At 37.2% G+C, this 144179-nt stretch overlaps 1 long non-coding RNA gene across 1 annotated transcript; it reads left to right on the top strand.

Moving 5' to 3' along the window:
- The first annotated feature begins 36304 nt into the window (after positions 1 to 36304).
- Positions 36305 to 140443, top strand: LOC138991493 (uncharacterized). Its single transcript, XR_011467461.1, has 2 exons — positions 36305 to 36578; positions 137565 to 140443. It is a non-coding gene; the product is annotated as an uncharacterized lncRNA (long non-coding RNA).
- The last annotated feature ends 3736 nt before the right edge of the window (positions 140444 to 144179 follow it).

Below are 144179 nucleotides of genomic sequence, written 5' to 3'. Positions count from 1 at the left end.
CCTGAAGGAAATCACTCCTGAATATTCATTGGAAGGACTGATGCTGAAGCTGAAACTCCAATACTTTGGCCACCTGATGCAAAGAACTGACTCACTGGAAAAGACCCTGATGCTGCGAAAGATTGAAGGCAGGAGGAGAAGGGGATGACATAGGATGAGATGGTTGGATGGCATCACTGACTCGATGGACATGAGTTTGAACAAGCTCTGGGAGTTTGTGATGGACAGGGAAGCCTGGCATGCTGCAGTGCATGGGGTCACAAAGGGTAGGTCACAACTGAGCAACTAAACTATCTGAACCATAGCTAGAAAAAGAAATGAAGAATATGTTATTCAGCGTTCTCCAGAGAACAGAACCAATAGCATATGTATACAGATATGCACAAGAGGATATTTATTGTAGGAACTGACTCGTGCAATTATAGAGGCCAAGAAACACCATGATCCTCTGTCTGCAAACTAGAGAACCAGGAAAGCTAGTATATGTCAGTTAAAGTCCAAAACCCTGAAGACCAAAAGGAGCTGCTGATGTCAAAGGGTGGGAGGTTACGGATATTCCCAGTCTAGTAAAGAAAGACAATTCACCCTCCTTTCTTTTTGTTATATTTGGGTCCAAGGGTTTGGATGATGCCTGCTGTATTTGTGAGGGTGATCTTTACTCAGTCTGTGGGTTCAAATGTCAATCTCTTGTGGAAACACCCTTTTAGATACACCCAGAAACAATGCTTCACCAGCTATCTGGGCACTCCTTATCACAGTGCAGTTGACAGATAAAACTAAAGGATCATATCACAAGGAATATCTTTATATACTATTATGCGTGATCTCCAGTATATTACAGTAAGAATATAGTATAGCAAGTATAGTATAGTAGAGTAAGAGGCAGACTATATATATGTGTGTATATATTACATGTATACAATACGGGAGAGATGATCAAACAAAATGTAACTTCTGATGGTAATATGTATATTATATAGTATATATACACAAACACCACACACACACACACACACACCACCACCACCTAATAAATGCAGGAAAAAAATAAAGAATTAGAATATTGCTCTTGGTAAGTGCTAATGAGTTAATGGGGCTACCCAGGTGGTGCTAGTGGTAAAGAACCTGCCTGCCAATATAGGAGACATAGAAAATGCAGGTTCGATCCCTGGATGGAGAAGATCTCCTAGAGAAGGAAATGGCTACCTACTCCAGCAGTCTTGCCTGAAGAGTCCCATGAACTGAGGAGCCTGGCAGGTTATGGTCTGTAGGCTCGCAAAGAGTCACACATGACTGAAGCCAGCTTAGCACGCATGCAGTAAGTTAATGGGTCCAAACAGTGATTCTAAGCCCCTGTTAATATCAATACAAGAGATACCATAAGATAATATGCAACTCCTGATCCTAATAACAGGTGCAACCATAAAATAGTTTTGTCACATCTGTTCCCAATCAAGTCTTTTGGCAGTTACCACTAATTTACAGGAAATAGTGAGGACAAAGGAACACTGTGGGAAGCAATAAGATCCAGACTTTGGGACAAGTCTCATTCAGGTTCTTCAACAAATAAACTGTAGGGGAGAGCGAGGTAAAGGGAACAAGGGAGAAAGAGAAATTGAGAGACTGAGTATGAACCTAGAGATGAAAAGAGACTTAAAACATATAAACCAAAAGAAAAGAGAGTAAGATGTGAAAGTTATTTGGATCCTGTCTTAAGCTAATCAACTTGTGAAAATAAAGTATGAGACCATCAGGGGAATTTAAACACTGACAAGACCCTTGATGAGATTAAGGAAATAGTGTTCATTTATCTGGGCGAGTATTAATACTGTTGTAGTTATGTTTTTTTTTAATTCTTTATTCTAGATATACAACTCAAAATGTTTATGGATGAAATAATGTTGTTTAAAGATTCATTTCAAAATAACATGGAATACTGACCATGAGTTGGTGCTTATGGAAGCTGTATGCCTGGAAGTTCGTAATTATTTATATATATATATAAAATGTAAATTTAATTTTTCATAATAAACCATTACAAATAAACTGAAAGGTAAAATAATTTGATGCATCTATTTTAAGCTTATTCTTTGCTCCCCTGTAAGGAAAGGATTGAAAGGAGCCTAGGTGAATGGGAAGAGCGTCAGAGGAAATGTGGGAGACTTAGTTGATAGGCTATTTATCGACCAGCACACATCATCCCCTGCTCACAATACACCTTAGCACATGCATTTCACTTTTTCCTACAGGTCAGATCAGTGCAGTCGCCATGCAGGAGGACTCTGGAGTTAAATAAGATTTGGTTTCACATTCTAACTCTGAAACTTAATAGCTGTGTGGCAGCTGCCTGACGGCAAAGACTATAGGGTAATGCAGCTATGTGGTTACGTGGTTAAGCTAATAAATAACTTTCACCCTAAGAGCCTAGACACAGTATATAACAGGAAACCAGAGTTTCCTTTCTAAAAAAAGACCAGGTCCATCTCATTAATATGAAGAATGATTTTTCAATATTGTATCCTGAATTAAATATATGTGTGTATATATATATACACACACATACACACAGATACATATTTACTACTTAAACTTTTGCCCTGAAAGACATTGACTTGACATGTTAAGCTGTCAAGCAGTACAGCGAATTTTCAATATTGTTAAAAGCCCTTCACTTCACTTCTCTTATTATTTAAGAGCCATGGCAGTATGCTAGGCGATGGTGGTAGCCAAGAATATAAGTTACTCCTTAGTTCTGATTATTACAGCAGCTCATTTTGCAATCCCATCTTCTGCCACTGATCCCAGATTTCCTCTTTTTTTTTTTTTTTAAGTAAATATCTGGAAAGTACAGGAGAGCAAGGCTTTTTTTCTTCATAAATTTGGCAAGCGGAATACTAGGAAAGCCAAAGAAAAAGTCTGTCAGAAATATTTTCTTCTCAGTTTCATTGATGACATTTCTGTCAGGTTTTTGGAAGCACCATAACATGCAGATGTTAAATACTTTGTTGGAATTGAAAACGCATGTCCATTTCTTGTGGTCAGAAGTGATTCAAGCAGTCTGTCTGCAACTCTTGCCTTGATTTTTATGAAACTGACCATACTGAATTTTACATTAAGGTGATTGAGCAATAAATAAAGTCAACATCACCAGGGCTTTTCTGCAAAATAACTCTCAACATTGCTTTGTGTGGCTCAATAAGAATCCACGTTTAATGTCCAGTTCAGTTAAAGACTGATGTGGAAAAGTAATCCATGGCTCTATAATGGGAAATAAAAATTACAACTAATTGTGTGAGACAGATTGCTGAAATCAGACAAGGACACTGTCTTAATAAATTCCAAAAAGTGGCAAGTACACTGATTGCACATAGGAAAACTCCTGAAAAAAGATCTAAAAATGAATAAATCATAGGATTCAAGGCCACACTTCAAGCAATGCCATTTTTAATATCTACTTAGTAGCTTCAGCCAATATAGAGAGCAAAAAAAGTACATGCCTCACTGTAATGCTCTCTAGTTTGATCCAAAGGGCTCTAAAGTTTTATATGTATTCAATCTTCTTATGACTTTTATCCTCTTTGAAAAGCCCTGGATGGAGAAGTTGAGATTCCTTCTTGCCTGAACTTAACCACAATGAGTGAATTCATCCAGGGTAATTTTTCTGTAAATATTCAATTATTTAGAGCTATCAATTTTGCGTGTGTGTGGCTGAATATTTGTATAAAGTTAACCCCCAACAAGTCTGCTCAGAGTTTGGCCATCCCAACCTGATCATGAGATACCATGCCAATCCATTCTACCCACCAGGGCAGCCTCAGGCTTGTTCCCCCACACTTCATCCTCACTCTTCAAGCACTCAGTCCCCATTTCCCTCATCCCTTCGGCATTTAGAAATGATGCTGTGACTCTATTTCCCTCATCAGGCATAGGGACTCTGTTAAAGGAGGATTTTCAGGAATATTAGTAGGTTCTAGAAACTACCATATATCAGAACTCCCATGAATGTTTTCTTTTATTTCAATATTCCACACAAAATAAAATTCATAAAAATGGTGTATCCACTAAATTCAGTGAAATAAAAGATGGTTAATTTCATTTGCACCAATTGGGAAATCCTCACTGAGAGAAAAAATCTGAATCTGTGAGAAGGTGATTTTAAGTTTCACATAGGGAGAAAAAAGGCAAGGAAGAGAAAAGCTGCTTGACAACTTATGCCCTGGCCTTTCCCACAAAAACTTCCCTAATAAGTGTTGATTAGTTGTCTGACTCCTGGCATCCATATGAACAAATTTGCCTTTATAGATAATTATTAAGAAAACTTTTTTCATAAGATCTTTGAACATTACAGTAAAACATCATCTGTCAGAAACACATTAGGTCGGCATTTCATAGAGGCAACAGACCAACTGTACGACATGGAATTTGTTCAAATTACAAAATATGTATGATCACACAATATTGTTGAGAGAAACTCCTCTGTAGGGGTTCTTTGAGACATAAAAATCAATGCAGCAGGCATTCATTAGCATCATATAGATGTGAGTGTGGAAACAAAAATTAAATTCCAAAGGATCAATATTTTATGGAGGTAGCAGTTAACCTACATGTATCAATAAGACATCACCTAAAACCCTTTTTTTCCAATTTTATTCCTTTTTCAAAGGTGTTAGGACAAGATGGGTTTATGGATAATTAACATAGGAAAAGTTTGATCCTAGGAATTGAAATGATAAAAATTGATTTAATAACAGTTCTTTCCAATACAAATTTACAGTCTAGTGATAACAGATGAAGAATCGGGGTTGGAACCTGGTTCTTAAGCATTTATAATTAAAATTTTAAAAGCAAACAATAAAAATATTTTATGGCTTACATGTAGGAGGTAGAGAAATAGAAATACAATGTATATATTTCCATTAAATTCTTATAAAAATCATTTCTTTTTCCTTGATATGCAGATAAATAGGAGACAGTGTACAAAATTATTTCAATCAAGAAATTCAGCTCAGTTCAGTTCAGTCTCTCAGTCGTGTCCGACTCTTTGCGACCCCATGAATCACAGCACGCCAGGCCTCCCTGTCCATAACCAACTCCCGGAGTTCACTCAGACTCACGTCCATCAAGTCAGTGATGCCATCCAGCCATCTCATCCTCTGGCGTCCCCTTCTCCTCTTGTCCCCAATCCCTTCCAGCATCAGAGTCTTTTCCAATGAGTCAACTCTTCACATGAGGTGGCCAAAGTACTGGAGTTTCAGCTTTAGCATCATTCCTTCCAAAGAAATCCCAGGGCTGATCTCCTTCAGAATGGACTGGTTGGATCTCCTTGCAGTCCAAGGGACTCTCAAGAGTCTTCTCCAACACCACAGTTCAAAGGCATCAATTCTTCGGCGCTCAGCCTTCTTCACAGTCCAACTCTCACATCCATACATGACCACAGGAAAAACCATAGCCTTGACTAGATGAACCTTTGTTGGCAAAGTAATGTCTCTGCTTTTGAAAATGCTATCTAGGTTGGTCATAACTTTCCTTCCACAGAAATAGTTCAAGAAAATAACTTTTCCCATTTTCTCTAAGAGATTGTCACCCAATATAAAATATTTATGTTGAATAATTAAACTCATTAAACTCATTCAAAAAATATCACAGGCAAGTTATGTTTTATATAAGTTAGAAGTAAGTTTAATTGTGAGAGAAATCCTCCCTGTCCTCAACTTTAAAAAAAAAAAAAAAAAAAAAAAGCAGTAGTACTTTTTAACCTTTCTGTTATAGAAAAGTCTATGTAAGCATTCAGGAATTGCATAGCACTTTTATGTTCTTATTCTTCCAGGCATTGTTTCTGTTCTCAATCTCACCTCATCTTGTGCCAAAACAAATATATTTCTTATATGAATTGGCGGCTCCTGTTTATCCATCATGGTGCTCCTTCCTATCATGGGCACATACTTCTAGCTACTACTTCACATGTGTTTTTACCCCTTTGACACAAAATAGTCACTAAGCTACAGCCAGCTGCAAGGGAGATTGAGAAACACAATCTTTTTTTTTTTTTCCTAAGTCAGCCATACACCTAGATACCCCACCTCATAAGTACTCTGCTTCACCAGGCTGGCTGTGCAAGATATAGCAATCAATAAAATCTTAGTGCTTCCTCCCTCATAGAATTTATAGTTCCTGAGTTTGATGAACATATATTATTGATCTTACATGATATCTTGGTTTCCTGTGACTGCTGTAACAGTTACCACAAATTGATGGCTTGAAGACAATAGAAATTTATTCTCTTAAAGTCCTGGAGGTCAGAAGTTCAAAGTCAAGGTATCATCAGGGCTGCACTCCACTTGGAGGCTCCTGGAGAGAATCTGTTCTTTTTTTTCATGAAACAAACTTTTTTTTATATAGCAAATTAACAAGGCTGCACGTTTTAGGTGGATAGCAAAGAGACTCAGTCATACACATACATGTATGCATTCAAGAAGCATCTTTTCTTCATATTTTCTGTCTTCTGGAGTTTCCTGGTACCACAACTGTTTTGACATCACTCACTGCTCTGCCTTTGCCTTCACACTGCTTTCCCTGTCAGTGTCATTTTATTTTCTGCCTATAACAAATCTCCTTCTATTTTTCTCTTATAAGGTCACTTATTAGATGTAGGGCTCACTAGGATAATATCCTCAGCTCAAGATCCTTAATTTAATTACATCTGCAATGACTTTTTTTCCTTGAACACTCTGGGGATTAAGACATGGACAAATCTTTTGGAGAACCACTAAATTATGAAAACACACTTTGTAAGAAAAAATACTAAAAGTTCATTTACACTTCAAGCAAAACTTTTGCCAGAATATGTATATTTTCTCTAGACTTGCAGAAATTAGACAAAATTATATAACTGCTTCCCTTAAGGTATGTTACATATGTGAGGTATGTTAATAAGTGAGATTATGACCCAAGAATGAATCAGGAAGAAAGATTGGTTACCAGTAATAAAATTGAATCAGCAACTTAAAAAACTCTCAACACACGTTAAGTCCAGGACCAGACAGCTTCATACATGAATTACACAAGAGTTCTATAAAAAAAGATATAACACCTATGCTTCCCCAATTATTAAAAAAATAAATAAATAAAGTGGAAAGAACACTTAAAAACACACTTTATGAGGCCAATATCACCCTGATACCAAAACTAGACAAAGACACCACAATGAAAGAAAATTAAAGGACAATATCACTGATGAACATAAATGCAAAACTCTCAACAAAATATCAGCTAACAGAATTCAAAAATACGTTAAAGGGATCATATACTATGATCAAGCGGATTTATCCAAGGGATGCAAGGATGGTTCAATATCTCCTAATCAATCAATATGATGGACCATGTTAATAAACTGAAGGATAAAAATCTTATAGATCATCCAACAGATGCAGAAAAAAAGCTTATGCAAATTTCAACATCCATTTATGATAAAACTATCAACAAAGTGGGTTTAGAGGGAATATGACTCAATATAATAATGACCATAGATGACAAAACCAGAGTGAACATCTTACTCAATGGTGAAAAGCTGAAAGCATTTCCTTGAAGGTCAGGAGCAAGACAAGGATGCCCACTCTTGACAATTTTATTCAACATAGTATTGGAAGTCCTAGCCACAGCAATTAGATAAGAAAAAGAAAATAAATCCAAGTTGGAAAGGAAGAAGTAAAACTGTCACTGTTTGCAGATGACATGAGATTTTTTATATAAAAATCCTAAAGATGCTTCCAAAAGCAATTAGAACTAATAAATCAATTCAGCAAACTGGCAGAATACAAAATTAATATGTGTTTATATACATTAATAACAAACTGTCGGGAAGAAAAATTAAGAAAAAGATCTTGTTTACTATTGCACTGCTGCTATTGCTGCTAAATCACTTCAGTCGTGTCCGACTCTGTGCGACCCCATAGACGGCAGCCCACCAGGCTGCTTCGTCCCTGGGATTCTCCAGGCAAGAACACTGGAGTGGGTTGCCATTTCCTTCTCCAATGCATGAAAGTGAAAAGTCAGAGTGCAGCTGCTTAGTTGTGTCTGACTCTTAGTGACCCCATGGACTGAAGCCCACCCAGGCTCCTCTGTCCATGGGATTCTCCAGGCAAGAGTACTGGAGTGGGGTGCCATTGCCTCCTCCGTTACTATTGCACTAAAAGAATATAAATAATACTAGGAATAAATCTAATCAAGGAGGTAAAATACTTGCACACTGAAAATTATAAGTTAATGAAAATCTGAAGATGATGAAAACAAATGGAAAGATATCATGCTTATTAATTGAAACAATTAATATTGCTTAAATGATCTTACAACCTAAGGCAATCTACAGATTCAGTACAATTCCTATCAAAGTACCAACAATTTTTCACAGAGTTAAAACAAATCATTTTAAAATTTGTATGGAAAAACAAAAGATCCCAAATAACCAAAGCAATCTTGAGAAAAAAGAACAAAGCTGGAGGTAGTACATTCACTGATTTCAAACTATACAACAAAGCTCCAGGAATTAAAACAGTATGGTTTTAGCACAAAACAGGTACATAGATCAATGGAACAGAGTAGAGAATCCAGATAAACTTACACTTATATGGCCAACTAATCTGTAAGAAAGGAGGCAAGAATATACAATGGGGACAAGACAGCATTGTCAATAAATGGTATTGGGAAAACTAGACCGCTACATGCAAAACAATCAAACTGGACTATTTTCTTATACCATATACCAAAATAAACTCACATGGATTAAAGACTTAAATGTAAGACCTGAAACCATAAAACTCCTAAAAGAAAACAGGCAATATACTCTTTGACTTTGGTCTCAGCAATATTTTGGGGGACTGTCTCTCAGGCAAGGGAAACAAAAGTAAAAATAAACCAATTGGGATACTTCAAACTAAAAAGCTTTTGCACAGCAAAGGAAACTACCAACAAAACAAAAGGCAGCATATTGAATAGAAGAAGATATTTTTAAATGATACATCCCTTAAGGCAGGTGTCCCAAACCTCCAGGATCTAATGCCTAATGATCTAAGGTAGAGCTGATGTAACAATAATAGAAATAAAGTGCACAATAAATGTAATGTGCTTTAATCATTCCAAAACCATGCCCTCTACCCCGCCAAGTCCATGGAAAAGCTGTCTTCTACAAAACCAGTACTAGGTGCCAAAACCACTGCCTTAAGGAGTTAATATCCAAAATATCAAGAACCCGGTCAACTCAATATTAGAAAAAACAAACAATTCAATTTAAATAAAAGGGCAGAGGGTTTGATAGACATTATTCCAAAGGAGACATACAGATGTTCAAAGGACATGAAAAGATGTTCAACATCACTAATCATTAGGGAATTCTACACCAAAATCACAATGATACACCACCTCAGCCATTTGGATGATAGTCCAAATGGCTATCATCCAAAAAACAAAAAATAACAAGCATTGTTAAGGACGTGGAGAAAAGGGAAACTTTGTGTGTGTTAAGATTATAAATTGGTGCAGCCACTATGTAACATAGCACGGAGTTTCCTCGAAAAATTAAAAGTAGGACTGCCATGTGACCTAGCAGTTTCATTTCTGGGAATTTATCAGAAGAAAACAAAAACAGTAATTGGAAAAGATATATGGACACCAAATGTTTATTACAGTATTATTTACAATAGTCAAGATATGGAAGCACCCTAAGTGCTCATCAATAGGTGAATGGATAAAGATGTGGGATACAGGCAGGTACACCTTGTCTTACTGCTCTTCGCTTCATTTCACTTTGAAGATAATGCCTTTTTACATATTGAAGGTCTGTGTCAACCTGTTTGAAGCTAATCTATAGCCACCATTTTTCCAACATTTGCTCATTTTCTGTTTATGTGTTACATTTTGGTGATTCTCACACCAGTCGAAAATTTTTCACTATTATTATGTTTGTTATGGTGATCTGTGATCAGTGGTCTTTGATTTACTATTATAAAAATATTATGACTTACTGAAACCTCAGACTATGGTTAGCACTTCTTAGCAATTAAATATTTTTCAATTATGGTACATCCTTTTTTTAAATATAATGCTATTGGACACTTAGTAGACTATAGTGTAAACATAACATTCATATGCACTGAAAAGCCAAAAAAAATCCATATGACTTGTTTTACTGATATTCACTTTATTGTGGTGGTCTGGAATCAAATCTGTAATATTTCCCAGATATGTCTGCATACAATGGAATATTACTCAGGCAATAAAAAATTGAAATCTTGACAATTATGACAAAGATGAATCTAGAGGATAGTTTGCCAAGTGAAATAAGTCAAACAGAGAAATACAAATACTACATAACCTCACTTAAACGTGAAATCTAAAAATTGAACAAAACAGACTCACATATACTGAGAATGAATGGGTGGTTGCCAGAGGTGAGGAGGGTTGTGGGGTGGAGTAGGTGAAGCGGATTAAGAGGCACAACCCTCCAGTTATAAAATAAATAAGCCACAAGACAGAACACACAGCATAAGGAATATAGTAAACAATAGTGTAGCTAATTGTGTGGAGAAAGACTTAGTCTTTCTAGACTTATCAGTATCGAACATATATATATATATATATATATATATATATAGTATCAATCACTATGTAATACACCTAAAACACAATACTGTATGTCAAGAGTATTTCACACAAAAAGAAAAATCATGGCAAAGTGCATTTAAACATTAAAATATTTTACCATTTAATTATATCTTTTCCTTTCAACTGTCTTCAATAATTTAAAACTAAAAGGAAGTTACAAAGGAAATACCACTATTCCACAGTTTGAAGTAGAATGCAATTTGTGTTTATTTCTTTTGTCTCAGACAAGTGTATTCTCTGATTTACTGGGCATTAATCTGGGAAAGTTCCTGGCTTATTATACTTATTTATCTTAGATTCCTAACACATGACAGACACTAACACAGAGGATGCTTTAAATTAATTATTATTATTATTATTAGCTGAGAAAGAAAGATCTTGAATTTATTCAGTAAAGCAAAATAAAATTAAGGTTATCTGTTATTGGGAATAGAAAAAAACATAAAATGAAGTAAGGAGTTACATGAAGCAAAAATTTCAAATTTTCTTTGCAAAATGTTTGATGAGGATAAGATGGAATTCAGAAAACTGAAGATAAATAATTTATAAAACAGAATATTGACATGGTATATGTTACCTCAAATTGCCTCTCCAGGTGGTAACTACAATTATACATTAGTACAGTAATCAGGTTATATAAAAAGAAAGAAAAAATAAGGTTAATTATATTTCTACATTGTAATTCTATAATTTTGTATAAATTACCTTATTTGGTTTATTTATTATAATATTATAAATTTTATATTGTTATATAAAGTATGAGGAATACAGATTATAATGTAAAGAAATATGAGCTGCACCTAATTCAACTAATTATTAATATTTATTTTTAAGTAAGGTTGAGAACAAATATTCTTTAGACTTGTGTATCATAAATTTAACCTGCTATGACAGCAGGTTCTGAGGATGTTACTCTTCAGAGGAATGATCAAGTGTATGACTTGATGAACTTCTCATGGCTGGAAAGAACAGAGGTAGCTGATGACTTATTGGGGTAACTATAAAGGAGATCTGTAACAAATGTAAGAGTCTACGATTCTCAGTAACTAGATGTATATGTATAAAATAAGCAGAATTTTTCTTGTTCTAAAAATAACGTGCATTTAAAGTGAAAATTTTTAAACCAGAGGGTAATGAAGAAAATCTCTGAGGAACACTTAGTTGTCTATTATCTGTCGTGGTACCATGTTTTAGGTTATATACCATCCAGTACAAACCAAGGCTTCTACCCTGCCTCTCCACTGCTGTATCCAGGGAATATGAGCTACATTTAATGACCTACTACTACTACTAAGTCGCTTCAGTCGTGTCCGACTCTGTGTGACTCCATGGACTGCAGCCTACCAGGCTCCTCCATCCATGGGATTTTCCAGGCAACAGTACTGGAGTGGGATGCCATTGCCTTCTCCCACATTTAATGACCTAGATAAATTTAATTTGAAAGCTACATCTTCTCTATGTAATCACAGTAGGCTTATGAATGTGAAATATTTAGAAATATCTATTGTTTCAAAACATCATGACTTTCACTGGGTAATTAAGGTTTGACTTCAGTTTTATGGGTCTTTATCTGTAAATGTTTTGCCTTTTTGACAGCTCCTTTAATGATCATGTGGAACGCAGCTGTTGAACACATAACTGAAACAGAGGTATAGGTTGTAAATAACACAGGATAACTTTCCAAAATGCAAATCGCTGATATACTACAACTATCATGGAATAAGAATACTAGCAAGAAAGTCACACAGGAAGTTTCAGAAAGAAGATTTTAAAAACAGATTTGCTCGTTTTCTGTCTGTTTCTCTGTTAGTGATTTTCCAGACACAATGTAGAGGTTCTGGTGTGAAATAGTCTTAGGCAGGGCTTCAGAGAAGTTTTATTCCACAAAGGCACACTATTTCCATTAAAGTATACACAGAGAGCCGAAAGATATGCCGTTCTTTCAGGGAAGTAACACTCATAAACCCTGGTAACATAAGCAATTCTAAAATAAAATCAAGTTGGAGCACAGAACCATTTGGGGGCTGTTTTTCACTTTTTTTTTAAGTCAAATATTTCCAAAGAAATAGGACTGCATTTTTAGCCTGCACAATATTTCACACCAGTAACACCTGTTGTCGTTAACCTTTGCTTCCTCAAAGTGATGTGTGAGCATAAAGTCACCTGAGTGACTCATTAGAGCGTCCCCAAAAGTTTTGTGATAATATTAGTAGACTGACTAAACAAATGTCCATATGAAAGAGTAATGAACATCTCTTCGCCGAGTTTCTTAATCTCTACAATTTTTCAGACTCTGAAAATGGAATGTGATTTACAGGTCTATAAATTTCATTGCTTCAGATTCTCGTTTTTCTCTAATCACAGCTGTGAAAGGAAACTCAGAGGTTCCTTCTAAGTTTTTATTTTAACCAAATAAATGAATACATAAATAAAATACAGTTAAACCCTTCATATGTCTGGTGTCCCATAAGAGCAAAATGGTTGGCTTGGAAATAAAGGGAAATGTGATGTTTTTTGATGTGTTACAAGGCGGATAATGAAAAGATTGTGTCAAATAATGTATGGTGTAATGAAAAAAAGACAAAATGTAGGATTTCCAACATCAACATTTTCCCTTGAGTTTTATTTTAGGCCCAGAGAAATCCTTCATGTTTGCCTTGTAGTTTTTAAGTGGAAAAAAAGTAGAAGAAATGTGTGTATTAGGCCTTCAATTTGGCAAGTCTCTTCATCCCTCATAAATACCTGAAGCCTAGAGATTGCCGCAATCAACTTAAGAATTGGGAGATGCTCCATCTCTGAGGTTTCTTCATTAGGCAACCACCATCTTCACCTTCTACCTTATGCAGAATAAATGCCAATGCCATAGGAAATTTAAAAAAAATTTAGCACTGGATAAAGAACAGAATAATTTGATACTTGTGACTGGTATTTTTGAAAGAAAAAAAATTATGGATTTTCATTGGAAGGTATACTAACTTTTAAAGCTTAAAGAAGGAATTGAAGTTACCTTGGTTAGAGCATTATGGCCTGGAAACCTGACAGGAGGCTTGGCTTTCCCTCAACCTGTGGCATTGGGAAGGTTTTTAATTGTAGTGGTTGACCTCTTAAGTGGAAGTAGGAGTTTTTTTTCTTATCAGTTAACCATATGGTAAATATTCTGAAATAAAGAGAGTCTTGGACTTTAAAGGGACTATACCACATCTTATCTGAATAACAAGTTTGATCTTAGCTATCTAAACAGGTATTTTAAGTGAGCTACTTCTAAATTTTTGTATGATATGACCAAAGTAGTTTTCTTCACATTCATAAAGTGATATTTAACAAAAGAATTTCAGAAGGTAACTCTGAGGTAGATTTTAGTAAGAAATATGCATAGGAGTTTTGAATTAAATTTCAAATTTAATTCAATTTTAATTAAATTTTTCTTTGCACAGGTGCTGTGTAACAAAAAAAATGTACATGAAAGTGAAAGTGAAGTCACTCAATTGTGCCCAACTCTTTGCAACCCCATGGATAATAGCCTGCACCAAGCTCCTCCGTCCATGGGATTTTCAAGGCAAGAGTACCAGAGTGGGTTGCCATTTCCTTCTCTAGGGAATCTAGACAGATGCTTTACTGTCTGAGCCACCAGGGAAGTCCCATAAATATACATAAATGATGATATAATAGACTACTTTTTAACATTAAAATTTGAAGCACTATATAACCAAGTACCAAAATATTTTGAGGAGTATATTTCTAAAATTATGATTAGAAGATAATATAACCTATATATAGAAAATTCAAATATTCTCGCTTTGATTTACTATCTATTAGTTAAGTCTTTGTATACTCTTATTTTTTCCACTTTTTAGCTGATAAGTATTTGCAATGGGTGAATATATTAAATGACTCTAAAATTTCCTTCTACCTCTAAAATGTTATACTTTTAAGTCAATAAAAATAAAATATAATTCAACACACAAATATTAACTTTTGTCTATAACTCTTAAAGTTTATAAAGCATAGCTAAATACTGAAAACTTTCATGGAGATTATAGAAACCTGTCAATACTACCACAGATTATCATTAATCCAATTGTCCATTTATTCTGTCAAACATTGGGTGATACAGACGGAATCCTGTAGTTCAGTCTGAAGATGTGAAATAAATAAATAACAATAAGCAGCATGCAGTGGCTACAGTAGCAGTGATAGGGAAGAGGCGATCTAGCATAGTGATTAAGAACACAGACTTTGGTGTCTTTCAATTCCTGGGTCTGCCATTTTCTAGCTCTGTGATTCTTTTTTTTTTTTTCAAGTTGCTATACTACTCCAAAGCTGTTTCCCAAAAGAGAAATGATTGTGATGATTCAATGAGACAACGCATTGCTTCACTCTTAGTAAATATCCAATAAGTGGCCCCCACTGAGTCCAATAATGCTCTTAGATGTGCCACAGGAGCACAGAAGTAAAAATCCAGTTGCTGTTTCCCCCAAAAGTGGAGGAAAAGTCCAAAGAAATGTGATATTTGTGCTAGATTTGAAAGATGAGGGAGAGCTCATTACATAGACTGGAGGTAGGGGATGTTCATTCCAAGGAGAAGAAAAAATATGCACAAAGTCATTGAGTTGAGAAGAAGCATGGCAAGTTAAGGGGACGCAAATGGTTTCTTGGCTGAGGAAATTGAGCAGGGCTGATGCTTAAGCATAGATGTAAAATGTTGTCAAAATACCTTGCATGCAAAGGATTTAAGTTTAATCCTTCAGGAAGCAACAGTAAAACACTCAAGGTTTCTAAGTAGTAGTAGTATAACAATGTGAACAGACTTACTGATTTAGAAAAATCATGTTCAAGACGGTGTGGAAAACTGGTGGATGGAAGTGAGACTGGTAACACTGAGGTACCAGCTAGGGTCATCCCAGGCCAAAGTTGATGGAGGCCAAAGCTAAGGAAAAACAGTGGAAATGGAAGGAAGAGATAGATATAAGAGAGGGATCTGAAGTTTATGTATTAGGGTTCTCCAGAGAAACAGAATCAGTGATTAGTTCTGTTATAACTATAGAACTAATACGTGTGTGTGTGTGTGTGTGTGTGTATGTGCTTGTGTGCGTGTGCACGCCTAAAATTTGCAACATAGGCCGGCATGCCAAAGGAAAAACTGATGTTGTAGTTCAAGTCCAAAGGTTATCTGCTGATAAAATTGTCCCTTCCTGGGGGAAGTCATTCTTTCTGATCTCTTCAGGCCTTCAATCAATTAGATGAAGCCCACCCATGTTATGGAAGACAATCTGCTTGACTCAAAGGGCACAAATTTAAATGTCAATGTCTTCCAAAAGACACTGTCTCAGAAACATCCAAAATAACATTTAACCACATATCTGGGCACAATATCTCAGCCAAGTCAACACATAAAATTAATCACCACAGGTATGCTATGAAGACTGATGGAAAGAATAAGAATGAGAAAGCAAAAAAGCTGAGGATGAACAAGGTTCTCCCTTGTTCCAGGGGGTGGTAAGAGTAAAAGAGAGAGAGACTGAGAATGGAAGAGATAGGGTTGAATCACGTGTTTGACTGAGTATACTGAATTTGAAATAACTCTGTTATCTATGTAAAGATGATTCTTAGAAGTTTTGAAGTATGGGTCTGAAGCTTAGATAAGAACCCATGATCAGAATAAAGACTCAGAAATCACTGGTGCATTTGGCTAGGAGTATAGATCATTCATGAGGGTAGGGCTTTTCAAAATGAAAGCTCATCAGAATCACCTGTGAGGTATTTTCAAAAGATAGACGCTGGTCTCCACCCCCAAAACACTGACTCAGGATTCTGAGAGCAGTAGTCCAGGCATCTGTATTTAGAAAGTCACATAAATGACTCTGGTATGCAGGCAAATTCAAAAGCCACTAGCTTAAAGTCAGAATTGCTGACCTAAAGCATAGAGCAATAAGCTAAATAATATACCAAAGAAGAAGAATAAAATGTAGAGAATAGCACATTTAAAGGAGAACTGACTGGTTAGGAGAATCCACCAAAAATAATCATTGGTCAGTCAGGCAGGAGTAAAGTTGTAAAAGTTAAAGAAAAATAATTTTAAGGGGATCTGGGTCAACAGCATCAAATGGGTCAGCAATGTCAGTAAATATAGGAATGTGAAAATAAAAGGCACTCAACTTGGTTTTCCTCAATTAAAGTTTGACTTATTGATAGCAAAGGAGTGTTCAAGATTTGGGAGTAGTAAGCTCCATTTTTACTGCCTAGTTCCACTTTGCAGGTTTCCAGAGCCAAAAGCAGCTGTTTCACAGGATGGCAGCTGGCCAGCACATTTTTTGTTCCACTGAGCTAGGAGACAAGACAGGCACAAAACAAGATACAAATTCAAAGAAAAAGACTAAATAAACTATATCGTAGACATCAGCCTGACCATTATGTTTAGAAACTAGCAGGAAGACATGCAAAAGTCACTGTATATAACTTCCAGCTGGAAAATGTTTCTAACTAAAGAAAGGAGGCCAGAGAATTTTCAAAAGAATTGTTGAGACTATGAGTTGTAAAGGGAATGTAACAAATCCTACCTCAATGTCACTACAACAAATGTCAAGTTTTATCTCACAAAAGCCCCACGTTCATCTTAACTTGTATCGAAACTTTGCATCAGAGCCAAGTTCTAAAAGAAGATGCTACAGAATTTCAACTAGGATATAATGAAAACATGTCTCTTAAAGCTTATATCCATTGGACTAAACTCACAATAGCTAACATACAAAACACACGATTATCCCCTCTGTTTGGGGAAGAATCATTTGTAACATTTTGTCCTCACTCTGGTAAGCCAGTAGTGTAAGCAGTGCCTCAGTTGGGAAATTAGTGCAAATTCACTGGAACCGAATCTGGGCTCTGATATACCAGGTTCTAACCAGTTGAGGTAACCAGTACATTTGAAAATTATTGACAGAATGCTAGGACATAGAGACTTTTATAAAAGTTTTCATTTGCAAATTTAGGTACACAGGTATATATATATATATATATATATATATATATGTGTGTGTGTGTATATATATATATATATATATATACATATATACATATAAGTGCACAGGTATATATAGTTAAGAAATATCTTGCTTGCTTGGAAAATGAGTGAGGATAACCAATCCCATTTCCATCACTTATTGTAGTTAATTATATTAGAAACATTTCCTGGTTTGGAAGATCAGTTGAAAGAAAATGAAATAAATAATAATATATAAGGAGAAAATGTAGCTGTTTTGTAACCCGAAGATTCTCAGAACTGCCAATATTCTCATTGGATTAGTTCAAATTAAATAATCCTACTGTGGCATTATTAGCCTACCATTTCTGCATTTCTCTCAGATCAAAATCTATTTCTTTCTAATTCAGCTCTTCTTCTAGAGCTCATAATGCTGAAGCTAATGTTTTCTGTGAGAAACCTATATGCAGGTCAGGAAGCAACAGTTAGAACTGGACATGGAACAACAGACTGGTTCCAAATAGGAAAAGGACTACGTTCAAGGCTGTATATTGTCACCCTGCTTATTTAACTTCTATGCAGAGTACATCATGAGAAACGCTGGGCTAGAAGAAGCAAAAGCTGGAATCAAGATTGCTGGGAGAAATATCAATAACCTCAGATATGCAGATGACACCACCCTTAGGGCAGAAAGCAAAGAGGAACTGAAGAGCCTCTTGATGAAAGTGAAAGAGGAGAGTGAAAAAGTTGGCTTAAAGCTCAACATTCAGAAACTAAGATTATGGCATCCGGTCCCATCACTTCATGGGAAATAGATGGGGAAACAGTGGAAACAGTGTCAGACTTTATTTTTCTGGGCTCCAAAATCACTGCAGATGGTGACATACATGCAGTAATGCAGCCATGAAATTAAAAGACGCTTACTCCTTGGAAGAAAAGTATGACCAACCTAGATAGCATATTAAAAAGCAGAGACATTACTTTGCCAACAAAGGTTTGTCTAGTCAAGGCTATGGTTTCTCCAGTGGTCATGAATGGATGTGAGAGTTGGACTGTGAAGAAAGCTGAGCACCAAAGAATTGATGCTTTTGAAATGTGGTGTTGGAGAAGACTCTTGAGAGTCCCTTGGACTGCAAGGAGATCCAACCAGTCCATTCTAAAGGAGATCAGTCCTGGGTGTTCTTTGGAAGGAATGATGCTGAAGCTGAAACTCCAGTACTTTGGCCACCTCATGCGAAGAGTTGACTCATTGGAAAAGATTCTGATGCTGGGAGGGATTGGGGACAGGAGGAAAAGGGGACGACAGAGGATGAGATGGCTGGATGGCATCACCGACTCGATGGACATGAGTTTGAGTGAACTCTGGGAGTTGGTTATGGACAGGGAGGCCTGGCATGCTGTGATTCATGGGGTCGCAAAGAGTCGGACACGATTGAGTGACTGAATTGAACTGAACTGAACTGAACGTTTTCTGTACAGCAGGAGTTTAATCAAATAGGCAACAATCAGGCTCCTATTTGAAAATCAGGACCTTGCCCCAAATGCTGAGTTTTGTCCTCATAGCCCACAATTTTGCCATTCACACTTTATGTTCTCATGAAATTACTAAGAATACCATCCATACCAATGCATACATTTCAACACAAATGGTCTTATTGTATCACTAGTGACTTAATTGCAACCCACTAGGAGGGCACTGTGGATTAGAACTGAAAGCTAAAGTACAGTTGCATGTCCAATTCAAAATTTTTAAAATTCATAGATGCAGAATTAGTGGGCTGGGGCAGAGAAGTAACTGACCCAACATCAGTGAGAAACAGTCAGGACTTGAATTCAGGTCTTCCTGAGTACCGGTACTACACCAGTTTCTCTAAACAATTTATAACTTGAAAGCTCCTCCATGTCTGACAAGCCCACACTGCCCCAACTCGTCTGTATTTTTTCCTTTTTGTGATTGTCCTCAGCATCTGCCTTTTCATTTTGTCCCTCTGGCAGTTCCATTCTCCATCTCTTCCATGTGATTTATTTGTTCCTTAATATGTCTGAATAGGTTTACTTTTCTATCTTGAACTTCAACCATGTCATCAAGAAAAAGGCTTTGGTGGGTTATTATCCCAAGGACAATTCAGATCTGAAGTAATCTGGATTTAAAGTTATACTCTGGAGTAACCCTAGTCCAAGGAAAAAAGCACATTTTCTATCTTGGTCTTTAGGTTATAAAATTCTTAATGGTATGATGGAAAGATCTGAGAGGGCTGAGAATTTATAATAGATTTAATATATTTCACCTTACTCCAAACTAGTGAGCCATATTATATTTAGATTGCTGCCATATAAAATAGCTGTTCATTTCTTTGTATAAATGTAATTATATACTGTAGTTATTTGTATTTCTCTGTGATAGGTGTTCTTCTGATCCCAGAACTCTAAGAAAAGAAACATGAGATAAGAAGTTTCTCGTCTCATAAATACAAAAAAAATTTTCATGTGTATTACAGGGTTCTGTTGAGCTTCAAGTGAAGTCAGAAACAAATGTACATGTTATGATTCTCTCAGATATAAAAAAATAAGTGAACAATATATCTTTGCAAATGATCTCATTATAAAAGTCCTTTTGTTAATTTTACATTAACTAGCCAGAAATATTCAAAGTGCTTTTCCTAAAATCCTAATTCTAATTATGGACTAATTAAGACAAAGTATACTGAGGCTCACATCTTTACAGTATTTCATTCTTATATCTACTCAGAAAGGATAAGGGACAAATGAATAAAAGCTGGGGAAACCCTGTACAGTTGACCTAAGAACAAAAAATTAAGTAAGGTGGTCTATAAGGTTCAAGAGTGCTGATATTTAGATAAATAATAAATTAAAAAATGTTTTTAAAAACCAGTGGATAGGACTTTACATTTGATAAAATCCCACTTACAATATTTTTATTCACTCACTTTAGATTCATTGTGGGGATGTTTCATGTGAAAATCCTTCACTTTTTTCTTACTAGAAGTCTGATGAAAGGAGAAACACAGTGCCAGCAAACAGAGGCCACTGTCCCACCTAGAAAGCTGCCTTTTCATTGGCTTTGACTGATGGTGACAGTTCACATCTATCTTAATCTCCCCCATCATATTCTTAATGCTAAAGAGCTGCTCATATGTTCCTTCAACCCAGCCACATTAGATTCATGCACACATAGTGCAGGCAGGAGAAAACAGAAGGCTGGCAGTTTGTACAAATGCAAAGGGTATAGTTGCATACACCATGGTTAGCTTAAACTGGCACAGAAAAGCATTTCTTTTTCTGACAAGCAGAAGCCCACACGGAGCAAGATAAACATACAGATAAAGAAGACTAAACACAATAGAAATGTGCCAGGAAATGCATTAGGTAGCCATCCCACGGTCTTCCAGGGTCAAATATAAAAGTAAGCCCAATAGATAATCAATGACGGCCTTCATCTCTGACTTTCTCTGGTGAAGTTTTCATTGAAACCCAAGTGTACTCCCTCCATTCAAGTATCTGCTTTTGAAACTAAGGTACCACTTAAATGAAAACATCAAAGAAGCATTAGTTTGAGCAAAGGCAAAGGCCCATTATGTCATCTAGCTCAAGTCTTTGCCAGTAATAAATCCTGCCCTCAATTCTCTTTTCTCAGAGTTGGTCTAGCCCTATTTTTAAAGCCTCAGAGATGGGCATCCATCCTCTCCCCGAGAGGATATTCATTTCACATTTTAATAAGTTTCACAATTAGGAAACTTTTCCTGAGGAGCCTGTCCAATTTTTCTTTGCTTAATTTCTTTCCTTGGCACTTAGTAATGGCTCAGAATTCTGAAAATCATTCAAAGGCAGTTGATCTGGAAAAGTATAGCTGCAAATGTTCATGATGTCTGTCAAAAAGGGAGAGCTTTGCAGACTGGTGGAAGCATGCCTATCAAAAGCATCTGAAATCACTTTGATTTTCTCTATGAATTCTACTTATGTGTTTGCTTTATGACATATGATTTATATTACCATGAACTTGAATCAGCAGAAATGATCTGAAACCTTCAGTGGCATATTCTTCTAGCTTAAGAAAAAAATCAGCACAGGTCAAAGAACACCATTAGGGGAAAGATCAGTTATTTGTAGCAAAATTCACCAAGGTTGCGGTCCTAATTTTTCCAATATAGTGGGCCAAGGCTGATGAGAACATCAAAGACTTGAGTAGCCCAAAGGAATAATTTTCTCCTCAAAACAGCCTTAAATGTCCAATTCCAGAAAATAAAAATTTGGTAATATGATGAGAAAATACGTAAATTTTGAAGAAGCAAATATTTCACACTATACATTCTTTTATTTATAGAATTTTATCTCCTTAAGCCCTTAATTTCTCCTGCTTTGTTACAAACTAAAGCCGATAACAATAAAACGAAAAAAAAATTCCAAAGGCTCTAGTTTATCTAATAAACATTTCTGATAATTTCTAAAGATACAAAAGTCTAGAATAAAGTATGAATCAAATTTTATAGTTTGCTTTATGTTTATTGCTTTATGTTTATTTTTGACAAATTAATAAGCAGTAAATAATAAGAGAGCAAATATGTTAACCTATGGACTGTATCTGAAGAGCATATCTTATTTCCTATATTAAGATTTCCTCTAATCAATGTGATATAATAGAAAATATGTCTCCACTAAAATTCAAGTTATTTATTTAAATGAAAGCAATTTTGATATATAAAACAAATTTTAAAATAATTTTGAGTGCTTTTCAGGGGGAAATATCTAAAACACGGTGAAGATCTCATTAACTGCAATTTCAGGATCTATACTTTTGTTTTCCTATTATATGATGAAGTCTTCTCACTATGACTTCAGATATTAAAAATTCTTCTTTATTTTTTTTTCCTGGACTTTATCACCTTTCACCAAGTTTTTTCCAATCTCATGAAGTCCCTACAAATAAGGGGGTTCACACAGGTGCAACATTCCATGTTCTTAAGGATGCTAATATGCAAAAAGTATCAGGTATACTGAAGTTGCTGCTACAAATGGCAGGTCATTGTACTAACTAGAAGAGGGTTCTTTCCTGTGGCACAAATGGGAAGCACTACCCAAAAAAGTGTCCCCTCTGAGAAAATCAATTAGGAAACGTACCCTTCCCTTTCTTCTGGCCTGAGGCAGGTTCCCAGGCAGGACACCAAGCATAGCCAGCAAAACGCTCCCTGGGTTTTAGTTTGTCACGGCCTCCAGGCTAGTGTCTCTGTTCAGGACACAGGAGAAAGAACCGCAAGCGGGGTTCTGGGTTCTACATTTACTCTCTGGGTGACCAGTTAACGTTAAGCAAAGAGGAAGTGCCCAACACAGACCTCTAGTTCCTGTGTTACTTAGATCTTGCTTTGTAAAAACAGTTCTACTGTGACTTGAAAAATAGGGTATTTAAACTAAAATAGTAAGAAACAATCTCTTCTCAGAGGGGCATTCATCAGCATGAAATACTGGAAAAAATTAAAAACTGGGGAGTTCTAAAGATCTGTAATTCAAACTTTAACATTTGCTTGTGGTGTCATATTGGTCAAATTACTTAAACTTTCTTAATCTTTTCAAATCCACATGATGGAGATAATAATGGCTGATGGGAGGGCTAAATGAAGTAACATATGAAATGCCTATTAAATAATCCATAGAACATAGTTATATACAGTATCTGGCTTTAATCCTACATGGAAAGAAGATAGGGATATATAGTAATCTGGCACAGTAAGTTGGCTGTTCCTTTCATTAAAGCCTGATTTTGTACATGAGTCATTGTGTGGTTGCTATGGAAATCACTGAATAGTAAAGGTGATTACTTTACCAAGTTCTTTTGTAGCATATTTACTGCAAAATAGTTCTGTTTCTGAGTAGCTTGAGGTATGTGGTTTCACTTGGAACATTCTCTAAGGAGTTTATTTTCAAGTATTTGAATTTCTTCTCCCTCATCCCCAGCCCCCATATGGGGAATGATATTTATGTATTAAAAAAAAAAAAAAAGAATTAGATACCCTCAGAGATTTACTGAAAAGACTAAACCACTTTGTCTTTTTATGTGTATTTTTAACACTGGCCAAACTGCCTAATACTTTGATTCTGCTTCTTCCATATTCTGCAATACAGTCTAATATACTATGACTTCCCAGCCAATTCTGTACCGAGAACTGTCAACAGATGGGGCTGAGATGGGTAAACATTGTAGATAATTATTTTTTGGAGGAAACTGGTTCAGCTGAATTCACAGTACTACCTAGGCATTAATTGCCTCTTCTTTTTATAATTCGGTTTTCTTGTGACCTTTCTAATAAGACACTTGCTCTGTAAAATGGAGATTATGATATTATGAACACTTACATAAACTGAGGAACATTTAAAGGGCTTCATAGAAAGGACTATATTAATCTAATACAACATGTTTAATGACTATATACATTTAAATGCTTCACATTTCCTTTCTGCTAAATAGAAGGTTTAGGTAGTGAAAAAAAAAAAAAAATCTAATAGAGGAGAGCCCTAGTGAGAAACTTGCCTTGGGGACAAATTAGAAATGGCAGCATCATGAGAAAGTTGTAAGGAAAGAGAAGCATTTTCTCACCTTAACTTCTAGCATATAACAACCAACTGCTGTGTGGAAGTCATGTTGGGAGTATTACTAATGATCAATTGTACTTAAAGGTAGCATTCACGAGGGCTCACTTTCCCTGCATCACTTTCTAATGTTGTACTTTCCAATAGAAAGAAGAGAAGGCTGGATGTTTCTGTTACAATATTTTGTGACTGGGCGAATATAATTAGAACATGCAGTTTTAGTAGCTAATAACAGGACATGTTTAATAGTTCCATCAAGAGATATGCTTTGGATTGATCCTAAAAGAAGTTATATAATTCCCAGATAAAAAAGAATCATGAAACTTGGATTGAGTTCATTCACTCACTCAACAAATATTTACAGAGTACCTATACTGCACTGGGATAGTAGCACTAGAGATACATGTGATAAGCAAAGGAATCATGCTGAATTCTTGCCTTTGTGGGTGTTTTGATCAATCAGGGGTAATAGTATTAATTCCATAATCACACAAAAACTGTAAAACTGCAACTCTGTGAAATACTCTGAGGGAGTGTTATGTGGCCAGAAAAGAATCAGTTGAGAGAATAACACTGGATTGATACCTGTGGCAACTAGAAAAAGAGAAAAGGGAAATCAGGACCCTCCAGTTCAAAGTCCCCATGGCAGAAAGAAGTGTGAGGAACTAAAACACAGTGTAACTGAATTGTAGAGAGCAGAGCTTTAGAAGACAGTTTCAGGCTTTCTGTAATCATCTGGAAAGAGACAGAAAGCCACTGGGGTTTTTTAAGCAGCAGAAACATTAAATTTATTATCTGAAAAAGTAATTCTGACTACAGAAGGGATAATGGACTGGAGACAGAAAAAGTGAAGGCTAAAGCAGTGTGTTCAGATGAGAGACCACCAGGCTTTAGTCTGTACATCTCCATCAGCGCTACTCTTCTCAAGGTCATTGTTGACCACAACATTGACTAATCACATGGTCAAATGTCAGTATTTTTATCCACTTGTTTAGCAGAATTTGACAAAAGTGATCATTCCTTTTTTCTTAAAATGCTGCTTCACCTGTTCTGCTCTGACCTCTACCGTCCTCCTTCTCAGTCTTCCTAGCTGGCTCTGTCCACTCTCCTGCTAACTGTAGCACTCCAAGGTTGCTTCCATGGACTTTGTCTTCATGCTTCCTCCCTAGGTGATTATATCTAATTTCATGACTTTAAATACATCTACATGCTGATTCTTAAAGAGATGACCTGCCTCCTGAGAAATCTGTATGCAGGTTAAGAAGCAACACTTAGAGCTGGACATGGAACAACAGACTGATTCCAAATATGGACAGGAGTACGTCAAGGCTGCCTATTGTCACCCTGCTTATTTAACTTCTATGCAGAGTACATCATGAGAAACGCTGGGCCGGATGAAGCACAAGCTGGAATCAAGATTGTCGGGAGAAATATCAATAACCTCAGATATGCAGATGACACCACCCTTAGGGCAGAAAGCAAAGAAGAACTAAAAAGCCTCTTGATGAAAGTGGAAGAGGAGAGTGAAAAAGCTGGCTTAAAACTCAACATTCAGCAAACTAAGATCATGGCATACGGTCCCATCACTTCATGGCAAATAGATGGGGTAACAGTGAGAGATTTTATTTTGGGGGGCTCAAAATCACTGCAGAGGGTGACTGCAGCCATGAAATTAAAAGACACCTGCTCCTTGGAAAAAAAGCTATGACCAACCTAGACAGTATATTAAAAAGCAAAGACACTACTTTGCTGACAAAGGTCTATCTAGTCAAAGCTATGGTTTTCCCAGTAGTCATGTATGGATGTGAGTTGGACTATAAAGAAAGCTGAGCACCAAAGAATTGATGTTTTTGAAATGTGGTGTTGGAGAAGACTCTTGAGAGTCCCTTGGACTGCAAGGAGATCCAGTCAGTCTAGCCTAAAGGAAATCAGTCCTAAACATTCATTGGAAGGACTGATGCTAAAGCTGAAACTCCAATACTTTGGCCACCTGATGAGAAGAACTGACTCATTTGAAAAGACCCTGGTGCTTGGAAAGACTGAAGGCGGGAGGAGAAGGGGACAACAGAGGATGAGATGGATGAATGGCATCACTGACTCAATAGACATGACTTTGAGTACGCTCCGGGAGTTGGTGATGGACAGGGAAATCTGGTGTGCTGCAGTCCATGGGGTCACAAAGAGTCAGACACGAGTAAGCAACTGAACTGAACTGACATGCTGATGACATTAAAGTCTATACCTTCATTTCTAACCTTGTATTTAATTTGTGTTATATCTCAACCATACAGATCCTGAATATAATCTCTGTTTGTGGACACTCTATTTCAGGCCACCATCTTTCAGTTGCAATAGCTTTCTATTTGTTTTCAAGCTTGTCTCCTTGCTTTCACCCATGCATTCTAAAATATAAACTAAATCATGTCACTCTTTTGCTCAAAGCCCTCTAGAAAGTCCTTCAGTCTTCTTAGGAGAAAAATCCAAAATTCTTTTCATGACCTACAAAGTCCTACATGATCTGCAATCTGCTATCCCTCGACCCTTTCTAGTCTCTTCCTTGCTAGTTTCAATTGAGCCACACTGGCTTCCTTCCTGGACCTGAAAAAGCTAAACAATCCCAAGGATCTTGCATTTGCTCTTCTCTCTACCTAGAAAAGCACTCTCCTCCAACAGCACGAGACCATCTCCCACAGTTCTCTCACATTTCTTCTCAAATATGTTTATATGTAAACTTTTCTAACCACCCTCTATTAAACAACTCCCCATCCAAATCATTCCCCTTTACTCTTACCGGCTTTGTTTTTCTTCATGGAATTTACCACACAATTTATCCCTTATGGAAGTTACACTTCACGTTCATATTAACTGCTTATTAGTTTATTGTAAACCAGCCCCTTTTCAAAGATTGTGCATTCCAAAAGACAAGCAAATTTTCTTTGCCTATTACTCTATGAGACAATGTACATGGTAAGCATACAATAAGATAGCTATTGAACTAATAAATAAATCCATAAAATCAGATTAAAAATAAATTGGCTGTTTAGAATTTGAACTAAAGTGACTTACATATATTGGAAACCTGAAAAGTGACAGTTATCAATAATTATCTATGTGTATTATTTAATTCAGAAGTTTCCATGAGGTGAAATATATTAGTCTTAACTTTCAAATAAGAAAATTGAAGCTCAATAAAAATTGGAAATTTTTCTCAAGCTTCACAGCTAGTATGTGTTTGAATAAGGAATTCATCCTAGGTCTTATAACTCCTTTCCACTGTCTCCCATAAACAACTTGTGTATGGCAGGCAGAGTTTGACTGACTTTGTGTATTCAGGTAGTTACATTAAAAAAAAATCTTGGCATAGAATTAAGGTAATGGCTCATGGAATATGATAGGTATAGAGTCAGAAAATCTACATGTCAGATTCTGGCTCAAGCAATAACTCCAGGTTATGACCTTGAACACACTCTTCACCTCTAAACTTTAATATTTGCTTCTATAAACTGATAATCTTAAAACTTGCATAGTACACAGTGGGATATCAATGATTAATGGTTACTGCCTGCAAAGAATTATCTAAGTGCTAAATAATATAATCACAAACAAGTTTGGAATTCTGGTTCAGAACATTTGGCCACTTATTCAATCCTTATCTAAACTATCTTAGGGTCATAAGTCTTTAAAACTGGACTTACCAGAGTTTTCTCACTGCTTATAGTCTAAAGTGATTTATTTAGAAGAGAGTTCATCCTGTAAATCTTGTGAAATTTTCAAATTTCTGCTTTTAAAGTTATCCCTCAAAAAGAAGTAAAGAAGCATTTATCAGGAGAGCAAAAACAACCTGCTAGACAAGGAATTCCTTTTGAACTTGCCATTTGGTCTCAGCATCCCATGGTGAGATGCTGGCTAATTTTCTCAATCTGTATTTCAGCCAACTTTCACAATGGCAATAGAATTCCTGAACACTTTCTGCCCAAAGGAATACAAATCCAGATACAACAAGAAAGAGGAAAAACACTGACTAGAAAAATGGGTCATAAAAAAAAAAAATCCAATATAGCCATTCAGTAACTTTCTTTGATAAGAATTTTAGATAATTCACTGTGGTACCAGTTTAAGTTCTATTTTTTAATACCTGGAAGGAATGATGCTAAAGCTGAAACTCCAGTACTTTGGCCACCTCATTCGAAGAGTTGACTCATTGGAAAAGACTCTGATGCTGGGAGGGATTGGGGGCAGGAGGAGAAGGGGATGACAGAGGATGAGATGGCTGGATGGCATCACTGACTCGATGGACATGAGTCTGAGTGAACTCTGGGAATTGGTGATGGACAGGGAGGCCTGGCGTGCTGCGATTCATGGGGTCGCAAAGAGTCGGACACGACTGAGCAACTGAACTGAACTGAACTGTTATCATAAATGTCATGTACCTTGCTTACTTGAAAGTAAAGTGTTAGATGCTCAGTTGTGTCTGACTCTTTGTGACCCCATGGACTGTAGCCCTCCAGGCTCCTCTTTCCATGATATTCTCCAAGCAAGAATACTGGAGTGGGTGGCCATTCCCTTCTCCAGGGGATCTTCCCAACCCAGGGACTGAACCCAGATCTCCTACATTGTAAGCAGATTTTTTACTGTTGGAGCCACCAGGGAAGGTTTAATTGCTTAATGGATGACAAGGACTTTGTTAGAGCTAGAGATATAAAAACAAAGACATAGCTAGTAATGTTATAAAAATACTAATGAAAGTAAACACAGAACCTTGGATAAAAGGCCTTAATCTGACCTAAGGAAATAACCCCTATGGCTTTTGGGAAATACAAAGCACAGTGGTTAAAGCAATAGGCTCAAGACAAATTGCCTGGTTAAGTTTCAGTTCTGTGACTTATTAGCTGTGTGACTTTGGGCAAGTTATTTAACTTCTCTGTATCTTGTTTCTTCACTGAAAAATGGAGATGTTAACAGAAGCTACCTCATTAGACTGTTGTGCATATTAAGTTGGTTAATATGTATGAAACACTTAGAAGTTACCTGGCAAAAACTATATCGTTACAAGCTGTTGTTATTATCCCTTATAGTCTATCCCTGTACTAACACATAAGACAATGTTTTAGTCAAATCTACGTTGGAATAACCATGGAATATTTCTAACTAGTTGACAATGTTAAGAAGTTCTTAATATGATTGAGTACTATACTATGTACGAGTTTCATTCGGGACTTTACCACTTACCAGTTGAGTGAACTTAGACCAAGTTACTTAACCTCTGTGTATTTCCATTTCCTCAACTGCAAACAGGCGGTAGTATCTGTACCACTTTTGACTGAGAATTAAAATAATTAATAAAAGTAAAACACTGAGAAAAGAGGCTGGCACACTGAGTTAATCAACAAATATTAGTTATTATTATTACTGCTAAAGCCAAAAAAATAATTATGATCAAAGGAAAAGAGACCAGAGTTTCTATGAGTAATTAACAATAAAGTTCCTCATATATCATTTTAAAGTACAGAATGCTTCCTCTAAGATGAACATAGTTATTAGTAAGAAATAATTAAAAATAAATGCTTTTAGGTCTACAGCTGACAGAGTAAAAAGAGATATATACCAGCTGACAGCTAATGAATAGTATGATCTTTGTGGGGCACTCTTGGACAAGCTCCTGTGGGTAGACATCAATCTTTAGAATTTATATAGTACCTACCAACTAGCCTGAAGCCCTTAACAAGCTGTGACATGGGATGATATAAAGTAATGACAAGGAAAAGAAAAACAAAATGAGAAGTGGAAGGAAAGAGCACATGCAACTTTGCTGAGTTTCATAACCTGGCCAATGACCTACTTAAGTCTAAAAGAGCTACACTTGAAGTTGCTGAGTCTTGTTTAAACAGCTAACACTAAGTTCCAAGGAAGGCACAGAGTCCAATGTCTACTAATATAATAATTTTTATCACAACTGCCATGATTCTTCTATAATAAATATCAAATGTGTTCAGGGAAGATCATTGTGATCAACATACTGGTAGGGCATAACAAAATTCCCTTAATTGTCTCAAAAATGGAGTAATATTCACGCATGGTTTTGAAGGTTAAACAATCATCACTTCCTATGAGTGTGTTAAAGGCAATGGTTCTGTTCACAGTTCCTCTCTCCCGTTCTTTCTAAATTCACTAAATTCTTATTTACAACCTCTGCAGCTCCTGACATACCCTGGCCTATTTCCAGTTCCTTCCTAAGAGAAGCTGGTATTTCTAAGTTTATGCACACTGAATATATTCAGAAATTTCATCCTGGTTAAGGCCAGGATGACAGGACATTTCCTACTATTACAGCACAGGAACCAGCCTTTATTTACTCAGCATGCTTGATGACAACCCTCTTATACTCGAATGGACATTTTGGGCATGGCCTGGCTCAGAATCTAAAGAATAGTTTCTATGGGGCAGCAAAAATTCTGCAAAATTGTGTGTGGTTTCCCCTTTAAAATTGTTTATTAGAAGTCTTCCCAATGGTTAGGAGAATCCCAGAGATGTTGGCAGGGAAATTCTACTAGTACGTGTGTGCAAATATGTCTTAGAATTTATAAAAATAATTAACTCAAACTGATTTATATTTTGTTGCATTTACTCTTATTAAAAAATAAATAAGGTTATCAGGCTCTCTTTCTTGTTATACAATCAACAAAGGTTATGACCAAACTGGTTTAGATTCAGATGAAAGGGAAATTGCATATATCCCTATGTCTAGGAAAGCCTGTAAAAATTCATGAGCGTAGCAGCAACTAATCCTTAATCTACTTCTCTCCTTGAACTGCAACTGCTTGGGTAAAAAGAGAACAGCAGTTATAGAATTTGCTTCCATGTTGAAGAAAACTATAGGAACTGACACCAAAACTGCTAAAAAGAACCACATATATTTATATTTTTTACTTTGCTGATTCTTCAATTTCTACAAACTTCCAATTTAAAGTAAGCCACCACCACCACCCCCACTACCAAAAAAAGTAACCAACCCTGTCCTCCTGGATAAGTATTTTTCTCTACTCTCAAGATCATTTTATTAGTGGTAGCCCACATATTGCTGCTTGATATAATAATCTATTCCAGACAACCACTTGGTGACTTAATATCAGTTAGAAATAGCTTAGTAGATGTGTGGAAAATATTCAAGAATAGTGTTTCCTAGCAATAGAAGAGTTGCTTGGAAAAAGAGATGAAATCCATTTTTCTGAAAATGTTCCTTTAAAAATTTTAAATATAAGCTATAGCTATGGAAGAGATTCGGTTAAAAGATTAAGGTTTACAATGAGCCATGCAAAAACTGCCTTATTTTGGAGCTCTTGTATTAAAATAAAAATCTTTCCTTGTTATTGCTTTGTCATTTTGGGGGATAATTTTCTGTCAGAAAATTTTAAAACAAGGAACACCAATGATATAAAAATAACAAAAATGGGTGGAAAATCCATGTAACCTATCAATTAAGTGATTATAATAAGGCTATATAAAATTGAAAATGGCTGGGGAAAATATCTTTGAACTTTTACCTCCTAGAATGTTTCATCTTATTTCACTAAAGGCATTTTAAAGTTGATGTGGTCTTGCTACCTACGGCAGGTTCAAATTCCAACCTAATAGTCCTCAAACTACTTTCTTACTAATGGAATGTCTAATGGAGGGGGTCTTAGAAAGTTATTGCTGAATCCACTAATCTTAAATCTCTTACAAATAAGGGGCATAACAGTTATTATCATCTAGTTGCAAAGAAAAGTTAATGAAGAATATTTTGAATAAGGACCCATTACAATGGCATTAGAAAACAAGCCAACCTCATGGTGAGTGAGCCAGCCTCATGGTGAGTATATGGAAAACAACTATAACACATTTTTCAACTCTGGCAATGTTATTGTTACCTAGACCTTTTTTCAAATAGAGACGGAATGTACCTTCCTTCCAAGAAGGGATCATAATAGTGAAACAGGAACAAAGAAATGAGAAACATTGCATCTTTCTCAGGGTGCAGCTTTTATAAGGTTCGGTACACAAGGTTATTTAATCACTTTAAGTGTCTACAGCAGTACTTCCCTTCCTCTCAGCAATTTGGACCAGAAAGACTGTAACAGTAATTGGAATCTGAGTCACAGGATGTACTTAGGTCAAGATAGCACTTAAGGAAAGCCAAGTCAATACTTTTTCAAATTGTGGAAGTTTGGGGATTTTTCTTTTCCCTTTTGTCCTTTGTTTGCCTTCTTTCATTTTTTAAAGTATTGATTTTATGTTTTGATTCTAAGTTCTTCATGCTCCTAGAATCTGGGCTTGTAGAAAAATCAAAGGGCTTTGTGTGTGTGTGTGTTATTACAGTTGCTTTCAAATGTTAGTGAATTACATTATGTATGGATGGGTAATGTTGCCTAGTCTTGCCCTGATCAAAGGTCTTGATTTAAAGTTATCCAAATCTGAACTCCAAGATAAAATATTTCCAACTAAAGTACATTTAAGTCATTGTGACCACAGTATATTTTATTGAATAAAATATATTCAGCAATTTTAAGTAACGTATAACTATATTTCTAGAGATCGTCTTATTAAAGTCTCACTTTGAAAATCAGACTTTTGGGGATTAAAAGTTTATTCACTCATCTGACTGATCACAGAAAAGGTACAGTAAGCATTCATGGCAATTTTCAGAACATGTATTATGGTTAGAAAGGTGTTGATAAGATATGTTGTTGGCACTACATGTAACTTAGAGGTGAGGGAAAGGGAAGGAGTAGATAAACATTATAGCGTCTGTCAATGTCTCTTAATTTCCAACATACCTATCACTGTGATGAGACCTGCAAACTGACATTAATTTAAAATCTACATTATTTGTTAATTAATTTAAATAAATTGTAAATAAATTTAAAATTAGTACATAATGTGCTACAATCTTTTCTGTAGGACAGGAAAGGAAGGACAGTAAGTATATCGAGAATTGAGGAAGTGTGACCAAGAGTAAGCACCTTCCTTAGGCCCTGTCTGCACCATGGCATTTTCCCAAAGCAATGCAGTCTTGTTTCCCTGGATGGGCTTGGGCCTGGACGGTGGGATAGAAGGTGGTCAGAATGCATATGGACCAGGAATACTCCTAAGTACACTCAGTAAAGATCATTGTTATTGGGGTAGATGGCCCATTACTTTGTTTTTCAACAGCTCACTTTTGGCAAAACTACATAAACTGGAATGCACAGAATTGGAAGTAAATTTATTGATAGATTACAGCACAGTAAATTTAATTCTAATTTTAGGGTAAATGAGCAATTGTCACAGTGTTGACTAGAATCTAGGACATTTTATAAAATCTGTATCAGACAGTATGGATTAGACAGTAATAATGCATATTCCGTATCTTAAAGACCTCTGTGTTTCTGTGTTAGTAGTACATTAATGAAATTTTATGATGGATTGAGTCAAAAACTGTATTTAAATAAGGAAGGATCACAGACTATTGCTTAGTCTCCCATAAAGAAAAAGATAAAATTGGTCTGCTATTATTTGCTAATAATAACTGACTGCTAAATTATATCTGTCAATTTTCTTCATTACATCCCAGGTCATGTGGAAGGCAGTGTGCCTTAAAGGGTGCACTCTGTAGAAGAAATATTATTTCAGAAAAAAATAACCTAAAGTAAACTCATTGAATTTCTCCACACCCTGCCCCACTGAAAGCTATGTTCAATTTCTTAAATCTCCAGATGTTTCCCTATCATCTTATTTTGGAAAAATAAACTGTCTTTAATTTTTATGAATTGAAAATATAATGAATACTGACCTTTGTTCCAAGTGGAATATGAATTTAAATTGCTGGTTTGGGTTTTATGAAGCCCTCAGGAAGAAGGAAAAGAATTATTTCAAGATTCGTTCATACCTCTTGCTCATAGAATTCTTGAGGGAATCCATTATCTCCACAAAATGTGAAGTTAACAGACATCCTATACAGGGTTTTCAAATCACATCCCATTACAGAAGATCCCTCTTCTGTAAGAAGATCAAGACACTTTGATCCCTCTTGGTTCCATTTGAAACAAGAAGAGCATGCTCACAATATTGTCCTAAACAGAGTAATTCACAACCAACTATTGAAAATTCTTAAAGAAATGGGAATACCAGACCACCTGACCTGCCTCCTGAGAAATCTGTATGCAGGTCAAGAAGCAACACTTAGAACTGGAACACTTATACATGGAACAACAGACTGGTTTCAAATAGGAAAAGGAGTATGTCAAGGTTGCATATTGTCACCCTGCTTATATAACATATATGCAGAGTACATCATGGAAAATACAGGGCTGGATGAAGCACAAGCTGCAATCAAGATTGCCAGAAGAAATCAATAATCTCAGATATGCAGATGACACCACCTTTATGGCAGAAAGCAAAGAAGAACTAAAGAGCCTCTTGATGAAAGTGAAAGATGAGCGTGAAAAAGCTGGCTTAAAGCTCAACATTCAGAAAACTAAGATCATGACATCCAGTCCCATCACTTTATGGCAAACAGATGGGGAAACAGTGGAAACAGGGAGAGACTTTATTTTTGAGGGCTGCAAAATCACTGCAGATGGTGACTGTAGCCATGACATTAAAAGATGTTTGCTCCTTGGAAGAAAAGCTATAACCAACCTAGGCAGAATATTAAAAAGCAGAGGCATTACTTTGCCAACAAACATCTGTCTAGTCAAAGCTATGGTTTTTCCAGTAGTCATGTATGGATGTGAGAGTTGGGACCAAAAGAAAGCTGAGCGCCAAAGAACTGATGCCTTTGAATTGTGGTGTTGGAGGAGACTCTTGAGAATCCCTTGGACTACAAAGAGATCCAACCAGTCTATCCTAAAGGAAATCAGTCCTGAATATTCATTGGAAAGACTGATGCTAAAGCTGAAACTCCAATACACTGGCCACCTGATACAAAGAACTGACTCACTGGAAAAGACCCTGATGGTGGGAAAGATTGAAGGTGGGAGGAGAAGGGGACAACAGAGGATAAGATGGTTGGATGGCATCACTGACTTGATGGACATGAATTTGAGTAAGCTCTGGGAGATGCTGATGGTGAGGGAAGCCTGGCATGCTGCAGTCCATGGGTCGCAAAGAATCAGACACAACCGAGCAACTGAACTGAACTGAACTAAAGTAATGCTGGGAATTTACTTTTATAAATATTTCTATTTAATCTGCTTTAAAAATTCTTTCTCTAAAGTCTCTTTCCTTATTATAAAGAATAATGCCAAGTTTTCTATTTTAAAATTAATACAAATTCAAAATAGAAAATTTGGCAAAGAATAAAAGAATAAAATTTAAACCAAAATACTCTACATGGAGACAAATTTTTAATTTGTATATTTTGAAGCATTTTTGCAATAAAATGTTGGATTAATACAAAATATGCAACATATAATTTTTCATCTTTCTTTTTTAGTTAATACATTATCTTCTTTTCTATGTTAAATATTTTAGTAAATAAAAATTTTAAGTGAATATAAAATCACATTGCTTGGCAGCAGTATACTTTAAATGAAAGTTTTGATGATTTTATTTTTCCATTTGATTATTAAATATATTTTATATGTATTTTGCTGTATTGTGAAGTAAGAATACAACATGATATTTTTCAAAGAACCATTTCCAAAATTTTCTTTTGAATAGTATATTCTTTCTTATTGTATTTATATGCTTTCCTTAGCTTTCTAACTGGTGTCCTCAAATCTGCTCTTACTCTTTAATCCACAATGTTAAGTAGTGATCTTTTTAAAGCCCGAATTTGATTATATTATTACATTATCTGAGCAATTAATGGGATATGAAGAAGACTGCAAGAGAGGTAGATTTTAAGTGAAATTAAACCAGTTGATCAGTTTTGAAATTTAGGATTATCTATTAGATTTCTGTATAGAGATACTGAGCTTGGAATTTAAGGATGGGCAATATGTAAATAGTGTCTAAGTCATCCTACATGATTGAAATCACTTCAGAGAAATTCAGAGATTTAGTCCCAAAGCACTCCACTGTTTAAAGGTAAAGCAGTTGAGAAATTACTGATGAAGAGGAAGCTTAAGAGGGAGAAAGAGAATCAACAGAGTGACAGCCAATAATAAAAATATTTCAAGAAGAGAAGGTATCAGCTATGGCTGCTAGCAGGTAAAGCATGAGAAGGTACAGGAATTGACTCTTGGATTTAGCAATCTTGTAGTTGGTGACTTTAGTATTAGTTGTTTTGCTGTGGTGAAACTTTGATTGGAGTGGACTTAAGAAAGCATGGAAAAGACTGGAGAAATGAGTATAGAAAATTCTTCCAGAGAAAACTGCTGTAAAGGTAAGCAAATAAATGGGGTGGTGGCTAAGAAGAAGCTATTGAAACAAAAGAATTTCTTTCAAAGATGGAAAATATAGTATATTTGTATTCAGCGGGGAATAATTCAATGGAGAAGAGAAAATTAGGGTGTGGAAAATTAGCATAAGAAAAGGGAAAACTATTGGTAAAGGGACCTAAAATAGGTGAGAGAGGTTAGGATCTATTATACAAGCATACAAGTGGGAGGTGAGACTGGAATGGAAGTAATAATAAGCTTATATATTGTCAGACAGAGAAGGCGATGGCACCCCACTCCAGTACTCTTGCCTGGAAAATCCCATGCATGGAGGAGCCTGGTAGGCTACAGTCCATGGGATCGCTAAGAGTCAGACACGACTGAGTGACTTCACTTTCACTTTTCACTTTCATGCATTGGAGAAGGAAATGGCAACCCACTCCAGTGTTCTTGCCTGGAGAATCCCAGGGACAGGGGAGCCTGGTGGGCTGCCGTCTATGGGGTCGCACAGAGTCAGACACGACTGAAGCGACTTAGCAGCAACAGCAGTAGCAGCAGCATATTGTCAGAGGAGGGAGGTAAAGCATATGAATATGCAGTTTGGTGTAAAGAAGTGGAGAATTCCTCCTGATTAATTCAATTTATACATTTTTAGTCAAATGTGAATCATAGCTGAGAGTGAGGATGGTCATGATCTTTTGGATGTTTCAGAAGAAAGGTATAAAATGGTCCTCAGGCCAACAGTGGGAATGAAAATATCAGGACAGTACGGCAGCTCTATGGACCATCCAATTCTACCATGAACTTAAAAAGAAGCTAGTCAGCATGACTTTGCAGTTTTAACTATTCTATTCTATAGCACTGGTATAGAAATGTGGTAGGCAGAGTTAGAATTAATAGAAGTCCGGGTTTTTTTTTTTTCCCATGAAAATGTGACAGTTTAGGGGAGTCAGAAGCAGTGATTATAATGATTACTACTAGAATATAAACTGAGGAAGAGGGAATGTGAGTACCTGAAGAAGGAAAGTGAAAATGTTATAAGGCCTATGGAGTGTAAATTTCTGGAGCAGCAGCAGAACTGAGCTTACATATATGAGAGAAAACAAGCTACAGTAAGGCAGGAAGAAGACAGAGAGTGAGATGCTAAAGCCTGAGATCACAAAAGTGGTGTGGTTTAGCTAATTTTACATCATTTATGAATGATGACTGATTGGATGACTGATAAGGAACTAAGAGGGTGGTGTGTAAGAAGTATCATCTCTGTACTAGTTACAATTTCCAATGATCAAGAATGATCAGAAGAGTAGTACCAATAAGAATGGATAGTAAGCCAGGAACTAAAATTCTCCCATTCTCAGAGTGGTAACCTAGAAATACATGAATATCATCTGAACTGTGTTTAAATGGTTGTCCAGATTTCTTCTGTAGCTATGCCTATAATTTTGTGTAGGTTCCTGTCCCCTTCCTCAGTCTCCTTAAACTTATCATTTGACCTCTTTGCCACTCTCCAATTAATTCAAGGAGCGTTTCCTATGTTTGTTCTTCACCTTACTAATTCTCCGTACTGCTTACTTAGACATTTTTTATTTCCTCAAATAGAGATGCTAATTCTATTACTCACGAAATGTTTACCTTCATCAATTCTTTCCATTTTCTTCACATTTGCATTTCAATCGGTTCTCAGATTATAGTCTTCCATTCTTATTTTATAGAGCTCAGGCCATATCATACCGAAAATGCAGAACAACTTCTGAAATGTTACATTGGGTTTTTTTTTTCCCCCCCAAAGATAGGCTTCCCTTGGACTTTGAATGATGTTTTTTGTTTTTGTTTTTTATTTTTTCCTGTCTTCTGTAGGATTTCTTTATAAGTTCTGGTAAGTGTTTTTCATCAGCTTGTCCTCACGTGAGAACAGAGTTCCTTAGGTCCAGTTTCGCCAGCAGGACAGGCATAGTAATTATCTTTGACTGAACTTGGTGGTCAAATTAATCTGTCTCATTGAATATTACTTGAATTGTCTTCACATTAGCTGGATCAAAGGCTGATAGATTCTGTTCCAATTGTCAGTTTAAGTTTTCTTAGTAAGTACATGAAAAAAAAAAATGTTCATCACCATTAGTAATCATGAAAATGCAATTAAAAACAATGAAATACCACCCTCCTTTCACTAAGATGGCTATAATAAAAAAGACATTAACAAGAGTTGGTGAGGATGTAGGGAAATCAGAACACTCACATATTGTTGGTGGGGAACTAAAATGATGCAGCCACTTTGAATGCGTGAATGTGAATGTGTTAGTCACTCAGTCGTGTCCGACTCTTTGCAAGTCCATGGATTTTAGCCTGCCAGGTTCCTCTGTCCATGGTATTCTCCAGGCAAGAATACCGGGGTGGGTTGCCATTCCCTTTTCAGGGGATCTTCACAACCCAGGGATTGAACCTGGTCTCCTGAACTGCAGGCAGATTCTTTACCATCTAAGCCACTACTATAATGTGTATTTGTGTGGGTCTCTCTGAATTTATCCTGCCTGGAGTTCTTAGAGCTTCTTTTATGTGTGAATTTACATACTTTATCAAATAAGAGATGTTTTTGCTTAATATTTTTTCAAACATTCTTTCTGTCTCCTCCCTCTCCTCTAAAACTGGGACTATGATTTTGTGCATGTTGTTCCACTTGATGGTGTCCTGTAGATCTCAGGATCCATTTTTTTTTTTTTTCATTCATCTTCATTCTTTTCTCTTTTGGCTTCTCAGGCTGAATAAATTGATCTATTTTAATTTCATTGATTCTTTTTTCTGCTGAAATCCATTGCAATCCTCTAGTGGACTTTTCATCTCAGTTATTGTATGTTTAGGTTCCAGATGTCTATTTTACTCTTCTTTAAAAAATAATTTATAACTTTTATTGATATTTTTTCTTTGCTGAGACCATTATTCTCTTGGTTTCCTTCCATTCTTTGTCCATGGTTTCATTTAGCACTTTGAGTACATTTAAAATACTTGATCTAAAATCTTTGTCTAGTAAGTCCAATGCCCAGGATACTTTAACTAGAGTTTCTATTAATGTCTCTTTTTCTGTGAGTAGGCCCTATTTCCTTCTTTCTTTGCATGTCTTGTCATTATTTTGGTGAAAATTGGACGTTTTGAATATTATACTGTGAAAGCTCTGGAAATCAGATTATTTTCATTCCCCAGGATTATAACTGCTTATTGCGATTTATTGTGTTTTGCTTGTTTATTCTTTTTCATGTGTGACCACTGAAATTCCCAGTTTATACTTGGGCTGTTTTGGTACACACCTTTTATATTTAGCCAGACTTTTCACAACTCTGTTTTAGCCTTCACTTGTGTTTGTGTGTACCATGAAGGTGAGCTGAAGGTAAAAGAATAAGGTTCTCTTAGACCTTTTCTGAGCATATGTCTGGTTCTGAGCATGTGCATTGCCTTCTTAATTATTTGATACAAGCACAAGCTTTTAAAAGCCCTTGCATGCATGCATGCCCAGTTGCTTCATTTGCATCCAACTCTTTGCAACCCTATGGACTACAGCTCACCAGGCTCCTCTGTTCATGGGATTCTCCAGGTAAGAATACTGGAGTGAGTTGGCATATCCTCCTCCAAGGCCTCTTCCTGACCCAGGGATCAAAGCCGCTTCTCTTATGTCTCCTGCATTGGCAAGTACCACTTGGGAAACCCTTAAAAGGGTTTCTTTTAAGGGTTCTCCCAGATATCTCTTTCTCAATGTCATGCTTCCTAACATTTTTAGTCTATTTGTTTCCTGTCTTGACTATAAATGCAAGACTGTCATGGCCAATATTTTTTCCTTGATATATTTTTTGGAAACACCACCCAAGGAACCATCTTAGCCATGGCAATACTCCAAATCAGGCAAGACAATGGCAAGCCCTTGTACTGGTCCTTCAAGAATCTATGATACAGGTTGAAATTCACAGCCACCATTCTTTGAGGATAAGGTCTATATTGCTCCTGCTGGCCTTGCAACCTGCACCAGGATTTCTGGCTGTCATCATAATACCTACTGCTGATCAAGGAGTGGGGACAGTGAAAAAAACTTAAAATGCCAGGGCTCTCCCTTAGTAAAACGCAGCAATGCCTTTTATCATTATGCTTTCCTCTGGTTATAATAAGTTTTTGAGGATTTCAGACTTCTGAACAAGTTGATTCTGATTATTTTTGCTAGCTTATCAGGTGCTTTTGTAGAGGTATAAAGTTCTGGAATTGCCTAATGTACCTAATCAGTGATGTCATCACGTTAGGACTGGCCACTTTGGAAAGCAGTTTGACCTTCCTCCAAAAGCTTAACATGTTACTCCATGACCCAGCAATTCCAATTCTATGTATATACCTGAGAGAATTGAAAGCATAGGGGTACAAAAACTGGTGCACAAATTTTCATAACAGCATTATTCAAAATAGCAACCTTCTCAAATGGAAACAGCCCAAACATCCAACAACTAATGAAATAGATAAAATGTGATATATCTACACAGTGAATATTATTCAGCCATAAAAGGAATGGAATACTGATATATGCCTAAACATAAGTGAACTCTGAAAACATTATGCTAAATGAAAAAAGTCAGATACAAAAGACACATACTGTATAATTCCATTTGTATGAAATGTCCAGTATAGGCAAATCCATAGAGATGAAAAGTAGATTTCTGGTTGCCAGGAGATGGGGGAAAGGAGATATGGACAGTGACTATGGGTACAGAGTGTCATTTATGGATGATGAAATGTTTTAGAAGTAAGTAATAGCAGTGGTTGCACAAGTCTGTAAATATACCAAAAACCTCTAAATTGTACACTTTAAAATAGTGAAATTTATGGTATATAAATTATAACTAAATTAACTTTTTTTCTTGTAAAGTATAAATGTCTTATCTAAATTATTTCTTCTCCTGAATCTAATTACAGAGCTCTTTCACAGCCTTGTGTTGTGTTACACGTTCAGTCATGTCTGACTCTTTGTGACCCCATGGACTATAGCCCACCAGGCTCCTCTGTCCATGGGATTCTCCATTAGTAAGTGGAATTTATATATCCCAAGGCATCTCCTGATTGATAGTACTTATTCTTAAATAATATATTCCAAGGATGTGTTTTCATGCTAGGGCTACTTTAGGTACCACGACTTTCCTTATGCATAATTTGATAATATCCTAAAATATGTGCTACAGTTCAAACATATGGAATTAGATAAAGTATAAATATTAAAACTAACTTGACTCTAGTAACTAATAAACAATGTTTATATAAAACAAGCTAAATAAGTTGTTGCTATGGTAATAACATTAGCCTTTTTATACTTTTGAGATCTTTTACTTGATGATGGACTCGCCATATATATTTGACACATGATTTTTTATACCAAATATTAGCAAACTATCTTTATGTTTAACATTAAAAACAATGAATACTTTCCTTATTGCATAAAATTGAACTATTTACTACATGGTTCATTAAATCACCAGAAAGCAGCTTGACATGTTACAAGTGTTCAGTCCCGATATTTTTTCACATACTTATTTCACTGCATGCCAAAGAGAATTCAGACTTTACAAAGAATTTCCAGCCAAGATTTCAACACCTTTTGTTTAATAAGGAGTTAATGAAATAAATTTTTAAAAAAAGGAGTTAATGAAATAAAAATGAAGATATCATTTGCTGCATTTGAATAAGAACATTTGCGTTTTTTTCTGAGTCTAGAAAAGAAACAAAGAATAAACTACAGAAAATATAATTTTTAGACTAAAATCTTTGATTCTAGTATTAAAACAACTGGATCATTTGCCCTACAAAATTACTATAAATTAGTGACAGAGATTCAAGGAGGAAAATAATATTTACTATAGGGAAAAATTGTGGCACTTATACAATAAAAATATGAAAGTTATAGGAAAAATGCTCTAACACGATTTTTATTAAACATCCTAAAGATTTATATTTTAGGATTTATATTTCAAGATTCATATTTTGAAAGCCTCAGCACACTGCTAGTTGTTTCCAATCTTTATATACCTATCAAATATACACATATGCACTGTTTTGAACTGAAGTTTGTGTCCTGCCAAATTCTTATGTTGAAACTCTAAGTCCCAGTGTGATGGTATTTAGAGATGGGGCCTTTGAGAAATAATGAGAGTTAGATGAAGTCATGAGGATGGAGCCATCATGATAGGATTAGTGCCCTTATAAGAAAAGATAGGAGAGGGTTTGTACCAAGGAAAGGCCAATCTACCACATGAACTGGGAAAAGCTACTTATTGAACTTGCAAAATTTATTTCCAATGATACACTTGTATCCATAATTACTCTAGAAGACTCTCATCAGTCACTAAGTCATGTCACTTTTTGTGACCGTCTGGACTGTACTCACCAGACTCCTCTGTCCATGGGATTATCCTGGCAAGAATACTGAAGTGGGTTAACATTTCTTCCTCCAGGGGACCTCCCTGACCCAGGGATCGAACCTGCTACTCCTGCATCTCCTGCATTGCAGGTGGATTCTATACTCCTGGGCCACTGGGGAAGTCAGAAGACTCTGTATACCTCTTAAAATATTTTTTTAGAGCAATTACTACTACCTATTATATATCTCACAACATTTAAAAATTATTTTTGTGATTACTTAGTCATTTGAAATTGGCTAATTCAAGGTTAATTTCCAAACAAATAGTTGTAAAAAGAGAGCAAATTTCTTTTCGAGCAAACATTCTGGAGTTTTGATAATTCAGTCTGTTGGTTCTGCCAAATTTTGCTCTGATACATTCCATGCAGACAGACAACTCTAGCAGGCTTGAGCAGGTGCTATTTGTGAAATCTACTGGGATTAATTCTTTGTAGTTTAACAACCCAAGCCCTATTATGTACTAAATCATTTCAATGTCAGTCTCTTAAAGAACTATTTAGCTTAAACAAACCATAATCTGTTGCTAAGAGAGATAAAATAATAATAATAATTATAGCAGACCAATGTTGTAACCTTCTGACCAAGACCTTGTTGATATTTCAGCTTTTTCCACGAACTGAACTTGTCAAGTTTATACAGACGGTATTTGCACTGATTTCATTTCATGTGTGTTATTGCAAAGCTTATGTTATATTTTTCAAACAAAGTGTACAGAAGCCTGTCAAATAACATGGAAAATCCTGGAAGGACGACATGTGCACCATAAGTCAAAATAACAGTTTGACTCAGTGCAATAAAACTCAGGACTTAAAAGGAAGATATTTTATAATAGGATTTTAAGCCATTTAGTTATTTCTAGCTTTGATTGATATTAATTATTCAACATATTTAATTTAAGAAATAAGCTATATAGTACATCCTGCAGTTTTACTGAGCCAATATGCTCAGATGCTTCTCTTGTGTAAAAATAAAGGATGTATAGATACTGACTATGATTAAACTGAAGGCTAACAGATATACATTTTTCAAAAATGTATGACTGATCACCATTTACCTTTGGTATATTACAGACAGGATATGTTTCAAGTATTGTTTAAATCAAGAGAAATTTCCCAGTGCACAGCAGTGTTACAGTTAATACAAATCCTCTAGGGTAGAGGCTAAGCAACTGGATCAGTATCAAGAACAGAATGTTTTTAACTTTGATTAAAGGTCTAGCCAAGTGTAGGTTTCCAAATGGAATCCAATATTACTGTGACAGAATTGACCGGCAAAACGTGAAGTTTCTACCAGAACTAGGAATTGATTCAGTGAATGAGAGAAATAGCTTTAAAGATTAAGGAATTTCATTTTAAAAGGCTTCTTAATAATAGGCACGATGTGACTGATAGTTTCCATACATTAATTATCTTCTATGTATTTATGCCAAATAATTAAACAGTCTTAATGATTTTGAAAATGCATTGGTTATACTCTTGGCATAATCAGAGGCTGTCCTATTCTCCTGTTAAATGCTATACAGATTGTTTGCAACCACAATACCAAGCGTGTTTTCCATTTATTTAAGTAATTGCTCTTTGATTTATCACTGTGTCTCGTCATTTCTGTTGGATTTACCGTTGTCAGGGTTCAACTACAACGGGGCCCCAGGAAACCAAGATAAATGAGAATATGCATGCAATAAACAGCAGAATGAAGTGATGCATCTGTTTTAGAAAGCTATCCTGCCACTTGGCTATTTTCATTTCCTGAGTAAAAAACTATAATTTTCTTATTATAAACCTTACTGAACTCATGTGCAGGCAGCTGTGAATTTCTACAGTTGCTCCACTGAGGAATGGTTTATTAGCCATTTTATATACCTTCTATCCTAAACCTTCATGGCAGTAGAAAAAGTGTCTACAACACATCTATTAACCTAATGTTCAAGGGTTTGAACTCATATCTGAAGTTAGTTACAAGAGTCTGCAGTTCTAAAATTGTGGAAGTTTGTCCTTAGTTGATTGATTTTGAATTATACAGGTAATCTTTAAAAATCTACAATTTTTTGAATAATAAATTTTAAAGTCTTTTAAGGCTATATATAAGATTCTTAAAGACTCATTTATTAGGTGGAATTGAAAGGTAAATGGAAACAGGACAGGATTTAAAAATGGCCCATATGGGAGAACGAGACGGTGAAGGAGTAGGTGGACGTGGAGTACATCCCTTTTCATAGATGCATTAGGAATACACCTTCAGTCACAGAACAGCATGCAGAACACCATCTCAGGGTGGACAGGAGTACCTGACCAATGGAAAAGAATATATAGAACCACACAAAACTCCATAGGATGAAGGAACTAGGAGGAAAAGACAGAAGTCTTATTAGGACCGGACCTGCCCTCAGCTGGTGGGGGAACTGAAGCAGAGGTCCGATCCCCACATTGGGGCAACTGTATTAGTCAGAGGAGAAACATTTAAGGCTGAGTGAAACAGCTAATTTGTGACAACCTAAACAGAATGAAAATCAGACAGTCCTTGCTGCAGCCATACATATCCTGGACAGGGACGCAGGTCCCCAGGAAGGTGAAAAGGCTTGGAGCTGCAATTTAGGAATTGTGGAGCAATCCCAGGGCGAGGGCTGCTGTTGACTGTGGAGAGACGGATCAAGGAGATGTGAGGGACAAGATTCTGGTAGGAAATGCCTGTGGAGGAAAGCCAGGCAGCCATGGAAGCAAAGCAATACTGCTGTCACGCATAGAGGGTGAAGCCATCACCATAGCCTTTCTCTCTCCACAAGCCAGCATCAGCAACTGAACAATAGAGAGGTTGGCCCATCAACCACCTGATGTACTGAACTACAGGGCAGGACCCCACCCAGGGTGTCCCTTTAAGTGCCTGACATGCCGATCTACAGAGTAGGACCCCAGCCAGGGGTCCCCCTCTATGTTTCTGAGATGCTGAACAACAGAGAAGGACCCCAGGCAAGGGAGCCCTCTAAGGGCCTGAATGGGCGGAGCTATGGAGAAAGAGGCCCTCTGATTGCCAGCTCCAAAAGGCTTGAAAAAAGACCATAGGGCCTAAAAAGTTATATGGCCATAACTCCTGAGGCAGAGACAGTCCACATCCCTGCACACTTGGTGCCTCCAGGGTCCCCACAAGCCAAGCAGCTGCACCAAGTAGCTGCACCACCTTCACACTCAACTCTCACTGGGGCAGAGCTGCCACAGGCATAAAAAGTCTTGTGTCTATTAGCCCTGGGTGTCTTTGGTAGTTCCAACTTGGCGACCCTGTAGACTGTGGCCTACCAGACTTCTCTGTCAGGAAGGGGGATTCTCCAGGCAAGAATACTGGAGCATACTGGCCAATACAGGTTTCCATACCCTTCTAGAGCACTATATTTCCTGATGCCCTAGCCACCAACTCCCCTGAGTACCTGGCGCTGCCAGAACCCCTGCAATCCAAGCAGCTGTGCCACCTCCACACCTGGCCCTCACAGGGGCAAACCCAAGTCCTCCAAGGCAGCCTCAGGAGCAAACCCAAGTGGACAACACACATACAGAGGTGGAAATAAAACCACAATCGAAACCCAGGGGCAGTGTGGCTAAGGAAGAAGACCCAAAACCTTCCCACTGGCTGTACAAACTGCAGATTAAACCCACACAATCAACTAGCCAGGCTCTGTGTCTATGGAATATATAAAAGGTCATTGAGATCTCCCACAAAAGAAAACACACTAGTTCTGACAGCTATGGACATTAGAGGCAAGAACACACAGAAATAGGACCAGATTAGAATCTGAGCTGGACAGCAAGTCCAGAGATCAGCACAGTATTGGAGGGCATCCTAGGGAGGTGAGGCGGACTGTGACCCCCAGAGAGGACAAGGACTCTGACAGCAGTGACTTAAAAAAACATTTTTTATTCTTATGTTTTGACTTGTTCTGTAGATTCTTTTCGATTTGTTTTCTTTTTTTTTTTACTCCCTTCCCCAGCCCCGCCCCCTCACCCCCCGCAGTGGTTGTCGATTTTATTGGCACTATGAAATCTGATTAAGTATTGAGCTTTTTTTTTTCTCAGTCACATTTTTTACTGTTGTTATACACCTCTGCCTCTACGTTGGGCTTTTGCAGTTCTGTGGGGTTTTCCTTTTTTTTTTTTCTTTTCTCTCCTTCTAATTTCAACTTTTAATTTTTTAAGCCTATTATTATTTTTTCCAGATTTAGTCCTTTGTTTGCCTTTCCTACTGTTCTTTTCCCCATGCAGTTAATGTTTAATGTATACAAATCTTCTTCATCTACCTCTACTTAACTTTGCATATGTATTCATTCTTTCTTTTCTTGCTTTCCTCTCAATGTATTTGTTAGTTTTATTTTCACTGCTTTATTCCTCAATTGGAATGTCACTCGAGTTCTGTTTTCCAGTTTGTACTTTAGATAGTTTTGTTCTGGGAGATATAATTTTTGGTTTCCTTTGTTAACTGGGTCAATCTATTGTACTTTATTTTTGCTGGACTGTTTTGATTTTGCTTATGGGTGATCATGTGTATGTGTATATTAAGTCACATTTTTTTATTGTTGTTTAAACCTCTGCCTCCATGTTGGGCTTCTGCAGTTCTGTGGAGTTTTCCTTATTTCTTTTTTATTTCTTCTTCTGCTTTTTTTACTTCCTTTCTTTTTTTTAACTTTAATTCTTAATTTTTTAAAACCTATTATATTTTTTATACACTTATTCTTTTGTTTGTCTTTCCTACTGTTCTTTTCCCCTTGTAATTAATCTTTAATGTATATAAGTCTTCTTAACCTACCTCTATTTAACTTTGCATATCTATTCTTTCTTTTTTTTCCTCTTAAAATATTTGTCAGCTTTGTTTTCATTGCTTTATTCCCCACTTGGCACCTTGCTCTAGTTTTGTTTTCCAGTTTGTGCTTTACTTAGTTTTGTTCTTAACTGATGGGTATCAATTTTGGTTACCTTTGTTCGCTGGGTCAATCTACTGTATTTTTTTTTTTTTTTACTGTTTTGACTTTGCTCATGGGTGTATATGTATATGTGCATATTCCCTTATTTTAATTATTATTTGCCTGATTTTGTAACTTCCGTTTGTCTGGGGTTCGTCTTTGGTTTCTCATTTTTAGATATTTCTTTTTTTTTAAGATATTTCTTTTAATCTCACTTAATGCCAAAACAAACCACTTGTGGAATCTTCATTCCTGAACACAGATCAAGTCCTGAGCTTTTGGAGTGGGAGCACAGACTCCAAGACCCTAGACTACCAGAGAACTAACCCTAGGGAGAATCTAATAGTGAGAAACCACACAAAGAAAACCACTTGAATACATGACCTGGCATCACCCAACCACCAGTAGCACCCTGTGTAGGACACCTCATTTAAACAACAAACAAAACAAAAATACAAACCCAATCATCAGTAGACAGGATTATCACCTCACTTAGCCTTGCCCATCAGAGGAAAAACAAACAAAAACTCAGCACAAATCTCACCCTATATGTATCTTACACAAACCACTGGACCAACCTTAGGAGGGCAGAACCTAAAGGAAGAAAGAATTCAACCTTGAAGCCTGGGAAAAGGAGCCCTCAAACACAATAAGTTAAAAAAAAAAAATAATGAAAAGGCAAAGAAGTACCACACAAATGAAGGAACAAACTGAAAACACAGAAGTCTAAATAAATGAAGAGGAAATAGGCAAACTACTGAAAAAGAGTTCAGAATAATGTTAGTAAAGATGCTCCTTTGAAAACAAACTTTGAAAACAAAATGGAGAAAATGCAAGAATCAATAAACAAAGAGAAGAATTAAAGAATAAACACAGAGAGACAAACAACACAATTATTGAAATTGAAAATACTCTAGAAGCAATCAATAGCAGAATATCTGAAGCAGAAGAACGAATCAGTGAACTGGAAGATAAAATGGTGGAAATAACTTCTGAGAAGCAGAATAAAGTAAAAAGAATGAAAATAACTTAGGATACTCTCAGAGATCACTGGGACAATATCAAATGCACCAATCTTCGAATTATAGGGGTCCCAGAAGAAGAAGAGAAAAAGAAAGGGTATGAGAAAATTTTTGAAGAGATTACAGTTTTAAAAGTCTCCAACATGGAAAAGGAAATAGTCAATCAAGTCCAAGAGGCAGAAAGAATCCCATATAGGATAAAGCCAAGGAGAAACATGCCGAGACACATACTAATGAAACTAGACTAAACACAAAGAAAGAATATTAAAAGCAGCAAAGTAGAAGCAACAAGTAACATACAAGGGAAACACCCTGCACTTAACAGCTGATCTTTCAGCAGAAACTCTGAAGGCCAGAAGGGAATGGCAGGATATATTTAAAGTATTCAAAGGGGAAAATCTACAACCAAGATTACTGTACCAGGCAAGGATCTCATTCAAGATTGATGAAGAAATAAAAAGCTTTTCAGATAAGCAAAAGTTAAGGGAATTCAGTACCACAAAATCAGCTTTACTCAAATGTTAAAGGGACTTATATAGTCAAGGAACATAGAGAAGAAAAAAAAAATCTACAAAATCAACCCCAAACAATTAAGAAAATGGCAATAGGAACATATATATTGATAATTACTTTAAAAGTAAATGGATTAAATGCTCCAACCAAAAGACACAGACTGGCTGAATGGATGCAAAAACCCATATATATATACATGGGTTATATGTATGGGACCCATATATATGCTATATACAAGACACCCACTTCAGACCTAAAGACACATATAGTCTGTGTGAGAGGATGGAAAAATATGTTCCATGCAAATCAGAAGCAAAAGAAAGCTGGGGTAGGAATTCTCGTATCAGACAAAATATACTTTACAATAAAGAAGATTATAAGAGATAAGGAAGGACACTACATAATGATCAAGGAGTCAATCCAGGAAGACATAACAATTGTAAATATCTATGCACCCAACATAGGAGCACCTCAATACATAAGACAAACACTAACAAACATAAAAGGAGAAACTGACAATAACACAATAATAGTAGGAACTTTAACACCCCACCCACACCAATGGACAGATCATCGAAACAGAAAATTAATAAGGAAACACAAGTCTTATATAATACATTAGATGAGATGGATCTCACTGATATTTACAGGACATTCCATCCAAATGCAGAAGAATACATCTTCTCAAGTCCACATGGACCATTCTCCAGGACAGACCACATCTTGGGTCACAAATCAAACCTCAGCAAATTTAAGAAAACTGAAATCATACCAAGCATCTTCTCTGACCACAAGGCTATGAGACCAGGTATCAATTACAAGAGAAAAAAATGTAAGAAACACAAACACATGGAAATTAAACAATATGTTTCTAAATAACCAACAGGTTACTGAAAAAATCAAAAGGGGAATCAAAAAACTTCTAGAAACAAATGACAATGAAAACATGACAACTCAAAACCTATGGGATGCTCCAAAAGCAGTTCTAAGAGAGGGAAGTTTATGCAATACAATCTTACCTCAAGAAATAAGACAAACATCCAATAGACAACATAATTGTATACCTAAAATAACTGGAAAAAGAAGAACCAAAAAAAAAAAAAAGTAGTAGAAGGAAAGAAGTCATAAAGATCAAAGCAGAAATAAATGATAAAGATATGAAAGAAACAAAAGTAAAGATTAATAAAAACTAAAACCTGGTTCTTTGAGAAGATAATAAAACTTGACAAACCTTTAGCTAGACTCATCAAGAAAAAAAGAAGGAAGAATCAAATCAACAAGATTAGAAATGAAAAAGGAGACGGTACAACAGACAATGGAGAAATACAAAGGATAATAAGAGACTTATTATGAACAACTATATGGCAATAAAATGGATAACCTGAAAGAAATGGACAGATTCTTAGAAAAGCTCAATCTTTCAAGACTGAACTGGGAAGAAAAAGAAATTATGAACAACCCAATTACAAGCAACAAAATTGAAGCCGTGATCAAAAATCTCCCAAAAAACAAAAGCCCAGGGCCAGATGGTTTCACAGGAGAATTTTATCACTCAGAGAAGAGCTAATGCTTATCCTTCTAAAACTCTTAAAAAATTGTAGAGGAAGGAACACTTCCAAACTCACTCTAAGAGGCCACCTTGATACCAATACCAAAGACAACACAAAAAAGAAAACTACAGGCCAATACCACTGATGAACATAAATGCAAAAATCCTCAACAAAATTTTAGCAAACAGAATTCATCAACACATCAAAAGCTCATACACCATGGTCAAGTTGGGTTTATTCCAGGAATGCAAGGATTCTTCAATATATGCAAACCAATCAATGTGATTCACCATATTAACAAATTGAAAGATAAAAACCATATGATAATCTCAATAGATGCAGAAAAAGCCTTTGATAAAATTCAGCACCCATTTATGATTAAATCTCTTCAAAAAATGGGCATAGAAGGAACCTACCTCAACATAGTAAAGACTGTATATGACAAGCCTACAGCAAACATTATTCTCAATGGTGAAAAATTGAAAGCATTTCCCCTAAAATCAGGAACAAGACAAGGGTGTTCACTTTTGCCACTATTATTCAACATAGTTCTGGAAGTCTTAGTTACAAAAATCAGAGAAAAAAAAAAGAAATAAAAGGAATCCAGATCGGAAAAGAAGAAGGAAAGCTCTCATTGTTTGCAGATGTTATGATACTATACATAGAAAAACCCTGAAGATAGGATCAGAAAATTACTAGAGCTAATCAGTGAATTTAGCAAAGTTGCAGGATACAAAATCAGTACACAGAAATCACTTACATTTCTGTACACTAACAGTTAAAAATTAGAAAGACAAATTAAGGAATCAATCACATTCACCACTGCAACAAAAAGAATTAAATATCTAGGAATAAACTTACCTAAGGAGACAAAAGAACTGTACACAGAATATTATAAGACACTAATGAAAGAAATTAAAGACAACATAAACAGATGGAGAGAGAGTCCATGTTCCTGTGTAGGAAGAAGGAATATTGTGAAAATGACTATACTACCAATGCAGAAACTTATACTTATGGCAGAAAGTGAAGAAGAACTAAAGAGCCTCTTGATGAAAGTGAAAGAGGAGAATGCAAAAGTTGGCTTAAAGCTCAACATTCATAAAACTAAGATCATGGCATCTGATCCCATTACTTCATGGCAAATAGATGGGGAAACAGTGGAAACAGTGAGAGACTTTATTTTTCTGGATTTCAAAATCACTGCAGATGGTGACTGCAGCCATGAAATTAAAAGACACTTGTTCCTTGGAAGGAAAGTTATAACCAACCTAGACAGAATATTAAAAAGCAGAGACATTACTTTGCCAACAAAGGCAATCTATAGTCAATGTGATCCGTACCAAATTACCAATGGCTTTTTTTCACAGAACTAGAACAAAATATTTCACAATTCATATGGAACACAAAAGACCACAAATAGCCAAATGCAGTCCTTATAAAGAAGAATGGAGCTGGAGGAATCAACCTTCCTGACTTCAGATTATACTACAAAGCTGCAATCATCAAGACAGTATAGTACTGGCACAAAATCAGAAATATAGACCAATGGAATAAGATAGAAAGCCCAGAAATAAACCCATGCATCTATGGGTACCTTATTTTTGACAAAGGAGGCAACAATACACAAGAGGGCAAAGATAGCCTCTTCAATAAATGGTGCTGGGAAAACTGGACAGCTACATGTAAAAGAATGAAATTAGAACACTTTCTAACACCATACACAAAGATAAACTCAAAATGGATTAAAGACCTAAACATAAGACCAAGAACTATAAAACTCTTAGAGGAAAACACAGGCAGAACACTCGATGACATAAATCAAAATAAGATCCTCTATGTCCCACCTCCTAGAGTAATGGTATAAAAACAAAAGTAAGCAAGTGGGACCTGATTAAACTTAAAAGGTTTTGCACAGAAAAGAAAACTATAAGCAAGGTGAAAAGAAAACCCTCAGAACGGGAGAAAATAATAGCAAATGAAACAACTGACAAAGGATTAATTTTCAAAATATACAAGCAGCTCATCCAACTCAATGCCAGAAAAACAAACAACCCAATCAAACAGGGGGAGAAAGACCAAAACAGACATTTCTCAAAAGAAGACATACAGATGGCTAGCAAACACATGAAGATGCTCAACGTCGCTCATTATTCAGTTCAGTTCAGTCACTCAGGCGTGTCCGACTCTTTGTGACCTCATGAATCGCAGCACGCCAGGCCTCCCTGTCCATCACCAACTCCCGGAGTTCACTCAGACTCACGTCCATCGAGTCAGTGATGCCATCCAGCCATCTCATCCTCTGTCATCCCCTTCTCCTCTTGCCGCCAATCTCTCCCAGCATCAGAGTCTTTTCTAATGAGTCAACTCTTTGCATGAGGTGGCCAAAGTACTGGAGTTTCAGCTTTAGCATCATTCCTTCCAAAGAAATCCCAGGGCTGATCTCCTTCAGAATGGACTGGTTGGATCTCCTTGCAGTCCAAGGGACCCTCAAGCGTCTTCTCCAACACCACAGTTCAAAAGTATCAATTCTTCAGTGCTCAGCCTTGTTCACAGTCCAACTCTCACATCCATATATGACCACTGGAAAAACCATAGCCTTGACTAGACAGATCTTTGTGGGCAAAGTAAAGTCTCTGCTTTTCAATACGCTATCTAGGTTGGTCATACTTTTCTTCCAAGGAGTAAGAGTCTTTTAATTTCATGGCTGCAATCACCATCTGCAGTGATTTGGGAGCCCAAAGATAAGGTCTGACACTGTTTCCACTGTTTCCCCATCTATTTCCCATGAAGTGATGGGACCAGATGCCATGATCTTCGTTTTCTGAATGTTGAGCTTTAAGCCAACTTTTTCACTCTCCTCTTTCACTTTCATCAAGAGGCTTTTGAGTTCCTCTTCACTTTCTGCCGTAAGGGTGGTGTCATCTGCATATCTGAGGTTATTGATATTTCTCCCGGCAATCTTGATTCCAGCTTGTGCTTCTTCCAGCCCAGCGTTTCTCATGATGTACTCTGCATAGAAGTTAAATAAGCAGGGTGACAGTATACAGCCTTGATGTACTCCTTTTCCTATTTGGAACCAGTCTGTTGTTCCATGTCCAGTTCTAACTGTTGCTTCCTGACCTGCATACAAATTTCTCAAGAGGCAGGTCAGGTGGTGAGAAATGCAAATCAAAACCACAATGAGATATCACCTCACACAGGAGAGAATGGCCATCATCAGAATGTCTACAAACAATAAATGCTGGAGAGGGTGTGGAGAAAAGGGAACACTCTTGCACTGTTGGTGGGAATGCTAATTGATACAGCCACTATGGAAGACGATATGGAGATTTCTTCAAAACTAGGAATAAAACCACCATATGACCCAGGATTTCCACTCCTAGGCATATACCCTGAGGAAACCAAAATTGAAAAAGACACATGTATCCCATTGTTCACTGCAGCACTATTTACAATAGCTAGAACATGGAAGCAACCTAGGGGTCCATCAACAGATGAATGGATAAAGAAGTCGTGGTACATATACACAATGGAATATCACTTAGCCATAAAAAAACAATGTAAAATTTGAGTCAGTTTTAATGAGGTAGATGAACCTAGAACCTATTATACAGAGTGAAGTGAGTCAGAAAGAGAAAGATAAATATTGTATTCTAACACATATATACGGAATCTAGAAGAATGGTACTGAAGAACTTATTTACAGGGAAGTAATGGAGAAACAAACATCAAGAATAGACTTATGGACATACGGAGAATGGAGGAGAGGTTGAGATGTATGGACAGAGTAACATGGAAACTTACATTACCATACGTAAAATAGATAGGCAACAGGAATTTGCTGTACGGCTCACGAAACTCAAACAAGGGCTCTGTATCAACCTAGAGGGGTGGGATGGGGAGGGAGACAGGAAGGAGATTCAAAAGGGAGGGGATATATTTATACCTCTGGCTGATTCATACTGAGGTTTGAGAGAAAACAACAAAACTCTGTAAAGCAATTACCCTTCAATAAAAAAAAATTACAGAAAAAAATTGGCACATATGTCCTTGTATACTTCCCATTTATGAATGCTGCATCCCAAAGGGAGTTAAATCTAAATCAAAGCAGAATTTCTTTTAAAATCAATATAGCAATTTTTCCCACGTACAAAAATATGTATTAAGATATTCATGTATGCATTATATTTCAGGTGGCTTATTGCACCTCAATTAGAAAACTGAATTGAACAAAAATTTTAAGTGGTTATTAGGTGAAGTTGAATGAACTCACTCAGTCACATCTGACTCTTTGCAACCCCATGAACTGTAGCCCTACCATGCCCCTGCATTCACGGGATTCTCCAGGCAAGAGTATTGGAGTGGATTGCCATTTCCTTCTCCAGGGGATCTTCCCAACCCAAGGATCGAACCCTGGTCTCCCGCATTGCAGGCAGATGCATAACCACCTATATTTTTGTAGTTATGACAAATGATCGAACCCTGGTCTCCCGCATTGCAGGCAGACGCTTTACCATCTACATTTTTGTAGTTTTGACAAATGTACTATGCAGATAGTACTCAAGACTCAGGCATCTTTGTTATGAACACTAGACCACTTCAAGAAGTAATTTATACCTTCAATCAGTGCATTATGTATGTCAGTACCTAAACTTTCTTCTTCTTCATACTAATTCCCATCAATTGTCATACTCTCTCAAAGATATTCAGGGAGACTCCAAGGATGCCAGGATTCTGCTTTTTTCTGTGTTGCATTTTAGTCATTCTCACAGAAAATCACTAATGAATGATTCTTTCTATACAATATGAAGCAGAAGAAAAACTGGCTGATTAAAGAACATCTGACTCAGAAATATTCTTTTCAGAGGACTAACAGAAGTAAACAGCCTTGTATTGTCTGGCTGCTCATAAAGTCAGCTTTAACTTCAAAAGCAAAAACACTGAACAAATTCATATTTTACCACTCACTGAACCTTAGATTTGTCTATAAAAGGATCTACCACAGAGAACTATAGTAGGAATTAAACAATACTTGTATAGTATTTAAAACAGTAACTGATCAATAACTATCAGTATTATTATTATACAAAAGCACTTATGTTCACTCCTATTTTTTTGTGTGTGAAAAGTAGCATCACTCAAGATGGCAGAGGAGTAGGACGGGAGAACACTTTCTCCCCCACAAATTCATCAAAAGAGCATTTAAACGTTCAGTAAATTCCACAAAACAATTTCTGAATGCCGGCAGAGGACATCAGGCACCCAGAAAAGCAACCCAACTCTTCGAAAGGAGAGAGAAGAAATACAGCTCCACCCACCAGAACACCGACACAAGCTTCCCTAACCAGGAAACCTTGACAAGCCACCTCTACGTACCTACACACAGCGAGGAAACGCCACAATAAAGAGAACTCCACAAACTGCCAGAATACAGAAAGGACACCCCAAACTCAGCAATTTAAACAAGATGAAGAGACAGAGGAATACCCAGCAGATAAAGGAACAGGATAAATGCCCACCAAACCAAATAAAAGAGGAAGAGATAGGGAATCTACCTGATAAAGAATTCCGAATAATGATAGTGAAATTGATCCAAAATCTTGAAATTAAAATGGAATCACAGATAAATAGCCTGGAGACAAGGATTGAGAAGATGCAAGAAAGGTTTAACAAGGACCTGGAAGAAATAAAAAAGAGTCAATATATAATGAATAATGCAATAAATGAAATTAAAAACACTCTGGAGGCAACAAATAGTAGAATAACAGAGGCAGAAGATACGATTAGTGAATTAGAAGATAGAATGCTAGAAATAAATGATCAGAGAGGATAAAAGAAAAATGAAATAAAAGAAATGAGGACAATCTCAGAGACCTCCAGGACAATATTAAATGCTACAACATTCGAATCATAGGGGTTCCAGAAGAAGAAGACAAAAAGAAAGACCATGAGAAAATACTTGAGGAGATAATAGTTGAAAACTTCCCTAAAATGGGGAAGGAAATAATCACCCAAGTCCAAGAAACCCAGAGAGTCCCAAACAGGATAAACCCAAGGTGAAACACCCCAAGACACATATTAATCAAATTAACAAAGACCAAACACAAAGAACAAATATTAAAAGCAGCAAGGGAAAAACAACAAATAACACACAAGGGAATTCCCATAAGGATAACAGCTGATCTTTCAATAGAAACTCTTCAAGCCAGGAGGGAATGGCAAGACATACTTAAAATGATGAAAGAAAATAACCTACAGCCCAGATTATTGTACCCAGCAAGGATTTCATTCAAGTATGAAGGAGAAATCAAAAGCTTTTCAGACAAGCAAAAGCTGAGAGAATTCTGCATGACCAAACCAGCTCTCCAACAAATACTAAAGGATATTCTCTAGACAGGAAACACAAAAATGGTGTATAAATTCAAACCCAAAACAATAAAGTAAATGGCAATGGGATCATACTTATCAGTAATTACCTTAAACGTAAATGGGTTGAATGCCCCAAACAAAAGACAAAGACTGGCTGAATGAATACAAAAACAAGACCCCCACATATGTTGTCTACAGGAGACCCACCTCAAAACAGGGGACACATACAGACTGAAAGTGAAGGGCTGGAAAAAGATTTTCCATGCAAATAGGGACCAAAAGAAAGCAGGAGTAGCAATACTCATATCAGATAAAATAGACTTTAAAACAAAGGCTGTGAAAAGAGACAAAGAAAGTCACTACATAATGATCAAAGGATCAATCCAAGAAGAAGATATAACAATTATAAATATATATGCAGCCAACACAGGAGCACCGCAATATGTAAGACAAATGCTAACAAGTATGAAAGGAGAAATTAACAATAACACAATAATAGTGGGAGACTTTAATACCCCACTCACACCTATGGATAGATCAACTAAACAGAAAATTAACAAGGAAACACAAACTTTAAATGATACAATAGACCAGTTAGACCTAATTGATATCTATAGGACATTTCATCCCAAAACAATGAATTTCACCTTTTTCTCAAGCGCACATGGAACCTTCTCCAGGATAGATCACATCCTGGGCCATAAAGCTAGCCTTGGTAAATTCAAAAAAATAGAAATCATTCCAAGCATCTTTTCTGACCACAATGCATTAAGATTAGATCTCAATTACAGGAGAAAAACTATTAAAAATTCCAACATATGGAGGCTGAACAACACGCTGCTGAATAACCAACAAATCACAGAAGAAATCAAAAAAGAAATCAAAATTTGCATAGATATGAATGAAAATGAAAACACAACAACCCAAAACCTGTGGGACACGGTAAAAGCAGTCCTAAGGGGAAAGTTCATAGCAATACAGGCACACCTCAAGAAACAAGAAAAAGTCAAATAAATAACCTAACTCTACACCTAAAGCAACTAGAAAAGGAAGAAATGAAGAACCCCAGGGTTAGTAGAAGGAAAGAAATCTTAAAAATTAGAGCAGAAATAAATGCAAAAGAAACAAAAGAGACCATAGCAAAACTCAACAAAACCAAAAGCTGGTTCTTTGAAAGGATAAATAAAATTGACAAACCATTAGCCAGACTCATCAAGAAACAAAGGGAGAAAATCAAATCAATAAAATTAGAAACAAAAATGGAGAGATCACAACAGACAACACAGAAATACAAAGGATCATAAGAGACTACTATCAACAATTATATGCCAATAAAATGGACAACGAGGAAGAAATGGACAAATTCTTAGAAAAGTACAACTTTTCAAAACTCGACCAGGAAGAAATAGAAAATCTTAACAGACCCATCATAAGCACGGAAATTGAAACTGTAATCAAAAATCTTCCAGCAAACAAAAGCCCAGGTCCAGACGGCTTCACAGCTGAATTCTACCAAAATTTAGAGAAGAGCTAACACCTATCCTGCTCAAACTCTTCCAGAAAATTGCAGAGGAAGGTAAACTTCCAAACTCATTCTATGAAGCCACCATCACCCTAACCAAAACCTGACAAAGATCCCACAAAAAAAAAAACTACAGGCCAATATCACTGATGAACATAGATGCAAAAATCCTTAACAAAATTCTAGCAATCAGAATCCAACAACACATTAAAAAGATCATACACCATGACCAAGTGGGCTTTATCCCAGGGATGCAAGGATTCTTCAATATCCGCAAATCAATCAATGTAATACACCACATTAACAAATTGAAAAATAAAAACCATATGATTATCTCAATAGATGCAGAGAAAGCCTTTGACAAAATTCAACATCCATTTATGATAAAAACTCTCTAGAAAGCAGGAATAGAAGGAACATACCTCAACATAATAAAAGCTATATATGACAAACCCACAGCAAACATTATCCTCAATGGTGAAAAATTGAAAGCATTTCCTCTAAAGTCAGGAATAAGACAAGGGTGCCCACTTTCACCACTACTATTCAACATAGTTTTGGACGTTTTGGCCACAGCAATCAGAGCAGAAAAAGAAATAAAAGGAATCCAAATTGGAAAAGAAGAAGTAAAACTCTCACTATTTGCAGATGACATGATCCTCTACATAGAAAACCCTAAAGACTCCACCAGAAAATTACTAGAGCTAATCAATGACTATAGTAAAGTTGCAGGATATAAAATCAACACACAGAAATCCCTTGCATTCCTATACACTAATAATGAGAAAACTGAAAGAGAAATTAAGGAAACAATTCCATTCACCATTGCAACGGAAAGAATAAAATACTTAGGAATATATCTACCTAAAGAAACTAAAGACCTATATATAGAAAAACTATAAAACACTGGTGAAAGAAATCAAAGAGGACACTAATAGATGGAGAAATATACCATGTTCATGGATTGGAAGAATCAATATAGTGAAAATGAGTATACTACCCAAAGCAATTTATAGATTCAATGCAATCCCTATCAAGCTACCAACAGTATTCTTCACAGAGCTAGAACAAATAATTTCATAAGTTGTATGGAAATACAAAAACCCTCGAATAGCCAAAGTGATCTTGAGAAAGAAGAATGGAACTGGAGGAATCAACCTACCTGACTTCAGGCTCTACTACAAAGCCACAGTTATCAAGACAGTATGGTACTGGCACAAAGACAGAAATATAGATCAATGGAACAAAATAGAAAGCCCAGAGATAAATCCACGCACATATGGACACCTTATCTTTGACAAAGGAGGCAAGAATATACAATGGATTAAAGACAATCTCTTTAACAAGTGGTGCTGGGAAAACTGGTCAACCACTTGTAAAAGAATGAAACTAGAACACTTTCTAACACCATACACAAAAATAAACTCAAAATGGATTAAAGATCTCAACGTAAGACCAGAAACTAGAAAACTCCTAGAGGAGAACATAGGCAAAACACTCTCTGACATACATCACAGCAGGATCCTCTATGACCCACCTCCCAGAATATTGGAAATCAAAGCAAAAATAAACAAATGGGACCTAATTAACCTTAAAAGCTTCTGCACATCAAAGGAAACTATTAGCAAGGTGAAAAGACAGCCTTCAGAATGGGAGAAAATAATAGCAAATGAAGCAACTGACAAACAACTCATCTCAAAAATATACAAGCAACTCCTACAGCTCAACTCCAGAAAAATAAATGACCCAATCAAAAAATGGGCCAAAGAACTAAATAGACATTTCTCCAAAGAAGACATACAGATGGCTAACAAACACATGAAAAGATGCTCAACATCACTCATTATCAGAGAAATGCAAATCAAAACCACTATGAGGTACCATTTCACACCAGTCAGAATGGCTGCAATCCAAAAGTCTACAAATAATAAATGCTGGAGAGGGTGTGGAGAAAAGGGAACCCTCTTACACTGTTGGTGGGAATGCAAACTAGTACAGCCACTATGGAGAACAGTGTGGAGATTCCTTAAAAAACTGGAAATAGAACTGCCTTATGATCCAGCAATCCCACTGCTGGGCATACACACTGAGGAAACCAGAAGGGAAAGAGACACGTATACCCCAATGTTCATCACAGCACTGTTTATAATAGCCAGGACATGGAAGCAACCTAGATGTCCATCAGCAGATGAATGGATAAGAAAGCAGTGGTACATATACACAATGGAGTATTACCCAGCCATTAAAAAGAATACATTTGAATCAGTTCTAATGAGGTGGATGAAAGTGGAGCCTATTATACAGAGTGAAGTAAGCCAGAAGGAAAAACACCAATACAGTATACTAACGCATATATATGGAATTTAGAAAGATGGTAACAATAACCCTGTGTATGAGACAGCAAAAGAGACACTGATGTATAGAACAGTCTTATGGACTCTGTGGGAGAGGGAGAGGGTGGGAAGATTTGGGAGAATGGCATTGAAACCTGTAAAATATCATGTATGAAATGAGATGCCAGTCCAGGATAGATGCACGATACTGGATGCTTGGGGCTAGTGCACTGGGATGACCCAGAGGGATGGTATGGGGAGGGAGGAGGGAGAAGGGTTCAGGATGGGGAACACATGTATACCTGTGGCGGATTCATTTTGATATTTGGCAAAACTAATACAATTATGTGAAGTTTAAAAATAAAATAAAATTTTAAAAAAATCATTAATACAGAAAAAAAAAAAGAAAGAAAAGTAGCATCACGAGTGATACTAACCCTGTTAAGTTTTCTATTTAAATAGAAGAGCAAACTATTTTTTTGCCCTGTCAAAACTGACTTTAAAACTTTTTAAGTAGGAAAAATTTGTACCAGATTATGTTGATAAAAATTAAGCAAAGACTGTTTGCATTTTAGCTTCCTTTATTTTTCATCTGAAGTTTTCAGTTTTAAAGAAATCTATATAAACATGGTGAAAATTATTGACTGGTTTAACGTCCAAAAGATTAAAAAAAAAAAAAAACAATCAGCCCACATTTGATGGAAGTTCATGAACTTGGCAAAACTTTTGTTGAACCTCCCTGAGTTTCAGGTTTATTTGAAACCGAAACTAGGTGAGTCTCAGATTTTATTATGAATGTTTCACAAAGTTCTACAAATAAAACGTGATTTACACAACAGGTAATATTCGATACTTACCTGTTGCTAGCTCTTCTTCAAAATTCCTCAGTACTTATATCTGACTTTTTAATGCTTATATTGTAATCTTCAGAATGAATTCTTTATATTTTTAAAGCTTATTATCAAGAACAGGAATAAATATATTCTTATCCAATAAATATCTTGTGATAAGGCAAGTCCTTGGCAATTCCCAGAAATTCACTTTTCCCTTAAGAAGGGTTAATTTGTATAATGATTTCTTTGTCTTAATCTTAGGTAACAGTACAAGTCTTCTCATTTTCACACTTGGAATTTCACATTTATTAATCTCAAGTTTATCAGCTCCAGTTATTTTTTGAGTGTTCTATACACAATGACTGAATTCTCCACATTCTTTATTTCTTAATAAATAGCACAGAGATAATTTACACATCATTTCTTATTTTGGGCTTCCCAGTTGGCACTAGTGGTTAAGAACCATTTGCCAATGCAGGTGATGTAGGAGGTGCAGGTTCGATCTCTGGGTCTGGAGGATCCCGTGGAGGAGGGCATGGCAAGCCACTCCAGTATTCTTGCCTGGAGAATCCCATGATGAGGGGAAATGACAGGCTACAGTCCATGGAGTTCCAAAGAATCAAATTTAAATTTCTTTTTTAAATCCACAAGAAGAGAAAAAGTGATGAAAATGCCATGATATATATTTTTATTTTGTTCAGTAATACTGTGTCATCTATGACTCAAGAACAAACATTTTTTTATTCTTTACAATTCACCTTTTAATATCAGAATAAATTAGTGACAAATTCCTGTGAATAGAGATTTCATAATATTAGGTGAATACCTAAATGCTAATACACTATAAAATCCCCTTTTTCTAGCTAATATAGTATAGAGAAGAGGGCATGCTTAAGTAATTTGTCAGTCATTCAATGAGTGTTTCTCCAACTGTAAAATACATGGTGAAAAGGACAGAAGATCATGGAAAGGCCCTTGAAAAGTCTGTAATATCACATATATGTAAGAAAATGAATCAGTAAGGGTAAAAATATGTAATTTGAATTAGGTACAAAGAAAATACAGTCAAAAAGAAGAACAAAATTGATTTAAGTTTCTTGAAGGAGTTGTCTGTCTCATCCAAGCATATGGCTATATTCATTTATTTATGTTTTTAATTATACTTTCTCCAGCTTCTTATTAATGGAAATAAATAGAAAAAATGAATAATCAGAAGTATGAAACTCAATGAATTTTCACAAGGTAAACACTGCCATGTAACAAGCAATGAGACAGAAACAGAATATCATCAAAACCTTAGAAGATGACCTTAAACTCTCTTTTAATCACTAGCCATCCCATTTTCAAACGCTGACTACTAACCTGATTTATAACACAACAGATTCGTTTTCTCTGGCTTTGAACTACACCTATGTGAAATCATACAACATAGACTCTTCCTGAATCTGATTTCTTTCACTTATTTTTATGTTTTTGAGATTCATTCATGTTGGAAATGTAACAGTAATTTTCTTACTCTCATATTTCATGATTTCTTTATTCATTCTATTGTTGCTGGACTTTTGCGTTGTCTTTGATAAATATTTTTATGAATTTCTACTGTGTACGTATCTAGAGTAGAATTGCTGTCACAAGATATGCATACATTCAGCTTATGAAATATTGGCATACAACAGATTGGTAAAAATGTTGTTTACCCATTTACTTTTCCACCAACAGTGTATGAACATTCTTATTGCTTCATCTTCTCTCTTAGTTGGTCTGGGATTTTCATCTTAGTCATATTGATCTTTAGCTAGTAGTTTTCTGTGTTTTCGAGCTCCTTTTCTTTTTCTTTATTAAATTATTTATTTTGATTGGAGGCTAATTACTTTACAATATTGTAGTGTTTTTTGCCATACATCAACATGAATCAGCCATGGGCACACATGTGCTCCCCATCCAGGATCCCCCTCCCACCTCCCTCCTTATCCCATTCCCCAGGGTCATCCCAGTGCACCAGCCCTGAGTACCCTGTCTCATGCATTGAACTTGGACCGGCGATCCACTTCACATATGATAATATACACGTTTCAATGCTACCCTGTCAACTCATCCCACCCTCGCCTTCTCCCACATAGTCCAAAAGACTGTTCTTTACACCTGTGTCTCTTTTGCTACATTTAACAATTGTTGGAATGTCCTCTATTATGCAATGACTGTTTCATTTATATTTATTTATATGTTGGATGCCTATTAAAATTGAATTTTGGGAAAAGTTCATACTCTGAATGAATCCATTGTCAGAAATATGAATTACCAATATCTCCTATGTGGCTTGCCATTTCATTCTTTGTTTTCTGATGATCAAAATTATTTAATTTTAATGTAGTCAAATTAAGAAATATTTTTTATAGCAAAACCCTGGTATACACTATCTGTTTGGCTCAGGCCAAACATATAATGCACTGATAAATTAAGCACGTGGAAAGCTAGTTTGTTATGTCTAGCCAATTAATAAAAAACTGAAGTACACACAAAAATACAATCACCATTGTAATTTTTATTGATGTATAGAGGATGAGATGGTTGGATGGCATCACCAACTTAATGGACATGAGTTTGAGTAAACTCTAGGAGTTGGTGATGGACAGGGAGGCCTCGCGTGCTGCAGTCCATGGGGTCAGAAAGAGTCAGACATGACTGAGCGACTGAACTGATAGTTGAATTGCAATGTTTTAGGTGTACGGTAAAGGGATTCAGTTAAACATATGTTGTTGTTTAGTCACTAACTCATTTCCGACTCTGCGACCCCATGGACTGTGGTCCTCCAGGCTCCTCTGTCCATGGGACTTCCCAGGCAAAGATACTGGAGCAGATTGTCATTTCCTTCTCCAGTTATACATATACACATATTCTTTTCAGATTCTTTTCCAGTCTAGATTGTTACAAGATATTGAATATAATTCCCTGTGCTATACACTAGGTCTTCATTGTTTATCTATTTCATATATAGCAGTGTGTATATGTTATTCTCATACTCCTAATTTATGCCTCCCCACTTCCTGAACTTTGATAACCATAAGTTCATTTTCTATGTCTGTGAGTCTATATCTATGTCTGTGAGTCTGTTTCGTAAATAAGTCCACTTGTATCATTTTTTAGATTCCACATATAAATGATGTCATATGATATTTGTCTTTGTCTGACTTACTTCACTTAGTATGATAATCTCTACATCCATCCATTTGCTACAAATGGCATTATTTCATTCTTTTTTATGGCTGAGTGATATTCCATTGCATATACATATATATGTGTGTGTGTATACATATATATGTATATATGTATATATTATACATGCTACATCCTTATGCATTCGATGGACACTTAATGCTGCTTCCATGTCTTGGATATTACAAATAAAGCTGCTATAAACACTGGGGTGTATCTATCTTTCTAAATTAGAGTATTCATCTTTTGCAGATATGTGTCCAGTGGGATTGCTGGATCATATGGTAGCTCTACTTACAGTTTTACTTTTATGTAAACTCTATAATGTTCTCCATAATGGCTGCACCAATTTACCTTCCCACCAATAGTGTAGGAGGGTTCCCTTTTCTCCACACCCTCCCCCAGCTGCTTTATTATATGCAGACATTTTGATGATGGCCATTTTGACTGGAGTAAGGTCTTGTAGTTTTGATTTGCATTTCTTTAATAATTAGTGACGTTGAGCATCATTTCATGTACCTGTTGGCCATCTGTATGTCTTCTTTAGAGAAATGTCTATTTAGGTCTTCTGCCTACTTTTTTGATTGGGTTATTTGGGTTTTATGGGTTTTTTAATACCAAGCTGAATAAGTTGCTTGCATATTTTGGAAACTGAGCCCTTGTCCATTACACCATTTGCAAATATTTTCTTTAGAAAACCCAGCGACATTGACTGGAATGGATTTAGAAGAAGGAGACTTACTATAGGTAGATCAATGAGAGACTCTGGAAATCACTTATGTGAGACACAATATGCCTACAAACTAAAGCAGTAGCAGGATTATGGGGAGAAAAAAATAAATTCAAGAAAAATTTAGATAATTAATACAACTTGCTGTTGAGTAAGGAAAAAGAGAAATCATGAATTAATGGTGAGTATCTGGTTTGGGTAATTAAACAGCAGGAGTAAGGAACTGTATTTTGCAGAGTAGGTTTGATGACCATTCAACGTAGGCCATGCTGAGTTCCAAATACTTGTGAGATGTATATGAAATATAGATATGGGTAATTTCCTTTTTTCTGTTGTTCTTCATTTTTAATTAAAATATAATTAACATATTAAATTGGTAATAAGATCAAAAAAGCAATAAAAATATATCTGGATCATTTCTGTACCCACTCATATAGCAGAATATAAAAATGAACGATAGCTCACTGACCAAAAATTCTGCAGCTCAGTTGTCACTCCTGGTGCCCACGTGCCACACATTACTCAGATCTTTGTGGATGATCAGATTCAGGATTCATGATCCAGAAACAAGTCCTATTTCCATGCAGTGTTGAGGCTCAGTTACCAGTACATCCTGGTTATTTTCATCTACGGGGCTAACTTAGGCTTCATTCTTCTGTTTCTGGTCTACTCTGTTGCTGAGCCAATGTTCTCAAGTTTCTTCTAGGTCTGTGGCCTTTCCATGATATCTGTTCCCAAGGCTCATTTTCAGTATTGTTCTTATCAGTTCTCTCCTCTGGGGATTAGGGTTCTTTCTCTTATGTATGGATCTTTGTGAAGTTAAAATTAAACATTTATGTATATATGAATCCCTTGCTATTTTCCCCTGTCTACTGGTAACAAATACCAATACAGAATATTCAGTGTCTTTTACATGTAACTTATGTTACTAGTTTATGTTACTTGCTTGCATCCTTTTTGTTGTTGTTGTTTAGTTTCTAAGTTATGTCTCACTCTTCTGGGCATTTTGGTTTACTAGTCCATTGAAACCAATACCAAAAGAAAAAAAAAAAAAGAAAGAACTATGGAGAGTAGACTGTAAATTTAAATTTAGAGAAAACTGTCTGGCATTATTAGCACATGAGCCATTCAACTAATGCTGCTACATTCAGCAAAAAGTTTTCCCGATGTAGCCACACAGAGGGAAAAGTCAATTTCAATTAGTTCTTGGAAAATGATCAACCTCAAGAGAAATACTAATTTATCATTGCAATAAAAATAAACATATTTCCTGACACTTGGAAAAGCACTAAAAAAGAGGGGGAAAAATGAGATAATTAGAAAATCTCATCTAAATTTATGAGTACTTTGGTGAAAAATGTTGAGGGAAACTTATAGTGTTTTCATTTTAGGATTATAAAACTTTGTTTGAGATGTTACACAGTAGGTATGTTACCGTTAAAATCTTGGAAGGAATGATACCCTCGATTCTCCCTACACTTCACATATCACCTCATTCTACCCCCTACCACATACAGAGCAAAATATTATCCTGTGATTTCAACATCACATAAGATCCCAACAGCTTGAGCCTAGAGGCATGTGTACTAGGCTGCCACAGACTGTGCAGGTCATGTCTGCCCAGACGTGGACGTGTCGCTTGCTACCCTAACTGTGAGCAGTCTTGCCAGTGCGAATTAACTCACACTCTTAAGAAACAAAATAAAACTCTAAAATTCTTCTACAGAGAATTTTTAGGTCTGAGGATACAATTTACCATTGATTGTAATATAGTAAGAGACACTGCAAATGAGAGTTTAGGCCAGTTGAGCTAGCAATACTCTTTCTTAATCCTCTTTCTTAATTTCTTACTCCCAACTTTTACTTCCTTAACTTCAGCATTTTGATTCTTTTTTTTCTTTTATTTTTTAACTTTACAATATTGTATTGGTTTTGCCATATATCAACATGAATCTTTACTCATAAGTTTTAATTGGCAGTCACAAGAACTTTGAAAGAAAAGAGGTTTTTTTTGCCTCCTCCTTTAACCCAACTGACAGGCTTCCATTTGCCTTCTCAGAAAACAGCCTCTGCCTCTTACAGGAAGCACTTCCAGCCAATGCTCCCCTCTGGATCTCAAAACGAAGCCAGCAACACAGCCCAGGCTGTTCTGCTCTCAAGGGTCTTTCAGGAGGTTCAGTCTTGCTGAAAGGCAGTGCCTGCCATATAACCTTTGTATTGCATCTCTACAAAGGTGAGATGAAGAAACACAGGATGGGCAGAGCTGACAACTTGGTCAGGAGAAGGAATAGAAAGAGATAAAAACAGAGTCTGGGATCCAAAGAGCCTAAACACTCTTTGGTTTGGACTTCAAACATGGCACATCATCAACAGGAAATGTCAGCTTATTAAAGGCTTCACATGGCATCATCAGACGACAGCCATCAGACCCCTTGGCAAGGTTCCCAAGATAACACTGAGGGGAGAAAAACAATATGAACCAATATGAATGTCTAGAGTTCCTTTCTAAGACACAGAGTTTACTAGGCTAGCTGATTTGGCGGCTGTTAACAGAACTAATGTGATTGCTTTGGCAAGGGTAAGAGGATGCAAAAAGAGATCACCCAGCTCTGATGCCAGCCGTGAATTCCAATGATTATCCTGTATGCTGTTGACCTGATGTCATTTAAGAGATTTAGGTGGCTCAGACTGGTGATTGCAGAAACATCACCAAAAGCAATCACTGCTGATTGAAGTTGGCCATTTATAGGTGGAAGGAAAATGCCTTTAGTGCCTGAGGCAGGTGAGAGTCACTCCCAGGCCTATTACTTTTGGGGTTGAATTTCTAAAAAGATGCATTACCATGCATTTACATGGGTGCTTGCCACACCCGTGAAATGTGCCACTTGTTTTATCCTCATAGTTATCGGTTTGCACTTGAAACTGCTGGCTAAAAATCTTTCTTGTTGGGGGATAGATCCTACTCCTCTAAAACTCAAAGTATGTTTCATTATTTGTTGCATTAACAGAACTTCAGTTTCTTCTTGTCCAGGGAGGAAAGAAAGACACTCACCTCTGGTACTAGTTACATGGCACCATGGTTTTTCATTCCCTGGAAAAGCATAGGAAGGAGAGAAACATTTATAAGCTGCATGAAGCTCTCTATTGACTAGTTTGTGCTTTTGTTTCCCTTGGCACACCTGGTCAGCTTCACTAACCAGTTTTTACAGCCTCTGAAGTTGTGTTGCTATTGAAACTTGTAGCTGAATATAAAGGAACAAACAGAAATCAACATAGTCTGTCTTCACTAAGGTTTGTCGGATACACCCCAAACAACTTCCTCTTTCACTGCAAAATGCATATGTCACTGAGGCAGCAGACACACAGATTCATTCACCATTGAAGACCTTGCCTTTGCCTCCAAAATCCCTGCCAGCATCCTTTATTCTTCTTGGCATCAATCCCTTTAAATCACACAATCTTTGGAAAGCCAGGCCAGGCAGATTTAGCCATAGAGAAAGCCCACAGGGATCTCCTTGAGATGGGGAGAAGGAAAGGGTGTCTGTGACTAAGCAGGCGCATTTGGCCTCATTCACCCCAGGTGCCTGCAAATCTTTCTCATAGCTAGTGAACTCCAGTGAGCCACGGGGTGACTGTAAATGTCTCAAACAGGTTCAATTCTGCAGAGCTTCAGTTATTGCTTCAAGAGGTATCTTAGATTCTAGACCACACTTGAAAATATAGTCTGTTTCTCCAAGGCAAATGTATTTCCCTTATTTTATACATACCTGCCTGCCTCAGGTAACTTTCTCAGTGCTATAAAGATGGCTACCCACTCTAATATTCCTCAAATACCCCTACTCCTTATTTGTTTATATAGAATGGATGGTAAGTTAAGAATCTAGGATATAATAAAAATAGGTGATTTATTTGATGATTTGAGTCAAACTGTTGTTCATTTCAGCCAGCAGTGTGTATGTAACTCACATACATATGCAAGTCACTACGTACAGTAAGAAGGAAAATAAGAAATGCATAAGTTAAGTTTCCAGGCGTTATTTAAAGAAAAAACATATTTTCCCTTAATAGACCAAACTTCAAAAGGTTAAAACTGGAATTTTTTCATCATTTGGCAGTATTAGTATTAGTATATAATACTAACTATACTATTATATACTAATTATATAATTTGGCAGTATTAGTATATAAAGCAAAACTTGTAATCGTAACAGAAACAATTTTTTAATAATTTAATCTGAAAAGAAATTAAAGTGCATTGGATAGCTCATACAACTTCTAGAAAGGCCAGATAATTAGGTTTGGAGGCCGTGCAAAACACAATACCACAGTGCAGAAGTGTTCAGTGAGGCAGCGTCTACTGCCATCAGTGAGCACATCCCGGTACTGTCATTAGAACTTTAGCTACTACTATGGACCCTGGAAATTAAAGGCTCCCCTCTTCCCACAGCAAAATGAACTGTATGTGGCATCTACACCTTTCAGTCATTTGATCCCAAATCAAAGTCTTGGGTAAGAATATCCGGTTGACAGATCCTCATTCACATGCAGACATTCTAGCCGCACAAAAGGCTGGGAAAGCCTGTGGACCACATTTACATCTCTAAACTGAGAGATGCACACTGCCAAAATTCATGGATAGAAAGAGAGAATAATTATTCAAGAACAAATTAGTGGCTTTGCTCCAAAATCTAACGGTCTCTCAGGGTTTGTTGCCAACTCCATGGAGATCCTTTTCTGCCACAGACATGATAGCAATACCAATTCCCCAAGCCATAAGAAACATGAACAGCTAGATCCAGGTAGGAAAACCTCTCTCACGCTGAGCTTGACTGAAAGTTGGTCGCTTTGGCAACAATCCAGTAAACAAGTCAGAGAAATTCACCCAAAAGAGTTATATGTCTTCTCCAAAATCTAAAGATGTTATCCAAACACTGCTTCTTTCTTAATGGTATGGGGATAAGGGGCAGCAACTCACACTTAACGGTAAAAAGTCCACACCACGGGATCAGTATTTATGTTTTTTCCCTTTTGCCTAGGTTTCTAATATGCTCAGTATGGTATTATTATGACTCCTGTCTTTGTTTAAGGTAGGATACTTTATTCATCATGGGTTATTTTGCATTAATGATGCTTTTTTGATTTTTACATTAAAATATTTTCTATCTTGATGACTGAGTGTTTTAGTGTCCCCTAAATTGTGTGTCCTTAAAGAGTACCTCACTAAAACTGGGCTTGCTTTATGTCCATTCTCAGGAATAGTCAACTTCCCTGTTTCCAAGAGCTCTGTTATATTAAGGTAGATGGATATAACATGCACTTTGAAGAAGATAAAGATATGGGATAGGGGTATGCACACATGAAATAGGATGGCTGGATGGTCTCAGAGAAAAGGTAACATTTAAGGAAAGATATGAAAAAGGGAAGAGAAGCCTATATTTGTGTTTACACAGGTTAGTTGGATTTTAGAGGGCTACTTACTGATGTGGACTTAGAAACCTGATGATGGGGTATCATCACCAAATATCTCTCAAGGTCAGAGATTTGTATTATCATCCAGTCATACAGCCTATCAAGATACGCTTCCCCCCTTTACTTCAATAACTAAAGTCTCTGCCCCACTAGTCAGCCTCTGACACTCTGGGATTCTGGTCTCCCCACTGAAATTTCGTATCAAATTTACATAGAAACTCCCACCACCATCTCTGGCCAACATAAAATACCCATGCCCATCATTTCCAGAATGCCTTGAGGGCCAATTACATAGTGAAACTTGAGAACGGAGGATTTGTACCCCCAAAAAATAACTGCCAGATTTTGTAATTTCATATATATATATATATATGGGTGTATGTATGTGTATATATATATATATATATATATATATATATAGGATATAATCTGGAGGATGCACATGGGAATAGATTCTCAGGAAACTAACCAAATAGGGAAAAACATAATCTCAAACTGAGTTGAGTTTATCAATACACATATGCATTTACTAGAGAGTCTGAATTCAATATGCAAACCCAAGCAGTTGAGTGGTTCCAATTTATTTGCCTGACTGTTTTTGATAAAACCTGGACTCAATATTGATCTTAACTACAAAGAATGGTGATATCAAAAATTCTTTGGAATAGTGCAAGGAAAAAAACCTAGAAGTTGTAGGGTATTCTACCCATTGGCGTATATTTATCCCATGCAGTCAGTCTCTCTACCAACCATTACCTCTTCAAGAATGTGCTGAAGACTATCCTTAAGACACTGAGAATAGGTTTTTGAAAGACATTGCTATTTTGTTTTACACATTCATATTATGTGGATATTTTCAACACAGGTTTGAATAGAATTACTATTGCCTGAAGGGTTCTTGGTTCCAAAACTATATTCAAGTAGAAACTAGACTTAACTATCATATGGCAGAATATGTCCCAGTTCACAATTGATGTGGGAAAAAAATTCAGTATGGAAAGTTAACTCTCTCACTCTAAGGACTGGTAAATTTTCTCCTTTATAAGATAAGACTTCCTCAGCGATCAATGCAAAGAAATAGAGGAAAACAACAGAATGGGAAAGACTAGAGATCTCTTCAAGAAAATTAGAGATACCAAGGGAACATTTAATGCAAAGATGGGCTTGATAAATGACAGAAATGGTATGGACCTAAAGCAGAAGATATTGAGAACAGGTAGCAAGAATACACAGAAGAATTGTACAAAAAAGATCTTCATGACCCAGATAATCACGATGGTGTGATCACTTATCTAGAGCCAGACATCCTGGAATGTGAAGTCAAGTGGGCCTCAGAAAGAAAGCATCACTACGAACAAAGCTAGTGGAGTTGATGGAATTCCAGTTGAGCTATTCCAAATCCTGAAAGATGATGCTGTGAAAGTGCTGCACTCAATATGCCAGCAAATTGGGAAAACTCAGCAGTGGCCACAGGACTGGAAAAGGTCAGTTTTCATTCCAATCCCAAAGAAAGGCAATGCCAAAGAATGCTCAAAACACTACACAATTGTACTCATCTCACATGCTAGTAAAGTAATGCTCAAAATTCTCCAAGCCAGGCTTCAGCAATACGTGAACCATGAACATCCTGATGTTCAAGCTGGTTTTAGAAAAGGCAGAGGAACCAGAGATCAAATTGCCAACATCCGTTGGATCATGAAAAAAGCTTGAGAGTTCCAGAAAAACATCTATTTCTGCTTTATTGACTATGCCAAAGCCTTTGACTGTGTGGATCACAATAAACTGTGGGAAATTCTGAAAGAGATGGGAATACCAGACCACCTGACCTGCCTCTTGAGAAATTTGTATGCAGGTCAGGAAGCAACAGTTAGAACTGGACATGGAACAACAGACTGGTTCCAAATAGGAAAAGGAGTACGTCAAGGCTGTATATTGCCACCCTGCTTATTTAACTTCTATGCAGAGTACATCATGAGAAACACTGGGCTGGAAGAAACACAAGCTGGAATCAAGATTGCTGGGAGAAATATCAATAACCTCAGATATGCAGATGACACCACCCTTATGGCAGAAAGTGAAGAGGAACTCAAAAGCCTCTTGATGAAAGTGAAAGAGGAGAGTGAAAAAGTTGGCTTAAAGCTCAACATTCAGAAACTAAGATCATGGCTTCCAGTCCCATCACTTCATGGCAAATAGATGGGGAAACAGTGGAAACAGTGTTAGACTTTATTTTGGGGGGCTCCAAAACCACTGGAGATGGTGATTGCAGTCATGAAATTAAAAGACGCTTCCTCCTTGGAAGGAAAATTATGACCAACCTAGATAGCATATTCAAAAGCCAGAAACATTACTTTGCCAACAAAGGTCCATCTAGTCAAGGCTATGGTTTTTCCTGTGGTCATGTATGGATGTGAGAGTTGGACTGTAAAGAAGACTGAGCGCCGAAGAATTGATGCTTTTGAACTGTGGTGTTGGAGAAGACTCTTGAGAGTCCCTTGGACTGCAAAGAGATCCAACCAGTCCATTCTGAAGGAGATCAGCCCTGGGTGTTCCTTGGAGGGAATGATGCTAAAGCTGAAGCTCCAGTACTTTGGCCACCTCATGCGAAGAGTTGACTCATTAGAAAAGACTCTGATGCTGGGAGGGATTGGGGGCAGGAGGAGAAGGGGACGACAGAGGATGAGATGGCTGGATGGGATCACGGACTCGATGGACATGAGTCTGAGTGAACTCCGGGAGTTGGTGATGGACAGGGAGGCCTGGCGTGCTGCGATTCATGGGGTCGCAAAGAGTCAGACACTACTGAGCAACTGAACTGAACTGAAATTTTCTCCTAATAACTTGTTATGTACCTTAATGTTTTTACTACAGACAAAAAGCTTAATTTTTTTTCATTTTACAAAACATTATAAATTGAAGGAATTCCTCTTGCAATGAGTATGTTTATCTGTTCAGGAGGAACTAGTTGCTGACTAAATCTGTTTAGGAGGAACTAGTTGCTGAGTAAATGATCAGCCTTCAATTCTAGGAAAACAATATCTGTTTTACAGAACAAAAATTTTAACTCTAAAATAAATTCTAAATGAACATGTCAGAACACTCAGAAAGTAAAAAAAAAAAATCAGTTTTCTGATAGACATACATTTTTTGAATCTGCCTTGAATCAGAGATATCTCACTTCTGTGACAGTTGTTTCAAGAGTTCACTACTGGATTGGCCCCTTAACACATCAGTACTCCAGAACTCACCACATTATAAAAGGCGTCCAGATGGCTCAACGGGTTAAGAATCCACCTGCACTGCAGGCGATACAGGAGATGCTGGTTTGATCCCTCTGTTGGGAATATCCCTGGAGGAGGAAATGGCAAAGAAGCACTCCAAGGTTCTTGACTGAAAAAAATCCCATGAACAGAGGAGCCTGGCAGGTTACAGTCGCAGAGTTGGACACAGCTTAATGAGTAAGTTCAGTTCAGTTCAGTTCAGTTCAGTCACTCAGTCGTCTCCGACTCTTTGCAACCTCATGAATCACAGCACACCAGGCCTCCCTGTCCATCACCAACTCCCGGAGTTCACTCAGACTCATGTCCATCGAGTCCGTGATCCCATCCAGCCATCTCATCCTCTGTCGTTCCCTTCTCCTCCTGCCCCCAATCCCTCCCAGCATCAGAGTCTTTTCCAATGAGTCAACTCTTTGCATGGGTGGCCAAAGTACTGGAGTTTCAGCTTTAGTATCATTCCTTCCAAAGAAATCCCAGGGCTGATCTCCTTCAGAATGGACAGGTTGGATCTCCTTGCAGTCCAAGGGACTCTCAAGAGTCTTCTCCAACACCACAGTTCAAAAGCATCAATTCTTCGGCACTCAGCTTTCTTCACAGTCCAACTCTCGCATCCATACATGACCACTGGAAAAACCATAGCCTTGACTAGACGGACCTTTGTTGGCAATGTATTATCTCCGCTTTTCAATATGCTATCTAGGTTAGCCATAACTTTTCTTCCAAATGAGTAAGCATGCACTTTAAAAGCTGAGGCTAGACTGGACCTAAAGTCCTCATCAACTTCAAGGCTTTTGCCACAATGGTGAATTATGGGTTTATTTGGCTTACCTTAGTTTTTACCTTTTCATTTTTCTCTTATGCATTATCATATTTCTCCTATTATTTGCAATAATATTCTTTGATCTTGTTTTTTTTTTTTTTTTCTAGTTCTGCAGGCATAATCACTGTTTGGTATGTAATTATTGCCTTTTCCCTTGACCATTAAAAGGAGCGTTCTACATAGTATGTTATCCTCATTTTTTTCCTTCCTGTACAGAATTTTCCCCAAAAGTATTTCCTGTCACCACCTCCTTGTAATTTACCTTGCAGCTAATAGCTGCACTTTACTGTCTGGCAATTAAATTAAATCCCTCGGTAGGATCCTCATGGAAATTCAAGAACGTATTCTCTTAATTCTTTAGAAGAAAAAAGAATTTCCCGCTTTTTGATCAAAATGTGCCTGGTGGAGAAGGTCTCCACACAGACGTGCCTGGCTGGCCCCAGGTCACTTCCGGTCCTGAGAACACAGCCCTTGCCCACCCTCTGAACCCTGGAGGGGCCGGGTCCCCAAGTCCTCAGCAAGAAGCGGCCAATGGCCAACCAACCGATGGTTTAAGCAGGGGGCCCATAAGCCCAGAATTTGACTCCTCTGATGAGGCCACCGGGACCAAGGCAGCACAGAAGAGACCCAACGCCAGGAGGCGAGGCCAGAAAAGACCCTAGGAGGCAGATGAGAATTCCGGGACCCTTTTCCGGGGTCTGACAAACTGGACTGGGATACGCTGGATGACCCAAACCAACCCATTTGAAGGTGGAGGAGCAGCCGGGCCCTCAAACAGGGTGGCCTGGCCATGGCGGAGGAACGAAGCACTGGGCCTGTGGCCTCAGAGACTCACCTGCGAGGCAGTGGCTCTGGTTCAGCCTCAGCGGACGGACATGACTCGGTGTAAGACCGAGTGGTAAGACCACTCGGTGGTAAGACCACGTTCTGCATCACGGGGGCGACGGGCAAGCAGGGAAGCTGAGTGCGTGGGCTGCGCCTGCCCTCACCACAGTCACATCTGATGTGCCCCGCTTGACCCAGGAGCACCTCCAAGACCCAGCCGAGGGCCCAGTACCGGCCAACCTGGACTTTCTGGAGCAGTTTGTGACTCCCTCTTTTAAGAATTAACCTGAGGAAACGGTCCTATACCTCCAGCTCAGCCACTCCTGAAGGGCAGCCAGGAGAGATCGCCCAGCTGGCGCCAAAACCCACGTCTCACGAGACCCAGAGGCCTCTTCCTTACAAGGCCCGCCTGCAGTCCAGGGGCTGGGACTTGACCTCCCTGGAGCCCCAGCTAGCCCCTCAGGTCCTTCGCCGCATGGAGGACCTGGAAGTGGGGAAGATCACGGCGGGGTTCGAGCGAATCACGCACCAGGCAGCGAGAAAACTCAGCAAAGCTGAGATGCAGAAGGTCCTGAAAGAGGCCTGAACTCCACAAGAGAATCTTTATCTGACCTCTTCAAGCTGTTTGAGAAATAGAATGCGGTGATCAAAGGCTAGTGCATGCATGAGACTTGCTGAAGACAAGTGTTGAGAATTTCATTGTATGAATTGAAAAGGTGTCAAGCACTAAAGACCCCAAAAAAGAAACTCAAGGTATCAAAGGAGGAGATGACCTGGGTCCATAGCTTGGCCTGAGTGGAGGCCTTGGGCTTTCAGGCCATCCTGGAGAAGGAGCTCATGTGCATCTGGCTGGAGAAGACAGCTAAGCAGAAGAATAGAGAAAACGGTGAACGGACCAAAAGTCATGAGAGCCTGGTTTCCAAGATGGCGATCCCCTGACATGTAAGTCCCTGACCAATGCCTGTCCTCCCTCCTGTCTGTCTGAGTCTTTGAGTGTTACAGGGTCTCGTGTTCTTCCTTCTGTTTTAACTTCAACCCTATTTTAAACTAGATGGCTTTAAAAGGAAGGTTCAACACACTTAAGTTACAGAAGAAACAAAATGTGCCTGACATTTCTTATGGTGCTTCTGAGTTTGTGACTGTTCACTTTCCTGTTCTCCCTTACCTCTACCAGAAACAGAATTTCTTCTTGACTTGAATCTACTTGCATTGCTTTCCTCTTTCTGACTCTGTTTCTCTATTCTCTGTGTTCTCCGGCATGCAGTGTGTATTCTGTCCCATGATATGCCCACCAAGTGGAAGCTTAACTAGGTCTTTTCTGTATGTGTTCACTATCTTCCACACAACATTGTCACATTCTAAGAACAGATGTCTCTTATTTATTTTTAATACTCTCAAAGCGTTTAAAATATAGAAATCAAAATTCTCTATGGTACCTCGAAATCATTAATTCTGGAATTTAACATAAGATCCATGGACCCCAGAGAATAAATGGACAGCCTTCAGAAAATCCATAACCACCCCCACACACACATACACAGGGTTGTATTATACAACAAAAAATGTTAAAAGTCACTGATCTGTTCTAGCACCAATAACTTTATAGATGAAAAAAACAAAATCCAAGAAAGGTCAGAGACCTAACTTACTTGAAGAGAATAGACTTTTTGAATCCTGGTTTCTTTCAACTTCTGAACTCAATTTCACATACTCTTGGGGGTTTACAATTCCATGAAAGATATTCAAAATCCATTACCCTGCCTGTAGGCAGAATTTGTCATAAAGATCTCAGCAGATGCAACCCAGGATACTATGAAAGATCTCTGGGGAAAGGAATTTCATAATTTCCTTCAGTTTTCTTTCACACAAATATAAAATCAGTCGCTTAGAGCAACCACTGTGTTATTTTACTTCTCTTTCCTACATTCTGAAAACACACATACATGTACACCCTAGGGCTTCCCATTTAGGAAGAGATCAAGTAAAAGTGTAATTTACCTTACTTATGGGAGTGTGAAGTCGCTCAGTCGTGTCCGACTCTTTGCGACCCCGTGGACTGTAGCCCGCCAGGCTCCTCTGTATACTCTCTACCAAATATTATTTTAACCATAGCTATATTTGAATATGAAAATTAACAGAAACAATATCAAATTAGTTAATATGTTTTTATTACATAAAAACTCAGGTTGATAAACTCACAAACCACAGTAATGCACAAATCCTTAAGCCAAAGAAACAGCTATCTGTGCTGTTAGCATGACATGTTTCTTATGTCTTTGTGGGGTTGGAATTGAAAATGGAAATCTCTGCCCTGGCCTGTACTTGTGGAATAAGAGCAATAGGACGATTTCTGGACAAGCTATGGTATACCTAAGCCATCTTGGGGCTACACAGGACCTCTCACAGGATGGTTAGGAATAAAACATGGCTTTTCTTCCTCAAGTGCAGATGCCTCCCCTAGTGTCCAGAAATTCCCACCCTTTTCTCATAATCCTTCAGAGACTTTGCTGTTACTGTGCCACTAAGGGTAGGATTTTGAGTGATTTACACTTCCTAAGTTCAAGTGAAACTATTTCAAATCATTCTTTCTTTTCTTTTCCATTTCCAAACGTCTGTGACACAGAGAAACAATAGAAAGATTGAACATACTGAATAGGAGTTGAACTCAATCTCCCACAGCATGATTCCTCAAAATAATAGTGTAGATTTATTTATGTACAGAATAAAGGAGTTGAGTTTAAAAGTAGCAAGCTAATTTTGCTTTTTCAGCCTAAATTATTATTGATATTATTAAGGGGAAAATGAACTGATCAAACAAGTGATGATACCAATGCATAGGGCCATAGTGAAAGAACAGACAGTTAGCAAGTGGAGAAATAAGAATCCAAGCTACTGCTAGGAAACCATCCAGATGATTGTCTAAGAATTATAGAGTTCAAAAGGAGAATTCAAGCCTTACTTGTAACAACTTTAGGAAAGAATATTGAGCTAGCTGACAGAGAAGATTGCTTCAGTGTGAGTGTGGGACCTAGAAGTTGAATCAGAGACTTGGCTGGAAATAAAATCACATTCCCCTTCGGAAGGTTTCACATACAAGGAAAAAGATGTGTACATAAAAATAAAGCATGCCATTCTTTTCCAAAGGAAGACTCTGCAAGAGCTCTGCCTCTGCCTTCCTGAGGTCCTGACTTCCCAAAGAGATTGTTGAAGGTTTGCACTGTTGCATTTGGAAGATTGTTTGTACTCTGAAACATCATGAATGAGTGCTGCCCAAGAGTTGAAGAGTGGGTAGTCAAAGGTTGCTGCTGTTTTCTCAGGATTCCTTCCTTGGAGGGGGTTCAAAAAAGGCCATTTTCCTCTTTTTCAGAGACACTGTATTAGAGTGAAGTAGTTGACTGAACATTCATGGCATAAGAATTATACTTCTTTTTGCCAGTTGCATTTTCATCATTTCAAAGTGTCTTTTGGTCTGAAAAGGAAGATTGAGAAATCTCACATGAAGAGGCCATCTGTGTTTAGATTATACTTTCTAGTTCTTGTTGTACATGGGGTAAGGAGTGTTTTTCTAAAAGAAAGTCAAAAGGCATTATGGTTTCTTCATCAAACATCAGTCCTCTACTAAATTACATAGAAAATTGGTAGCAACGGGAGGAATCCTGGAAGTGGGTTTGGGGAAAGAAACATTTTAGCATGTTGGCAAAGACATGTATATGCCAGAACAGGAAGCGATGTTTTCTCTCTTAGATTTGAAAAATAAAGGTTGTTCAGCATTAAAGCTTGATTTGTTCTTGAAATTTCTCAGAATAACTTTTGCAGTCCATTTTTTATTGAGGCATACTTGACATAAACATTAATTTCAGGTGTGCAAAATAATTATTTGCTTTTTGTGTGTATTACAAAACTTATCTAAATCTAGTTAACATCCATCACCATGCATAGTTACAGAATTTTTTTCTTGTGATAAGAACTTTTAATATCTACCCTCTTAGCAACTTTCAAATATGCATTGCAGTATTATTAACTCTAGTCATCATGCTGTACATTACATTGCCATGACTTATTTATTTTATAACTGAAAGTTTATTCATTTTGAATGCCTTTATCCATTTTGCCCTTCAACAATCTGTTCTTTGTATGTATGCTGCTGCTGCTAAGTCACTTCAGTCGTGTCCGACTCTGTGTGACCCCGTAGACAGCAGCCCACCAGGCTCCCCTGTCCCTGGGATTCTCCAGGCAAGAACACTGGAGTGGGTTGCCATTTCCTTCTCCAATGCATGAAAGTGAAAAGTGAAAGTGAAGTAGCTCAATCGTGTCCAACTCTTAGCGACCCCATGGACTGCAGCCTACCAGGCTCCTCCGTCCATGGCAGGAGGAGCATTTTCATTTCTTCCGTCCATTTTCTAGGCAAGAGTACTGGAGTGCGTTGCCATTGCCTTCTCCGTTTGTATGTATAAGTTACCATAATTCCCTGAAGAGTTCTTCATGTTGTTACAAATGGCTAGATTTCATTCTTTTCTGTGAAAGTGAAGTCACTCAGTCATGTCCAACTCTTTGCGACCCTATGGACTGTAGCCTGCAAGGGTCATCCGTCCATGGGCTTCTCCAGGCAGGAATACTGGAATGGGTTACCATTTCCTTCTCTAGGGGATCTTCTCGACCCAAGGATCAAAGTGGGGTCTCCCACATGGCAGGCAGACTCTTTATCATCTAAACCACCAGAGAATTGCTGACCAATGCACTCTTTTCTATGGCTGAATGGTATTACATTGTTTATATAGATACTACATCTTCTTTATTCATTTATCCTTAGGTGGACACTTGGATTTTTTCCATATCTTTGATTTGTAAATAATAAGGCAGTGAAAATGGGGTGCATATATCTTTTTGAGTTGGTATTTTCAGTTTCTTCAGATAAACATACAGAGGCAAAATTGCTGGAGCATATGGTAGGTCTATCTGTAATGTCTGAGGAATCTCCATACTGTTTTCCATACAAGCTGAACCAATTTACATTCCATGTGTAGTGGCACAAAGGTTCCACTTTCTCCACATCCCCACCAACACTGATTATTTCTTCTTTTTTTTTTCAATAGTCATTCTGACATGAATGAGGTATGAAGTGATAGCTCATTGTGGTTTTGATTTACGTTTCCTTAATAATGAGTGATCTTGAACATCTTTTCATGTACCTGTTGTCCATTTGGATGTATTCTTTGGAAAATGTCTGTTCAGATCTTCTACCTATTTTTTAATCAAATTGTTGTATTGTTGTTGGTGGGTTTTTTCTGTGAAGTTGTATGATTTCTTGATGTATTTTGCATCATGCTCACGCTTAGTTGCTCAGTCATGTCCAACTTTTTATGAACCCATGAACTGCAGCCTGCCAGGCTCCTCTGTCCGTGAAATTTTCCAGGCAAGAATACTGGAGTGGGTTGCCATTTCCTACTCCAGGGGCTCTTCCTAACCCACAGATCAAACCTGCATTTCTTGCATCTCATGCATTGGCAGGTGAATTCTTTACCACAGCAGTACTTAGTAAGCTCCCATATATTTTGGATATTAACTCCTAATAAGACATGATTTGCAAATACTTTCTTCCATTCAGTAGGTTGCCTCTTCATTTTGTTCATGGTTTCACCTTGTAGTCTTTATTACCCTACGTGCATCACTTCTCTCATAATAATATTTTCTTGTTAAATTTTAGTAGAATAGGTAGCATGCAGTGGATCAATAAAACCTTAAAACCTAAGAGTACACTGTCTAATGAAGTTGGCTTCCCTAAGCCATTTATACATTTGGAAAAAAGAAAATGATTTAAAAAGTTTTTGCACAAACTGAAACTTTCTATATTCCGTTAATGCTCAGGTGCTAATTCAAAAAATAAGTACAGTATCTAAAGATTTTTTTTTGTTTTTCTATATTGAAGGGGACTTGAATTATTCCTATACAATAAAATATACATTTTTCAAATGAATATTTAATTTTAAGCTTGACATTTACACTTCTAAATGTGTTTTGATTTCTTTAAAAATAAAGAAAAAATTAAAAAATAAATGTTATGGGAAAAAGATAAAATGTATTACCTTTTAACTGAGTACATTAGAGGAAAATCTAAATCTTCAGTATGAAACAATGGTCCAAAAGTGAAAATGAGAAAAAGTTTAAAAAAAGAAATGATTTAGTATGATTGTTAGTTGTTTTATTAGCTTACTAAGCATATTTGCAATCTTATAATCAAAATTATAGAAAAGACTATTAGAAAAAATAATTAAAAGGATATATAAAAGTGTGAAACTAATAAATTACTCAGAAGCTTCTGAGTAATCCTACAGCTAAATAAGATGGTTGTTCAATTGCTAAGTCATGTGTGACTCTTTGCAACCCCATGCACTACAGCATGCCAGGCTTCCCTGTCCTTAATGATCTCCTGGAGTTAGCTTAAACTCATGTACATTGTGGAGAAGGCAATGGCAATCCACTCCAGCACTCTTGCCTGGAAAATCCCATGGACGGAGGAGCCTGGTAGGCTGCAGTCCATGGGGTCGCAAAGAGTCAGACACGACTGAGTGACTTCACTTTCACTTTTCACTTTCATGCATTGGAGAAGGAAATGGCAACCCACTCCAGTGTTCTTGCCTGGAGAATCCCAGGGGAGCCTAGTGGGCTGCCGTCTATGGGGTCGCACAGAGTCGGACATGACTGAAGTGACTTTGCAGCAGCAGCATGTCCATTGAGTAAATGATGCCATCCAACCATCTCATCCTCTGTCATTCCCTTCTCTTGCCCTCAGTCTTTCCCAGCATTAGAGTCTTTTCCATTGAGTTAGCTCTTCACATCATGTGGCCAAAGTGTTAGAACTTGCAACTTCAGCATCAGTCTTTCCAATGAATATTCAGGGTTGATTTCCTTTAAGATTGACTGGTTTGATCTCCTTGCTGTCCAAGGGACTCTCAAGAGTCTTCTCTAGCACCACAATTTAAAAGCATCAATTCTTTGGTGTTCAGAGTTATTTATGGTCCAACTCTGACATCCATACATGACTACTGGAAAAATCATAGCTTTGACTAAATGGACCTTTTGTCAGCAAGGTGATGTCTCTGCTTTTCAATACACTGTCTGGGTTTTATAGCTTTTCTTTGAAGGAGCAACCGCCTTTTAATTTCATGGCTGCAGTCATCATCTGCAGTGATTTTGGAGCCAAGAAAATAAAATCTGTCACTATTTCCACTTTTTGCCCATCTATTTGCCATGAAGTGATGGAACCAGATGCCATGATATTAATTTTATGAACGTTGAGTTTTAAGCCAGCTTTTTCACTCTCTTCTTTCATCTTCATGAAGAGGCTGTTTAGTTCTTCTTAGCTTTCTGCCATTAAGGTGGTATCATCTACATATCTGAGGTTGTTGATATTTTTCCCAGCAATCTTGATTCCATCTTGTGATTCATTCAGCCTAGCATTTTGCATGATGTACTCTGCGTAGCAGTTAAATAAGCAGGATGACAATATACAGCCTTGACATACTCCTTTCTCAATTTGGAACCAGTCGTCGTTCCATGTCTGGTTCTAACTGTTGCTTCTTGACCTGCATACAGATTTCTCAGGAGGCAGGTAAGGTGGTCTGGTATTCCCACCTCTTAAGAATTTTCCACAGCTTGTTGTGATCCACACAATCAAAGGCTTTAGCATAGTCAATGAAGCGGAAGTAGATGTTTTTCTGGAATTCCCTTGCTTTAACTATGATCCAGTGGATGTTGGCAACTTAATCTCTGGTCCCTCTGCCTTTTCTAAATCCAACTTGTACATCTGGAAGTTCTCTGTTGAAGCCTAACTTGAAGGATTTTGAGTGTAACATTGCTAGCCTATGAAATGAGCACAATTATGCATTACTTTGAACATTCTTTGATTTTTCGCTTCTTCGGGATTGGAATAAAAAATTTTCCAGTCCTGTGTTCACTGTTACGTTTTCCAAATTTGCTGGCATGTTGAGTGCAGCATTTTAACAGCATCATATTTTAGGCTTTTAAATAGTTCAGCTGGAATTGCATTACCTTCACCTAGCTTTGTTTGTAGTAATGCTTCCTAAGGCCCACTTGACTTCACACTCCAAGATGTCTGGCTCTAGGTGAGTGACCACACTATCGTGGTTATCTGGTTCATTAAGACCTTTTTTTTTAAATAGTTCTGTTTGTTCTTGTAATCTCTTCTTAATCCCTTGTGCTTCTGTTAGGTCCTTGCCATTTCTGTCCTTTATTGTGCCTATCTCTGCATGAAATATTCCCTTGGTATCTCCAATTTTCTTGAAGGGATCTCTAGTCTTTCACATTTTATTGTTTTCCTCTATTTGCATTGTTAACTTAAGAATTCAAAAAATTTGGAGAGGGGTGACAAAAATCTACAGAACAGCTACCTGTCTGATCACTTTCTTTTTTTTTCATTTTATTTTTATTTATTTTTTATTTTTTAACTTTATTGTATTGGTTTTGCCATATATCAACATGAATCCGCCACAGGTATACACGTGTTCCCCATCCTGAACCCTCCTCCGTCCTCCATCCCCGTACCATCCCTCTGGGTCGTCCCAGTGCACCAGCCCCAAGCATCCTGTATCCTGCATCGAACCTGGACTGGCGACTCGTTTCATGTATGATATTATACATGTTTCAGTGCCATTCTCCCAAATCATCCCACCCTCTCCCTCTCCCACAGAATCCAAAAGACTTTCTATACATCAGTGTCTCTTTTGCTGTGTTGTATACAGGGTTATTGTTACCATCTTTCTAAATTCCATATATATGCGTTAGTATACTGTATTGGTGTTTATCTTTCTGGCTTACATCACTCTGTATAATAGGCTCCAGTTTCATCCACCTCATAAGAACTGATTCAAATGTATTCTTTTTAATGGCTGAGTAATACTCCATTGTGTATATGTACCACTGCTTTCTTATCCATTCATCTGCTGATGGACATCTAGGTTGCTTCCATGTCCTGGCTATTATAAACAGTGCTGTGATGAACATTGGGGTACACATGTCTCTTTCCCTTCTGGTTTCCTCAGTGTGTATGCCCAGCAGTGGGATTGCTGGGTCATAAGGCAGTTCTATTTCCAGTTTGTTAAGGAATCTCCACACTGTTCTCCATAGTGGCTGTACTAGTTTGCATTCCCACCAACAGTGTAAGAGGGTTCCCTTTTCTCCACACCCTCTCCAGCATTTATTGCTTGTGGACTTGTTTCTTACTGCTTTCAAGTTTTTACTTTCAGAAAACTAACATTAGAAATATATGATGATGAATTTGTTCATTCAGAATTTTATTTAAAAAACAAACATTTTGATTGGAGTTGAAATTCTTGCCCTCATAATGCTTAAGTGGGGAAGACAGACAATGAATCCCTCAGTTTATATCTGGAGATGATGTATGAATCAGGGTGTGGAGATAAGAGAGTACTGTCTTCATGTGTCCCATGAAGACCTGCTAAAACAGCATGTGAGCAAACACCCAAAGGATGAAGCGAACATCGCATTGCTATGTGGCTCTGCGAGGGCAGAGCTTCCTTCAAGTGTTAAGGGCATGAACTGAAGGCTTGTTGGGCCAGTTTAGGAACCCAGGGGAGGCCATGTGAGTAGGAAGCAGGGGGAGATGTGAGAGGAGGAGCAGGGGAGGTCAGAGAACTGGAGGTCCTGATCATATGCAATTTGGCAGAATATGGTAAGGAATTAAGTTTGTTTTTTTTTCTGCATGAGGTGAAGACCATTGGAGTGTTTGAGCAGAGTGGACAAATCTGATCTTTTAAAGAATCATGTTGGCTACTGAGTAGAGAAAAAGGGGCAAAGGTGAAAGCCAGGAATCCAACTAGTTAGTAGGCTCATCCTTTTTACAGTAAAGCAGTAGAGATGAAGTGTTGAGAAACAGTTGAATTATTACATATTTTGGAGTTTTGTTGAGGGACAGGATTTAACAATTATTCCCAAGTTTTGGGACCTCTGGCAACTAGTATATAGTTTGGAGGAAGAGAAGGAGGAAGATTTAAGAAGAATGACACAGAAGAGGTCCCTACTTAGGAAAAGAGAAAATTCTTCTACATCAAAAGATTGATAAATGATGCCATATTTTATGTTTACAGTGAAAATTAAAATTTTACAACAGTTTTTTTAAGGATTACTGTAGTTGACTGAATTTTTCTATGAATCAGCTGATTACCAAACCACATTCCATCAGATAAAGCAGTCTCTATGATATATTACTGCTAATAAGAAAAACAGTGTGCAAGGAGCACATTGTTAGAATGATACTTTGTTGGGCAGACGTTATATGACTTCAGAATATGCCTTTTTTTTTTTTAAATAAAAGGTTAATGCTTTTCTACTCATCCTTTTTGTCATATCTTTCCTTCATGTAAAAAAGAAATCACAATAGAAACACACTCTACCTTTCCATCCCTGAATGCCGCCTCAGTCAGCTCTTGTTGAAAAGTTACAAGCTCTTTGCTATCATCACTCCCCAAACCATTTTTACCCCTGCTAGCACTTCAAACCACACTATAATCAATGCAGATATATGTTGTAAAATTATGTTTCTATAACAGAGTAAGTTGAATTCCACCTATATTAAAAAAAAATCTTAAGTGCTCAGTAGAAAGAAAGGTGAGGATTTAATATATAACTGGGCAACTGTTCGGACAGGGAGTAGAGTGGGCAGCTGTCTGCAAGAGACACCAACAGCTTCAGTAGCTCTCTGCAAATTCCTGAAGCCTTAGACAGCATGACAGGATGTGAGGGCCCTGCAGAGTCACCTGGAGAGCAGAACGGCATGACTACATCAGTCACCACAGAATCAAGCTTTAGACTATGTTTCTTTAAAAAAAAAAAAAAAAAACTTTTTATTTTGCACTGAGGGATAGTGAATTAACAATGGTGTAATAATTTCAGGTGAACAGCTGAAGGGACTCAGCTATGGATATATATGTATCCATTCTCCCCCAAATTCCCCTCCCATCCAGGCTGCCACATAATGTTGAGCAGAGTTCCTTGTGCTATACAGTAGGTCCGTGTTGGATATCCGTTTTAAATATAGCAGTGTGTACATGACCCCCCCGCCAACTCCCTACCTATCCCTTCCCCCTATCCTTCCTCCTAGCAACCATAAGTTCATTCTCTAAGACTGTGTGTTTTTATATTTTGTAAGTTAATTTTATGTTAAAACTTGTATTCTAAAATGACAAGAGGTTCCTTAAGCATAGAAATCACCAGAAGAAAAGAACAAGAATAACCTCCTGAGAGATAATGGTACATAATATTTGCCTTCCCACCTTCTCTTATAGCATTATTTACTGTCAAGTAAGTTTCAGATACACACTTACATCAAACCTAAAACTGAAGGCAAATAAAATTTCTGTCATCACCACATTATTTATGTCCATGTAGATGATGGCTGAAACATTGGCCTTTACGATAAACTTGATTCAACCACAGGGAGCAATATTGAAACTGATCCACTGAGAAACATATTCCTATATAAACTGTTTTTGTTGTATTCATTTCCACTCAAGCTGCCATGACTTAATAGCTGTAACAGACTCATGATATCATGTTGTTTCCAAGAACTGCTTCACTTGAAGGTCTGTAGCACACAACTAAAATATTGAGTGTGTAAGAGTCATGCATGAGCTATAAAAAGCAGAAGGGAATTAGCATCAACACCAATATCTTGGCTGAGTGTCTAAACGTTATCCTTTGACAGTGGCAGGCTATTAAACAATTTTTAAATAAGACATTTTCCCACCACAAGGAAAACATTCATTTATAGGGACTTTACAACCCAGGATTTGAGGCTTTAAAAGAAAATATGCTGTCTGTACCATGGATTATCTAAAAGCATTGGAAAGACCTGCCAATACAATTGGTTTGAGATTAGAAGGTTTGAAACTACATTTAAATAAAAAATGGTATCTAAGAACAAGTGACTCATAGGCAAAAGTCCAAACCAAGTCATTCTGAAGAAAGTAAGCTATATCAAGGAGCAAAGGTTGCATAAGAAATGTGAATAAAAGTGAAATAAAAGAAATATTAGTTTATTCCTAATAACATTGCTATTCTGTAATATAATCTTGAACACTTCAGTTATAGCTTACTTGATAAGACAGGTCAAGTGTTTTGCAATCCAAGCTACTCTTCCATGACTTTCCATCTATCCTTTGGATATATTTATTTTACAGAGGTAATATGTCAACAAATGCTCAACTATAGCTAGAGAACTTATGATTTCATTATTTAAATCAGAATTTCTCAGCAGGAGCACTATTGACATTTTGGGATGGATGATTTATTGTTGTAGGGCACTGTTTCTGTTAACTGTAGGATATTTGCCAACATCCCTGGCCTCTCTGCTAGATGCCAATAGCATCTCTCTACTTGTACAATCCAAAATGTCTTCAGATATTGTCAAGAATGCCCTTAGGGTGAGTTCACCCCAGTTGGGAACCACTGATCTAAATTAAAAAGTTATGTAATAAAACTTTTGTCAAGCTTCTATATACAGTGTGTACACTTGTCCAGTTTACATCTCCTGCAAATTTTGTGAGACTTTATAACTTAATAAAATTGTTATATTACACTAAGAACAATTTAGCATCATGACTAAAATGTCTCATGTAGATCATGCACTTAAGTTCTGAACGAGTAGAACTATTCAGGTAGTCCCTAGTCCTCAATCTCAGATTGTGTGAGCTCATAAAGTCTCCAAATGACTCTCGAGTCTAGAGATCTGGGAAAGAAATTCACAGAAGGGGGATTTAAGGTCTGAAGATAATTAGAAAAAAAGGGGGAAATAAAGACAGCAGTTGGAATTAAAATACAATGAAAAACTGAGTGAAGAAAGAATGATAAAACTATTAAATCAACAGATATGATGGTAATCAGAGGGCAGACTTCTTCCTGGTCTAGAAAGGTGAAAATAGCAGATATAATACAACTTAGAAATATTGTCCAAATCATAGATGCATGTTTCTCTCAAGGTATTGCTGTGAGTGAAATAATTCAAAAAAAATAATCAAAAAGAATTCCTGCAGCAGAGTATGGTGCTTATTCACATGACTTAAGATGCAAACTTCCAAGGAGTCTCTGAAGTTTCAGAATCTTTGTCATTTCAAGAAATGACATATGAATAATCTTTGATATCATTTCAGTATCAGAATAATGGCATTTTGAGAAAGAATGTTAGAAGTGAGATAAATAAATTGTGTGTAAGATTTATTTCCTGGTCTGTTAGTCTTAATCCCTCAAAGTCAAAAATGTGACAAACACCCAGAAAGGGAGATAGTACCCAAGAGGAGTTATACCCTGAGATAGAAGCAGACTGAGCTATCAAAATTCAAAAATGACAGAGGTTGTGGTAAGCTGTTTATAACAGACACTCTTAATTCAGACCAAATACTCCCTTTCAGCAGAACTGCACCCCTTGGTTGAGATCTAATTATTAGACATACTTTACCCTTCTCCCACCCCGCCAACCATTAATCTTTGATTTGGCTAAACTAAACCAAATGACATTCGAAAGATATTCTATTTCTTAGATTCATGGAAGGCTTTTACAAATGAATTGTGCGGCTGGGTGCCAGATGGATGAATTTAGGAATAAGTAAAAGGTCTCAATCTACAGAGTCAATAATCTATATTAAGTTTAGAAATAAAACATCAGCCAAAAACATTGAAATCTGATTTTCTCACCACTGTGAAAAGATAAGGAAAAATTGAAGGCATGAGAGACTGTGGTTTACTCTAAAAGAACATCATATGAACTGGCCCACCTACTCAAATTGGAGCTGCCAGTTCTGTTTCAAATATGATACTGCAAGGCTTACTTTGATGTGGTGAGGGAAGGGGAAATAATAGGGAGCAATTTTCATGCAGACTGAAATTAGAATTCCAGTTGCTTTCAGGACCATCTTTCTGGACCTCAGTTTCCTCATCTGAAAAATAAGGATGCAACACTTAGATAATTCATTTCCCAGAGTAGTTCCTTAGAATATTATCCCCAGGAAAATATCCATGAAAAAGTGTTCTTGAACAAATAGACATACTGTCTTTTCTATAACATGGGTAATATTGTGTACCAACTGAATATAAGTATTTTTCATTCACGCAGTGTAGTATCATTATGTTAATTTACTTGTAACCAACTTGACCAAGATCACACTATATGTGAGTGAGAAGGAAACCTAGTACTGTTCCCTTTTTGAAGATTTAGAAAGCACATTAGGGTAGAACTGATTTCTAAGAGCTTTGTAGTTAAGAAAATTGTTTAATTTATATATACCAATATGTTGCAAATTATTTTGTCCACAGAACCCTTTTTTCCCCTCATAATGTATATTTTGGTCCTGCAGAGCTCTTAATAAATATGAAATTTAAAAGATGTTTATCAAAAGGTGTTCTTATGTAATGTGTTCAGAGATAGCTAACCTATCTTCCATTCCGGCCATAAGAATGAAAGAGTCTTCAATCTTGAAACTAGATCCTGAGAATGAAATGAGCAGACTCGTGTCCAATAGAATAGTATTGAAAGTAGATCAGTTAAATAGTAAGGCAGCATATGTCAAGGAAACCCACACAAAGGACTGTGTCCGCTGATGCCAGTAATTACATGGCCAGAGGGAAAACCCTGAATCTGTGGTCCACAGCTCTTCTGGCCCTCTGCCTAATGCCCTGTTACTGCCACGCTTTCCGGTGCCTGGTTGAAAGTTTTATGTAGAACTAGACAAATTTTGCCTTTTCTAGCTTTTCTGACAACTAACTGCTGTTTAGCTAAAAAAGTGTATAGTATATTCAAGCACGCCATATACGTTATATATCTGAGGCATTTAGAGCTACGTAAATAACATCATGCATGCAGAGCACTGCCAATAATGCTAATACATAACAAGAGCTAATAATGAGGACTAGTGTGGGAAGTATTGTTCACCTACATGTTACAAGCTTTCATCCACCTGATTCAGTAATATCATTATGCTCATTTACATGTAAGCAGCTTGAGCAGGATCACACTAGGTTTTGGTGAAAAAGGAACCAAGTACTGTCCAATTACTCTGAACCATTACCTCCTACAGAGAGCCTATTGATTAAATTTCAGTTCCAGCTTGGAATCCAGTGGCTCATCCCCCTATTTACATCAGGTGGCTTGAGGGCACAACAGAGGAATCAGTTCCCCTCCTATTCAGGTTCTAAGTGGTCATCATGTTCCTGTTTCTCATTCTTCTAAGAGAGAAAAAAAATTTTTTTTTTCCTTCTATAACCTGTCTTCTCCTTTGAGGAGTCAATTTTGCATAAATGAGTTTTGAAATAAGTAAAGCCAAAAAACAAAAATTAAAAAAAATCAACAATACTATTTGATATTTCTTAGCACTGTAGTTTATAAAGTAAATGTATACTCATTTCATCATTTTTGATCCTAAAAATACTGTGATATAGAGAGGCCATAATTCTTCTCACTATAAATATTCAAATTATGGGGTACTTAGAACTTTTGTTTTTGGCAATGGGAGAGATAAAATCATTTTATCAAATATAATACTGAATCTATACATTGGAGTAGACAAAAATTTTTGTATTATTGAAATTGCTTAGCAAGTTACCAGATCTGCCCAAAATGTTATCTAGTATGGATCCAGCATACTTCATATCCAGTATGATACGAAGAGCCAATTAATTGGAAAAGACCCTCATGTTGGGAAAGACTGAGGCAAAAGGAGAAGAGATGGCAGAGGAGGAGATGGTTAGATAACATAACCAACTCAGTGGACATGAATTGAGCAAACTCCAGGCAATCGTGAAGAACAGGGGAGCCTGTCATGCAGCAGTCCATGGGGTCGCAGAGTCAGACATGGCTTAGCAACTGAACAACAACAGAAAGTTATCAGATCTGCCCAAAATGTTATCCAGTAGGAAAGAGAGATTTCATTCTACAACTTTGATGATGATAATGGTTCAGTTCAGTTCAGTCGCTCAGTCGTCTCCAACTCTTTGTGACCCCATGAATCGCAGCATACCAGGCCTCCCTGTCTATCACCAACTCCCGGAGTTCACTCAAACTCACGTCCATCGAGTCGGTGATGCCATCCAGCCATCTCATCCTCTGTCGTCCCCTTCTCCTCCTGCCCCCAATCCCTCCCAGCATCAGAGTCTTTTCTAATGAGTCAACTCTTCGCATGAGGTGGCCAAAGTACTGGAGCTTCAGCTTTAGCATCATTCCCTCCAAAGAACACCCAGGGCTGATCTCCTTCAGAATGGACTGGTTGGATCTCTTTGCAGTCCAAGGGACTCTCAAGAGTCTTCTCCAACACCACAGTTCAAAAGCATCAATTCTTCGGCACTCAGTTTTCTTCACAGTCCAACTCTCATATCCATACATGACCACAGGAAAAACCATAGCTTTGACTAGACGGACCTTTGTTGGCAATGTAATGTCTCTGCTTTTCAATATGCTATCTAGGTTGGTCATAACTTTTCTTCCAAAGAGTAAGTGTCTTTTAATTTCATGGCTACAATCACCATCTGCAGTGATTTTGGAGCCCAAAAACATAAAGTCTGACACTTGTTTCCACTGTTTACCCATGTATTTCCCATGAAGTGATGGGACCGGATACCATGATCTTCGTTTTCTGAATGTTGAGCTTTAATCCAACTTTTTCACTCTTCTCTCTCACTTTCATCAAGAGGCTTTTTAGTTCCTCTTCACTTTCTGCTATAAGGGTGGTGTCATCTGCATATCTGAGGTTGTTGATATTTCTCCCAGCAATCTTGATTCCAGCTTGTGCTTCATCTAGCCCAGCGTTTCTCATGATGTACTCTGCATAGAAGTTAAATAAGCAGGGTGACAATATACAGCCTTGATGTACTCTTTTTCCTATTTGGAACCAGTCTGTTTTTCCATGTCCAGTTCTAACTTTTGCTTCCTGACCTGCATACAGGTTTCTCAAGAGGCAGGTCAGGTGGTCTGGTATTCCCATCTCTTTCAGAATTTTCCACAGTTTCTTGTGATCCACACAGTCAAAGGCTTTGGCATAGTCAATAAAGCAGAAATAGATGTTTTTCTGGAACTCTCTTGCTTTTTCCATGATCCAGCAGATGTTGGCAATTTGATCTGTGGTTCCTCTGCCTTTTCTCAACCCAGCTTGAACATCTGGAAGTTCACGGATCACGTACTGCTGAAGCCTGGCTTGGAGAATTTTAATGGTTAAAACATAAAATAAGCACGTTTCTTGTACTTCACCAAGTTAAGTCTCATCAGGAGACAGGTTTCATATACCTTCCTCAAGGATCAAATTCCCTACCCTCTATTTATCAGAGTGAGAACTCTATTTTTCTTCCTTAGAGCTAAAGGTGGAGCTGGGCAGAGCAATTTTGAAAATCAAAGGAGTGACAGCTAATACTCAGAATAGGTGCTGGAAATTAGAATTTCAACATATGAATTTGGGAGGGTACACAGTTCAACTCAGACCTCAAATGCGCCTAGTAACAAATGTCATACTTTAGTTGTCATTGAGCTAGATTTGGCAAAAAAAAGAAAAATGTCAATTCATGTTTTCCAGTCATCTAAATGTTTAAGTATGTATCGCATATGTGTTACACATCACCTGTTTTCTTTCCTTGGTATGGAGAGTATTAGCTGTTACTCCTTTGATTTTCAAAATTGCTCTGCCCAGTTCCACCATTAGCTCTAAGGAAGAAATTAAAAGTTACTCATTAATTAATGTGTTTAGAATTTAATCACTGAACTTGTACCAAGATTATTGTGAATATTTTTGATAGAACTATATACTGAAACACTTCAGTATATAGTTGTATCAAAAAGATCTGTCTAGTCAAAGCTCTATGGTTTTTCCAGTGGTCATGTATGGATGTGAAAGTTGGACTATAAAGAAAGCTGAGCACCAAAGAATTGATGCTTTTGAACTGTGGTGTTGGAAAAAACTCTTGAGAGTCCCTTGGACTGACAAGGAGATACAACCAATCAATACTAAAGGAAATCAGTCCTGAATATTCATTGGAAAGACTGATGCTGAAGCTAAAACTCCAACACTTTGGCCACCTGATGTGCAGAACTGACTCATTGGAAAAGACCCTGATGCTGGGAAAGATTGAAGATAGGAGGAGAAGGGGGAGACAGGATGAGATGGTTGGATGGCATCACTGCCTCAATGGACATGAGTTTGAGTAGGTTCCGGGAGTTGGTGATGGACAGGGAAGCCTGGCATGCTGCAGTCCATGGGATTGCAGGGAGTCGGACACAACTGAGTGACTGAACTAAACAGAATATGACTGTATATTGAGATAACATCTTAAGTAGGAAAAAAAAAAGTCTTTTTATTTCTGAGTGGGAAAAAACTCAGTCCTTCTTCCTGTGTTTCTCTTTTACTCTCACACTATGACCAAGCTCCAACACTTCAGACACCAGATGTGTGGGGGGTTATCATTCATCAAAAAATCTCTAATAGCAGATGGGTGTCTTACAGTTTAACTCAATTTGAACACTGTCTACTTGGAGATAATGTCAGATACCACAGGTTAATGGCTAAATTTAATGAGATTCCTCCCCATTCCCCCACTTCATATGCCAACTGCAAGTAGTAGGCTTCCAAGTTAACCACAACTTCTATAAATCAGGCTCCCATGACCCTTTATTTGGGTTTGATTAATTTGATAAAGTGGCTCACAAAACTCAGTGGAAGAGTTACTTACATTTGCAGTTTATTAAAGGTTATGATAAAGGAAATGGATGAACAACTAGATAAAGAGATATGTAGCGTGAGGTCTCGGAGGATCCTGAGCCCAGGAGCTTCTGTCTCTAGGAATTTAGGGTATGTCACCTTCCCATTATGTTCACTCACCTGGTAACCCTGTGAACCCCATATTTTGGGGACTTTTAATGACGTCTTTATCATATAGGTGTGCATGCTCAGTCTCTTCAGTCGGGTCCAACTCTTTCCGCCCGCCTGACCATGGTATTCTTCAGACAAGAATACTGGAGTGTGTTGCCGTACCCTCCTCCAGGAGTTCTTCTCAACCCAGGGATCGAACCCACATCCTCTGTGGCTCCTTCTTTACAGGTGGATTCTTCACTGCTGAGCCACTGGGGAAGCCCCCATATAGGCACAATTGATCATTAATTACATTTCCAACCCTTCTCCCATCTTAAGAGTATGAGGGGTAGGGCTGAAAATCCCACACTTCTTATCATGGCTGGATCTTTCCAGTGACCAGCCTTCATCCAGGAGCCATGTAGGAGCTCGCCTACAATTAGCTCATTATAGCAAAAAACACTGTTTTAACTCAGGAAATTATAAGGGTTTCAAGAGTCTTGTACCAGGACCTAGGGTCAGAAACCAATATATATATATATATATTTTTTTTTTCCCCCTATTATTTGCATCTTTAAAAAAGTAACTAAGTTAAAATTAGGTCATTAGGGTAGGTCCTAATCTGGATTAGGACACAGATATATAACAGAAAAAAGATCATGTGAAGACACAAGGAAAAGACAAACTTCAACAAGGCAAGGAAAGAAGCCACAAAAGAAACTAATCCTGCTTCCTTCATGATCTCAGACTTCTAGCCTCTAGAATTGTCAGAAAAGAAATCATTGTTGTTTAATTCTCCCAGTTTATGGTACTTTGTTATAATAGCCCCAACTTCCCAGTGGTTCAGTGGTAAAGGATCTGCCTGCAATGTAGGAGATGCAGGTGATGCGGGTTTGATCCCTGGGTCAGGAATATCCCCTGGAGGAGGAAATGGCAACCCACTCCAATATTCTTACTGGGAAAACCCCATGGACAGAGGAGCCTGGCCGGCTACATTCCATGGAGTCACAAAGAATTGGACACAACTGATTGCTCACTCACTCACTGTAACAGTCCTGGCAAAGCAATATAAGGTATATATCACAAGATTCTGAAGACGCAGTAAATTTGCAATTTTAGCAAAACCAGGCCATCCAACAGTACAGGAGCATGTTATCTTTAGAATTAAACATGTATCACACAAAGTGTTAATAGAAATGAGTTTGTTAGCACTTCTGCTTAAAATGCATTTCAAAATTTAGAAATAAATCCTCTTAGTGTTTGTGTTATGCTTTCTTCATGTACTTTCAGCTTTTATTGGTTTATTTTCCCATGGATAGAACTCTTAAAACTGATTTCCAAAAGCATTATTAATAGCCAACTCAAACAATTGCAAAATCAACCCTTACATGCAATCTGTGGGAAAATAAATCCATTTTTCCAGTTTTATTGAGAACTGACATACATCACTGTGTAAGTTTAATGCATGTTTGATTTACATATATTATGAAACAATGACCACAATACTTTCAGCTAATGTGTATCTTCTCATATAGATAGAATAAAAAGGAAAAATGAGAAAACAGAAAAGAAAAAAAAAAGAGAGAAGCAAACATTTCTTTTCCTTTGTAATGAAAACTCTTAAGATATACTCTCTTAACAACTTTCCTATATATCATATAGCCGTGTTATCTAAAACTTCTTTCTTAAAAAGAATCAGATAGTTACATATGAAGATTTATGAATCTAAGCTGAGATACAAGAAAATAGTTTAAACTATTAAATAGGTAGAAATCCTCAGGCATACCAGGTGCTCATTATTAATATTATATTTGAATTTAATAACACTACTCTGAAGTTAATTATTAACTTATTTGAATCTAAGATACAGTAAATAATTATGCCCACATGTTGAAGGAAATGCTGAACTTATTCTAGTAGTTTGGGTTTTGTCTCCAGAATTCCTTTTCTTAATATTACATGAAAATCCCTTTGGGGTAGATTTAGAGGATGTAGATTCATATTTTGATCCATAAATTAATAGTAAATACATTTTTACACATCTCTTCTCAGACTTTATCCAGATTTTAGCTCTACCTTATAAAGGAATTAGAGTTGGAGAGTGTCTCATATTTCAGTCTATCCATTTTATCACTCTAATGTCAAATAAGAAAGACATTAAAATTAAGCAAATAAATAAATGAAGTATCTTTTATAAAGAAAAAGAACTTTAACGCCTTAGCTGTCTGTAACTAGAGTTCTATTAATAACATGGTGGCTTATTTTTTTCTGCCCTTGATCTATATCATGATTCAGTTCAGTTCAGTTGCTCAGTTGTGTCTGACTCTCTGTGACCCCATGAATTGCAGCAAGCCAGGCCTCCCTGTCAATCACCATCTCCCGGAGTTCACTCAAATTCATGTCCATCAAGTCGGTGATGCCATCCAGCCATCTCATCCTCTCTCATCTCCTTCTCCTCCTGCCCCCAATTCCTCCCAGCATCAGGGTGTTTTCCAGTGAGTCAACTCTTCGCATGAGGTGGCCAAAGTATTGGAGTTTCATCTTCAGCATCAGTACTTCCAAAGAACACCCAGGACTGATCTCCTTTAGAATGGACTGGTTGGATCTCCTTGCAGTCCAAGGGACTCTCAAGAGTCTTCTCCAACACCACAGATCAAAAGCATCAATTCTTTGGCTCTCAGCCTTCTTCACAGTCCAACTCTCACATCCATACATGACCACTGGAAAAACCATAGCCTTGACTAGACGGACCTTTGTTGGCAAAGTAATGTCTCTGCTTTTGAATATGCTATCTAGGTTGGTCATAACTTTTCATCCAAGGAGTAGGCGTCTTTTCATTTCATGGCTGCGGTCACCATCTACAGTGATTTTGGAGCCCCCAAAATAAAGTAATGCTCAAAATTCTCCAAGCCAGGCTTCAGCAATACGTGAACCATGAACTTCCAGATGTTCAAGCTGGGTTGAGAAAAGGCAGAGGAACCGGAGTTCAAATTGCCAACATCCACTGGATCATCAAAAAAGCAAGAGAGTTCCAGAAAAACATCTATTTCTGCTTTATTGATTATGCCAACGCCTTTGACTGTGTGGATCACAATAAACTGTGGAAAATTCTGAAAGAGATGGGAATACCAGACCACCTGACCTGCCTCTTGAGAAACCTATATGCAGGTCAGGAGGCAACAGTTAGAACTGGACATGGAACAACAGACTGGTTCCAAATAGGAAAAGGAGTATGTCAAGGCTCTATGTTGTCACCCTACTTATTTAACTTATATGCAGAGTACATCATGAGAAACACTGGACTAGATGAAGCACAAGCTGGAATCAAGATTGCTGGGAGAAATATCAATAACCTCAGATATGCAGATGACACCACCCTTATGGCAGAAAGTGAAGAAGAACTAAAAAGCCTCTTGATGAAAGTGAAAGAAGAGAGTGAAAAAGTTGGCTTAAAGCTCAACATTCAGAAAACTAAGATCATGGCATCTGGTCTCATGACTTCATGGGAAATGGATGGGGAAATCATAGCTCCTTCTAAGACTGTACATGGAAGAGATAACTTCTAAGATTCCAGCAGAATTCGTTTCTTTTGTGACTTCACTTTCAATTACTAATTCTAATTGTATCCAGGATTCAAATTTAATTGATAATGGAAGAAAGAACATGTTGACGTTTCTGTGTTTCCCCATGGATCCCACTTGTCTTATGGAATGCACTTTAGAATATTATGTTGGAGATTCTATGAAAGAAGTATCAACAGGATTCAGTACAACCCATGCTAGAGCAGAAAAATAAAGTATTCCTACCCATGGAGAATCATAGCTTTATTTTGTTAAAAAAAATGATTTAATAGTTGAAAACAAGGCAAAAAGGGATGTGTTGTATCTTATCATTGGGAAATGAGGGTGGCAGTCCCATTGAGGAATTACTTAAGTACCTATGAGAATATATTCTTTTGTTCAACTCCCTTTTTGTAGCTGATTAAAGTCTCAGACTTACTGATTTACCTGGTTACTTGTAGATTATTGTCTGGTAGATAGGCAAACAATTTCTGTCCAAAATAAAAGATAACTCCAAAGATTATAGTTTTTTGCCCTTTAGGAGGTTGACCAGTATTGTGTCTAACCTTGAAATCTTACCCAAAATGGCCTTTATTAAATTCTTTTAGATACTCAACTTCTCAAAAACTTTTTGGACTAATTGTAACATATGACTGTTTCCCTCATTAATTGATTAATGGGTTGAATTCAGTTGTTGAGATGTGTTAATTTTATATTTAGATGAGTATCGTGTTTTAAACTTTGGAAAATTGTACTTTAACAACTTAGAAAAAATGGTGCTATAACAAAAAGGGGGTATCTTATAGAATAAGATTTCATCTTGAAACATTTTGCCTTTGAGATGTTGGAAACATCTTTCTTTTGTAATAGAAGTCTTCATCACGGCAGTTCTTGTTTTCTTGAAGCACGCAGGTCTACAAAACAATAAACTTTAAACTGTAGCTAGATATTTAAAGAGGTTTAGCAATTCAGAAATACAGAATTACTATGACATCTTTTGTGACTTTGTCTTCCCAATATATTTGACAGATGTTGAAGTTTGTAATTCTGTACCAATCCAAAAATTTTAGTACTTACAAAGTTGAAGTCTCATAGACCTCTCGATAAAGATTTCTTGGTCTTGTATGCTATCTAAAAATGTATTCCAATGCTCATTTCCCACTAGACTTCTCACTGTAAGGTCTGGTTGGAGGGGGGAAAATGTCATCTTTCTACACTGAAATAAATAAAAACACAAAAATAATGACCAGAAGTCACTTAATTGTTTTTCTGCAAATTAATTTAATTGGTAGACATTAGCCCTGTTGTTGTTACTGTTCAGTCGCTGTCAAGTCCAACTCTTTATGACCCCATGAACTGCAGCCCACCAGGCTTCCCTGTCCTTCACCATCTCCCAGAGATTACGTTAAACAAATATATCTGCAACAAATAGGCACAGGCAAAAAGCAGTAAGATGATTTTCTAAAAGCAAGTTGTTTTAAGAATTTGTTGGCTTAATAAATGAAATAACCTAAGGCTGAACACATAGCATCGTGATTACATTTTGCCGGAAAAGTCAGTGCCCCTGGCTTTTTTGCTTTAGAGCCAAAAGCAGTCCTCTTTCAGACTGTAATTGCAAATCTGAGCCATTCCTCCTACTGGAGATAAGGAGTAGAGATCAAAAAATAGCAGGTGTATAAAAATAACTAACTGAAACCATGTGAAAATGGCTCAAGTAATAGAACCAGTCTATAACAAAACAGTTATCTTTTATAATATAGTGAAGGTTAGTAGTTTCTTATGCCTGCTAAGTCACTTCAGTCGTGTCCAACTCTGTGCGACCCCAGAGATGGCAGCCCACCAGGCTCCCCTGTCCCTGGGATTCTCCAGGCAAGAACACTGCAGTGGGTTGCCATTTCCTTCTCCAATGCATGAAAGTGAAAAGTGAAAATGAAGTCGCTCAGTCGTGTCCGACTCTTAGCGACCCCATGGACTGCAGCCCACCAGGCTCCTCCATCCATGGGATTTTCCAGGCAAGAGTACTGGAGTGGGGTGCCATTGCCTTCTCCATTCTTATGCCTAGCCATAGTTTAATTTAATGAAGCCAGCCATGTTAATTTGGCAATACTCCTGGGCTGGATTGAGACTCAGTTATCAAAGTGGCTACAGATCTCTTTCAGATGCCCTTGGTAATAGTGGTGATGTTTTCCTCAAAAACTGAGTATGTACATAAACACACATGTACATGTATACCAATTGATTAAGTAAAACATTCATTTTAGGTGTTAAAATATAGATGCAAAAATCAAAAGATAAACAAAGCATATGCTTTCCAATTGACTCTAGGATTATTTTTACACCACTTCATTTAGTAAAAAAGTTTTAACTATAAACCAAAAATAGGGATCTAAATTAAAATCCTGATTCTACTTTAAAGCACTAAGAACAGAACTGAGCAGTGGCATCTGTGTGACCTTCATGGCCAAGGGCGGTGACAAAGTTCTAATTCGTAAGTATGGCACTTGAATATATTATTTAAGGTGGTGCTTCTGGAAACTGGTAAATTAAATTAAATATATACCATAGATTATAGTAATAATTGTACAGCTACATGTAAAAGAATGAAATTAGAACACTTCCTAACACCATACACAAAAATAAATAACTAAAAGGTCTCATTTCTTTTGCACAGCAAAGGAAACTATAAACAGGTGAAAAAGCAACCCTCCAAATGGGAGAAAATAATAGCAAATGACACAACTGACAAAGAATCAGTCTCTAAAATATACAAGCAATGCATGCAGTTCAATACCAAAAAAACAAATAGCTCCATCGATCAAAAAGTAGTCAGGAGACCTAAACAGATGTTTCTCCAAGGAAGACATACAAATGGCTAATAAACACATGAAAAGATGCTCAACATCACATATTATTAAGAAATGCAAATAAAAACTACAGTGAGGTATCACCTCACACAGGTGAGAATGGCCATTATCGAAAAATCTACAAACAGTAAATGCTAGAGAGGGTGAGGAGAAAAGGGATCACTCTTACATTTTTGGTGAGAATGCAAATTGATACAGCCACTATGGAGAACAGTATGAAGACTGCTTAAAAAACTAGGAATAAAACTACCATATGGCCCAGTAATAATTATAATGATCATTTTTGAATGCTTATAATGTATGACTTTATATTGTTATCTTATTTGATCTTCACATTAACAATGAAGTAGGTACTGTTATTTTTTATTCTAGTTTGTAAATAAAGATACTGAAGTGTAGAGAGATTAAGTAATTTGCTTGAAGTCAATCTACTCAAACAAATGTGATAGGAATTTAGGAAATGAGACTTCTAGAGTAGATCTATAATTCCAGGCTACATGGCCTCCAGCATGATGTTATTTGGTATCTGTGTAAACTAATCTTGGCTAAGAAATATAATTAACACTTAGTTACCTTATTCCCATATTATCTCTCACTGCAAGGCTAGTGTTGATTAAAATCAACCAAGATCCTGTTCAAGCTGACAGAAAATCACAATAAGAAAGAGGAATCTAAATTTTGCCATAATTAGTTAATTTATAATTGGTCATCACTTATGGGCATATATTTTAATTCAGTTGATTTTTTCAAGCCAATAACATAAAGAAGGTCATAACTCATGATTTTATACCCACCGTACCCATAACATACCCCCATCCTCATAGAAAATTAGAGCTTTTTTTTTTTAATTAAAAAAAAATGTATTTTAAATCCCAAGAGCTCTGATGTGTTTCCAATTCTAGTTTTTTTTTTTTTTTTTTTTTTTTCCCAGCCACCCATTACAACTTATCCTGTTCTCTATTTTTTTAATGGAGGATAATTCAATTCTCAGATTCCTTTTGCTATATGTGTTCTCCTAAAATACATTTCTTACTTTAAATGTCTAGAATGTAAAGATAATTAACAACATTTTGATAGGTTTCTATCCCAAGTAGCACAGAAACTCCCTGTGATCTAAGCCCTCTCAGATCTTTTGTTGTAGTTCTCTGAAGTTTTAAAAAGTGATGACTTCCTACACACCGATGCCTTGGCATAATACCCCGATGCCTGCAGCTCCCACGCCATTGTTACCAGTCTGTTTTGTTGGGCTCCGCACTAGAAGCTCTCCAAGGATCCGTGACTGAGTTGAATGAAACCTTTTGCTAGTTGGCAGGAGTACGAAGAACACATAAAATCTACCAGCTGTCAAGATGTAAATGGTGATTTTGTTTCACTTTTTAATGAATCTATCCAAAGACAGCATGTTTGGCCTTTTGAAGGAAAAAAAATGAAAGAGAGGGGTGTTTTCTGCTCTCCAGGCCTTGGTGTGCAACGAGGTATTGACAATCAGCATGGGGAAATCAGCACCCCAGGAGAGCTATCTGGAGGCTGATTTTGTTGTTGGTATTGCTTTCCCTCCAATCCTATGTACTCCAACAGACCTTCTCCGTTCTTAGAAAAATTTCTATACCTCTGACCTTTCCCAAGGCAAAAGCCTAGACTGTTTCCTTAAATGTTATCACTTCTATCATTCAGCAGGATGGTGCAGGGAGAATACCCTATAAACTATATGTTTTTAAATTTGTTTTTTTTTTTAGCCAAAGCTATCAATGAGTGAAATTTATTTACATAACTGATTCACTGAACCATAGCAAGTACTGGCAGTGACAGATAAATACACAATTCCACAGCTCCCCAGTAGTCTCAGAATTGCATTATTTTGTTAATACTTTTCAGGTATTTGTCCACTGGAGAAGGGAATGGCAAACCACTTCTGCATTCTTGCCTTGAGAACCCAGGGGCAGTATTTTGCTTGCAGTTATCTCAATTTTACCCTATTGAGTACTCACCTGTATAAGAAAATCCACAGGTTCACTGTTGCACTTCTGCCAAAATAGCAGGATCTCTAACTCTCTATAGTTTAGCTAGTTGTTTTTAATATGAAAACAATCTTCTGGTGGCAACATGGTCTTAAAGTACAAGAAAACAGGTGATTTTATTGTTATCCAATCTTCATTTGCATTTTTCTCAATAATGTATTAATATGGACTTGGCATCTCCCCATCTTCTTTCCTCAAACAAACATAAACACTTTAAAGTTCTGTATAGTTTGCTTGACGTGTTTCTGTCCTGAATTACCAGTTCTCACAGTATTGAAAATAAATGGCAAAGTCCCTTTGTCTATATATTTGTGATTCACCTTATGAATTATTAAGACGTGTTCCAGTATCACATGTTTTTTTTTGTTTTTTTTTTTGACAGAGATGGATAAAACAGAATCAGGGAATTTTCTCTCATTGATAAAGAACATTCCCACTGAGCCTTGAGCATGTATATTTAAACTCGCCTCTTAAAATGGCTTTTAGCCCAGAGGGTGTAGAGGTCAAGCAGTCAAGGTCCTCTGAGAAAGAGCCAGAGCTACTGCTTCCTGGAAAACTAATAAGAATCGACAAAAAACATCTTGATGGCAAATCTGAGACTCCATCTTCTCAATGCAACAATCAACTCAGGGCTCAGCCATGGGCCAAACCAAACTCTCTTGTAACCAACCACTTCTGAACCAAGGCCAGGACTTGCTTAAACGATTAATCACTTTTGCTTGTGAAACTTGGTGTTATTTGCCTTTCAAGCCTCCCTATTGCCTTTAGTTGGAGTCTTCACAGGGGCTGCTGTTTAAAACATGCCTCTGTCGAAGTAAATCCCCAATGTTTTACACTGATCATCTCTGAGTAATTCATCACAACTTAAAACTCTTTATTTTTCTTTCATCATTATATATTACATGTAAAATAGGCAGCTAACCATTGTTTATATTATTTTCAAAACAAAAGTCAATCTCCCCTCCTCCCTTTTTCAACATGGCAAAAACTGACTATAAATACTTTAGGAAGAAATGTAGTTGGTTTTCAGTTATCATCTATTAAAGCACCCATAAGAAGTTTGCAATAGCTATACACTGCAGAATATAAAAGTTCTAAAAGTTTATTCATATATCACAGGCAAAAAGGAGTGTATTTAGTTGATTTTTAAAATAGGGTTTACAGTAATCATGTTGTTGTTCGTTCAGTTGCCCAGTCATGTCTGACTCTTTCCAACCCCATGGACTGCAGCACACCAGGCTTCCCTGTCCTTCACTATCTCCCAAGTTTGCTCAAACTCATGTCCACTGAGTCGGTAATGCCATCCAACCATCTCACCCTCTGTTTCCCCCTTCTCCTTTTGCCTTCAGTCTTTCCCACTAACAGGGTCTTTCTTTCCCAATGCATCAGGTGGTCAAAGTTCTGGAGCTTCAGCTTCAGCATTAGTCCTTCAAAATGAATATTCAGGGTTGATATCCTTTAGGATTAACTGGTTTGATCTCCTTGCTAATCAAAGGGCTCTCAAGAGTCTTTTCGAATGCCACAGTTCAAAAGCATCAATTCTTTGGTGCTCAGCCATTTTTATGGTTCAACTATCACATCCATATGGGAAAAACCATAGCTTTGACTATACAGACCTTGTCGGCAAACTGATGCCTCTGCTTTTTAATACTCTACAAGGGTTTGTCATAGTTTTTCTTCCAGGGAGCTAGGGTCTTTTAATTTCATGGCTGTAATCATCATCCACAGTGATTTTGGAGTCCAAGAAAAGAAAATCTGCCACCATTTGCATTTTTTCCCCATCTATTTGCCATGAAGTGATGGGACCAGATGCCATGATCTTCGTTTTTTGAATGTTGAGTTTTAAGCCAGCGTTTTTCACTCTTCCCTTTCACCTTCATCAAGAAGCTTTTTAGTTCCTCTTTGCATTCTGGCATTGGGCTTCCCTCCTAGCTCAGTTGGTAAAGAATCTGCCTGCAACCCCGGTTCGATTCCTGGGTTGGGAAGATCCACTGGAGAAGGGATAGGCTACACACTCCAGTATTCTGGCCTGAAGAATTCCATGGACTGTATACTCCATGGGGTCTCAAAGAGTCAGACATGACTGAATGACTTTCACTTTGTTTTCTGCCGTTAGGGTGACATCATCTGCACATTTGAGGTTGTTAGTATTTCTCCTGGCAGTCTCGTTTCCAGCTTGAGCTTCTTCCAGTCCAGTATTCCACATGATGTACTCTGCATATAAGTTAAATAAGCAAGGTGACAATATACAGCCTTGATGTGAATCAGTTTGTTGTTCCATGTCCAGTTCTAACTGTTGCTTATTGACCTGCATACAGGTTTCTCAGGAAGCAGGTAAGGTGGTCTGCAATTCCCATCTCTTTAAGAATTTTCCACAATTTGTTGTGATCTACACAGTCAAGGCTTTAGTGTAGTCAATGAAACAAAAGTAGATTCACTGGAGAAGGGAATGGCAACCCACTCCAGATTACTGCCTGAAGAATTCCATGGACAGAGGAACCTGGCCGGCTACAGTCCACGAGGTTGAAAAGAGTTGGACACAAAAGAGCAACTAACACTTCCACTTCCACACTCACAGTAGTCATGCATGTATGCATGCTATGTCACTTCATTCGTGCCTGACTCTGTGTGACCTCGTGGATTGTAGCCCGCCAGATTCTCTCATGGCATTCTCCATGCGAGAATACAAGAGTGGATTGCCATGCCCTCTCCAGAGGATCTTCCTGACCTGGGAATCGAACTCTCATCTGCCTGCATCTCCTGCATTTCAAGTGAATTCTTTTCCCACTGAACCACCTGGGAAGCCCTAATAGCTGGTTGAAAATCACCTGAAAAGATGCTCAACATCATTAATTATTAGAGAAATGCTAATCAAAATTACAGTGAGGCATCACTTCACAATGATAAGAATGGCATTGTCAAAAGATCTACAAACAATAAATGCTTGAGAGAGTGTGGAGAAAAAGAAATCCTCCTACACTGCTTTTGGGAATGTAAATTGGCACAGCCGCTAAGGAGAACAGTATGGAGGTTCCTTAAAAATCTAAATTAGAAATCCATATGACCCAGCAATACTCAGCATATACTCAGCAAAAACCATAATTGTAAAAGATACATGCACCCCAGTGTTTATTTCACCACTATTTACAACAGCCAGGACATGGAAGCAATCTAAATATCCATTAACGGGGGAATGGATAAAGAAGATATTGTACGTATATATACACACTGTAATATTTTGTTGTTGTTCAGTCACTAAGTTATGTCTGACTTTTTTCGACCCCATGAACTACAGCATGCCAGGCTTCCATGTCCTTCACTATCTCCCGAGTTTGCTCAAACTCATGTCCACTGAGTCAGTGATGCCATCTCACCATCTCATCCTCTGCTGTGCCCTTCTCCTTTTGCCTTCAATCTATCCCACCAACAGAGTCTTACATCAGTTGACCAAAGTAGTGGAGCTTCAGCTTCAGCATCAGAGTCCTTCCAGTGACTATCCAGGGTTGATTTGCTTTAGGATTGACTCATTTGATCTCCTTGCTGTCCAAGGGACTCTCAAAAGTCTTCTCCAGCACCACAATTGAAAAGAATCAATTCTTTGATGCTCAACCTTCTTTATAGTCCGATTCTCACATCAGAACAGGATTACTGGAAAAACAATAGCTTTGACTGTATGTTCCTTTGCAGGCAAAGTGATGTCTTTACTTTTTAATGTACTGTCTAGTTTTGTCATAGCATTCCTTCCAAGGAACAAGCATCTTTAATTTCATGGATGTAGTCACCATCCACAGTGATTTTGGAGCTCAGGAAAATAAAATAAGCCACTGTTTCCATTTTTTCCCCATCTATTTGCCATGAAGTGATGGTACCAGATGCCATGATCTTCATTTTTTGAATGTTGAGTTTTGTTGTTTTTTTTTGAATTTTATTTTATTTTTAAACTTTACATAATTGTATTAGTTTTGCCAAATATCGAAATGAATCCGCCACAGGTATACCTGTGTTCCCCATCCTGAACCCTCCTCCCTCCTCCCTCCCCATACCCTCCCTCTGGGCCGTCCCAGTGCACCAGCCCCAAGCACCCAGTATCGTGCATCAAACCTGGACTGGCGACTCGTTTCATACATGATATTATACATGTTTCAATGCCATTCTCCCAAATCTCCCCACCCTCTCCCTCTCCCGTAGAGAATGTTGAGTTTTAAGCCAACTTTTTCACTCTCTTCTTTCCCTTTCATCAAGAGGTTCTTTAGCTCTTCACTTTTTGCCATTAAAGTGGTGTCAACCTGCATACTTGAGATTATTGATATTTCTCCCAGCAATCTTGATTCCAGCTTGTGATTCATCCACACCAGCATTTTGACTGATGTACTGTGCATATAAGTGAAATAAGCAGAGTAACAATATTCAGCCTTTACAAACTCCTCTCCCAATTTGGACCCAGTACGTTGTTCCATGTCCAGTTATGTTGCTTCTTGACCTGCATACAAGTTTCTCAGTTAGCTGTCTTCTAAACCACTAGGAGACCCTGAGTTCTTAATATTGGTTTATAGTTAGGCTTCAAAATATAAATCTGCTTATTGGCTTTTCTGAAGCATGGTTTAGGAAGAAATAACACACAGACACACACACACACACACACACTCACTTATATGTAATGAACCTCAGGAAGGCAAGATAATAAGGTAATGTACTGAAAATGTCTTTTAACCATTATAATCATAGCATTTCAGTTCATTTCAGTCACTCAGTTGTGTCCTACTCTTTGCGATCTCATGAACCACAGCACGCCAGGCCTCCCTGTCCATCATCAACTCCCAGAGATTACCCAAACTCATGTCCTTTGAATCAGTGATGCTATCCACCCATCTCATCCTCTGTCATCCCCTTCTCCTCCTGCCCTTAATCTTTCCCAGCATTAGGGTCTTTTCCAATGAGTCAGTTCTTCACATCAGGTGGCCAATGTATTGGAGTTTCAGCTTCAACATCAGTCCTTTCAATGAACACCCGGGACTGATCTCCCTCAGGATGGACTGGTTGGATCTCTTTGCAGTCCAAGGGACTTGCAAGAGTCTTCTCCAACACCACAGTTCAAAAGCATCAATTCTTCAATGATCATCCTTCTTTATAGTCCAACTCTCACATTCACACATGATTACTAGAAAAACCATAGCCTTGACTAGACAGATCTTTTTTGACAAAGTAATGTCTCTCCTTTTTAATATGCTGTCTAGGTTGGTCATAACTTTCCTTTCAAGGAATAAGTGTCTTTTAATTTCATAGCTGCAATCACCATCTGCAGTGATTTTGGAGCTCAAAAAAATAAAGTTTGACACTGTTTCCCCATTATTTGCCATGAAGTGATGGGACCAGATGCCATGATCTTAGTTATCTGAATATTGAGCTTTACACCAACTTTTTCACTCTCCTCTTTCACTTTCATCAAGAGGCTCTTTAGTTCTTCTTCACTGTCTGCCCTAAGGGTGGTGGCACCTGCATATCTGAGGCTATTGATATTTCTACTGGAAATCTTGATTCCAGCTTGTGCTTCTTTCAGCCAAGCATTTCTCATGATGTATTCTGCATATAAATAAGCAGGGTGACAATATATAGCCTCGACGTACTCCTTTTCCTATTTGAAACCAGTATGTTGTTCCATGTCCTTTTCTAACTGTTGCTTCCTAACCTGCATACAGGTTTCTCAAGAGGCAGGTCAGGTGGTCTGGTATTTCCATCTCTTTCAGAATTTTCTGCAGTTTATTGTGATCCACACAGTCAAAGGCTTTGGCATAGTCAATAAAGCAGAAATAGATGTTTTTCTGGAACTCTCTTACTTTTTCCATGATCCTGCAGATGTTGGCAATTTGATCTCTGGTTCCTCTGCCTTTTCTAAAACCAGCTTGAACATCTGGAAGTTTACGGTTCATGTATTGCTGAAGCCTGGCTTGGAGAATTTTGAGCATTACTTTACTAGCATGTGAGATGAGTGCAATTGTGCAGTAGTTTGAGCATTCTTTGGCATTGCGTTTCTTTGGGGTTGGAATGAAAACTGACCTTTTCCAGTCCTGTGGCCACTGCTGAGTTTTCCAAATTTGCTGGTATATTGAGTGCAGCACTTTCACAGCATCATCTTTCAGGATTTGAAATAGCTCAACTGGAATTCCATCAACTCCACTAGCTTTGTTCGTAGTGATGCTTTCTAAGGCCCACTTGACTTCACATTCCAGGATATCTGGCTCTAGATGAGTGATCACACCATTGTGATTATCTAGCTTGTGAAGATCTTTTTTGTATAATTCTTCTGTGTATTCTTACCACCTCTTCTTAATATCTTCTGCTTCTCTTAGGTCCATACCATTTCTGTCCTTTATTGAGCCCATCTTTGCATAAAATGTTCCCTTCATATCTCTAATTTTCTTAAAGAGATGTCTAGTTTTTCCTATTCCATTGTTTTCCTCTATTTCTTTGCACTGATCACTGAGGAAGGCTTTCTTATCTCTCCTTGCTGTTCTTTGGAACTCTGCATTCAATGGGTATATCTATCCTTTTCTCCTTTGCTTTTTGCTTCTCTTCTTTTCACAGGTATTGTAAGCCCTCCTCAGACAGCCATTTTGCCTTTCTGCATTTGTTTTTCTTGGCGACGGTCTTGATCTCTGTCTCCTGTACAGTGTCATGAGCCTCCATCCATAGTTCTTCAGGCACTCTGTCTATCAGATCTAGTCCCTTAAATCTATTTGTCACTTACACTGTATAATCGTAAGGGATTTGACTGAGGCCATACTTGAATGGTCTAATGGTTTTCCCCACTTTCTTCAATTTAAGTCTGAATTTGGCAATAAAGACTTCATGATCCAAGCCACAGTCAGCTTCCGGTCTTGTTTATGCTGACTATATAGAGCTTCTCCATTTTTAGCTGCAAAGAATATAATCAATCTGATTTTGGTGTTGACCATCTGGTGATGTCCATGTGTAGAGTCTTCTCTTGTGTTCTTGGAAGAGGGTGTTTGTTATGACCAGTGCGTTCTCTTGACAGAACTCTATTAGCCTTTGCCCTGCTTCATTCCGTATTCCAAGGCCAAATTTGCCTGTTACTGCAGGTGTTTCTTGACTTCCTACTTTTGCATTCCAGTCCCTGATAGAATTCCAGTTGAGCTATTCCAAATCCTGAAAGATGATGCTGTGAAAGTGCTGCACTCAATATGCCAGCAAATTTGGAAAACTCAGCAGTGGCCACAGGACTGGAAAAGGTCAGTTTTCATTCCAACCCCAAAGAAAGGAAATGCCAAAGAATGCTCAAACTACTGCACAATTGCACTCATCTCACATGCTAGTAAAGTAATGCTCAAAATTCTCCAAGCCAGGCTTCAGCAATATGTGAACCGTGAACTTCCTGATGTTCAAGCTGGTTTTAGAAAAGGCAGAGGAACCAGAGATCAAATTGCCAACATCCGCTGGATCATGGAAAAAGCAAGAGAGTTCCAGAAAAACATCTATTTCTGCTTTATTGTCTATGCCAAAGCCTTTGACTGTGTGGATCACAATAAACTGTGGAAAATTCTGAAAGAGATTGGTCTGGTCTGCCTCTTGAGAAATCTGTATGCAAGTCAGGAAGCAACAGTTAGAACTGGACATGGAACAACAGACTGGTTCCAAATAGGAAAAGGAGTACATCAAGGCTGTATATTGTCACCCTGCTTATTTAACTTCTATGCAGAGTACATCATGAGAAACCCTGGACTGGAAGAAACACAAGCTGGAATCAAGATTGCTGGGAGAAATATCAATAACCTCAGATATGCAGATGACACCACCCTTATGGCAGAAAGTGAAGAAGAACTAAAAAGCCTCTTGATGAAAGTGAAAGTGGAGAGTGAAAAAGTTGGCTTAAAGCTCAACATTCAGAAAATGAAGATCATGGCATCTGGTCCCATCACTTCATGGGAAATAGATGGGGAAACAGTGGAAACAGTGTCAGACTTTATTTTTCTGGGCTCCAAAATCACTGCAGATGATGACTGCAGCCATGAAATTAAAAGACTCTTACTCCTTGGAAGGAAAGTTATGACCAACCTAGATAGCATATTCGAAAGCAGAGACATTACTTTGCCAACAAAGGTCCGTCTAGTCAAGGCTATAGTTTTTCCTGTGGCCATGTATGGATGTGAGAGTTGGACTGTGAAGAAGGCTGAGTGCCAAAGAATTGATGCTTTTGAACTGTGGTGTTGGAGAAGACTCTTGAGAGTCCCTTGGACTGCAAGGAGATCCAGCCAGTCCATTCTGAAGGAGATCAGCCCTGGGACTTCTTTGGAAGGAATGATGCTAAAGTTGAAACTCCAGTACTTTGGCCACCTCATACGAAGAGTTGACTCATTGGAAAAGACTCTGATGCTGGGAGGGATTGGGGGCAAGAGGAGAAGGGGATGACAGAGGATGAGATGGCTAGATGGCATCACTGACTCGATGGACGTGAGTCTGAGTGAACTCCAGGAGTTGGTGATGGAAAGGGAGGCCTGGCGCGTGCTGCAATTCATGGGGTCACAAAGATTCAGACACGATTGATGACTGATCTGATCTGATCTGATCTGATAATGAAAAGGACATCTTTTTGGGGTGTTAGTTCTAAAAGGTCTTGTAGGTCTTCATAGAACCATTCAACTTCAGCTTCTTCAGCATTACTGGTCAGGGCATAGACTTGAATTCCCGTGATATTTAATGGTTTGCCTTGGGAATGAATAGAGATCATTCCGTTGTTTTTGAGATTGCATCCAATTACTACATTTCAGAGTCTTTTGTTGACTATGATGGCTACTCCATTTCTTCTAAGGTAATAGTAGATATATTCATGGCAGTAGATAAAATGGTCATCTGAGCAGTCCATCTTAGTTTGCTGCTTCCTGGAATGTTGATGTTCACTCTTACCATCTCCTGCTGGACCACTTCCAATTTGCCTTTATGCATGCTCTGATGCACCTGACATTCCAGGTTCCTATGCAATATTGCTCTTTACAGCATTGGACCCTGCTTGTATTATCAGTCACATCCACAACTGGATATTGTTTTTGCTTTTGCTCCATCCTTTCATTCTTTCTGGAGTTATTTCTCCACTGATCTCCAGTAGCATATTGGGCACCTACCGACCTATCTTTTTGCCTTTCATACTGTTCATGGAATTCTCAAGGCAAGAATACTGAAGTGGTTTGCCATTGCCTTCTCCAGTGGACCACATTCTGTCAGACCTCTCCACCATGACCCATCCATCTTGGGTGGCCCCACGCAGCATGGCTTAGTTTCATTGAGTTAGACAAGGCTGTAGTCTATGTGATCATATTGGCTAGTTGTCTATGATTGTGGTTTCAGTCTGTCTGCCCTCTGATGCCCTTTCTCAGCACCTACCATCTTACTTGGGTGTCTCTTACCTTGGACGTGGGGTATCTCTTCATGGCTGCTCCAGCAAAGCGCAGCCTCTGCTCCTGACCTTGGATATGGGGTAGCTCCTCTTGGCTGCTCCTGTGCCGGCAGTAATAAATGGCAATATTTCACATGTGTTGAGCACTTACTATATGCCAGTCACTGTACTAAGGATTTTAGAATAATGAATCCATTTATTCAAAAAAATCTTATAAGGCAGATTCCATTATCTCCAATTCATAGGAAATTGAAGCAAAAAGAGAATAAATTGTCCAAAGTCAAACAGCATTAGCTGTGGTGAAACCAGAGATTTAAATCCAGGAAATCTTATTTTATAGATTAGACTCTTTAATACTATGTTATTTTAGTTTACATAATTCCTTTACTATTTCCCATTTCCTAAATTATTCTATAAGCATTTGCAACTCATCTTTGACTCTACAGTGTACTTTGAATAAAGCAGGTCTCTCATCTCACATACAGTTTTACATTACTTTTGAGAAGTCAAATCCCAAATAAGCTTTGTCAAGCCCTTAACTTCAAAAAGGAATTAATTCATACATTTGAAAAATTTTCCTCTCAACTTCTGAAAATATTATTTTGAAAGAAATATGTTAGTCTTTGGAATCTTTTGTATTACTGTGACTTTTTTCAAAATTATTGTTTTATTCTCCTGTGAAATAACACACTTAACTATCAACTTTCTTTAAATTATTTAAATCCCTGTGTCACTACTTTCCTAAGTAAATCTCCATCACTGATATAATGTTCAGCCCTGAAATTATTCTCTATTATTTAAATTGTGGTCAGGAAGGACTCCAGTATTTATTCTATAATTATTTTCTGAGGTTTGAATTTTAGTCTGTTTCCATACTCTGCTTATGTTAGAAAAAAAAATGATCTAGAAATTACATTTATTCTGTTAAATTGATACATTGAAAATATTATTGCATGTCTTCTAAAAGCCAGGTTTTTTTATCTTTGGAAAGAACTACATGCCATTCTCAGTACTTTCCCCCTCTGTGTCTTGTGTTTGTGTGTTTTCTAATTGATAATTGATAATACTAAAATAAAGAAAACAAAACTTCAAATATATTTACACTGAGGGTTTTGATCACTAACTTCTTTCTAATAAATTATCTTACAGCAAAAAAATAGTAAGTACAAGGGTCAAAATACAGAACAGTAATTATAAAAAACATGGTTCACAGATAGTAAATAAATTGTGTTAAATATTTAGGTTTATCAAAATGTTTAAGGGCCAGTATAATTCCTGTGAGATTTTCTTAAAATTGAGGTGTAATTGACAAACAACATTGTATTAGTTTGAGGTGTACAACATAATGATTCAATATTTATATATATTGAAAATGATCTCCACAATAAGTCTAGTTATCATTCCATCACCAGTTACAGAATGATTTTTCTTGTGATAAAAAATTTTAAGATCTACTCTCTTAGCAATATTCAAATATGCAATACAGTGTTAGTAATTATAGTTGCAATGTGATACATTAAATCCCCATGACTTATTTATTTTTAACTGGAAGTTAATCTTTTTAGCTCCCTTAACCCATTTCAGCCATTCCTCACTCCCAGCCTCTGGTAGCCCCAGTGTATTCTCTGTATCTGTGAAATCAGTTTTGTTTTGTTTTTAAGATTCCACATGTGAACAAGGTCATATAGTATTTGTCTTTCTCTTTCTGATTTATTTTATTTAGCATAATCCCCTCAAGGTCCATTCATGTTGGCACAAATGGCAAGATTTTATTCTTGTTTTTTTAGCTGAATAATATTCCATTGTGTATATATATATACACACACACATGCATATCTTCTTTATCCATTCATTCATTGTTATACAGTGAGGTTGTCTTCATATCTTCGCCATTGTAAATAATGCTGCAGTGAACATGGGAATGCATATATGTTTTTAAGGTAATGTTTTCATTTTCTTTGGACAAATACTCAAAAATGAAATTGTTGGATCATTTGGTAGGTTTACTTGTAATTTAAGGAAACACCATCGTGTTTTCCATAGTGGCTAATTTATCTTCCAACCATTGCCACCGCATCTTCACCAGGTTACTTCACTTATTATTCACTTACTTCACTTACTATTTCTTATATTTTTGATAACAGTTCTAACAGAAGTGAAGGAATGTTGTGTTGTGATTTTGATCTGCATTTCCCTGATGGCTAGTACATCTTTTCATGTACCAAACATAATAATTAAAATGCACCCAAACATCTTGTAATAAAATATCAGAAGAAAAACAAAGAATAGAACTTAAAGGCAGCTAATGTGGAATAAGGGAGATCAACTGTTAGGGAATAACATTTGCACTAATTGGGTGATTCCTCAACAAACAATAGTAAGACTCCCCATGAAACATTTTTAATGTATAAGAGAATAACTGTGAATTTGGAATTATATGTAATGTGGAACTATTATTAACACGAAAGTCATATAAAGACATATTCAAAGAAACAAAAAATGTACAAATTTATTACCAGAGACAATCTCCAAAAGAACTTCTAGACTCTAGAAGTGAGATAATGTCCTTGAGGAAGCAGAGAAACAAATCCAGAACACTAAGATGGAAAAGAAAATAAATAGTGAGAAGATAAAATGTTAAATATTAGTGTTAGTTAGTGTTAGTCGCTAAGTTGTGCCTGACTCTTTGCAACCCCATGGACTGCAGTCCACCAGGCTCCTCTCTCCATGAGATTTTCCAGGCAAGGATACTGGAGTGGGTTGCCATTTCCTTCTCCAGGGGATCTTCCTAACCCACGGATCAAACCCAGGTCTCCTGCACTGCAGGCAAATTATTTACCAACTGAGCTACAAGGGCCTTGTAGCTCAGTCGGTTAAATATAGTACATGGGTGAAATATAGTACATGTTCAATATAGTACATGGGTGAATCTAAACAAATAGTGAAGATGTAAAAATAATCAGTTCTCATTTGAGGATTTTTATAAAAAGGTAGAACTAACATAAAAGTCAAAGGTAGCATATAAACCATTTTCATCATCTTATACTATTTGGGAGGATGGTAAAGATATTGATCAGTTTTAGACTTTGCTTAGAATATTTGTCAAAATACATAAGGTGGATCACACAGGTTACAAAGAAGTAAAAAAATTTCCCAGATGATCTCTACATTCATCCTGGTTAGGAATAATGTTCTAGTGGTTTGTAACAGAGCTTCTCAAACTTCACTGTAATTATCACAGGGGAGCTTATTAAAGTGCAAATTTTGTTTGAGTAGGCTTGGGGTGGGGCCTTAGGCCCTGAACTTCTAACAACGCTCCAGTGATTGGACAATATTCTAAGCAACAAAGGCTTATAACATGGGATGGGTATCATACGGCCCCAAAGGGTCAAGTACATGAAGTAGAGAGGGCCAAATGCAGCCACGTTTTCCAGCAGAGTACATGCTCCTAAGGGGAATATTTGCTATTCGGCTCTCCTCCCCAAGTGTAAGACCTGCTGATTTGCTAGAAAAGTCAGAAATCTAGGCTTTTATGAGAAATCTGATGAAATGTTAAGTACTATGTAGGCCAGCCAAGTCCAGTCACTGCACTAATCATTTTATGTGAATTTTCTCATTTGATTCTTATTACAATCCTAGAGGATAAGTACTAAAGCCATATTATCTTATAGATAAGGGAACCAAGGTAGAGAGGAGAGAGAGATTAAATAACTTGCACAAGATCATCTGCTAAAAGTCAAGCAAAGATTCAAATGGAGGTCTGTCTCACTCACAGCCCACATTCCTAACCCCTAAACCAATCATGCTGGTGGGTGGTTGAGCCAGACATCTCTGCTCATCTACGTTCTAGCCTCGAATCCTGATACTTACTTAGCTGGACTCTGTTAACTTTATCCTTTGAGTAATTAATTTTCTCCTTGATTTTATGTTCTCAGTTTCAATTTAGAGTGACCAACCTTCCCAGTTTGCTAGAGATTAAGGGTTACCCAAGACAAGGGACGTTCAGTGTAAAATCAGGACACTCCTGAGCAAACCAAGACAGTTGGTCTCCTTAGTTTTCATTTAATGGTGTTATGTTAAAAATAACCCTATCTGATTCACTGTTACATTTGTTATAGAAATTTTAAAAAACATTATTCAATAAATGGGTCCATCCTATGGAAATAAATAAATAAATAAATAAAATCCTAAAAGATGATGTTGTTAAAAAAAAAAAAGAACAATAATAAATTACAACAGCCAAGGATTAGTTCTGTGCTTAATTTATATCTTTCACAGGTTTAGTAAGGCTCTATTCCACATCCACTTCTTTTCAAATTAAGGCTGAAGGAACAGGCCCTTACTTAGGAGATGCCCGGGGAAGAAAAGAATTGGCAGATACATGCCTTGGCAATTAATTGTGCTGATTAGCAAGTCATATACTGAAACCTGATGTCAAAGGAAGAAATATAATCCACCGGAAGACATGAGTCTATAGAACAGGTAGATGGTAACAATAATCCTGTGTACAAGACAGCAAAAGAGACACTGATGTATAGATCAGTCTTACGGACTCTGTGGGAGAGGGAGAGGGTGGGAAGATATGGGAGAATGGCATTGAAACATGTAAAATATCATGTATGAAACGAGATGCCAGTCCAGGTTCAATGCACGATACTGGATGCTTAGGGCTAGTGCACTGGGACGACCCAGAGGGATGGTATGGGGAGGGAGGAGGGTTCAGGATGGGGAGCACATGTATACCTGTGATGGATTCATTTTGATATTTGGCAAAACTAATACAATTATGTAAAGTTTAAAAATAAAATAAAATTAAAAAAATAAAAAATAAAAAAATAAAGAAAGCTGAGCACCGAAGAATTGATGCTTTTGAACTGTGGTACTAGAGAAGACTCTTGAGAGTCCCTTGGACTGCATGGAAATCCAACCAGTCCATACTAAAGGAGATCAGTCCTGAGTGTTCATTAGAAGGACTGATGTTGAAGCTGAAACTCCAATACTTTGGCCACCAGATGTGAAGAACTGACTCATTTGAAAAGACCCTGATGCTGGGAAAGATTGAAGGTGGGAGAAGGGGACGACAGAGGATGAGATGGTTGGATGGCATCATCGACTCAATGGACATAAGTTTGGGTAAACTCTAGGAGTTGGTGATGGACAGGGAGGCTTGGCGTGCTGCAGTCCATGGGGTCGCAAAGAGTCGGTATGGCTGAGTGACTGAATTGAACTGAAGTAAAAGAAACCTCTGAAACACAGGCTTAAACAAATGAAGATTCCAAAAATTAATTTTTGCCTAACTATCTTTTGAAAACTTTTTCATGCCAGTTTAAAGACGGCAGGAACAATATACATAATAAACATTTGTCTTTCAAATGGAGAATATGGTCTTTCAAGCACACAGGCAGCATTTATGAAAATTAATTATGACTCAATGTAAGTTGATTTTAGCAAGTTTCATTTAGTTTATTAAAATCCCTAATATCCAAACATATTCTCTGCCTACATCATAGGTAAGGTAGAAACAAAAGTGGACAACTTTTAAAAATCATATTAAAATTATAAGGAAAGGAGAAATTTTTTAAATAGCTTAAAGTATATGATATAGATTATAATAGGAACTATTAATAGCAAATCCTTAGAAATTTTGAATAATGAGAACAGCAAATACAGATAAGATCCACTGTATAGTGTATACATCTTCTTTGGTTTAACAGAGTCATTTCCAGCCCTGTGTAGCATTTCTTTTGATGTTTATTTGCTCTAGGGTATATTATGGGATAAGCATCCAATTTCCCCCTGCAAACTGTTGACCAGTTTTCTAATCAAAATTTATTGAGTAATCTATCTTCCCCCATCCCAGTAGTTTTTACCATATTGCATTTAGCTTTTTTTCGGTATTATCCACATTTTCCCATTGATTTGCCTATCATACTTTTGTAAATTTTTTTATATTTTAGGTAAAATATATATAAAACTATTTATACTTTAATATACTTAACTATTTATACTTTAAGAAATCCCAGGGAATGTCCCTTTTGTTATATCATCTTTCTAAGGAAAAACTGCAGTATTAACACCAGTTTCCAACTGTTGCCATCTTTATAAAATCCATTTTTCCATCTGTGAGTATTTTAGTTATTTATTTTTAAGCTAAATATTGGATATGCTCATACTAGTTTTTTTCCTAAACACTGCATTTAGTATGTCTTTATTAAGCTCCTACTGGGCAGCCTTTATCTACAGATGTAGTTCTTGAGGCTTCAGGTAACCACTCCCTTTCTCACACCTGAGGTATAAATATAGTCATGAATTCTTGTGGGTGAGGACCTGGACTTTTTCACTACCTTGCTGATTTTCCTTTAACCCCACCCACAAGTCCCTTCATTAAACTGTCTTTCATCAGCCCTGCTGAAGGAGACATCTTTTTCCTTCCGGGTAGGTATCTGACTGATGTGACTGTATAAGTTCTCCTTTTTCTGGAGAAAGTGATGCTCATACAGATGAAGCCATTTTCTAAGCTTACACAGCAAGAAAGGGGGATAAAATCTAGATTCAAACTCAAGTTTTCAAATGTCATTATCCAAAGATGTCACCATCTGGGGTGGTAGATGAAGACTGACCTGTGGATGACACTTGTTCTATTGAAAATTTACATATAGCAAAATATATTTTTGCAATATTCTAAAACACAGAATGACATTTGGGAAGTATTACATCAACAGGAAGGGTTCTCAGCAATCTGGCAACAGCCGTATTTTCTGAGAGCTAGCCATATCACAAAAAGATCTGGGACATTTTAAGGGTGAGATTTCATACAAGAGGCAGATATCAGCAATAGCATATTTCAAAATGTGAACTTCATTGGGAATGGATATCAAAGAACAGAGCCCAAGAGTTTGCTCCCTATTAGCCTTTTTTCCAATTCCCATAAGTCCAGGGCAAAGTTGCCAGAATCTTAATGTCACAATTGGTGCAAAGGGAAGCAGGTGGTGGTGGAGGAGGAGAGGATGGGTATTCCCCCTTGTAATACTTGGCTAGTTTTCTGGAAAATAACAATAAATTTGCAAACTTAATCTGAAATAGCTCAGCTCTGCTGAGCCTTTCATCCATAGTTAATGTGAAGTTTTCACCATCACTGTAAGGCCCACATGTCTCAATTCTGCTTTTTTTGTGGTTTGATGATAAAAACCACAGCCCTTCACAAGTGCACAGAATTCAATAGAGCCTGAAAAAAAGGTTCCAGTTTTCTTTGGCATATAGACTTTTCAGTCTGGAACAGAACAAACCTGAAATTTCAGTGGATGAGTTAAATCCACAAGAATACAAAATCACTGAATCAATTCAGCTAAGTTTATCCCACTTTAAACTATCCAACACACAATCCTGATTGTGATTTTACTACCTATACTGATATTGAAGATCAACTTTTCTGGCTTTATTGAGCTATAACAGACATATAACATTGTGTAAATTTAAGATGTACAGCATGATGATTTGATGCATATATATGTTGTGAACTGATTACTATAATGTTAGTTAACATATCCATCACTTCACATAATTACCTTTTTGCTGCTGCTGTTGTTATGAAAACATTTAATATTTACTGTCTTAGCAACTTTCAAGTATACAATATTGATATCTTTAGTCACCATACTCCCCATAACATATTAGATCCTCAGAACTTGTTCCTCTTATAACTGAGAGTTTCTGCCCTTTGACCAACATCTCATTTCCCAGATATCCCAGTCCCTAGACATCACCATTATACTCTCTGTTTCTGTGAGTTTAGCATTTTTAGATTATACATACAAGTAATATTGTATAGTATTCGTCTTTCTCCGTCTGACCTATTTCACATAGCATAATGGCCTCTGTTTCATCCATGTGACAGGATTTCCTTCTTTTTATGCCTGAGTAATATTGCATTTTAGACATTTCTTTAAGATAATGATTTCATTTCCTTCAGATATATATATACAGAAGTTACATTTCTGGATCACATAGTAGTTCTATTTGTAATTTCTTGAGGAGTTTCCATACTGTTTTCCATAGCGGCTGTACCAATTTACATTCCCACCAACCAGGCACAATGGTTCCCTTTTCCCAAATTCTTGTCAACACTTGCTATGTCTTATCTTTTTGAAAATAGCTTTTCTAACACGTGTGAGGTGGTATCTCCTCGTGATTTTGATTTGTATTTCCCTGATATGGAAGATCTTTTTTATTTAAAGCTTTGTACAACTAATTCTAAACTCTGCCTTATTAAAATAGTTTTTAATACTATATGTGTTTAATAACATAAATATCAACTTAGAAATAATTGTTTTCCTCATAAACAAGAAAATTTTTTACTTCAAGTATAGCTTATTAATTTTTTGAAATAGTTAATTCAGTCATATGATAGTCAAAAGTTACTAAAGTGGGATTCCCAGGTGGTGCTAGCAGTAAAGAACCCGCCTGCCAATGCAGGAGAAACAAGAGTCTTGGATTTGATCCTTGTGTCAGGAAGATCCCCTGGAGGGGGAAATGGCAACCCACTCCAGGATTTTTGCTGGGAAAAATCTTATGTACAGAGAAGCCCAGCAGGCATCAGTCATGGGGGTCACAAAGAGTTGGACATGACTGAGCACAGAACAGCATAGAGAAAAAAGTGTATTTTCCTTCTACCTCTTCCGTAGCCATGATCTCTTCTCACTGGAGACAACCTAGTTCCCAGTAGTTGAGTGTCATTCTGGAAACAGTCTGGGAATATGCACCAAGCATCTATGTATGTGGGTCTGTGGGTGTGTGTATATATATATATATATATATATATACGTATTTATTTGTTATTTTAATTTTACACAAATGATAACATGTTCTATAGTGACTTGCACTTTGCTTTTTTTTTCACTTAAAGGACACCTTAGATATTATTCCATAGTAATACTTAATTCATTTCTAATGGATGTATAGGATTCAGTTGGCTGAATGATCAGAATCACAGCTAATATTTTTGAACAATTTGATCCTGGCACTGTTCTAATGCTTTGCCCAGTTCAATTCTTAATATTACTGGTATTAGATTCATTTTACATGTAAGGAAACTGAGGGACAGAAAGATTCATTAATTCGTGAATGATCAGAGAGATAGAAAGTATTAGAGGTAGCCTAGATGGGATAGTTTAGTTCCAGATCCTGAGTTTGCTAGGAGTCAATTCTTCATGGATCTCCTATGTTGCTACACATTTTATGAACAGGGCACTGACTGCTTCTGTCCCAGACTCTTTGCAAGAATGTTTGTATAGTAAATATTTTAGAAAATAGAGATTTGAAACTCTCGCAAGCAGAAGGAAGTTTCATTACTTTCCGGGGAAATAAAGACAGCACGTCCCTTCATAGAAAGGGCAGATTTTCTTGCAGCTAATTGTAAAATATTTGTGTCCTCTAAGCTGGGATTCACAGACTAATGCAAACCCACTATATGTGGAGCTTAATACTGACCCCCTCCACATTGCCTCCATGGAGCTGTTTGATTCTATTCCATAGGAGCTCAGCTGCGACTGGAACATACAAGATGGTCTCAGTCATATGTCTTCTGCCTCAGCTGGGGTGACTAGAATGTCTGAGGATTGGCAAGATCATTCTATCCTGCAGGGCGATTGAAATTCTTACATGATGCCCACAATACTAAGGCAGAAAAAGCAGGCTGTAGGGCTCTTAAAAGGCTAGATCCATAACTGGCATAGCATCCTTCTATTAACCAAAGAAAATCACCTTGCCAGCCCAGATTCTAAGTGAGGGAAGATTCCCACCGTGGGTGGCAGAAGAGGTGGGCAAAAAATATAGGCATGAGGCAAATCACTAGCAGCTACCTTTCCAAGCAATCTGCTATGGATTTTTAAAAACTGCCTGTTTTCTCATGTAGTTTTAGGGTTTTACCTGTTTGTGTCTTTGATCTATGATTTATTTTGTCATAATAAATGTGTTTGAGTTATCACTTTAATTTTAGTTGCTGAGCTTTTCTGAAATCATTTAAGTAATGTATCTTTTCCCTAATACTTTAAATGAGTCCTTTATAATGGATGAAAATTCCATACATCCTTGTCTATTTCTTATCTCTATGTTCTCTGTAATACATATAATGGGACAAAATTTGTTTTAGTTAAAATACATGTACTGGTACAAAACCTGTTTTAATTCAAAATCTTGAATCTCCCATCAGACAAGCTCCTGTCCCTAGACTCCCTGTCTTAGTGTCCAACACCAAATGAAATATAAGAGTTGTCAGTGATATAGCTTCATAAATGCATGCTCTAATCAAAACCATCCATCATTTCTTACTGAGTTACTAAAAGAACCCCCTCACAGGTCTCCTTTATCCTACTCTCCATCCTTCAGTAAATCTTCCATATAGTGAAGTAATTTTAAATTCATGTTAGATTTTTCTTACTCACTTTTCTCAAAATATTTTGAGACTTCTCTCACTCTTATAAAAAAGTTAACTTCCCCTGGCTTATAACGTCTTATTCAACCTTTTGTCAGGGCTGTTCCTCCAGTCTTCTCTCCTTCTATTCCTTTTCTTATTCACCATCAACCACATTAATCTTCCTGTTTCTCAAGTGTGCCAACTTTTCCCCAAGTTAGTGCTTCTGAAATTCTCTTTTCTGCAGTTATTCACTCTTCTATTAAATGTTACCATTGTTCCCTTGTTTACTTCATGCATGCCTCTACTGAAATAGTCCTTCCTCAGAGAGGCCCTGCATGAGCCTGTCATCTGAAAAAAAAAGACCCTCTTTCAGCAGTACTCTCCATCTCTGAGTCTACTTTGCTGTTCCTAATAGCATTGGTCATTATTTGATATTATGTGTTTGCATATTACCCGTTTCTTCCACTAGACTCTGATTTCTAAGAGAGAATCAATTTCTCTTTCACTCCAAGGATCTAGACTATTACCAAAATCATGAAAGAGATTCAAAAAATGTTTGTTGAAGCAATGAATGGGTGAGTAGATGAAGTAAACTTCTCAAATAAAACCATTTCTCCACTTCCCTCTGTCCACATATGCACTCTCCAGGTGGCTCTAGTGGTAAAAACGTAAGAGACAGGGCTTCTGTCCCTAGGTTGGGAAGATCCCCTGGAGGAGGGCATGGCAACCCACTCCAGTATTCTTGCCTGAAGAATCCCATGGAAAGAGAAGCCTGGCAGGCTACACACACATGCATACCACATATAAATAAAATATGTAAGAAGTTATATTTTTATACTTGTAGACCCTTTACTTTCCCAAATTACATACATTAAGTATAAAAAGAAACCATGTTAATTTATCTGTTTTGATCTCCTAAGATACATTCTATAATCCTGCTGCATATTCCCATTGCAGTTGTTTCTCTTATTTTTTTCATGATTTAATATGTTCATTAGTTTGAAGCCTTCTGAAGCATTACAGAAAAGAATCATCAAATGATCAGGATATAGTTTATAAGCAGAATCTCCTCCCTCAGAATGTCCACACAGAGGGGAAAATAATGGTATATGGATCATATGGAGAATGCAGATTTTTATAAGGAATGGGACCAAAGTCAAAGATCATTTCAGGATCCTGTGTTTTGAGTTTATCCCCATGAGTTTGGTGTAAGCATGAAAGTGAAGTAGCTCAGTCATGTCCGACTCTTTGCTACCCCATGGACTGTAGCCTACCAATCTCCTCTCTCCAAGGGATTTTCCAGGCAATAGTACTAGAGTGGATTGCCATTTCCTTCTCCAGAGGATCTTCCCAACCCAGGGATCGAACCCTGGTCTCCCGCATTGTAGACAGACGCTTTACTGTCTGAGCCACCAGGGAAGTGTAAGCATAAGAGCAGAACTTTTTTGAAAAGTGCCCCCCATAAAAAGTCTAGGTTATTTCTGATATAAAGGATCTAGTAGCTGTTGCTATTCTCTTGGAATTAGTAAGCCTTTGTATCATTCCTAGTATCCTTACCTCTCATATCCAGTTTGTGTATGTTGTCATTAAATGAAAATTTTACCAAGACAAAGATGTTTTACCTTTCACCCTGACAAACCTTCAGTTCAGTTCAGTTCAGTCGCTCAGTCGTGTCCGACTCTTTGTGACCCCATGCATCGCAGCACGCTAGGCCTCCCTGTCCATCACCAACTCCCGGAGTTCACCCAGACTCACATCCATCGAGTTGGACCTCCATAAATCCATCCTGACTACTCATATCCCATAGCACTCTCAAATGATTCTAGCATTCTTCCTTCCTTCCTGTGCTGTTGTAATAGCCTATTGATAGGTCATATATTTAGCTTTCATTTGGCAACTTCCAAGTTTGTTTCATACAAAGTATAGTTGAAACGTAGAAGCCCCAAAATTATCCGTGTATGCATATAGTGTATATGTGTGTCTGTGGGTGAGTGCGTGTATTATGTTCAAAGTTATCTCATAATTAGTAATGCTTATTCACTCCTCTGTCTTAAAAACGTGGCTGAGGTCAAGCTATTAGGAAAATAAATTTTATCTTTCTTTTATCATCATATTAGTTCAGATCTTTGGTGTTCTTTTTGATAAAGATGAAACCTAAAGATAGAGAACAATATGTTCTTCCGTGTCATGGTTAGGTAAGTTTAAATGTTTTCATGAAAAAGAAGAATGTGTGAAGGTTTCACAATGTAAAATAAAGTTAAGCATGTATATGTGAATATTTACTCTGTCGGGCACTTTGTTAAAAAATCAACAAAGAAGAGAAGACAAGGAGGCAATGTTTTGATGAGCCATAAAATAATACTTTGAAGTGTTCTCTTTGAGTCATTTCCTGAATATTGTGAATGATCATTAAGAGAGAGAAGAGAATGGGAAGAGAAATGAAGTAATAAAACAATATTAAGGTAATTGGGGTTTGCGTATATATGAGGTAAATGAGGTTAGAGTATGTATTTTAAAAACATTTTTAAAAGAAAAGAATGATCTAGTGGTTATACAGAAGAATAGAGAGTCAGAGTCCTCAGGCTGAATTTCCATCTGACTTGTCAATGAACTTGAAGTTGAATTTAGCAAGTGGCACTGCTTCAGCTTTTGCTTCTTCCACCCTGAGCAAATAATGTCAATGAAGTCTATAGGACTAAGTCAGAAAAAAAAATCTTTACATAAATATATCTCTCAACTGTAACAGAAACACATTTAGCCAAAGAGGTTAAAAACTTATCGTCTGTATCTCATTAGGATATTTAAGGTAAAAATGCTTTATTTTGCATGGCTTATTAAAAATTTTAGAGAAGAATTTGACTTTTTGAATCTTTGGTTGATCAGATGTTTTATTATAAAATTCAATCCATTATATTATTATTTTTCTCATTATTATTTGGATTTTGTCACAGTGTTATTTTGTCATTTAAAGTCTCTGAACTCAGGGTATATTTCCTACAATTTCAAAAGGCCATGTCTTTGGCATTTGCCAAGTTAATCTATTTTTGACATTGACTCAGAACAGCAAAATTTTTCAATTTTTTGGATGCCCTTTTTGAAAATGAATTGTTGGAAAATATTGAATACAGTTAAAATGATTGAATATATTAAATATTTTGTTTTACAGCTATAAGTTACCACATATCTACCATGGAACCAGCAGAAAGCTACAATCCACATGTTTATTCATGCTAAACTCTTCTCTAAGCAACCAAAAGTAGATACTGTATGGAAGTTTACTTTCCACTCTCTGAAATGTCACTTAGATGACCTTAGGTTAAAATAAACTCATGTATACCAGTCACTATCCTCCCATTTGACTATCCAAGGAGGAGGAACAAAACCTAACCACTGTGGACTTTGAGGGGCATCCTATGAATGAGCTAAGAGTATATTTTCTTGCACCTTGATTCCCTGCATTAAAGCAGTAGCTATTTCTACTTCTGAGCATTAACTGACTCTGAAATAAGATCCATATTTCATCTTGGTCATTTTTTCCTGAGACCAAGTAAAGCTCCATGAAAAACAGCAGAAATAAAACTGATGACAACAATGCTGCTACTGCTGCTGCTAAGTCACTTCAGTCAAGTCCGACTCTATGCGACCCCATAGACGGCAGCCCACCAGGCTCCCCCATCCCTGGGATTCTCCAGGCAAGAACACTGGAGTGGGTTGCTATTTCCTTCTCCAATGCAGGAAAGTGAAAAGTGAAAGTGAAGTCACTCAGTCGTGTCCAGCTCTTAGGGACCCCATGGACTACAGCCCTCCAGGCTCCTCCGTCCATGGGATTTTCCAGGCAAGAGTACTGGAGTGGGGTGCCACTGCCTTCTCCAACAACAACAATAAAAGGATATTAAACATGTGTCAGGTATTTTACTAATTCATCTATGTGATTATATGGTTAAATAAACACTTTAATTATTAAAAACTTCTTCAACAAATACATATTGAGGATCTTCCCCAGGGTGGCACAACCTAATGAAGCAGTTTCTAATGTTTTTCTTATTTTGTGGATAGAGACACTGAGTTTTAAAGAGTACAATATTTTGCACAAGGTCTCCTGTTAAATAGATGAGGTGGGATTTGACTTCAGGTTTCCTGATGCTTAAGACCAAAGGTCAAACTCCTCGCTGTCTCTCGTGATGCCAACATTATCTGTTAGGTATGTTTTCCCAACTTCACCTAGCTCTCAGATACACTTCTTATATTTTTTTGGAAGCAAGCCCATCTAAACATTCACTGTGACAGTGTAGAAAGGTCAGAGTCTGGGATGTATTTCTTTGCATACAATTTTTCTCAAGCCACTGTTTGCAGATTATTGCACAAGGTGCCATGATATCCCCTGACTGCACCAGAGGCAATTTCTTAATAGATCCAGTTTCTACAATAACAGCCATAGGTCAGAAAATGAGGGAGTTATGGAATGAGTGGTTTGGGGCCTGTGTTTTTTGGCCTGGCACTGGTGAGAGTGTATAATCTGGATAGATGTTCACTTTCTAAACAAACATAACCTCTGGTTGCCATTAAAGGAGGAAATAAAGTTTAAGCTTGTTCTCGTCATTAAACAACTTTATAAAACTAGCATTTGTTTAGCTCAAAATGGATATTCATTCTAACGAGCAAAAATAATGACAGGCATGATGGAACTACCAGAGTGATATTGTCTCTACTTTTCTCAAATAATCAAATGGATATTTCATCAAAACTGTGTCACAGACGACTCATTCAAATATCAGATTGGAAGTGGTAAATGCGGGTGTGTCCATGAGAAGGTCTTGGATCAGTGTTGAGTTTTGACATGAAGGCTGGATTTCATTAATACTCTTCTTTTTTGACCTGATGCTACCAGGGTGTTAGTGATAATTTACATGCCCCACCTCTTCAGTCGAAAGTTCAAAAGTTCATGAGGAAAAGAGTTAGTTTAAAATAAGGATGAACAGCCATTTTATTGATGGTGAACGTCATCAACAAGAAATACTGTGAAGCACAGCAGGTCCTAACTGTAACCTGCACTGAAGCAAGTTACACTGTGAGAAAGAAGCAACAGGGGAAAGCACCCGGCTCTGCTGCTGTTCAGTGTCGGTGCGTTGGAGTAAAGGCTGTGAGGACAAAAAATTACTAACAGAAAATTACCCATAATTCACAAATTAACAGTGCAATCTATTACTAGGAAATATATGTCTATGAAATGAATAAAATAATTTATAGTTGGAAACACTTTAGATAAAACATAACTGTGGCTCTTTAAGTCCATTCTTATTTGCTTGAAAGGCACCATTATTAAGATGAGGGTGTAAATACACCATGTTATTTACTCATTATATTAAAAGGTCTTTATAGCATTCTGCACTTTAAAAATGTCAGGTTCTAAAACCATGCTATTACCGTGAAAGTGGTGGCCTAATAAAAGACAAAATGCAGAAATACCCATGGGTAATTTCAGTGAATTATAAAGTGGCTATATTATTTTAAATAAAGAAATCTAAATCTCATGTGATCAGCTCAGGGTATTTTTGTTTGACTACCTCTATTGAAGGGCATTCGATTTCCAGATCCTGATAGAGACATATTTTACCAGCTCATTTATGCAACTGAAATATTTATTAGAGCATGTAAAACTGTGATTTTGTAAGTAACTTATTGATAGCTTCTTAATATAAAAGTAATAAAGCTCTAGTGAAAAATCACCTATAGGTGCTGAAAGAAAAAAAAGGTTGGAAGATCTTTGAACAGATCTGTCTGCTACATACCCTATCATCAGTCAGTTCAGTCGCTCAGTCATGTCCGACTCTTTGCGACCCCATGAATTGCAGCAGACCAGGCCTCCCTGTCCATCACCAACTCCCGGAGTTCACTCAAACTCGAGTCCATCGGGTCGGTGATGCCATCCAACCATCTCATCCTCTGTCGTCCCCTTCTCCTCCTGCCCCCAATCCCTCCCAGCATCAGAGTCTTTTCCAGTGAGTCAACTCTTCGCATGAGGTGGCCAAAGTACTGGAGCTTCAGCTTTAGGATCAGTCCTTCCAAAGAACACCCAGGACTGATCTCCTTTAGAATGGACTGGTTGGATCTCCTTGCAGTCCAAGGGACTCTCAAGAGTCTTCTCCAACACCACAGTTCAAAAGCATCAATTCGGTGTACATATATACAGTGTACTAAATGTACATTGTACTAAAATTTCTAGAGTTTATGTGTGTAATAAAGTTAGAAGCAAACCACTTAAATATTTGTAAATTTGCAGTGCAATCATTAGACAACAGCAACAATCTCAGTAATAAAACTAGCACAGATAAATTTCCACAGAAATTTGCAACCAAAATCAAAATCTAGAATTGATTCTTGCATTCTTAAACCCTGAGTTTGTACTTCTTCCTTTTAGATGTGAATACTGGTAGGCATTCGTTGAGACGAGTATTACTAAAACTGAAAATCTAATCCGAGAGGTAAATTCATATATCATTTGATATTTTTTAAGCCTAGGGAATGTCTCCCCAGCTTCTCTATCTGTACTGCCAGCTTCCCCAGTTAACTCTGCCAAGCCATTTTTGTTGAACAAACACATATTGTAACAGAACAGAACAGTTTGACGTGATGTGTTGGAAAAGAAGTTCTACTTCACACAGGCTGACCAAATTTGACGTAACTAGTTTTTGTTTTGTTTAGTATCAACTTTATTAATATAACATTGACATCCAATAAAATGCACACGTTTTAAGCCAGTGAGATTTGACAAATGTATTACACTTGAGTAATGGTCACACTAATCAAGACACTTTAAATCCTGAGACTTTTGAGTCTTTTAAGTTTTTAAGATGATAGACCAGTCTCTGGCATCCTCTCCTGGAGTGAACTTCGGTTTTGATTTATTTTCTTGGTGAGGGAAGAGAAACTGCTTCTGGGGCTTCACTTGGCCTCTCTTGTTACAAGAGCTCTTACTGTATAGGTCAAGTGACCAATGGAAGGGTTTTGCCAAAGACAAATGCATTCGTTCTGATTCAGAAACCAGGGAATGTACAACTTCTTGCTTCCACATGGTGGCTATTGGAAATAGTGCTAGTATGAACATTAGGGTGCGTGTATCTTTTTGAATTAGAGTTTAGTCTTTTCCAGGTATATGCCCAGGAATGAGATTGTTGGATCATATAATAACACTATTTTTAGTGTTTTAAGGAACCTCCATACTGTTCTCCTCAGTGGCCACCAATTTACATTCCCACCAACAGTGTAGAAGTGTTCCTTTTACTCCACACCCTCTCCAGCATTTATTATTTGTAGACTTTTTGATACCAGCCATTCTGACTGGTGTAAGGTGATACCTTATTATTGTTTTGATTTACATTTCTCTAACAGTTAGTGATACTGAACATCATTTCATGTGCCTATTGGCTATCTGCATGTCTTCTCTGGAAAAATGTCTATTAGGTCTTCTGCCCATTTTTTCATTGTGTTGTCTTTTTTTTTTAATAATTGAGTTGTAAGAGCTGTTTTTTATTTTGGAAATTAGCTCTTTTTCAGTTGCATTGTTTGCAAATATTTTCTCCCAGTCTGTAGGCAGTCTTTTCATTTTGTTAATTTCCTTTGCTGTGGTTTTTAGCTTGATTAGGTCCAGAGAAGGCAATGGCAACCCACCCAGTACTATTGCCTGGAAAACCCCATGGACGGAGGAGCCTGGTAGGCTGCAATCCATGGGGTCGCGAAGAGTCGGACACGACTGAGCCACTTCACTTTCACTTTTCATTTTCATGCATTAGAGAAGGAAATGGCAACCCATTCCAGTGTTATTGCCTGGAGAATCCCAGGGACAGTGGAGCCTGGTGGGCTGCCATCTCTGGGGTCGCACAGAGTCGGACACGACTGAAGCGACTTAGCAGCAGCAGGTCCTATTTGTTTATTTTTATGTTTCTATATTTTTTTTTTGCCTTGGGAGCCTGATATAAGAAAATACTGCTACAAATTACATCAGAGAATGTTTTGCCTATATTTCCTTCTAGGAGTTTTATGGTGTCATTTCTTATATGTAGGTCTTTAAACCATTTTGAGGTTTTTTTTTTATATGGTTTGAGGGAGTGTTCTAATTTCATTGATTTACATGAGGCTATGCAAGGAGGTCCAACCAGTCCATCCTAAAGGAACTCAGTCCTGGGTGTTCATTGGAAGGACTGATGCTAAAGCTGAAACTCCAATACTTTGGCCACCTCATGTGAAGATTTGACTCATTGGAAAAGACCCTGATGCTGGGAGGGATTGGGAACAGGAGGAGAAGGGGACGACAGAGGATGAGATGGCTGGATGGCATCACCAACTCGATGGATATGAATTTGAGTGAACTCTGGGAGTTGGTGATGGACAGGGAGGCTTGGCGTGCTGTGATTCATGGGGTCGCAAAGAGTCAGACACAACTGAGTGACTGAACTGAACTGAACTGATGCAGCTTTCCAGACCACTTGACCTGCCTCTTAAGAAATCTGTATGCAGGTCAGGAAGTATCAGTTAGAACTGGATGTGGATCAACAGACTGGTTTTAAATAGGAAAAGGAGTATGTCAAGGCTGTATATTGTCACCCTACTTATTTAACTTATATGCAGTACATCATGAGAAATGCTGGGCTAGAGAAAGCACAAACTGGAATCAAGATTGCCAGGAGAAATATCAATAACCTCAGATATGAAGATAACACCACCCATATGGCAGAAAGTGAAGAAGAACTAAAGAGGCTCTTGATGAAAGTGAAAGTGGAGAGTGAAAAAGTTGGTTTAAAGCTCAACATTCAGAAACTAAGATCATGGCATCTGGTCCCATCACTTCATGGGAAATAGATGGGGAAACAGTGGAAACAGTGTCAGACTTTATTTTTTTGGGCTCCAAAATCACTGTAGGTGGTGATTGCAGCCATGAAATTAAAAGACGCTTACTCCTTGGAAGGAAAGTTATGACCAACCTAGACAGCATATTAAAAAGCAGAGACATTAATTTACCAACAAAGGTCCGTCTAGTCAAGGCTATGGTTTTTCCAGTGGTCATGTATGGATGTGAGAGTTGGACTATAAAGAAAGCTGAATGCCAAATAATTGATGCTTTTGAACTGTGGTGTTGGAGAAGACTCTTGAGAGTCCCTTGGACTGCAAGGAGATCCAACCAGTCCATCCTGAGGGAGATCAGTCCTGGATGTTCATTGGAAGGACTGACGTTGAAGCTGAAGCGCCAATACTTTGGCCACCTCATGCAAAGAACTGATTCTTTGGAAAAGACCCTGATGCTGGGAAAGATTGAGGGCAGGAGGAGAAGGGCATGACAGAGGATGAGATGGTTGGAAGGCATCGCCAACTCAATGGACATGGGTTTGGGTGTACTACGGAAGTTGGTGATGGATAGGAAGGCCTGGTGTGCTGCGGTTCACGGGACCGCAAAGAACTGGACATGACTGAGCGACTGAACTGAACTGAACTGATCCAGCTTTCCCAACATCACTTGCTGAAGAGACTGTGTTTTCTCAGTTGTATATTGTTTCCTCCTTTATTGAAGACTGACAGTACGTGTGTGGGCTTATAACTGAGCTCTCTATTCTGTTCCTTTGATCTGTGCATCTGTTTTTGTGCCATTACCATGATGTTTAGGTTACTGTAGCTTTGCAGAATTGTCTGAAGTCTGAGAAGGTTATACTCCCACCTTTATTATTTTCCTTCATCACTGATTTGGTAATTCTGTGTCTTTTATGGTTCCATATAAATTTTAGGACTATTTGTTCTAATTCTATGAAAAACATCATGGATAATTTGATAGTGATTGCATTAAATCTGTAGATTGCTTTGGACATCATAGCCATCCAGGAGCATAGATACCTTTTAATTTCTTTGAAGCATCTTCAATTTCCTTGTTTTATAATTCTCAGTGTATAGTTCTTTATTCCTAGGTATTTTTTGGACATTATTTTGAAGTGGATTTTTTTTACCTTCTCTTTCTGATCTTTCATTTTTAGTGAAAAGAGATACCACAGAGCTCTGTATATTTATCTTATATACTGCTACCTTGCTGAGTTCATTCCTTAGTTCTAATAACTTGTGTGTGGAGTCTTTAGGGTTTTTGATATAGAATATCAAGTCATTGTATATAATGACAATTTTACCTCTTCTAGTCCAATTTGGATACCTTTTATTCTTTTTCTTGTCTGATTGCTGTGGCTAGGACTTCCAATAATATATTGAATAGAAGTGATGAGAGTAGGCATCCTTGTCTTCTTCTATAATTTAGCAGGAAGGCTTTCAGCTTTTCACTGTTGAGTATTATGTTGCCTGTGGGTTTGTCATAAATGGCTTTTATTATGCTGAGATTTGTTTCTTTTATACCCACTTTGGTGAGATTTTTTTTAATCATAAATGGATGTTGAATTTTATCCACTGCATATTCTTGAGAGCTTTTGCAAAATAAAATAGAATGAATTAGTATTTGGTATTTCTCTAAAAAATATAATATGAAAATTTTCAGCAGATGATTGTATATACACATTCACATACACATGTAAAATCATTTATCAAAGTCAGAATTAGTTCATCAGATTAGCTTGTGCTTATTTAAAATAATAGTCTTCAAAGTGAGAGGATGCTCAAGATAATCAATTGGAGTGTCAGAATATAATAAAGTAATGACATGTCATAGCTTTTAATATATGATCAAAACTTGTACCCTCATTCTGTCAGTATGCCAGATAGTTACATATCACATTTGGGAGAAGAGTTGAGGATCCCTATCCTGTGGAGGTAGATAGTGGTCCTTTTATCCATTCTTCACTTTCAGAGCACTGTAGTTTATGCAGCATCTGTTAAATGAGTTTTTACTCAATTATTTAAAACAATAAAGCTCCACAATACTTGGTACCAGATGAAAAGTCATAATAAAAATCTTTTACTTTTTAAACATATAGAGGTTCACTGCTTATCTAAAGTCTTTTTTCCCCCTTAGATGTCAAGTGCATAGCTCTGGATTAGTCATGATCCTCTGTTTGTTACACAATTGTAACGGATAAATAGATGTCCTCTCTTTGTGTTATTTATTAACTATTTTCTTTCCATTCCTTACCATCTACCATAAACAACTGTTCTAATGCTTTCAATATATTAGATTTTTTTTCCTGTAAGTATTCTTGTAAAATATGTATTACTATTTTGAGCTCATGTATTTTAACTTAATGTACATATAATTAATAAATAAACATATATGTAAAAAATAATATACATACATTATTTTTCTTATTTTACATATCAGTTTGCATTTAAGATTTATGCATCTTTGTTTCTATTTGTTTATGTAGTCTGAGACCTCTAAGTGCTTTTGCAGTATTCTAGAAGTGTACTAACCATATTTTATTTAACAATTCAATCAGTAAAGAACATACAAATGACTTCTGACAGTTCTGGACATTTTTGTACATATTTTTGTACACCATTTGTACATATTACCTTTATATTCTCTAGACTATAAAGTACATATTACCTTTATATTCTCTAGACTATAAAGTACATATTACCTTTATATTCTCTAGAATATAAAGTACATATTACCTTTATATTCTCTAGACTATAAAGTACATATTACCTTTATATTCTCTAGACTATAAAGTACATATTACCTTTATATTCTCTAGAATATAAATCTGAAAGCAAGTTTAAGAGTCATGGAATATGCATTTGTTTTTGCCAATTCTTCAGAATGGCTGTCTGGGAAGTGGGCGTATATTCCTACTAGCAATGCATTAAGGGTACCTATAACCTCTTATAGTTACTAGTATTTTACATTTCCAGTTCTTAAGATTTTACTAAATGAATGGTATAAGTAAATAGATATAATCTGTAGCTATAGTTTTATATCTAGAATTGTTTTGAGTTTTGTATTTACTAATGAGTTTGAGTGTATGCTTCATTTTTAACCTCTTGTAATCCTCATTTGTAAATTGGCACTTAAATCCTTTGCTCTTTATTCTATTTAAATTAATAAAATTCTCTACAGAAGTTTTATATGACCTTTTTTAGGTAAATTCCTGGAAACTTTGTATTTTCCAGTTTCCTATTTCTGGAATAGATAAATGCAATTGGTTTTTTTCCTAAGTCAATTTTGTGCCCAGAAACTGTACTAAATTTTCTTTTTCTGTTTTTCTTCTCATGATTTTTTTGGCTTTTCTTTTCAGGTAATCATATGTAAGAACATGTTACAATTATCTTTCCCTCCAAGGCTTAAACTTCTTATTTTATTTCCTTTTTTTAAAAATTTGGGTGTTGACCAAAACCTAGTCCTAAGTTAAAGAGTGCCAATGATAGAGGGCTTATTTGTTTTATGTGTAGGCCTGACATTAAAGGAAAAACATCCGAAGTTCCCCCCCAAAAAGTACAATATTTACGGGTGCTTGGTTATATGAAACCTTTCCAAAAGGAGGAAAACTTTTTTAATCCTAGATTTCTAATTATTTATTTTAAATAATAAATTAAAATTTATCAAACTAATTTTTCTATCTTTTAAAAAATTTCATTGGAGTATGGTTGATTTACAAGGTTGTTAATTTCAGGTATACATAAAGTGAATTGGTTATACCTATATACGTATCTACTCTTTTTTAGATTTTTTTCCCATAGAGGCCACTGCTGAATATTGAGTAGAGTTCCCTGTGCTATACAATAGGTCCTTATTATCAGATTAAGTTTTCTGTTTTTTAAGATACTCATATGATTTTTCTCCCTCAGTTTATCAATGAAGGTATTTACAAAGAAAGAATTCCTACTATCAATTATCTTTTTATTCCCAGGGTAAAAATGGGCTTCCCTGGTAACTCAGCTGGTAAAGAAACTGCCTGCAATGCAGGAGACCCTGGTTTGATTCCTTGGTGGAGAAGTTCCCCAGTAGAAGGGATATCCTACCCACTCCAGTACTTTTCACCTTCCCTGGTGGCAGTCAGTAAAAAATCCACCTGCAGTGAGGACCTGGGTCTATCCCTGGGTTGGGAAGATCCCCTGGAGGAGGGCATGACAATCCACTCCAGTACTCTTGCTTGGAGAATCCCCATAGACAGAGAAGCCTGATAGGCTCCAGTTCATGCAAAGAGTCGGACACGACTGAGTGACTAAGCACACACACACACAGCAAGAATATCACTTGATCATGGTACAATATATTTTGTGATGTATTGTTAAACTTAGTTAATATTTTGTTAGTATATTTGTCTCTCTGTTCCTAAGACAAATTATTCAATATGTACTTACTTTTTTTTTTATTATTGTTCTTGCTAGTTGTGGTATCAAGATTAGAATAAACTGAAGCGCCTTTGCAGCTTTTATTTTCTAGAAGCACATATAATATAAAAATAACTATTTTAAAAATAGTTAAGAGTCATCGAAATATTTTGAGAAAAATTTGAGGAATTAATATAAAACAATCAGGATTTTGAGAAGTTTGTGAGAGGATAAGACTAAGAGAACCACTTCAGTTTCATTCATTCTCAGCGTTCCGTTTAAGTTTTTTATTCCTTCTTGTACTTTTTAGGTGTTTTATATTTTTCTCCATAGTTTATCCCCCTTAGTGCAATAATCAAATTTACTAACAAGTTTTGTTCATAATAATCTTAATTATTCCCCTTTTTTTGTTATTTCTTTGAATTAATTTTGACTTCCTCAAATATTCATGCTTTTAAAGGTTAAAGTTTTCCTCTAAGTACCATCCAGCTGTCATATACATTTTATCTTTCAGGTATAAATGCTTCACAGTTTTCCATATTTCTCTTTTGACTTCAAGGATATAGGATTTTTGTTTCCGTAAAAGTGAAATTTTGTTAGCTGCCTTTTTGTTATTAAATTTTAATTTTATTCTATTATGACCAAAGAATATAATCCATATGCTATTTATGTTTTAGAATTTATTCAATACTGCACTGAAATATAGTACAGATCATTTTTTGTAAATCGTCCATGTATGATAAAAAGTGCATTTTTTCTTTATTAGGTTTCAGTTCAGTTCATTACAGTCGTTCAGTCGTGTCCAACTCTCTGCGACCCCATGAATCGCAGCACACCAGGCCTCCCTGTCCATCACCATCTCCCGGAGTTCACCCAGACTCACGTCCATCGAGTCAGCGATGCCATCCAGCCATCTCATCCTCTGTCGTCCCCTTCTCCTCCTGCCCCCAATCCCTCCCAGCATCTGAGTCTTTTCCAATGAGTCAACTCTTCGCATGAGGTGGCCAAAGTACTGGAGTTTCAGCTTTAGCATCATTCCTTCCAAAGAAATCCCAGGGCTGATCTCCTTCAGAATGGACTGGTTGGATCTCCTTGCAGTCCAAGGGACTCTCAGGAGTCTTCTCCAACACCACAGTTTAAAAGCATCAATTATTCAGCGCTCAGCTTTCTTCACAGTCCAACTCTCACATCCATACGTGACCACTGGAATAACCGTAGCCTTGACTAGATGGACCTTTGTTGGCAAAGTAATGTCTCTGCTTTTTTATATGCTATCTAGGTTGGTCATAACTTTCCTTCCAAGGAGTAAGCGTCTTTTAATTTCATGGCTGCAGTCACCATCTGCAGTGATTTTGGAGCCCCAAAAAATAAAGTCTGACACTGTGTCCACTGTTTCCCCATCTATTTGCCATGAAGTGATGGGACCGGATGCCATGATCTTAGTTTAGAGGTTTATAAATACCTAATAGTTTACATTATTTATACCTGCTACATTTGTCTTTTTTCTTTTTTGGTTCTGCTTGGTTTTCTTACTTTTTGATAGTTTATATTAAAAATCTCTAACCACATGGTTAATATATCTATTTTTTCATTTCTGTTGTAACTTTGTATATTTTGAGGCTATATTATAGAACATGACATCATAATGAACTGAACAATTATATCTTCCCCCTTTATTGTTCCTTTTCCAGTATATAAAGATCATCTTTGCCTCTTTTGATCGTTTCCTGTCTTGAATTCTATCTTGTGAGATATTAGTACCTTAAGATTAATTACACACTTCCCTTTAAAAAAAACACCTGTGATACAAGTTTTCTGACCTCTGCTGTGAAGGCTTTTCCATTTCACTGAATAAAATAATAATTGCTTTTTAAAACAAATGTGTGCTATGAAGAGAGAACTTTGAAAATGGATACTTGGAAGTTTTATTTGTTGTTTTAGATTTCGGTTGCCAATAATAACATAGAAGGAAAACTTACTCCTCAAAATTTTCCACTTGGTGGATATGGGAGGAAAGAATGGGCACGTATAACTTAGCCCCCCTCTCAATTTTTGGGATCTGTCCTTTGTCCATGCAGCAGCTGCTTCTGGCCTGCTCCAGGCTTGCCTAGAAGATCTGAAGTTCCAAGGACTAGTTCAACTCAGGAGGAGATAAGCAAGCAAGCTGATTTGATTGCTTAAGTTAGTCACTTTTAAAAATTAGGTTTATTAGTACTTAAGTTGACATTTTAATCTCATCAGTCTAACTCTCACATTTATGTTATAAATCATTTCAAACTTGGTGAGTAAAGAGTATTATTAATTTGGCTCCTCAAATGCCAAATATTCCTATTATGAAAATAAAGAAACATATACTGATTACTATATTCTCAGTGCTATTGCACAATTAACTGGATGCAAATATTTAATAATAGTGACAAAAATGTCAGTAAAAGTGCGTAACTAGTATTTGGCCTTTGGTTTCTGAAGCTTCTAAAAGGCAAGAAATTATACAATGATGTTTGGTCCTAGAATATCTGGAATCTGAGGAAAAGTATGAAAAAATGGAAATTTGAAAAAATAAAGATTCTTTAAGACCAGTTTTAAGATTTGTCTATAGATTTATCATATTACATTCTATCATCATATTGCCTTAATGTCTCTGCTAATAATTGAAGTACCCAATTGGTTTATTTTCCAGTGTATGAATTCTCTTATAAGAGTAGAAATAGAGCCCCAGAATTCCCCCAGCTATGTGGCATAGCTAAAATTTATCAAATACATAAATTTTTCAAGTTTGTGGTAGATTAAAGATGGTCAAAAATTCTTTGACAGTCCTCCTATCAATGGAATCTAGGTCCCTCACTGTAAATTTAGTATGCTTTGATGACAGATGTGTCTCCTGGAACATTCCTTCTTGGAATACTGAACCACTGCATAAGCAGTCTGATACTCCTGTGGTATAAGGTCTCCCAAGCTAGTCATGTGGAGAGGCCATATGGAGAAGTATTGAGGAAACGGTAGACAGACAAAATCAATATGGTGCTGTGCATGCATGCATGGGTGCTCAGTCATGTCTGACTCTTTGCAACCCCATGGACTGTAGCCCACCAGGCTCCTCTGTCCATGGGATTTCCCAGGCAAGAATACTGGAGTGGGTTGCCATTACCTCCTCCAGGGGATCTTCCCAACCCAGGGATCGAACCCAAATCTCCTGTGTTTCATGCATTGGCAGGCGGGTTCTTTACCACTAGCGCCACCTGGGTTAAAGCCATTTCAGTCATACACAGCAGTTAGAGCTATCTAATTTGAGTCCTCAGACATCTTAAAGAAGAAATCAGTCATCACTGCTATTCTGTGCCTAAATTCTTCACCCACAAAATGATAAACCTACTAAGAGTTGTTTTATGTTACTCAGGGGGAGATTTGTCTCATAGTAGTAGGTAATGGAGTAGTCGTTAAGTCAGAATTTTATTTACATATATACATATGCTTCTGTGTATGTGTCTATATACATACATATGTAACATATTTAAATGTATCTTGAAGGAAGTACCAAAAATAGATTTCAATTATCTATTCAATTTTTTGGTTATAATTATCTCAAATTTATAATATGCACATGTGTTATTATTTTCAAATAAATCATACTGTCATTTAACTCAGTATTCTTATTTGTCAAATGAGTGAGTGAATGATTGTCACTCAGTTGTGTCTGACTCTTTGTGACCTGATGGACTGTAGCCTGCCAGGCTCCTCTGTCCGTGGAATTCTCCAGACAAGAATACTAGAATGGGTTGCCATTTCCTTCTCCAGAGGGGATCTTCCCAAACCAGGGATCAAACACAGATCTCCTGCATTGCAGGCAGATTCTTTACCAGCTGAGCCACCAGGAAGCCATTTGTCAAATACCTGGAAGCAAACTGATATGCCAAATAAGAGCAAAAAAATGTTTTCTCAATATTATGGCCATTGCATCAAGCCACATTGCTTTTATTCATTTTTTGTGTTTTACAAATATCATTCATTTTTAGAATGGGTCAGTCTAAATGATACTGATTCAGAAAACTTGACTCTGTTTTAAAGTGTTACCCAATTTCTGGTTTTTCCTTCTTATAAAAATCTGTCATCAAACACAACAATGAATTTTGTCAGGTAAAGTTTTTTAAGTAATTTTAATAACATGAAAAAATAACTTAGAAAACTTCTTCTGACAGAATTCATTGTTGTGTTTGATAGATTTTTATAAGAAAGGGAAACCAGAAATGGGTACAATTTATTAAAACAAAGCACAGTGGTTTTTTGAAAGCATTTGTATGAATATACAGAGTACATATAACACTGAAAGTCTTTATTTGAAAAAAAGGCTACAACATAAATTTGATAAGAATATTGCAAGATTTTGTCTAATTTTGACATATCTTTGACTGGAAAGTACTTCCATTGAAGATTAAGTTATTTAAAAAGCAGACCCTCAATATAGACTTCATTATGGAGATATTTTTCCCTATTTTAAGGTGATATTATAGAAGTAGATACTGATGTCTCTTAACAAAAAAGGGGGGTGGAATACATTTTGAGCATTAAATTATCATTAATAAGTGACTTTAAGTGAAGACGACACTCTTTTCCGAGATCAGGAGTGGCGCTGCTGTGCTGTGCTTATTCACCAGGTTATGTCTGACTCTGTGTGACCCCATGGACTGTAGCCCGCTAGGCTCCTCTGTCCTTGGGATTCTCCAGGCAAGAATACTGGAGTGGGTTGCCATTCCTTCCTCAGTGGGATCTTTCTCCCGACCCAGAGATCAAACCCAGGTCTCCGGCATTGCAGGCAGATTCTTTACTGAGCCACCGACTCTTCTCATTGGAGCTTAGTTCTGAAGTTCAAAAGATTACCAGGTAGCTTTTACCAATCTGTGGAAAGCAAATAATTTTTCCTTCAATTAAATTGTCATCTTCCAATCCTTTTGTGTGGGGGATTTGGGTATTGAAGTTCCTGACTCTCTTTAATAGGTGTGAGTAGATTTCCATTTGCCAATTAAAATCACAGCTTCTCAGCTGTCTGAACTTACAGGGTTTTGATATTCTGCTAGGGTAGAATAATATAAAGTGTCATAGTTAGCAGTTCTAACTTGTGTCTCTGCTATGAGCAGCCTAGCACACATACACTTATCCATCTTTCCCCCTGAGACAGATCACATCCCTTTGTGATTACTCAGAGTGGCCACTAAAGGTCACTCTTACTCTATTTTCCGAGCCCAGTTTTGCAACCTGAGCCCAGGTACTAAAATCCATGAAGCTTCTTATCTTTGCACCATCAAAGGATACACCTGGGATATATTTGAGGGCCAAAGAGTTCCCCCATCCAGTTCAGGAAGAAATAAAACCTACCTGTGTAAGTCAGAAGTTTGAATGCAAGGTTTATGTTACATCCTCAAATTAATGTATTTCTAGGATCTTTATCAGAATTCATAGTCTACTTTGAAGTGAACACCAGCAAATGTGAAAGCTGATGGTTACATTCTGGCCAGGAATAAAAATGTTTTATTTAAAACAGAAATCATTCATTTTTAGGAAACACATTTAAGACTTCAAATGCTTATTAAGTTAATAAATTATAACTGATCGTATTTGGAGAGGGGAGAGAAAGTTGAAAATAACACTTGCCAAGAATTTAACAACTTAAATCATCTGGCCTCACATATAAAAGCCATTTCCTTTTTACACGTAAGTGTTTTGGGTATTTAGGAAATGTTCGTATTTAAAAGTCTTGGATTTCTTAGGTAAGGGAAAGACCATGTTTTTCTGCAGAATTTACAGGCACTCTTTTGAATAGCCAGTGCAGATCTTATTCTCACTAAATCATAAGGCGAATATAAATTCATGCAATTAAAGATCTGTTTAACTTTAAAAATGACTCCAGAAATTTAGTGGGGAAATATCAACTATTAATATTGAGGAAAAGTGCATCATATTTTCTGGGATGATAAATAAGATATTTGGTAATATCTAGTAAAAAAGAAGGTGAATTTTTTGAACCCAGAAATTTACTTTTAGGATTTACCTTAGGGAAACACTCACTCATTTGTTCCAGAAAGCATGTACAATAAGTTATGGTTTAAAAAAAATACAACAATTTAAAAGTTGTACTGAGACTATACTCTCAGTCTTCTGAAACACTGGTTAATTCCATAGCATAGAATATGATTCATTAGCTAATAAGAATTACTTTTTATGAGCTATAATGGAAAGTTCTTTAAAGATTTGAATAATACAAATGAAATTCAGTTACATATATAACTTAGAATAGTATTTTAATATTCAAAATTAAAATGTGGGTTTGAAACAGATCAGATCAGTCACTCAGTTGTGTCCGACTCTTTGCGACCCCATGAATCACAGCACACCAGGCCTCCCTGTCCAACACCAACTCCCGGAGTTCACTCAGACTCATGTCCTTCGAGTCAGTGATGCCATCCACCATCTCGTCCTCTGTCGTCCCCTTATCCTCCTGCCCCCAATCCCTCCCAGCATCAGAGTCTTTTCCAATGAGTCAACTCTTCACATGAGGTGGCCAAAGTACTGGAGCTTCAGCTTTAGCATCATTCCTTCCAAAGAAATCCCAGGGCTGATCTCCTTCAGAATGGACTGGTTGGATCTCCTTGCAGTCCAAGGGACTCTCAAGAGTCTTCCCCAACACCACAGTTCAAAAGCATCAATTATTCGGCACTCACCTTCTTCACAGTCCAACTCTCACATCCATACATGACCACTGGAAAAACCATAGCCTTGACTAGACGGACCTTTGTTGGCAAAGTAATGTCTCTGCTTTTCAATATGCTATCTAGGTTGGTCATAACTTTCCTTCCAAGGAGTAAGCGTCTTTTAATTTCATGGCTGCAGTCACCATCTGCGGTGATTTTGGAGCCCAGAAAAATAAAGTCTGACACTGTTTCCACTGTTTCCCCATCTATTTCCCATGAAGTGATGGGACCGGATGCCATGATCTTCGTTTTCTGAATGTTGAGCTTTAAGCCAACTTTTTCACTCTCCTCTTTCACTTTCATCAAGAGGCTTTTGAGTTCCTCTTCACTTTCTGCAATAAGGGTGGTGTCATCTGCATATCTGAGGTTATTGATATTTCTCCCGGCAATCTTGATTCCAGTCAGAATCTTGTGTTTCTTCCAGTCCAGCATTTCTCATGATGTACTCTACATATAAGTTAAATAAGCAGGGTGACAATATACAGCCTTGACGTACTCCTTTTCCTATTTGGAACCAGTCTGTTGTTCCATGTCCAGTTCTAACTGTTGCTTCCTGACCTGCATACAAATTTCTCAAGAGGCAGGTCAGGTGGTCTGGTATTCCCATCTCTTTCAGAATTTCCCACAGTGTATTGTGA

Source organism: Bos mutus, chromosome 17, assembly GCF_027580195.1.
Source record: "Bos mutus isolate GX-2022 chromosome 17, NWIPB_WYAK_1.1, whole genome shotgun sequence".
Classification (NCBI taxonomy): Eukaryota; Metazoa; Chordata; class Mammalia; order Artiodactyla; family Bovidae; genus Bos; species Bos mutus.
The sequence above is the reverse complement of the archived record's forward strand: the minus strand, read 5'-3'. Positions and strand labels throughout refer to the sequence as shown.